Raw genomic sequence first — 144,179 nt, 5'->3', positions numbered from 1 at the left:
ACAAGACAAGGGTGCCCACTCTCACCACTACTGTTCAACATAGTGTTGGAAGTTTTGGCCACAGCAATCAGAGCAGAAAAAGAAGTAAAAGGAATCCAGATAGGAAAAGAAGAAGTGAAACTCTCACTGTTTGCAGATGACATGATCCTCTACATAGAAAACCCTAAAGACTCTACCAGAAAATTACTAGAACTAATCAATGAATATAGTAAAGTTGCAGGATATAAAATTAACACACAGAAATCCCTTGCATTCCTATATACTAACAATGAAAAAACAGAAAGAGAAATTAAGGAAACAATACCATTCACCATTGCAACAAAAAGAATAAAATACTTAGGAGTATATCTACCTAAAGAAACAAAAGACCTATACATAGAAAACTATAAAACACTGATGAAAGAAATCAAAGAGGACACAAACAGATGGAGAAACATACCGTGTTCATGGATTGGAAGAATCAATATTGTCAAAATGGCTATTCTACCCAAAGCAATCTATAGATTCAATGCAATCCCTATCAAGCTACCAACGGTATTTTTCACAGAACTAGACCAAAGAATTTCACAATTTGTATGGAAATACAAAAAACCTCGAATAGCCAAAGTAATCTTGAGAAAGAAGAATGGAACTGGAGGAATCAACCTGCCTGACTTCAGACTCTACTACAAAGCCACAGTCATCAAGACAGTCTGGTACTGGCACAAAGACAGAAATATAGACCAATGGAACAGAATAGAAAGCCCAGAGATAAATCCGCGAACCTATGGACACCTTATCTTTGACAAAGGAGGCAAGGATATACAATGGAAAAAAGACAACCTCTTTAACAAGTGGTGCTGGGAAAACTGGTCAACCACTTGTAAAAGAATGAAACTAGAACACTTTCTAACACCATACACAAAAATAAACTCAAAATGGATCAAAGATCTAAATGTCAGACCAGAAACTATAAAACTCCTAGAGGAGAACATAGGCAAAACACTCTCCGACATAAATCACAGCAAGATCCTCTATGACCCACCTCCCAGAATATTGGAAATAAAAGCAAAACTAAACAAATGGGACCTAATGAAACTTAAAAGCTTTTGCACAACAAAGGAAATGATAAGCAAGGTGAAAAGACAGCCCTCAGATTGGGAGAAAATAATAGCAAATGAAGAAACAGACAAAGGATTAATCTCAAAAATATACAAGCAACTCCTGCAGCTCAATTCCAGAAAAATAAATGACCCAATCAAAAAATGGGCCAAAGAACTAAACAGACATTTCTCCAAAGAAGACATGCAGATGGCTAACAAACACATGAAAAGATGCTCAACATCACTCATTATTAGAGAAATGCAAATCAAAACCACAATGAGGTACCATTACACGCCAGTCAGGATGGCTGCTATTCAAAAGTCTACAAGCAATAAATGCTGGAGAGGGTGTGGAGAAAAGGGAACCCTCTTACACTGTTGGTGGGAATGCAAACTAGTACAGCCACTATGGAAAACAGTGTGGAGATTCCTTAAAAAACTGGAAATAGAACTGCCATATGACCCAGCAATACCACTTCTGGGCATACACACTGAGGAAACCAGATCTGAAAGAGACACGTGCACCCCAATGTTCATCGCAGCACTGTTTATAATAGCCAGGACATGGAAGCAACCTAGATGCCCATCAGCAGATGAATGGATAAGGAAGCTGTGGTACATATACACCATGGAATATTACTCAGCCGTCAAAAAGAATTCATTTGAACCAGTCCTAATGAGATGGATGAAACTGGAGCCCCTTATACAGAGTGAAGTAAGCCAGAAAGATAAAGAACATTACAGCATACTAACACATATATATGGAATTTAGAAAGGTGATAACGATAACCCTATATGCAAAACAGAAAAAGAGACACAGAAATACAGAACAGACTTTTGAACTCTGTGGGAGAAGGTGAGGGTGGGATGTTTCAAAAGAACAGCATGTATACTATCTATGGTGAAACAGATCACCAGCCCAGGTGGGATGCATGAGACAAGTGCTCGGGCCTGGTACACTGGGAAGACCCAGAGGAATCGGGTGGAGAGGGAGGTGGGAGGGGGGATCGGGATGGGGAATAAGTGTAAATCTATGGCTGATTCATATCAGTGTATGACAAAATCCACTGAAATGTTGTGAAGTAATTAGCCTCCAACTAATAAAAAAATTAAAAAAAAAAAAAAAAGAAAGACAAAAAAAAAAAAAAAGAAGAAGAAGAAGTGGCAAGACTTGAGGGAGGTGGGAGAGCGAGCGTGTGCAAGAGAGGAGACAGCAGTCAGTGGTGATGAGTTCATGAAGATAATTCCACACGGAGGATCCAGAGTCGGACACGACTTAGTGCCTGAACAACAAAGTACAGATGGAGTGGCTGTTATTGATTTACAGTCCGTGGGGTTGCCGAAGAGTCGGACACGACTTGGTGGCTAAATAACCACTACAACAAATACATATATAATTATTACTTTATAGTCTTGTGCTAAGAGTCAGGGCTGCACAAACAAAGAGTCTGACCACATGCTTTAAGATTGGGCATCTGTCTTTCCTAACACCTTAAGGTTTCCTGGCCTTGGGCTGTGGTCCTCCCTATCCGTAGATGAGCATCCCTTAACAGGCATTAAGGGCTTGAGCCAGAAACCGGTTTTGTTGTTGCTCAGTCGATAAGTTGTGTCTGATTCTTTGTGACTGCATGAATGAACTAAAGCACACCAGTCTCCTCTGTCCTTCACTATCTCCTGGAGTTTGCTCCAATTCATGTTCATTGAGTTGGTGATGCTATCTAACCATCTCATCCTCTGTTGCCCCCTTCTCCTTTTGCCCGCAGTCTTTCCCAGCATCAGGGTCTTTTCCAATGGGTCGGCTCTTCATATCAGGTGACCAAGGTACTGGAGCTTCAGTATCATTCCTTCCGATGAATATTTAGGGTTGATTTCCTTTAGGATTGACTGGTTGGATCTCCTTGCAGTCCAGGGGACTCTCAAGAGACTTCTCCAGCACCACAGTTTGAAAGCATCAATGCTCTGGTACTCAGCCAAAACAGGTAGACAAGCAATAGTAGTTACAACCTGGAAACAATTTTGAGTTTTGCATGGTCTTGATTATATTTATTTAGTAAAATACGTGACTTTGTTTCAGTGTAGAGCTTGAAGGTTACATTTTTTAAATCCCAGGCTCCTCTTCTTTGAAAAGTGGAATCAAATGAAAAACAATTTCGGGTTAAATTATGCTAAATGCAGTGCTCAAGTCTGAATTCACCAAAATCTTGTCTTGAATGGCCAGATTACTTTGTACGAGGGTTTGTGTCTGTGGCCAGAAGGTTCTAGCACACAAGTCATATGGCAGCGGGGTTTCTATGTTTTCTTACTCTGAGATAGCACGAGAAGTTCCTGATGTTCTCTAGGCCATGTGAAGTTTCTTTGCTGACATACTTTGGACAAGGTTCTTTGAGAGCACCGTCACAGCCCTTCCCAGGCCTCCAGCTCCAGCTTGATTTTGAGAGATAGAACTCCTTGAACCAGTCTCTGAGAACCAGGCCACTGCATAGGATGTTTTGAGGTTACAAATGACATTCTGAGTGCTTAGAATTCTTCAAGTGGAAAACTCAGATCAGTCTCAAAGAGCCAGCCATGTGATGATAGTCAACTTCTCCATGCAGTTTCTTTCTGCTAGACTAACATTGAATCGGTGCTGGAAAAAAAAAAAAAGCTTATGTCTTCGCTGCCTTTTCAGTTTCTGTCTGGGGCACTGGTGCTGTGTTAGTCAAAGGCTCGTGGGAAACATAACGTCTGGTGCGGGTACTCAGAGCGGAAGAGCTGCAATTGATTAGAACACGGAGGCTTCCTTGTAGATGCTATAAATTGCATTATTGAGTTACTGTAAAGTTACAAAAATAAAATACAGTAGCCCCTCTTTATCCTCAAGAAATACATTCCAGGACTCCCAGTGGATGCCTGAAACCTCGGATAGTACTCAACCCTATCTATAGATGTCCTGTTTTTTCCTGTTCTTACATAGCTATGATAAAGTTAGATTAGGGGTGCTTTCCTGGTGGCTCTGTGGTAAAGAATAACCCTGCTAGTGCAGGAGACGTGGGTTCGGTCCTTGATCTGCGGAGATTCCTCATCCCGGGGATAACAGCCTGCACTCTCGAGCCTGGGAACCACAGCGGCTGAAACCCGCTCGCCCTGGAGCTCGTCGTGTTCCACGACAGGGGAGCCGCCGCAGTGGGAAAGCTGGGCATGCAGCTGGAGAGCGGCCCCTGCTCACCGCAACTAGAGAAAAGCCTGAGCAGCAGCGAACACCCAGTACAGCCAAAAATCAACTGAAAAATGCTAAATTAGGGACAGTAAGGGGTTAACAATAACTACTAGTAAAGCAGAACAATTATGACACTACACTAGCGGTAACAAAAGTCCTAAGGGTCCCTGGAACACAAGCATCGCAATGCCATGACAGCTGATCTGACAACCCGGATGGCCGCTTAGTGACTGATGGGTGGGTAGAGAATACGGCATGGGGATTCACTGAACAAAGAGGTGATTTACCACGACTGGGCACGAGGTTTCTTCACGCCTGTCTGAGCAGCATGCAATTTACACACGAAACTAACACGATGGTGTAAATCAACACTACTTCGATATAAAATAAAAAGTTAAAAGAAATCTGAAGGGGAAAAAAAGGCTTGTTCTTTATTTCTGGAATTTTCCACTTAACATTTTGGACCATGGTTGACTGTGAGTAACTGAGACCTCAGAAAGCAGAGCTGCAGACAGGGTCTTCCACGGTGGTCTGGTGGTGAAGACTCTGAGCTTCCAGTGCAGGGGATGCTGGTTCGATCCCTGATTGGGAAACGAAGATCCCACATGCCACGTAGCACACCCAAAAACTGGGAAAAAAAAAAAAAAAACTTTGGATAAGATGAAATTGCACTGTACCTAAGAGGGTTTCCTCAAACATTGAAAGGTAATGTCCATCCCGTGGAGATGGAACATTTGAGGAGGAAGGGGAGCAAGGCAACAAATGTTTAGCTGAAATAAGAAATAGATAAAACTCTCTGGATAAGCTGGTGCTGTTTTTCCCCATAGAACTCATTTGGGTTCATCTTATATTTAATGATTTTAGTGTTACATTATAGATAAACGGCCATTTGAAAGCATTTATCAGATCCGATTTTCATTCAAGATGGCAGAATGAAACAATTGGAACACGTATTTTTATGGCCCTGTATTAACATAACACTTTTGAAATGTTCCACCAACTCTTTTGAAAGAGAGAATAGAAAAAGGGAAAAAGCCAAAGCAGTGTGCTCTGAGAGATAAAATTAAAACAGAGAACTCCCTTCACCTGGCCGATTATTTCAGGGCAAGAGATGAGGCTCCTCATTAAGTACACACATCAAAGAAAGTACTTTGTGTGAGGAAATTACACAGAAAGAATGAAGGGAACGCAGCAGCGAAGGCTGTGGAAAATGTTTCTCCATTTTTCTAATTATTCACTTCACTTCCTAGAAAAGAGTGGCTGCCCACAGGTGGGTTGGTCTAGTTTAACATTTACTTCAAAGCACAATGCTTATAGCTGGTGGTGGTTTAGTTGCCAAGAGTATCCAACCCTTGTGATCCCATGGCCTGTAGCCCGCCGGGCTCTTCTGTCCACGGGATTTCCCAGGCAAGAACACGAGTGAGTTCCCATTTCCTCCTCCAGTACAATACTCTCGCCTAAGCTTTATTAACAAAGTCAAAATTATCGAGGAAAAGTGAACGACCATTAGAACAATGTGGGCTTTCTGAAGACATTGTCTAATGTTTCTCATCACTTTTTCTGAGAGGTAAGTTAACTTGGATGGATAATGCCAACAAAGAGAACAGAAAAATCATATAGGGCCAGAGAGTCAATTCAAGCAACTCCACTTTTAATTCTTTTTTTTTTTTTCTATTTTGGAAAGTTGACTTTGAGGTTTATATAGGAAATAAATGACATGCTCTACCCTTGACCTCAGATGGTGGAAAATCACCTCACTCCCACCTCACTGAATCCTTGCACTTATTTTCATGTTTCTTTTTAAAACAGTTTCTACAGATCAAAGGAGCCATGATTCTTGCCCACAGCCACCTCCTTGAAGATCCTTGGCCTAATAGAGAGGTGTGTATTTATTCACTCTTTGAGCACTTGGGGGTGGGAAGGGGAAATTTCCATCTGACCTTTCAGAGCATTCCTTTTCTGAGAGTGACTTTTTTAGTGTGAACTCTCTGATGTGGTTGCATTTGACTGAAGTTATTCTTATTTTTAGCCTATTTAGCAGTGAACCCAAATTTAATATCAGTGCATGTCTGTGTATGTTGGGTGGTTTGACAGGTTGAGCTGTTACTGAGGTTTAATCATGGTCACCATATCAGGAGCCAGATCTCAGTTCTCTGAAAGGTAAAAATGGAAATAGTATCGGACTCTTAATATCTGGCAGTAATATTTGCAAAGAGATGGTGACTTCAATCCTGATAATTGCTCTTACAATTACAGTGATTATTATTACTAATACTACTTCTAAACTATGTGTAGGTTCAGGATTTAAGAAACTTGTGAACTCGTTGCAGTCCCAAACAATACATTTAACCTTTCTGGAAATGTCTGTATGCAACAAATACAAGTCATTTAAAACTTTATTTTAAAATATTTTACTGGCCATTGAACTTACAGGCCGAACAATTTAAGCATCATTAGCAAAAAAACTTCAGAATGAGGCAGCAGAAGCGTATGATCTAGCTCCTTGCTTTTGTTTTCTGGAGATCACCATACTCCCTACCCCAGGGCAGGATGCTGAATTCCTATCCGTCTACAACATTATTCAGCAATGACAGCGCTGTGATTGAGACTCGGGTCAGTTGACATATGAATAACACTCCTGAGTGTTAGAGAGGATGGTCTCTCATCTCTGTTTTGCTCTTGTTCATAAAATCCAGTGAACTGCCTTCAGGTTGAAAGACTGGGCTTGTGGAGGAAACAGCAGCTTGTGGAGGAACTGCTAACAACGTTGATAGAGGTTTTTGGAGGCAGATGTTCAGACAGTGCAGGGGCTGGGAAGTCAGGGTGACAGATACAGTGGGATTCATTTATTACCTTTGGAACTGGTGGAGGCTTTGTTCAGAAATGGGCAAACTCACTGTTTCTCAAGCCTTAAGGTTTTTGTATATCCTGACCTTTAGCCCTCACATTAACCCTATGAGACGGATACTATTACTACCTCCACTACCTCCCACGCTCCACCTTGGGCTTCCCAGGTGGCTCAGTGGTAAAGAATTTGCCTGTCAAGCAGGATATGCAGGAGATGTGGGTTCGATCCCTGGGTCAGGAAGATGCTCTGGAGGAGGAAATGGCAACCCACTCCAGTATTCTTACCTGGAAAAATCCCATGGACAGAGGAGCCTGGCGGGCTACAGGACATAGGGTTGCAAAGAGTCAGGCACAGCTTAGCAACTAAGCAGGAGCATGCAAGCTGAGGCTTAGGTCATTAATTAAAATGCCCAAGGCGGCCAGCTGGCAATTATCAGGATGCGGGAGGCCACCAGGCGGTACCTGTCTACATCCATTTTGGCCTTTTCCCATCTATTGTTTCTTCATGGGTTTGTATAATGTGTAATGACTATTGCTGGTCGTGAGACCTTGCTACACCAGCTCCCATGCAGCAGCAGGTCTGGACATAAACTGGATTCAGGCAGAACTCTCTGGCCATCCTCAGAGGATCACAAGCATCTCTCACCTGGCCCATCCTGTCATTTCCCCATCTGCATATCTCATGTCCCAAGTGCCTGGATCTTCTGTATGACTCCAACCTTCCTTCCCTCAGGCCACAGTTGAGTCACTGCTTTTCATTAGGTGGTGTGATGAATCCATCTGCCCAGCGGAGCCTCCAGGCAGCACCCTCTCACCGTGCACATCTGTTCCTGCAAATCTGCAGCAACACCGACCTCTCTGAGATCGCAAACACTGAGACACACTTGTTTTTTTTTTTTTTTTTTAATGTCAGCACACATTTATCCCATCCTCCCTTTATGTAGGTTAACAGGGTGATGCTGTATTCCTGAGCATCTGGGGACAGTTTTGAAGGGCAGTCCTATTGACAGGCCTCCTGGCGTGCATGAAAGATGACGACAGGTCTGAGTTTCATGGAACAGATCAAGTGTCTCTTTTACATGGCATTGTCCTTCGAGTTTCTGCTGCTCATGAAGGCAACTAACACAGGAAACCGTGAAGACTGGTTGCCAGCGGGAAGGAGGCCCGGGCTTCTGACTCTGCTGGCCCCATGTTTCATTCACAAAGTTGAAAGCACCACTCTCTAAATTCAAAGGGAAGCGGCCGCCAGGGAGAATTCAAATGGCAAATCTGAGGCCCCGCTCAGAGCTGGCAGAAGACAGAAGGATCGAACTTCTCTCCTGGTGCCAACTTAGGACAACCATGGCTCTTGTATGGTTCTTAGGAACCGGCATATGAAGTTATTTCATCTGTAGTGTCAAAACAATGAGAATAAAAATAATCACTGCAGACCCTGGTTCTGCCATTTATGAGATGCTGGCATCATTTCTGAGAAGTGTAGGAGCATATAATACCCATTGTCCTCCTAGTAATTGCTTTGGTCCCAAGGGTCTTAATGGGGAAGGGGCTTAATGAGCTTTAGCTTCCCAGAAAATAGGAAATGGAACAAAATGTCCATTGTTCTGAATGAAACCAGAATGATACCCAAGACAGAAAGCCCTAGAGTTATATAGGAAAGGGTACTCATGACTGATAAGAGGCAGATTCTATTACTAGGAGATTTATTTCAACATGGGAGTAACATCTAGCATTATCCAAATACATAACAAACACGCAGCTTCACTCAGCATCTATTTTTGAGCCAGCACGATTCTGGGCACAAAGGCTGTAGCTGTGAATGTGAAGAAATACCTGCTCTGGTAGGCGGACAGTTTATTGGGGGCATAAGATGACACGGACTTCCCAGGTGGCTGAGCAGTAAAGAATATGCCAGCCAGTGCAGGATATGTGGGTTTGATCCCCGGGCAGGGAAACCCCCTGGGAAATGGCAATCCACTGCAGTATTCTTGCCTGGGAAATCACATGGACAGAGGAGCCTGGCAGGGCTACGGTCCATGGGGTCACGGAACAGTCGAATACAACTTAGCAGCTAAACAACAACAAAGATAACACAAATAAGAAACACATGGGGTGGCAGGTGATTTGCAAAGAGTTAAATACTGGACTCACCAAGAGCTGGACATTCTGGAATGTGAAGTCAGGTGGGCCTAAGGAAGCATCACTACAAACAAAGCTAGTGCAGGTGATGGAATTCCAGTTGAGCTATTTCAAATCCTAAAAGATGATGCTGTGAAAGTGCTGCACTCAATAGGTCAGCAAATTTGGAAAACTCAGCAGTGGCCACAGGACTGGAAAAGGTCAGTTTTCATCCCAATCCCAAAGAAAGGTAATACCAAAGACTGTTCAAACTACCGCACAATTACACTCGTCTCACACGCTAGCAAAGTAATGCTCAAAATTCTCCAAGCCAGGCTTCAGCGATATGTGAACCATGAACTTCCAGATGTTCAAGCTGCCTTTAGAAAAGGCAGAGGAACCAGAGATCAAATTGCCAACATCCGCTGGATCATCAAAAAAGCAAGAGAGTTCAGGAGAAACATCTATTTCTGCTTTATTGACTACACCAAAGCCTTTGACTGTGTGGATCACAATAAATTGTGGAAAATTCTTCAAGAGATGGGAATACCAGACCACCTGACCTGCCTCTTGAGAAACCTGTATGCAGGTCAGGAAGCAACAGTTAGAACTGGGCATGGAACAACAGGCTGGTTTCAAATAGGAAAAGCAGTATGTCAGGGCTGTATATTGTCACCCTGCTTATTTAACTTATATGCAGAGTACATCATGAGAAATGCTGGGCTGGAGGAAGCACAAGCTGGAATCAAGATTGCTGGGAGAAATATCAATAACCTCAGATATGCAGATGATACCACCCTTATGGCAGAAAGTGAAGAGCAACTAAAGAGCCTCTTGGTGAAAGTGAAAGAGGAGACTGAAAAAGTTGGCTTAAAGCTCAACATTCAGAAAACTAAGATCATGGCATCTGGTCCCATCACTTCATGGCAAATAGATGGGGAAACAGTGGAAACAGTGTCAGACTTTATTTTTGGCGGCTCCAAAATCACTGTGGATGGTGATTACAGCTATGAAATTAAAAGATGCTTGCTCCTTGGAAGGAAAGTTATGACCAACCTAGATAGCCTATTAAAAAGCAGAGCCATTACTTTGCCAACAAAGGTCCGTCTAGTCAAGGCTATGGTTTTTCCAGGAGTCATGTATGGATGTGAGAGTTGGACTATAAAGAAAGCTGAGTGCAGAAGAATTGCTGCTTTTGAACTGTGGTGTTGGAGAAGACTCTTGAGAGTCCCTTGGGCTGCAAGGAGATCCAACCAGTCCATCCTAAAGGAGATCAGTCCTGAGTGTTCATTGGAAGGACTGATGCTGAAGCTGAAACTCCAATACTTTGGCCACCTGATGTGAAGAGCTGACTCATTTGAAAAGACCCTGATGCTGGGAAAGATTGATGGCAGGAGGAGAAGGGGATGACAGGAGATGAGACGGTTGGATGGCATCACCGACTCTGTGGACATGGGTTTGGGTGGACTCTGGCAGTTGGTGATGGACGGGGAGGCCTGGTGTGCTGCCGTCCATGGGGTCGCAAAGAGTCGGACATGACTGAGTGGCTGAACTGAACTGAACTGAAATACTGGATGCAATGAGAGAGAGAGAGAGAGAGACTGGGGGTTGTTCAGGGAAGGTGTCTTGAGCAGGTGACCCTGAAGTCAATATCTGGCACTGAGGAAGAACCAAGTGAAATAAACACAAAGTTGAAGGAAAGAACATTCCAGGTAGAGAAGAAACTTCCAGGCTCTGAGAATGAGCTTGGTATATTTCAAAAACACACAGACCTGACCTGGGTGAGCAAGGTTAAATGAGAAAGAATGGTACAACACAAGAGCATCAGGGTTTCTCCCCAGTGATGACATGTGTGAGGCTCCTTAGAGAATGTATGAGGACGTGGAAGACTAGGGGGCACTGCACAAACCCTAGTGCCCGGAGGTTCGGAAAAATGAAGCGAGTTTGATGAAAGAGCAGCAAGTTTGGACAAGAGGCAGTCAGAAAACCGGCAGCAGAACCAGGAGAGTGTGTTAACAGTTTTCTAGGGAGAGCAGAGAAGCGGGGCAGGGGTTGTGTGAAAACGTGTCCAGAGGGAGCTGTTTTTTTATTTTTTAATATGGGAGGCACAGCATCGCACTCTGGTAGAGGAAGTGAAATGAAAGGAGCCGAAGAGAAGGAAACATTGGAGGAACAGAGTCCCTGAGAAGCAGGAGGAGAGGCGGGCGCCGGAGGGCGGATGGTCCCTGGAGAGAGGAAGGCTTGATCCCTGATGACCGGAAGGAAGCCCGGAGGCCACAGCGTGGTCCTTACGGTGGTGATGTGATGAGGCAGGCCCTTTGGGTTGTTGCAGCTTTCTTGAGGAAGTGCAAGGAGCCAAGGTCCCCAGCTAAAACTGGGGTGGGTATCACGTGAAGAGAGACAGTGTAGAACCGTCATTTCGGTCGAGAAACCTCACCGACGTGGAGGGTGTCGTGGGCTTACTGGGCAAGGCTGAAGGCCACTTGGAGATTTTGTGATCATGAATTATAGTGAGACTCATCAGAAAAGTTGTATAAAAATGAAAGTTATAAAATAATGATGTTAATACCTTTTAATAATTCAAAATGGGACATCATTTGGGGGAAAAAAAAAACTGAATCACTCGGCTGTGTACCTAAAACTAACACAATGTTGTAAATCAATTGCACTTCATTAAATAATAATAGTGTCTGTATCACTCCATCATTCTCACATCCACTAAGCTTGTTCAGCCAGAACACAATCCTGGGGAGTGATAAGGTAGCAGGAACACTTGCCCTTTAAAGATGTGCAAACTGTAGCTTAAAGAGATTAATATCCAGCTTGGGCCACACAAGAACAGCATCTGACTCCAAAACTCATGTTCTTCTATCTCGCCAGCGTCTATGGAAGTGACTCAAAACAGGCTTAAAAACACAGAAACACAGCAGTTTTACAAGCACAAGACCCACGACCATACCTGTTTTTCAAAGATTTTATAGATGATGCTGTAGCAGAATATGGCTGACAGAGTTGATGACAATCACTCACGATAGGATAACTGTTCAAAGATGCTCACAGTGTGACCGCAAGAAAAATACAGTTGATAAGTGTGGATGGTAAACGGCACTAACGCAGCATGGTGGTTAAGGGGGTGGACTTGGGGAAAAGAATTCCCTAGATTCAAAACTTGGCTTGATGAGTTTCAGGCTTTGTCAGAGGATAAGTAATTTAACTTCCCAAAAGTCAGTTTACCCACCTGTGAAAGGGTCATGACAACAGTACCCTCCCTCACTGGGCTGCAGTGAGATCAAATAAAATACTTCGTGTAAAGAGTATGGTACAGTGTCTCGCATACAACTAGGGCTCGTTAAAGTTATACTATTATTATCAGCAGTATTAAAAATAATAAAAAATGCAATATGAGGATGGGCTCAAATGGTATCAACAGATACTAAAATGTGAAGCTCAGCAATTATTTCTCAAAAGTAGGTTGATGAAGGAATTTACACAGTACTCTATGCATGAATCGAAGACTATTTAGCAATAACTGCCACCAGAGATACTAGAAAGAAGCCTGATACAAGACAATATATTTGGCTCTTAAAACAGTTTGCTGCTGGGTAAAAAAAAAAAAAAAAACACACTCAAAGCAGAAAACAACCTTCAAGACCTTGCATGCCTGCTAAGTCGCTTAGTCGAGTCCCACTCTTTGTGACCCTATGGACTGTAGCCTGTCAGGCTCCTCTGTCCGTGGGATTCTCGGGCAACAATTCTGGAGTGAGTGGCCATGCCCTCCTCCAGGGGTTCTTCCCAACCCATGGATTGAACCCACATCTCTCCTGTGTTGGCAGGCAGGTTCTTTACCACTAGCACCATCTGGGAAGCACCCCCTAGAAGGGCCCTAGTCTGTCTATATGTGAATATGTCGGGCTTAGCTGATGAGCCCCACACTGTTTTGTGGAGTTTCTATCACGGTCATCCCAGTTACTAAAATAAGGTCATAAGGCAGCAGTTCCAGTGTTTCTGATCCCTGCGCAGGTTGAATGCTGGTTTATCCAGACCAAGAGCTCTGCAAAATTAAAGAGGAAGCCTGTGTAACGGTCAGTAGAGGACTGAATATAAATCCTGTTTTTATGAAACCTGATAACTTTTTGTAATTTGAGGAGTAAGTCTGTTGAGTTAAAACAGCAACGCTGGGCCATGCTACCTGTAAAGCTATTTCACCTTTTCAGTCTGACTCTTGGAGTCTTTAGTACCAAGGATTTGCTGAGCTTAGATCCCTGCTAAGGAAGGCTATAGCATAGGTCTCCTTAAGTCCTGTGCCCCCTTAAACCACCTGTGCAAAATTTTGTGATATCCTGAACTCATCCCAGGAATGTGAAGCTAGACTCTCCAGGGCTAGAGCCCAGGAATGAGCATGTTCCACTGTGATTACACACTCCAAAGGTTGAGAAATGAAAACCTCCAAGGTTTTATAAGCTACTATAGAAATATATGTGTGTATCCTACATTCCTCCACATATACTCATTTGGATTCAAATATTTAGGATTATTTAATGTCTACAGAGCGCATGCTCTGAGAATTTGAGAGTCAAAGTGACTGTGGATTTTTCTGCTTAGGTCAGCAAGGTATTTCAGAAGCTTATCACAAAATTCTTTATCAGATAAGAGTGTTTTCAGCAGTAAGCAACAGAAAACCCATCTGAGTCACTTAAACAAATAGAAGGGTATTTTTCTTACAAGACTAGGAAGTAGGTAGCCCAGGGCTGATGCAGCAATCAGTGATGTCAACAAGAAGTTAGGACCTGTTTCTTGTTCTGTCCTGACATCCCTACCATGCGGCTTATTGCACTATGAGTACAGTATGGCTGCCTCTGCTCCAGGCATCAGGTCCACATTCAAGGCAGGAGGAAAGAAAGAAAGTAGCACTAGCCATGCCTCTATCAGGGAAGAAGATCATTGCTCACATCTCTTTAGCCAGAACTATGTCTTACGGCAATCTTTTGCTGCCAGGGAGGTTGGAAAAGTGACAATTTAGCCTTTCTTGCCTCCAGAGTGAAAAGACAAGAACGAGAGAGGGTTAAGAATGCCAGTCAGCACTGGCTGTCATATTTTGTATATCCATATGCCGAGTCCATTAACTTCCCTGACATCAGAGAAAGTGTCTTAATACACCTGTCTGAAACCTTGTTTTTTTTAATGTCATCAAGTTTATTAAAAATGGCAATAGCAGCTGCAATGATCATTTATTGGCTACTTACATGTGCCAGGCATTGTGCTAGCAGATTCTTCTGCCTCACCTCTAATCCAGTTGTTAATACAATAATCTGCCCTACAAGATGAAAACCACTATTTCACAGATAAGTAAACAGCCTCTCTGAGACTCAGAGAAGGTAAATGGTTTGCCCAGGGATACATTCTAGGAACTGAAGGAGCTGGGGTTTAAACTTCAGTCTCTATGGCTCCAAAGCTTATGCTCTTTCCCCGGGCAGGCAGGGCCTCTATACTTGGCTCAGAATTAGTCTTTAGTGATTCACATACACACACATACCCACACAAAGAAATATAGATTTTTCATAATCACTACACATTTTTTTTCTTAGAGAAGTCTCCATCTAGTACTCACATGCTGCCCCTTACAACTCCTTGAAGTCATTCAAGGGAACAAAGTCATCCTGATGTTGAAGACATCTCCCAAGTGCTGTGGTCACTGGTCAGGGCAGCCAGCTCTGCCTGGGACGCCTACTCCCCCTCCCCGTGGCCCCACGCACGCGTGCCCTCTGCTCCCGCGTTCTTGCCGCAGGAAGCCCCTCTTGGCAGCTTTGTCATGCCAGTCTTTCCAGGAATTCAGCAAAGTCTCTAGGAAATGCTGGGACAAGCAATTTGAAGAGGAAGCGCTATGGCTGTGTTACTTTCTGGCATAGAAACAGATTTTACACTGCCAAGGTCAAGCCGTGATTCCTGGGGCAGACTCGACCCAGTGATGGTGCTTGGTGATGATGAGCAGGGTACTCCGCAAGACCCTTCTGCAACCCTTGGGTCCCAGCCTCCAGGAGGCTGGCCCGGGGAGTGGGCCCACCTTAGATAGAAGGCCCTTTCTTATTTAAGCCTGATTTACAGGAAATGTGACAAGATGCAGCAGAGAAACTGACCTCCAGACAGCTCCTTAGATTGAACTTTGGGTATAAAGAGGAATCTTTGGATTTGTGAAGCTTTCCCTTGGCTCTGGATAACCCCCAGAAACACTTCCTTACCGGGTTAATAAAGTTAAGATTCTTAGGTTTTAGAAACCAGCTTCTGATCACAGTAAAATCCTCCAAAAGACGTTTTTGGGGTCCCCGTTGTGTGGTCTCTTGAACAGTCAGAGGTGGGGTTAGAGAGAAAGTCCCTGAGGGATCTATTTCAGACCATGGAAGCCCAGGTACATATAACAACAACTTGCATTTGCTGGCTAGTCAGTGCTTAAAATTCTTTTGAGACTCAGAAGCAAATCAGAAAACATCTTGATTTTGACTCTTGCAGATACTTAGCTTTCCCTGTGGTGGTGAGTTCACTGCTTACTCTGAGGAGGCAGGTGACCAAAGCTGACCCAGTCTCAAAGCCTCTTCTGTCTCCCAAGGAGCTGCTGGGAGCCTCTGACTCTTGGATTGGTGCAAGGCAGACTCTGGACCTGCTTTTTCGGTGCTGGGCATGGATGGCTTCCGCAGTCAGCCCCATATAAAGCCCCCGGGGCTGACAGCCCACATAAACACTTATCCTTCTGTTGGTCGTGGCAAACCAACAGTTTTTTGATTCTGCCTTCTCTCTACCTTACCTTTGGCATCTTCATCCACATATGAGGATCTCAGTCTCTGCTGCCTGCAAACACTGGTGCCATGGGGGTGTGATGGGGCACAATCTATGTTCAATGGTCAGCCAGGAGCTCTGCTGTGACCTCACAGCCTGAGATGACCTACATTTTGGGTTTAAACTTGACTAGCGTCTTACATTCCTTGGTTTTTGTAATGGGGCCTGAGGCCTCTAAATTCGTAAATTTATAAATACTACTTGTCTCCTTTTCAAAGGCTGACAATTCACACGAGCCTGTAAACATCTGAGGAGGGTCCTCTGAGCTAATCCTCCAGGCTCAAAATTCTCTAAGGCATTTCTTGCAAAGCAACAGATGCCTTGGGGTTTATCAAATTTTCCATTTTGGCTCGCTCAGAAGGAAATAACCTGAGTGTCACGGTTTCTGCCATTCTATCTTCCAGTATGCCCACGCCTTATTCCTTCCCGCTCCCTTAATTCTTTGCGACTTTTTGCTCTTTTGGGAAAATAATCCTGAGGGTACAGATGAGAATCAGTTCTGCTTGTGCTAAAAATGGGCAACCCTTCCCAAGGAGGCAGAGACAAGCCCTACAGTTGGAGATGTGGTACATTATTTTCTGAGTCAGTTCACATTCAGCAAGGTTCTTGGTGATTTCATCATCTCTGTCCGCTTGTCGTGGGCTATTCGGACAGCACAACGCCTTCGCGTAAATGTGGCAGGATCGGGGGTCTAGTTTACCACAAACCTCCAACAGGTGAGGTCACATGAACAACTCAACTGGATTGGGACTTTTTTTTTTTTTTCAACCTCTAAAGTCAACACTGGCGCTCCAGTGGCACAAACAGAATGTCCCCAACTCTCTCCAGGGGCAGATCCATTTGGCGATGTCTTTTCAGCTCAAGATAATTCCCCTCCTCTGGGAATGCCTTTCCCCTTCCCGTCTCATCCACAGGAGGGGCTTCCAGAAACAGGTCTGCTTTTTGCGACCCTGCCTTTCTGTCCTAGTGACTGGACAGGTGGACACCTGGTCTAGGCTGGATCCATCAGATTTCTCTTTTGTGGATTTAGCCGTGAGCTTCTGAGCCACTTTGTATGGTGATTAGAAATCTTTCTTCAAATCTTGCTTTCCTCCTGGGGCGCCCTCTGACCCATGTTTAAAACTGTTCCCAGGGTGCCTTATGCCATGTGCCAGTCCCCCACCTCCTAACTCTGCTCTATTTTTTTTCTCCATCTTCTCATCTAAGGTGCTACAGTCTCTGCTCATTGATTATGTTTGCATCCCTCTCTTGCACTAGAATGTAAACTCCACGAAGGCAGGACTCCACTTTGTTCCCTGAGGCACCCTGAGCACTTAGGCCAGTGCCTGGTATATCCTATACCCAGCTGACTTGATGCATGAAAACTGGGTGGCCATATTTTGTTCTATGGTCTGGAGAAGAAGAGCCAGGAGGTGCACAGAGGAGAAAGAAGAGACCTACAAAGAGGGGAGCAAGAGCCTTCTTTCTGGGTCCCTGTTCCTCCTTGAGTCCAGCCTTCCCTTTTGCCCATGGGTTTCATGAGTCCTTGGGATAAATGGCCTCCCTTCCCCCTTAAGCTGCAGTTGGTTCCCATGACTTGTGAGAAAAGATTTTCACTAATTATGTGAGCAGACAAAACCCCAGGCTTCCTAGATCTTGCATTCTAGTGGAGAGAGATAGACAAGGAAAAGTGAGTGGAATATGTGGTGTGTCCGGAAGTGATCAGGGCCTAGGAGAATCAATTCAGGAAGGAGGGATGTCTAGAAGGAAGTCATCTAAAATCCTGACTAGGGACCCCAACTTCAAATGCTCAGGGAAAGCCCCACTGAAAATGTGATGTTTGAGCGCAAACCCAAAGCATGTGGGAATGCAGTCCAGGACGGAACGTGGGGAGGAGCGCTCCAGGTGGCGGGACCAGCAAGGGCAATGACTCAGAGGCAAGTGTGAGAAAGACCGAGGGGGCAGGTGTGGCAGGAGCCCAGAAAGCTGGGGAGGAAAGTAGGACAGAGAGGGGCAGACGGGCGGGGATGGAAGGTCCCCGTGGACGTTGTAAGGACTTTGGTCTTTAACCACAGTAGGGTAGAATGCAGCTTTGGAGCACTTTAACATTTTAAAAGGAGCCCACCGGCTGTTGTGGGGCTTCCCAGGTGGCGCTAGTGGTAAAGAACCCCCCTGCCAGTGCAGGAGACCCAAGAGACCCAGGTTCAATCCCTGGCTCTGGAAGATCCCCTGGAGCAGGGAATGGCAACCCATTCCAGTATTCCTACCTGGAGAATTCCACGGACAGAGGAGCCTGGCGGGCTACGGTCCTTAGGGTCTAGAAGAGTTGGACATGACAGAAGCGACTCAGCATGCACCAGCTGTAGGCAATCATTGTGGGGACTGTGGTGGGCAAGAGGAAGCTGGCATCCTAGTGGGGAGCTCTTGCCATAATCCGGGGGAGGAAGGGGAGGCCGAAGGGGCGGCAGAGGAGGAGGTGGTGAGGAGTGGCCCAGTGCTGCATCTAGAAGGCAGAGCTGCACCTCCGACAGGTGAAGACCCCGGAATGGAAGGAGTCTCCCCTGGGCTCCATGAGAGTGGTGAGGCTCTTGGTTCCGCGTACCCCGCCCAGTCCCCTGATTCACGCACTCCGGCCACGGCCTCTACTGGGTGAGGCTAAGCAGCCCCCACTAATCCTGGGGAGGCCGCACCCCTTTCCCACCTCGAGGCTTCTCGAGGGCCGTTTACTGAAAGGAAAGCTTTCTCGCACTTGTGGCTGTGGTGTGGGGCAAACAGACCAGGAGCGGTCCATACGGATCTAGTCCTGGGTTTGGCTGTGGCTCAGGCCTCCGTTTTCTCACTTGTGAAACAGGTTTGATTTGCATGATGGCTGGCTATCATTTTGCAGGTCTGAGGATGCAGTGATTCTGTCATTGAACCCAGGTCAAAACCAAAGGCTTCACCTTAAGTCAAAAAATAAAGAATACACCCCTCGGGGGGTTCCTGGAATAATGTAAGGGGCTTGGCCCTGCCTCAGGCCCACAGCAACAAGTGGTGAAAGGGATCCGGGATGTATTACCAACTGGAAAGAAAACAGGTCACAAAACTGAGTTCTTAAATTTCATTTCCATAAGAAACAAAGATGAAGGAAACACACTAGAGCGTCAGCAATGATTCTCTCTAGGAGGCAAAGTTGTAGACTATTTTTCCCTGGAACTAGTCTATGTTTTCTGATTCTTTCAAGACCTTTTGATATAATTTAATATATGCATATGTACATAAATGTATATGCTTTCAGAAGTGTGGTCGTCATACTTCTTTCCCTGTCTTGATTGGTCCCCTCCTCTGCACCTTTCCTGTCCCCGTGGTCACTGTCTGGTCACATGTCCTCACAGTCCAGAAAGCCATTTATTTCCTCAGTGAACACCAGGATTACCTCAGTGGTCACAGAGCAGTCAATCATGCATCCATTCCTTTGGGAAAAAAACAAGACTCCAAGGCACAGCCTTGACGCTCCCACCCACCAGGGGCATCATCTTGAAACTCTCACCTGTGTTTGATGGGCCAGAGAAAGGGGTGGGTGAGAAAAAAAGGGTTGAGAGAAAAGAGATCAGGAGACTTATTTCCTGAAAGTGTCCTTAGGACTAGTAGGACTGTTTGTAGGGTAATCAGTCAGCTTTGACAGCAGAATTGCTCTAGACTCTCCCACTATATTTGAACTCAGGGCAACTTTCCACTGGGGGGACAAGTTGTCAGCGTGTGGTTCTTGTAACAGGAGTGAGTGGGGAGGTTGCGTGCACGGGACTGGACCAGTGACATGGCAGGTCCTGAGCTAAACTGCCCTCTAACTTGATTCAGAAATTGCCGTAAAGGGCACCCCACTTGGCCATTCAGCCTAGAAATCAAGGCTGTGGCTGGCAGAGGAGCCAGCCCAGCCAGGAACCGGATGTGTGATGGGCCCCCGAGACAGGGCAGGATGTTGACGGGTCACTTCCTGCCGAGAAGAATCACCTGGTGAGGCTCAGAGCACTGAGCTCTGGGTGACCGTGGGCTTACCTGAAACACATGGCTTTATAGATGCATATACTTATGTGTGCGTGTCTGTGTATATTTTTTCCTTCTTTGCTTTCACACCTCTGACTTGGATGGCGGTGTGAAGGAAGGCTGTGTGAATCAGAATGTATGAACAATACATGTGAGAGATGCCTAGTTCCCGGAGAAAGAAAGGGCCCCAGAGAGGGTCAGGGCAGCTGGGGCAGACATACAGAAAGTCATGGACTTCCGCAGTCCAGGCCCGGAGGAAGTAGAAACACAGATTACAGCCACGGTGGAGCCTGGAGGCTACTCATTCCACCCCACTCTCTCAGCAGGTGAGGAAACCAATGCCCAGAAACATTAAAGAGGAAAAATCTTGTTCTTTAGCAATTCAGGGACAGCAGATCAGACCCAAGGTCATTCACCTGCCTAAGTCTCCAAGTGACAGATTTCAAGGCATTAGGGGCTCAGCTGGACACGACTGAGCGACTAAGCACAGCACAGAGGTGGGAGCAATTGATTCCTGTTTTGTCATAAAAACCAGATAGTTGTTGATTCCTCCAAGGCAAACTCCAATCGGGAGGACTCTCTTTACTCTTTTAAACTGAAAAGGTGGGTGTGTGTTCAGTCATGTCTGACTCTTTGCAACCCCAAGGACTATAGCCTGCCAGGTTCCTCCATCCATGGGGTTTTCCAGGCAAGCATACTGGAGTGGGTTGCCATTTCCTCCTCCAGGAGATTTTCCTGCACCAGGGGTCAAACCTGCGTCTCTTGCATCCCCTGCACTGACAGGTGGATCCTTTCCCACTGAGACACCAGGGAAGCTGCTGCTTTTGCTTTGTGTGGGAATGGTTGGCAGTGTTTGCCCATAGGCTATTTGTGATAAATCGCCTGTGAATTTTATCCTTAAGGCCTTGGGGACGGACTCAGAACCTTAACATGAGTGCTTCATTTTTGGTGACTTTGCATTATTTTGGGAAACGCTGAGGGAGTGGATTGGCCTTAAGTACAAGCTCTCAAAACAGCTTGGAGGACTGGTTGTGGGGACATCCAGGCCACAGAGCTGGGACCTGCAGGAATACGTATACAGCTGTGAGTATCTATCTTTAAAGGTTATAAAATGCACCAGAGGATTTCTTCCTGTTTTACAAGCCCACTGGGTCAATAGCTTCTGTGTTAACAGTTGAAATACATATAAATATGGAACCCGTATATGTATATGGAAATCGTCTTAATTTGGGCTAATATCAAGGAAAATCAGCTTAATTAGGAACAGAACTAATCGAAAGGAAGAGTTGAAATAGAAAGAATTTACAAAACAAAACAAAACCCCACTACTCTGTTCTCTGTAGCTCCCCTTTTGTCTTGGTTTGGCTTGTTCACACTGTAGCGTGTGCAAAGTAGAAATACAGCACTGTACATAAGAAATTTAATGTCATGTTACAAACTGATGTTATTACCTCAATAAAAAATAAAAAAACTTTGTAAGCATGGTATCTGCAAAGTGTAACAAAGCAAAGGGCAACAAAACAAAAAAGAATACCATATACATGTCCATACATTTTTTACAAAGGCAGATGCCTAAATCTTGCAAGTCATATACTCAACTCCCAGCGCACCTAATATTCAGCAGGGCTTCACCATGATATTGGTATCAGCTGTTTGAAGTATAGGTGTTCTGAAATGCTGAAAAGCCAGTGTTCTCAAAGAGTGATAAAATACCTCTTCACTCTTGTTAACTAAAGAAGAAACTACCACTGCTACTGAGGGATTTTTATCCCTATAGACAGGCCTATGAAATAGAATATCACAAACTCCAGACCCTTCTCATGGTGTTGGAGAGGGTATGCACATGACCCCCTGCATCTGAGACACCCTTGCTTCTCACGTGACATAGGAAACGTATCTCTTTTTTTTTTTAAGAGAAAAATAATTTACAGATCCTCTTGGAACATAAATAATGGATGGAATAATAAAGGAATCCACACTTTTGAGCTAACCTTGGGTCTTACTTTTTACCTGGATGTAGAAACACATTGAAGACAGTATGCTCACATAAGGAGCCAGACTGAAAAATGGAAAATCGGGAAAGCTTCTAATGCAAAAATAATGCCTCGATTGTTGCATCAGCAAAGCAGAGTCACTGGATTGCTCCCACCCAGGACGATCCTCCCTCCTTCACTTCTGATTTCCCCTGTGACCCATGACATCCACGGACCAGGAGGAGAGCAGGCAGACCAGCGCTGCTCAGCCTCTCATCTCAGCTGAGTGTTCCTGGGAGGCATCATCTCCCCAGCACTGTTTGCCTCATTGGCTTTGTCTGAAACCGGTGTGTTTTGTTTGAATATTGTTTTAAAAAGAGTTGGCTCTAGAAGAGATACTGGTCTTTTTAGAAAACTGCTTCTGGCACGAACCAGATATTCTGTGACTTTAAGCTCTTCGAGAAAGCTGTGTGTATCGGAAAGCCGGCAGCAACAGCGATGGTTGCTAAGGGAACAATTGAATTGCTGACACGGACACGCATGGTGGGGCTGAAAACTCTTTTTTTCTTCTCCTGCCGCTCGGAAAAGAAAGCACATGAGTCAGAGGGAACGGTGGACGGTCCTCTCTGCTTGTTAAGGAAGCTAAAGGGCTAAAATCGCCTGTTAGCTTAAAGGGAAGAGAGTCTAGTGGTGGTGAAGGCTGAGAAAAGCTGAGAGCGGCTGGAAAGTTGGGGATAAGTCGGTGAAGGCAGAGGCTGAAACTATGACTCAGAGCGAGCTGAAAAGAAAAAAGCCACCAACTAATGAGACTCACGTTAGGCTGGAGCTGATGACCGTGTGCAACGGAAGGAGCTTAATCATATGCAGATAGATTTCTTTGAACACCAGCGCCTCAATACTTTGAAACGTTTGAAATGTTTTTTGATTGATTCATTCACTCCTGTAACCTTCAATTGCCATTTCTGAGAGCCTGTTGTTTGTTTAAACACCTTTTTTGAGGTATAAATTATATACCTTAAAACTCCACCACTGTAACTTTGCAGCTTAATGATTTTTTAGTAACTTTACAGAGTTCTGTAGTCATGCCTCCCATCCAGTTTTAGAATATTTCTATCTTGACATAAAGTTCCCTTTTGTCTCTTCAAAGTCAATCCTACTCCCAGCACCAGGCAACTACTGATCTGGTTTATATCTCTATAGATTTGTCTTTTCTAGAAATTTTATCTAAGTGGAATTATGTGATCTGTGGTCTTTTGTGTCTGGCTTATTTCATGTGATGTTTTTGAGACTCATCCATGTTGTGCCATATATAAGCAGCTCATTCTCTTTTTAAAATACTGAACAATGTTCCACTGTATAACTGTATTACATTTTGTTTATCTGTTCATCAGTAGGTGGACATTTGTGTTGTTTCTAATTTAGGGCAATTATGAATAAACCTACCATGATCATTCATGTACAAGTCTTTGTGTAGACATATGTTTTCATTTCTCTTGGGCACATACCTAAGAGAAGAATTATTAGATCATATGGTAAATGTATGTTTAACCTCTTAAGAAACTGCCAAACTCTTTCCCAGGTGGCGTTATCATTTTATGCTCTGATCAGCAGTACGTCAGGCTTCCAGTTTCTCCATATTCTCTGTCTCCATTTGGTACTGTCTTTTTGGTTGTAGCCATTCTAATGGGTGTGCTACAGTATCTCATTGGGATTTTCAGTTGCATTTCCCCAATGATTAATGGGCCTTCCTGGGTGACTCAGAGGTAAGGCATTTGCCCTGCAAAATAGGAGACCTGAGTTCAATCCCTGGGTTGGAAAGGTCCCCTGGAGAAGGAAATGGAAACTCACTCCAGCATTCTTGCCTGGGAAATCCCATGGACAGAGGAGCATGGCAGGCTACAGTCCATGAGATCACACAGAGTCAGATATGACTTAGCAACTAAACCACCACCACCAATGACTAATGACCCTGAGTGTCTTTTCTTGTCCTAAATGTTTGCCCATTAGGAAAAAACATTGAAATGATAGAATTTTGAGTGGAAAATATGAAAACAAAACAAAACAAAACCTGATGAATTAAGGCACATGTTGGAATATGCTCCATCCCAGTTTATAGGACAGTGCTTCTCACTGCAAACTACTTGCATCAGAAGAACACAGAGGATTGGTTAAAAATGCACATGCCCCCTAGCCTGCAGAATCGATACTTGGGTAGGGGTTCCAGAGCCCATATTTTTTAAATTCCCCATTCCCAACACTGGGTCATTCTTATGCACACTGGAGTTTAAGAGCCCCCACCCTGAACCCAAGGCACCTTTGCTCACCTGGTGACCATCACGGACTGCAGGCCCAGGAGTCAGCACTGCCTGAGGTCCGCAAGGAACAAGGAGCCCTGGACGAGACCTTGGCCCCAAGCGTCACGAACTCTGCGTAAACCTGTAAGAAAGCCATCTTTCTGAACCTGGATTTCTTCTGCTGGAAATGGAAAAATTAGAATTCATTACACACAACATAATCCTTGGGTGCCATTACTAAGCAAGGAACTGCAAGAACCTGGTTCCCACCTGGTTCTGCCTTTACAAGGCAGTTTGAAAGACCACAAGAACGCATGTGGGTTAAGTGCATAGAGTTCAAATATGACAGCAGTCACCACCAAGTTCACGAAAACCTTAGCCGTTTTTGACAAGGATAACTCTATTTTAATGTCAGTTCCCAAAAGAAGGCTTTAACTTAGTCATCAGGTCAACTGAAGACTTCTCAGTGGTTGGCTTGCATCCTTCCTGTCAGGATTGTGAGTCTGGTGGTCTAGGATGGATGCAGGTGTCTTGATCAATGATACTCGCCTATTAAGGCTGGCTGACCAAAAGGGCTTAAATACTGCCCATGAACTCAGGGTTCACTACATCACTAGGTCATGCTCTAATGCATAAGTTTATAAACACCATTGCTTTTACCCCCAAAATAAGAACAAAAATCCAAAAGTCCATGGCCAGGCTTTGGGAGGATATTTCCCTTGAGAAGGAAGGTGTAAGACTCAAAGGGACAGATTCTTTGTACACTGTGAGAATGTCATAAAGCAGAAAATGTTAATAAAACCAGTTGTAAAGAGGTCAATGTGGTGGTGGGGCTGATGGTCTGGAATCTTAACAAGAAGCTGCTTTTTCTTTCCATAAAGGAAAGGCGAGAAAGGGACTCTTCCCACTTGAACTTCAAACTAGTTTTAAATACATTAGGGAAAAATATCTACACATACACCAAACCTCCCACTCAGACACTCTCTCACTGGCTGCTGATTCTCTGTGAATGGTCTGTGGGAGGCACCCTGGGCAGTCAATACTCTCTGTGGTTTTGGGGACATTCAGAATATGCAAGTGTGATGGCAGGATGGGTCTTTGTGGGATCCTTTCCCTCCAAACAAGATTTAGAAGCCTGGTGAAGTGGAATTGCTTTGTAAGAAACCAGAAATACAAACATTTATGGAATTACTAGGCACAAATTACTTGGCACTGCAGATTGGAACAATTAGCTAACCTTTGTGAGGAAGGAATGTTGAACGTGAAACAACTTGAGAATGGAATAAAAATGGACCTATTATTCTTTGACTCAATTAAGGGCACGTAATACATTCAATACGCATTTGCCAAACCATATATTCATCTGTGCTGTTTGAGGCTGAAGGTGGGGCTGCTTCCAAGCGAGACTCATTCACATCAGCCCTGCCACTCACCCACCTTGGAATGGCAGGAAATAATGGCTCCTGTAAACGGATGAGAACTAGCCCAGTTACACAATATATTGAACAAAAATGATGCCAATAACACTGTTACTTTTCATAATGGGCACAGATTTTTATAGGAATTAATGATAGAGAAAGAGACCATCTGAAATAATGCCATTGAGTAATGTGACTCTTTTCCCTTCCAGATAAGTCCAAATTATGGACACACCCTTTCCTGTATTCGCCCAGATGGTAAACTAGACGTGTCGGTTGGAAGTGAGCTTTAAAATTGGCACATTAGGATTTCTGTTCTACTAAAATAAAACTATCAAGTGCCCTGTCAATAATTTTATATTTCCAAGGGACCAGGAAATCCTTTTCTAGTTTGTCTATCCGTATTATTTTAAAAAATATAACGTGGGGGTTTCCCTGGTGGTTTAGTGGCTAAAACTCCAGGCTCCCAAGGCAGGGGGGCAGGGTTTGATCCCCAGTCAAGGGACTAGATCCCACATGCCGCAGCTAAGATCCAGCACAGCCAAATATGTAAATAAAAGGAAATACTTCAAAACATGTAACCTGGATAGTTATTACTGTTGACCACCCGCTGGGGAAACGGGGGCTTCCCAGGTGGTGCTAGTGGTAAAGACCCCGCCTGCCGATGCAGGAGACATAAGAGATGTGGGTTTGATCCCAGGGTCGGGAAGATCCCCTGGGAGAAGGAAATGGCAACCCATTCCAGTATTCTTGCTGGAGAATCCCATGGACAGAGGAGCCTGGTGGGCTACAGTCCAGGGGGTCACAAAGAGTCGGTCACGACTGAGGCCACACAACATACTCTACTACTCTGGGGAACTAGTAAGCAGTGACGCAAAGCTGCCGTCAGAGCCTGAAGGGCCTGTGAAGAGACCCAGGCACACACCTCCCCAGCAGGTTGGGCAAAGTCTCCTCTTCTGACTCCTTGTCCAGGCTTGGCCTGAAATCACTCCTTCTCAACGATGTGCCAAAAACGACCCCTGAGAGCTGCGGCGGGCTGCAGGGCTGTGCTAGCCTCTCATCAGTCCTTCAACAGGAACGTCTTCCTGGTACTACTTTCTTCTATCTCTCTATCTAGAGATGCTCTGTCTCTATCTCTGCCTCCCCACCCCCTCCCCATCCCTTGGAGAGTCATCTTTGCCGTAATGCACATACTTGCTTTTAATCCACAAATAAGCTTTTCTGATTCTTAGAGTACGCTAGTTGGCTGTGTCTTGGCATTTATGTTTATAAAGTTGTTTCTGTTTCAGGTTTGAATGTCTTCCATGTTAGGACTCTTTTTTGGGGGTAGGGGCAACTTTTAAATTTTGAAATAATTTCAAAATTTCTGAAAAGCTGTAAGAACAATACAAAGAATTCCTATCTACCCTTTACCCAAATTCTCAATGATTAACATTTTCCCACATTTGCTTAATCACTTTCTCTCTGTGCAGATACATATTTATTAGGTTTTTTTTTTTTGTCTGAACCATTTGAGCGCAAGTTGTAGCATGATGCCCCTTCCCTCCTACATCATTCCGTGTGCATCTTACTATGAAAAGTATCGCATTTGATGCTGAAAAAGGAAAAAGCAGATAAGCAAAAAGAAGGAAATTAAAATCCATCTGGATTCTTGCTACCCAGAAATAAACATTTCACCATATATTCTTCCAGTTCTTTTCTATGCATATATTCAAATTTTTTACCCAAATGTGATGTTAAATATACCACGTTAAGCCCGGCTGTCGGAGGCTACGTGGCGCAGAGGGCGAGTTCTGGTTCTGGAGTCAGCCTAGGTTCAAATCCTGCGTGTACTACTCACTTCATCTGTATTCATTTCCTGTGGCTGCCGCAACAATTCACCACAAGTGGGGCGGCTTGAAACAACAGACACCATAGTTCAGGAGGCGAGAAGTCTGAAATCAAAGTGTCAGCAGGGCTGGTTGTTCCTGGAGCTCTCCGAGAGAGTCTGCCTCCTGTGTCTCTCCAAGCTCCGGGCGGCTGCCAGCAACCCTTGGCGCTCCTCGACTTGGAGACACATCGCTTCAGTCTCTGCCTCCATCCTCACGTAGACGTCTGTCTGTGTCTCTGTGGGGCTCAAATCACTCTCTCTCTTCGCAAGCTAAGGCTACCAGTCATAGATGGGCCTAGGTAGATTTTGTTTTTAGCAATTACCTCTGCACAGACCCTGTTTCTAAATAAGGTCATGTTCTTAGGTTCGAGGTGGCCATGGGTTTGGTGGGGTGGTAAGTGGTTATTACTTGTCTCACTATATTAGTATTGTGCTCATGGATAAGGAATTTTACCTCTCTGAGCGTAAGTTCTTGGGGTTTTTTTAAGGACTAAGTGTGATAACACCCGTAAAGCCAATATGTAACATCCAGGACACAGTAACCATTCAACAAATGCTAGTTACTGATGATGACAAAAAAATATGATTATACCATAATGTGTTCAATCAATAACTTATTAGCCATTTAGATTTTTTTTTCCATTTTTTGTTATCACAGGTGAACTCCTAATAAACATCCTTGTGACTTTAGTTTTGAAAATGTTATACATATTTGTGATTATTTCCTTCACATAAATGAGGCGTGGTTCCCCAAATTCTAAGGCTTTTGAAGTCCCAGTTCCATTCTTGGACTTCACGGGGTTACAATTGATTTCCATCGTCTGTTCCGGGAAATCACAGTCTGAATTCTTTGGCACAGCAGGCTGGAGAGCTGTCTGAGTTTTCCCCAAAGTACCATTCCTGGAAATAGACACTGAAGATCTGACAGTGTGTTTTCTCATGCCTGTTTTCTCACGATTCTTCTCCAGATAGGAACGCACTGGGGCCCAGGAGGAGATGCCCTGTGGGGTTGTTGTCCCGGGGGGGCCACCGGTGGGAGGGGAAGGAGCAGGGCTGATCTGGAGCTCAGCCCCTGGATTCTGCAAAGCAGTTTTGAACACTCAGGTAGACGGTGAACCACAACAGCCGTGACAGGAAAACAGCCCACCACAAATAAAAGCCGAGAGCTCCAGCTGACACTTGGGTGCTCACGTCTTAATAAGAAATTGCTCAGCAGTTCAAACATCCTGGCTCAAAGCCCTCACCGCACGGTGAGGAACCAAGGGGCCATCTTTCCGGGGCCACCCTCAGGCCCCAGGTGACCCCAGCCCCCACCGTCTGCCTCCCGCTGGGCACAGCGGTGAGGCCAGAGGGTCAGGAAAAGGAAAAAGCCGTGTGCACGGCCCCTGCTGCAGCCAGAGTACTTTGGGTTCCAATTTGGATTACGCTCTTTACAACGGCAGAACGCAGAGGGGTCTCACACAGATGCACCCAAGAACCTGGTGAGAAGTAAGATGACGGAAGGCCGTCCACTAAGGCCCTGGCTTTTGACAGTTTCCCCCTGGAGCGAACACACAAACATTTAGTCAGCTTCTTTTGACCACAATTAGAAAATATTACCAGGGCAGGTGACCACAAATGGTATTTAAAAACAGCTTGACGGTTTTGGGGGAGGAGCTAAGTCAGAGAAATGCTCCCCCATCACACATACAAGCCCAGCCTCACCCTCCCTCCCCTGCGAAACTATGTTTCTTTTGATTGACATTTAAAAAAAAAAAAATGTTTGAAATCGTTCTCAAAAGTCATGAATTTGAAGGTGAGTGGGGTCCATCTAAAAAAAAAAAAATCTATATTTAGCTTCACAAGGGGCTTGTGAAAACTTGTTTTTATTTTGATTGTTGTGGGTTTGCACCCCTGGAGTTTCGTTTTGACTTTTCGGGTTAAATGAGTTTCAAAATGAAACTCATCCAATTGTCACATTTTCCCCCTTGTTTTAATGTAAAAACTGGAGGCTGTCTTATTCCAGAGGTTCTGACTATTGGCATTTCTCTGGAGTTCCTCTCCTCTCCCTGTAGCAAGCTGTCAACCCCAGCCCTCCGCATGTTTAAAGCTTCTTTTAGCGCTGAGACTGGGGGAACGCCCTTGGCTGAGGTGTCAAAAGAGCTGAGTTCATATTCTTGCTCGTGGGCGGTGAAGCAACTTGGTCAGATCTGTGCCTGGTTCCTCCTTGGAGAAATGAGAGGCAAAGATCTCCTTTCTGTTTCTTTGGGTGCTCTGATAAAAAATCCAAGGTGAACCTGACTGTCAGTTAAGGAACAATATTCATGCTAAAATAAAAGTTGTTATCTAGGGAAGGATTTATCATCAAAATGTTTCCTTCTTTAAAAAAAAAAATATATATATATATAAGCATTTGGAGATTCAGAATCTGATGTTGGAAGCTGCAAAGTGAATTTCTGCTATCCCAGAAAGGTACAGCCTCAAAAAGGCTCTCTGACTGGCAAAGAGAAGAATGAATTATTAAGCCCAACTGTGCGGAGAACATCCTTCTGTACTATCTCTATTATGATGATGTATTGGGGCTATTTTTTACTGTCTGTTATCTTTCATGTTGTTGTTGTAGTTGTTCTGTTGGGCCCAACTCTTTTGTGACCCCATGGGCTGTAGCCCACCAGGCTCCTCTGTCCGTGGGATAGCCATTTTCTTCTCCAAGGGATCTTCCTGGCCCAGGGATCGAACCCACATCTCCTGCATTGGCAGGCAGATTCTTTACCACTGAACCACCAGGGAAGCCTGTTACACTTTGTACAAAATAGCTAATAAGTTACAACTACATTCAGCTTATATTCATGTCCTACTGCTGCTGTAACACATTACCATAAACTGAGTGACTTTCAACACAATACAAACTCCTTATGTTCCAGATCTGAAGACCAGACGCCTGAAAGCAGTTTCCCAGAGCTAAAACCAAGGTGCTGTTACCAAGTCCAAGCTCACCCTGCTCACCGATTCACTGATGGGTCAGTGAATCCGAGAGGTGAGGGGTGAGGCAAAGAAGAGACTTTAACTGGGGAGCCTGCTGACCAAGAAGATGGTAGGTTAGCACCTCAAAATAACCATCTTATCGGGGTCTGGATGCTGGGTTCTTTTATAGATCAGAGATGGGGGAAGGTGAGGAAGCAAAGTAAAAAGACCATTAATCTAGAAAACATCTCCTAAAATGACAAGCCTCGGGCAGGGATGTGTCAGTGTCTCCCTTCCTGCTATCTACAGGTGGACAGGGTCCTGAACAAAGGCACGTCTAACAGTCAGACAGAGGAGCAGGATTCTCTGAGGCGGGCCATTCTGTGTGATTATAATAACAAAAACAATGAAAAGCAAGTCAAGAAACAGTTCCAACATGGAGTCAGAATTGGCGTCTTCTCTGCAACGGTGTCTGCAGGGCTGTGGTCTTTCTTGAGGATCCAGGGGAGACTCTGCTTCCTGCCTTTTCCAGCTTCTCAAGGCTGCCTGTATTCCTTGGCTTGTGGGCCTGCATCACTGTGACCTCTCATAAGAACCTCGGTGAGTCCACTGGGCCCACCTGGATAATCCAAGATGCTCTCTCCATCTCAGGATCCTTGGCTTCGTCATGTCTGAAAATCCCTTTTTCCATGTTATGTCCATAACATACTCAAGGTTCCAGGGATTAGCATGCTGGCACTTTGATGAGCCATTACTTAACCTACCACAAGATATAAAAGCAGGGACCCAACTTCCCAGCCCACTGTTGATCCAGTACTTAGAACACGCGCACATCATAGCAGATAACTGGTTACTATGTATAAAGTGAATGCAAGAAATTGTGCCTGCTTTTGGCAGCTCCACTCATCTGACACTTATTGAGCACCTACTCCGAGCCAGAACTGAGGGGCGCGGCGCTGTCCCGGAACACACAGGCAGCTGAGAAGATTCAAAGGCGCACAAGTGAGCCCTGGGTGCCCAGAGCCTGGGGAAGCAGGGCGCCCATGTGCACCCTTGCACTGTCTTCCTGGAATTACTGGCTGCTGCTATCTTAGCTAAGAATTCTTTGAACACATCCTCTTGGCAAGTGTGATTAATTACATTCAGATTTCTTTCTTTCTTTCTAATTTTACCCCCTTGGGTACTCTTCTGATGTGTTAAGGAGTTTCTACTGAGAATTATTAAAAGAATCAATGATTAAGGCTCTGCAGAACCTCCACCCCCCTCCCCACAGAGTGCCCCACTCAAGAGAAAGCACAGGTGGTCTCAAGAAGGTCGCAGCACAGCTCAGATGCAGAGACGAGGTTAAGACGATTTCCCAAGCCAGCCTGGGATCCTAAGCACTGCAGCTCATTGGTTTTATGTGTAAACGTATTTCAAATTTCAAACGGGACCAATACACGTGTATGTGTCTGGGTGCTCAGTCACAAAGTCCTGTCTGACTCCTTCTGACCCCACCCAGGCTCCCCTGTCCTTGGGGTTTTCCAAGCAAGAATATAGGAGTGGGTTGCCATTTCCTCCTCCAGGGGATCTTGCCAGCCCGGGGACTGAACCCACGTTCTCTGCCTTGGCAGGTTGGATTCTTTACCAGTGAGCCACTGGGGAAGCCCAATATACATGTAACCTTTCAGAACACAGTCTGTTACAAGTTACAGACTATTGGCTTCTGCACGAGTGTCCGGAGCCTGAATTCCCTACTCAGTTCAGGGCCCCCCAGGAGAGTTACAGAACACCAAGTCGTTTGAGACTCTTCTGCACAAGGTCTTCTGGGGTTGGGAAGGGGTTTCGGGCCTTTTAAGGAAGCACTGCCGTCTCCTCTCTACCCTAGACAGGGTTTCTTTGCATTCCCCCCTGCCCCCTTTTACATTCTCTCTAGCAGTCTGAAATGAAGAGGAGCGGCCAGCCTGGAGGAGGGGATTGGCAGGATGCAGCTGCAGATGGAGAAGCCCAGAGGCTGCCGCAACGGTGAAGGACAGAGGTGGGATGTACCAGCTGCTAGCGGAGCCCTCTTCAGAGGTCACAGCTGCCTGCTGTTTGCAAACCCACATTCTCTGCCAAGCTCTCAGTGCACAGACACTTGCAGAAATCCACACTCACCGTTTGGGAAAGGCTGAGGGGTCCTCCCGGAGTTGGAAGGGATGCCGCTGTTATTCAAAAGGTATGAGTTACACCCTGAACACATTTGGTTCAAGTTTCGTCTTGAAAGCTTCTCCTCTACGCCGTCTCACGTCCCATTAGCTGATTGCGCTCCTGAGCATGAACGATTCTGTGCGGCTGCCCTTTGGGTGGTGGATGTTGGAAAAAATACAGCGTGCTAATCCCACACACCTGCTTTCAATTCTGCCCACATGGATTTGGAGTAGGAGGTCTGTTCACTCTGATTCTTTCTACACAGTTTTCAAAACCTGCATTTTTCCATGCTAACACATCTCTGCTTGTTGGCACCTGAGTTTACACACACACACACACACACACACACACCCCTTGTGTTCCCACACACCATTTTCTCAGAGTCAGCATGTGTGACAGAGGGTGACCACTAGATGGCAGTATATGAAATACTCCTTACTTGCTCAGGGGCGGAAAAGTTTGAGGACCACCCAGAGATGGGGTTTCTAGATTTTAATCTAACTTTTTTTATAAAGAAGAAGAAAAGAGGAGCACTCTGTAGGCATGTCAAGTTTTTATTTTTCCAGGGAACATTATTAAGATATAAATCAACTTCCATGTCTTCCTAAGAGAAACATTTTAACCATAAACAGGAAGGGCAGAATCTCAAAATTAGGGATTATCTTCCCTGTAATAAATGTTGGTTTTTTAAAAAAAAAAAAACTTGCCACATTGTCCTTGGATGCTCCTTTTCATGCAAACCAGTGGAAGAGTCATCATGATCAAGACTTGAGGAAATAAACCTAGAGGAAAACGTGCCATTTCTGAGTGAATTCAAGATCTTTGCGCTGTCTTATCTCCAGACGGGCACGCTAGGAAGCTCATATTCCTGCACCGGTGCTGGCTGCATCGCTACTGAGCCATCGGCCTCCTAGTCTAGACCACCTCCGTCTTTGCCTGTACCAGGCCAATCTCACCTTAGGGGTGGGCCTGTCCAGCTGAACATCAGCTAAGCCGGGCCTGTGGGGACTTCCTGCCCATCCCAGCCGGTGGGCGTCTTGGCATCTTGCTTTACCTCCAAGGAATCTGCACTAGAACATGAGGGTTCATCTGTGAGTCCCCTTGTGTGACGGATGTGGAGTGAGACCCTGTACGTAGTTCAAGAACGTGATAAGCACTTACATCTCTTTATTGTTGATTGTTTAATCACTAAGTTGTGTCTGACTGTTTTGCAACTCCATGGACTGTAGCCCATCAGGCTCCTTTGTCCATGGGATTCTCCAGGCAAGAATACTAGAGTGGGTTGTCATTTCCTTCTCCAGGGGATCTTCCTGACCCAGGGATCAAACCCATATCTCCTGCATTGCAGGTAGATTCTTTACCTCTGAGCTACCAGGGAAACCTATGAACTACTCAGAGATGGACACAAATGTTAGGTTTTTTCAGAGACCCTCACTCGAATTCCATGGCTTGGGTAAATAATTCCTCAGTCTCTTCATTGGAAGGTCGGGATCATGTTAGCATTTGCCTCTGTTAGCCATGGTCAGAGCAAAGGAGATAACCTATAAGTTACACTCCGTGTAAGTGTATACACAGCACTTTCTGGGAGTTCAAAATGCAGTAACTAATTTTTTTGTTTTTAGATTTGTTTTGATGTGGACCACTTTTAAAGTCTTTACTGAATTTGTCACAAGGCTGCTTTTGTTTTATGTTTTGGTTTCTTGGACACCAGGCATGTGGGATCTTAGCTCCCCAACCAGGAATTGAACCCAAACCCCTTTCCTTGGAAGGCAAAGTCTTAACCATTGGAGCACCAGGGAAGTCCCTGCACTAACTAATATTAATAGCATAATTAATTTTTGCACGGGATGCTCCTTTCTCGAAGCAGGCAGGCTGGCTCACCCCCCCAAAGATGCCTTTCTTTGCAATGAGAATGTTAACTGTATTTTGGGAGAAATAAGCTCAGCACCTCTGAGTCTCCAATTTCTTCTTATTAATGGCACTTACTTTGTAACTAGTCGCAATTGAAAGGGACCAAGATGCTACATAGCCTGAGAATTGGTTTCGGGACATAGAGCAGGAGACCTGGAATTTTCCTTCTAGGATGCTCGGCAGCCCTGCTTACTAAGAAGCATGACAATTACCTGGCATTCAAAGGGCGGACAGCCCCGTTAAGCATCTCCCTCATTCAGTAATTCTAGTTAATTCAGTAGAAGGTCCCACAGCAGCTATCTCTACGCAAATGGAGCAGCCTCTGGCGAGGCTGGAGAGCACAGAGAAAACTCCAGATGATCAGACACACTGAGAGTGATACCACGACCCCGGAGTCGTGGAATGACTCACCCTAGACCGGCGTAGGAAACTCCGCTTGTCCCCGCCCTGGGTCTTCCGTGGTCAGAGGCGCTGCAAGGCCGTGCTCACACTGACACCTAGTGGCCATCAAGAGCAGGACAGTCTGGGAAGGATTCGGGACCTCACAGTCGGACAGACCACCTGTGCCGTGGTAACCGAGGTCCAACGTCCTCCTTACAGAAATTTTATAATATGAACGTTTTATGCACAGACTTGCAACCTAATTACATAATTCAGTTTGATTTGATTTGATCACTCCCCCAGAGCAATGAAATACTTTGAGATTCACGGTAGGGACAAAAACCCCAACCTAGGAGTCTAAAGGCTCCCCTGAGTCACTAGTTCACTGTTCCACTTTGGGGAAATGCCTACAATCTCTCCTTTTCTCTTAGAAAAATGGAAGCTAACAATATGCAGGGTTTAGGTGACTCAGTTTTGAGTGTGATGCCCCTTTATAGACTGTATGGTTTTCTTCCCTTTCTATTAACAGCATCTTGTTCCCTCTTCCCTGGAATTCCGCTTCTAGCCCTCAAAGCCCATGCTTGTTCTTCATTCATTTAGTTGTATCTGACTCTTTGTGACCCCACGGACTGCAGAACACCAGACTTCCCTGTCCTTCACGGAGTTAGCTCAAACTCATGTCAGTTGAATCGATCATGCCACCCCACCATCTTCAAGTGTTTTGTGCTCATAGGGAATACTTACAAATATATTTTAAAAATCTAAGCTTGTTTGTAAACTTCCCATAATAGCTTGTTGTCTCTAACCAGTAGTCCAGGGCAGTGAATTCTCACTCATTCCCTGGATGGTTCCTGCCTGAAGGTTACAGGCTAGATTTCACACATGTCTCATGTTCTGTGTTTCTGCAGCCCTGGTTCCATCCCTGTTTGCTGAATGGATTTTAGTAAAGAGGTTTAGTCTGTGCAAACAGCTTTAATATGAGTAGAAGGTCATTCTCCAGCAGCGCCAAGACATGTTTCCGGGTAACGCGTTTCTCATAGCTGGGCAGAAGATCTTTACTGACAGGCAGCAGGAGGAGGGAGCAAGTGTGCCATGAGCCTCTGCAGCAAAGGGCTCTGCAGACTCGTCCCTGGTTACTTGTTAGTACCTTAGCAGATGCTCACATCACACCAGCTCTAGGTAGTAGGAACTATCTACGTATGGACGTTTAACTGGATTCCTTGGCCCAAACTCCACTGGCAATAGAGAAAGTCTCTTCTTACACAGTCCTCCACCTTAAAAGCAAAGATTCATTCTGCATTTAATCTCTGGGAGCTTGTGGTTTTCCATGTGTCTGGATATAAGGGTCATTACTAGATCCCATCTACTCCCCCATCTTTCTCACCAATCTACTACCATACAAGCTAGAGGTTGCCAGCTTTAGATTTTATTTTATATATAGTTTCTGCATTACACAGAGGATTCTTTACCAGCTGAGGCATCAGGGTAGCCTTCCCAAGTGGTGCTAGAAGTAAAGAAACTGCCTGCCAATACAGATGACACAGGAGATGTGGGTTTGATCCCTGGGTTGGGAAGATCCTCTGGAGAAGGAAATGGCAACCCGCTCCAGGATTCTTGCCTGGAAAATCGCATGGACAGAGGAGGCTGGCGGTCGACGGTCCATGGGACTGCAATGAGTCGGACAGGCCTGAGTGACAGAACACAGGAGCACACACTGGTCACTCGTGGCTAGTGGCTACCGTATTTAAAGCTCAGAAGTAGAAGTTTCCATTCTCACAGGATTTCTATCAGGCAGTGCTGATAGACAAAAGCACGGATTTTAAAAACAAAGAAGAAATTACACCCTTCACTCAAGGGCTGAATGAAACCCAGTTTTCCATACTCGAAAGCTACTAGTCCTCCTTGGAAGAAGCCAGGTCAGGCAGTGTGCGGAGCCAGGAAGGATGAGTCACAGGTGATGGGGCTCTTTCATGACTCAGGGCGTGGGTCATGCACGTCTGTATCTCCGTGCCAGGACCAGAGACTGCATGCGCCACGGGAAGTAAGAGGAGCCGGGGGTGGCCTGAGTAGCTGGGTAGGAAGCAGAAGGACAATTAGGGAAGGCCGAATAACTCGAATCAAGATCTCCAATCAGAAGAGGGTGTCCCTGGGCCAGCTTTGCTCTCAGTGTTGTCCTGGCCCTCCAGACTGAGGCGCTGCTTCCTAGGATGTACAGCACCATTCTGAAATTGTTAACCTTTGCCTTAGTTCATATCCTAGGAACCTAGGGAATGAATTTCAACCTGCTGAGTAAACACAGGCAAGCTCTAGGTTAAAAGTTTACTTCAGTTTTGTTTTCAGTAGCTACAGAGCTGAGCCATAGAAGGAGTGTAGGATGGGAACTCAGAAGCCCTGGGTTAACCTCCATCATTCCTTGATCCTGGAATGAGCACTTAACCTCAGTAATCTCATCTGCAAAATGGGACAACAGCAAACAACCGTGTCAGGATGGTTGAGGCAATCAAATGAGGTAATCAATATTCAAGACAATTCTGCGCAAAAAACAGAATTGTGCAGATGGGGATTCATGGACCTAACATTCCAGGTTCCTATGCAATATTGCTCTTTACGGCATCGGGCCTTGCTTCTCTCACCAGTCCCATTCACAGCTGGGTGTTGTTTTTGCTTTGGCTCCATCCCTTCATTCTTTCTGGAGTTATTTCTCCACTGATCTCCAGTAGCATATTGGGCACCTACCGACCTGGGGAGTTCCTATTTCAGTGTCCTATCTTTTTGCCTTTTCCTATTGTTCATGGGGTTCTCAAGGCAAGAATACTGAAGTGGTTTGCCGTTCCCTTCTCCAGTGGACTACATTCTGTCAGACCTCTCCACGACGACCCAACCGTCTTGGGTGGCCCCACACGGCAGGGATTAGTTTCACTGAGTTAGACAAGACTGTGGTCCTGTGATCAGATTGGCTAGTTTTCCGTGATCATGGTTTCAGTCTGTCTGCCCTCCAATGCCCTCTCTCAGCACCTACCATCTTACTTGGGTTTCTCTTACCGTGGACATGGGGTCTCTCTTCACGGCTGCTCCAGAAAAGCGCAGCCGCTGCTCTTTACCCTGGACAAGGGGTATCTATGGTTTTTCCAGTGGTCATGTATGGATGTGAGAGTTGGACTATAAAGAAGGCTGAGCGCCGAAGAATTGATGCTTTTGAACTGTGGTGTTGGAGAAGACTCTTGAGAGTCCCTTGGACTGCAAGGAGATCCAACCAGTCCATCCTAAAGGAGATCAGTCCTGGGTGTTCATTGGAAGGACTGATGCTGAAGCTGAAACTCCAATACTTACGGCCACCTTATGTGAAGAATTGACTCATTGGAAAAGACCCTGATGCTGGGAGGGATTGGGGGCGACAAGGAGGAGAAGAGGACGACAGAGGATGAGATGGCTGGATGGCATCACTGACTCAATGGGCATGAGTTTGAGTAAACTCCGGGAGTTTGTGATGGACAGGGAGGCCTGGCGTGCTGAGATTCATGGGGTCGCAAAGAGTTGGACACGACTGAGTGACTGAACTGAACAGGTGGGGATTAGTTATTACCTTTCTTATTGTTCCCTCATTTGGCACCTCTTTCACAGCGATTATGGTACTGAATTCTGGTGGCCACATTACCTTAGTTTTACAGGATGTATGGATTTCACTCCAAGATGTATTGTGTTTAAACAATCCATTGTTGTTTGGTCCCTCAGTCGTGTCCGACTCTTTGCGGCTCCATGGACTGCAGCATGCCAGGCTTCCGTGCCTTTCACCATCTCCTGGAGTTTGCTTAAACTCATGTCTATTGAGCTGATGATGCCCCCCGACCATCTTGTCCTCTGTCGTCCCCTTCTCCTTTCTTCAATCTTTTCCTGCATAAACAATCGATGGATCTAACTAATGTCCTTATTGGAAGATGATGCAGTCACAGCTACGTGGTTTTGTGATCCAGCAAAGAAGAGTTGAGTGGTTCAATTAGCTCCTTGAGGAGATACACGGTGCTTGAGAGATGCCAAATAAGCAGCAGGCGGCCTCCGTGAGGAGAGGAGGAGCCGGCCGACTGCTCGTGAAGACACGGCTTCCTGCGGAGCCAGATGCGGAGCGCGTTTTCCTCGTCCTCCCTCCCAACAGCAGTGCTCAGGGGGGATAAACTTTACTTAACCTAATTAATTTTAATCACAGCTTTCAAATCTCATACTGTGAAAAGAATTACAAATTGGAATACATTAATAGAAGCCATAGTTTATGCTGTAAGCTAATCATGAAATGTTCATTTACATTTTCTGCATGAGTTTGCAATTACCATTAAAATAAAATTCCGTATGTCCTTTTAAATTACCAAAATGTGAAGAGCAGATTGAGTCAGGCCCATTTTTGTGCTAAATTACGAGAAGAATGTCTAAATTTCCAAGAATTAGACAGCTTCCTCCATGTGAGTTGCAGTGAGCAATGATTTCCAGTCATCTGCTCCAAGCTATTTCCATTTTTAAATAATAATCTTTTAAACGAACTGTGGAAATGTCTCACCTGCTTTAACGAGTAGTCCTTTGAGTTTTGTACACAGGAAAAATCATATATATATATGTATATATGTATGTATGCGTCTGTGTGTGTATATATTGGTGTACACACACACACATATGTCTGTATACATACATTGTTGCTTAGTCACTAATTTGTGTCCGACTCTTTCGCGACCCCAGGGACTGTAGCCTGCCGGTGTCCTCCGTCCACGGAATTTTTGCAGCTGATTGCCATTACCTCCTCCTGGGGATCTTCCCAATCCAGGGATCAGACCTGCATCTCCTGCACTGCAGGCAGATTCTTCACTGCTGAGCCGACAGGAAATCCCAGTATGTATGCATACAAGTCTATATACATGTCAGGTGTATTTAGATCTATACATGGACTTTTGCTTTTAGGTTCCATGTAGACTTTTATTTTATGGATCTATGTATGTAAGTAAATGCCATCTGGTTCTTCAAAGGATGGGGGCAGTTTAGAGACAACAGAGAGGATATAAGAATAATAATAACATTAATAAAGAGAATAGAAAAGAATGGCTAGACTCGGGCAGGGTAACATCAGGGCTTCTCTGCATGGAGGACGGCAGTCTTTGCCTCCTTCCACTTGCTGCACCTCGCTTGGTCCCGAGGCAGGCAGCATAGGCGCCCTTGTCTGCCTTGCCGAGGTGCGGAGATGGAGTGTCAGTGGGGAGCAGAGTGGTTCTTTCAGCTCCAGTCTGAGGCTGTTTTTATAGGAAGGCTCCTGGCATTTAGAAATACAATTTTTGAACCATGATAGCCCAACCAGGAGGAACCAGTGGCTGTAAGCAGTGACCATGGGCAAGCAGCATTCTGATAGCTGAATATTTGTGACTGTAAAATGTTGGATGGAGGTGAATGCCCCTCCATCACGCTGTATGAAGCTTCAGCTCGTTCATTTAGCGACATGGCTGGACTCCTGTAGACTTTGGTTTCCTGAAAATGAAATATCTAATTACGCCCGAGAATGTTCCTAGTATATCACTTGCTGGTTCCAGAGCAATGCGCAGAAACAACACCCCACAAAACAATGATAATAATAGTAACAGCAGCTCCCAATTCCTGACTGCATGCTCTGCTCACTTTGTCAGATGGTGGTTCTTCCCATTTCGCGCTGTTTTCTTTTTTCTCAGGTACCTATTCCAGTTCTGCCAAGATTTCTGTTCAAGATGGCTTTAAGATGTCCACTAACCAGTTTGTCCACCTCTGCACCTACCGAGATTGCGAGGGCCATGTTGGACCCCTGGCTGGCCCACATGGAGGCGGATCTCCTTTAGGACCAAGAAGGCTGGGCCACTTTGTCCAAGAGCAGCCCAGTTCCTGATACCAGCTCTTCTTCAGATGCTGGCTTCTATTGACTGGCTTCCTCCTGTCCTGACATTCATGGCTGACATCACTGGTTTTGGATTCAGATAATCGAAAGACCATACCCCAGGGCACAGAGCCTGGCCTCATCCACCATTAAAAGGACAGCGGACAGGGTGTGGTCCCCCACAGACTTGGGCTTTCAGATCCTGCACAGTGGGGTGTGAACTGGGGCTCCCCTGGGTATCCACTGGGAGGTCGAGTGATCCCCTGAACTGCTCTGCGCTTTCCCAGCCTCACCTGTTAGCAGGGCTTTACTGTCGGCTTTGCAAGGGGCTTCGGGTGAAGATGATTGTGATATCTGCGTAAAGCAAAGACAGTCACCGAGCAAACGGTCTGTGTGCAGTGTCTGAGGCGCTGCCTGGGCCCTTGCCTAAGCTCCTGCTTCTTCTCGGGCCCCGAGTGTCTTACTTAGCTCCTGTTAGGAGCTCTCTGGGCCCATTTCTGAGCAAGTGCCAGTTCCAGCCCTCCATCTCTGCCCCCTCCCTCCCAACTTCCACTTTTTGATTCTAGGTCTGTGGAGCCAGCAGCCCTTTCAGACCAGAGGGCCCGGGCTCCCGCCAGATGGGCCCTGTGCCTGGTTGCAGTGAGGGACTGAACGCCGTCCTCTGGGGACCTCCGCCCTGAGCTGAGGTCAGTGGCTCCCCAGTGACCAGTCTAGGCTGGCATCAAGACTGGGCAACACGCGCATTTGACCTCGATCCTCAGAGTGTGCTCCGCGGACCCGCATCACTGACATCACCGGAGAGCTGGTTGGAAATGCAGAATCCTGGGCCACTGAGTCAGAATCTGCATCTTGACAAGATCTCCAGGGATGCAAATGGACATCCAGGCTTGAGAAGCCCTGGATTGGATCCCCACGTCACCTCTACAGGGGAACTTGGGTTCTTCTTTCCAGGGTCAGTCAAAATTAAAGTCAAATTTACCCATGCTGGAGTATTTTCATTCTTCTTTCCAGCTTCTCTGAAGCAAATTTTTGACTCTCCTTCCCCGACACCCACAGATAATGTAGTGTTAGTCACTCAGTCATGTCTGACTCCTTTGGGACCCACAGCTGTAGCCTGCCAGGCTCCCCGATCCATGGAATTCTCCAGGCAAGAATACTTGATTGGGTCGCCATTCCCTTCTCCAGGGAATTTTCTTAACCTAGGGATTAAACCCAGGTCACCTGCCTTGCAGGCAGATTCTTCACTGTCTGAGTCACCAGGGAAACGCCACAGATAATAGAAGATCCTGGCAACTTGCTGCAGTTACCTTGCCCTTGCGCACGCCATCAGTGGGGTCTCGATGACATTTACTCTAGGTCTTTCCTATTATGGCGACACAATCACACATACACGCAGAGACGCATGCACACATACAGAGATGCATACATCTACATATACATGGACATATATCACATTATCATGTACATACGTGCACACACACCAGAGGCCATGTGATTTTCCACCCCTGGACCTGGGCTTCTGCTATCTCTTCTGCCTCAGTTACCCTTCATGCCCTCTTTTGATTTCATTTTAGTCATCCTTCAAGTTTCACTGAAAGTGTCAACTCAGCCAGGCCCACCATTTGGCACCTACAAGGCCCTGCAGAAGATGACTACGTGATGCTGTTTCTACCGTTTCTACCGTTTCTGCCGTCACCACCCCTGTTTGTGGCTTGATCAGGTCCTGGAAACACTGAACGCAGTAAGGGCAAGGGCCAAATTGTATTTATTTATTTTTGCGTCTCCAGCACTCAGCACAATGTCAGGCACGTGGTGGACGCCCCCGAAATGCCTACCGGATAAATGAAGTGGAAAAAAAGCTTCGCTTGTTCTGGGGGCTTGGTGCTGTCTCCTTTGAAGTCTAATCAGAATGAAATAAAATTACTGCAGACTCCAAGCGTGCAGGGAAAATTCTGTAAAACCTTGCAACCCAAGTGGAAAAAACAGATCAAAGGGAAATTAGATGGCAATTTGTTCTTAAAAAAAATTTCTGTGGCGGCGTTTTAATTAAAGAATATTCTTTCTCATTGAAATTAGGAAACTCCCAGGGAAATACTTGGGATGGTAGAAAGTCCCTTCTTGAGTTCTTCACAGCTATTACAGGACCCGCTCAGCTGCCTTGGTGAGGGAAAGCTTCGAGGGTGCAGCCCCAAGGCCCTCGGCACTTACCCAGTTCTCTGCACTTCCCACAGTTAAGCTTTTCGCCCCTACTCGATTGATGGTTGAGGAGACTCTGAGTATAAGTGACATGGCCAAGGCCACACAGCTTGACCATCATGAGCAGAGTCGAGTTTTGCATCCTTCTCCCATGTCAAGCAGTTTCTTCCCCCAACCTCAGAGTGTAATCCCTTTTGACAAATATCCTACCTCAAACTCAAAGACTCTTCATAAGGTGACTGGATCAGGGTTTCCATTTGTCTCGGTGGCTCAGCAGTAAAGAATCCGCCTGCCAATGCAGGGAACACAGGTTCAATCCCTGGGTCAGGAAGGTCCCCTGGAGGAGGAAATAGCAACCTACTCCAGTATTCTTGCCTGGAAAATCACATGGACAGAGGAGCCTGGCGGGCTTCAGTCCACGGGGTCGCAAGAGTTGGACACAGCTCGGCGACTAAGCAACACAGATCAGACGAATGACTGAAACTAAGTTGAGACTTGTCAGCTTTCTACTTTGCTGCTTAGGAATGCTAAGAAAATCTATGATCTGAATAATGTTATAAAATACATTTTGACATTTTTAGTTTTATTACTTTTATTTATTTTTTGGCTTGTGGGATCATAGTTCCCCAATCAGGGACTGAACCTGAGTCATGGCGTGGAGTCCTAACCACGGGACCACCAAGGAACTCCCGATACTGACATTTTAATGACCTCTGAATAAAGCCTAGCTTTTAAAAAATTGAATCCATTCAGCTTCATGAAACGCCCACCCCATGGTCATTTTTCTCATTTCACAGCAGACCAATGAAGACCAGTAAGTTTGGAGTTGTTTGGGAGACACGGGCTCTGCCAAACTTTATTTGCTAGATGCACACATTTTCTTGAAACCCCAATGCCAAGTCAGGGTAACGGAAAACTGAGAGAAAGGTCAGCAGCTGGCGTTCCACACCCGGGTCAGTCATCTGCTCCTTAGATGAGTGTGACAGACGGCGCACCTCACGCAGGACACCACTTTTCTGGAGCCAGCGTGCTGTGTCTCTGCCTTATGCTCCTGGGAATGAAGATGGAAAACCTGAAAGCCCTGAAGTGATTTTCCCTGGTAGTTGTCGGTAGGATTAGATAAGTAAGAACCTACCTGTGGACTTTATCCCATGGTGTACCCTCCTCTTATATAGAAAAGAAAGATAAAATAAAGAAAAATAAAGATGATAACTTAATGCTAAGAAGTGAATCTGGGGGGTTATGTGCTAAGCGGAAATTTTTAAAAACAAACATAAACTCTACGTGCATTATGAGAAAATTATGGAATAAAAAGTCTAAAAATGATTGCTGTGATTGGTTGAAGAAGTGGAATTGCAGATAGATTTTTTTATGTTTTCTAAATTTTGTTATTGTACTTGTATCACTTTTAGAATTTAAAGTAATTTTGTAATTATAAAGAAATGAGAAAAACTAAAGAATTACGTCGTTACTGACTTAAAGGGATGTCAATGAAATGTCCTAAAAGCAAGTAGCAAAGTAATCAATGTGCTATAGCAGGTTGTATTTTCCAAAGAGGGTTATATTGGCATCGCCCCTCTGAAAACCAGTTGCACACAGCCAAGGACGCAATGTGGCTTTTGGCGTGCCGTCGTAAATGTGCCACATGCTCTGCTCTCCTCTCTTGCAACGCTGCCCATGGAACTCAGCTGCCATGCTGTGAGGAAGCTCGAAGGCGCAGCCCATGTGGCGAGCCCACATATAGACATTCTGGTCAACAGCCCAAGTGGGGATCCAACATCAACTGCCAGACAGTTAAGTGAAGAAGCTTCCATCCAGATGATTCCTGCTCCAGGCTTCGAGTCTTCCAGACGAGGCCTCAGACACCATGGAGATGAGTCAACTGCGCCTTCTCTGCCTAGGTAAAGTCCTGACTCATAGATTTCCTACTTCTAAGCATAGCTTTTTTTTTAAAAGAATTTTTTTGGGGGCCATACTGCACATGGCAAGGGGGATCTCAGTTCCCCGACCAGGGATCAAATCCGCATGCACTGGACTGCCAGGGAAGTCCCATCTAAGCATAATTACACTATTACTTTATACCAGTAAGGTTTGGGGTTTGTTTCATAAGGGGTAAGTGTGTAGTATAATTCTTTTAGTAAAAGCAAGCAGTCAAGAGCAAAAACAAAATCTCTATACATTTATACATACAAAATATCCATATATACAAAATACTCCTGTACATAAATACATATTGAACTAAAATTTTTATTGTGCTCAAATATGCATAATATTTGCATAAACATGCCAGAAAAAAAACCACTTGAACAGGTACCTTTTCATGGCTTTACGTGTGTTCACCTTGTTGTATAATCATCGCCACCATACATCTCTGGACCTTTCTTCTCTTCCCAAACTGAAATTTTGTACCCAGTTAACACTAACAGCTTCCTACACCTACCTCCTCTCAACTACCCCGCTTTAATACCTTCTCTTTTCATGAGGGACTCTAGGTGCCTCAAAGAAGTGGGCTTATACATTATTATGGCTGGCTTCGATCACTTAGCATAATGTCTTAATTGTGTCACAATTTCCTTCCTTCTTAACCCTGAATAATATTCCATTGTATGTATATACCACACTGGTTTATCCATTCATCCATCGATGGGCATTTCTGTTGCTTCCATCTTTTAGCTGCTGTAAAGACTGTTGCTATGAACACGGGCATGCAAACATCTTTTCAGGTCTGTTTCCAGCTGTGTTGGGGATATGCTCAGAGGTGGAATTGTTGGATTACGTGGTAATTCTGTTTGAGGAAGTATCATACTATCATTTTCATGGTGGCTGCACCGTCAGCGTTTAAAGTTCCCGATTTCTTCACCTCTTCAGTAATACTGATTTCTTTTCTTTGAATAATAGCTATCCTTGACCTCAGTTTCCCTAATGATTATTGAAGGTGAGCATCGTTTCATGTGCTTATTGGTCATTTGTATACATTTTTTTGGAGAAATAGCTATTTAAGTCCTTGGCCCAATTTTTAAATTAGCTTTTTTTTGTTTGTATGTATTGCTTGCATATATATGTATATGTTTATATACAAACATATGAAGAGGCTAAAGGCAGAGAAAAGCAATCGATGGCATGTTACCTCGGGTATTTGTTGCTGACAGAAGACCAGGAAAAGTGAGTCCTCTTTGCCTTTTATGTCAGGTACTGAGGGTTTCACTTGTCATAGCATGTGTCACTATTTGAATAAAGGAGAAAAATGAAAGAAACTACCAATAAAACGTCATTTTGCCCAAATGTCTCAAAATCTCTGACTTGAGGTTTTTTTTCAATAGTACAGCCAAGTAAACAAACTAGTCCTGAGCTGACCCTCCAAGCTTATTTCATTGGGATGATTTTAATGAGAAGAAAACTTCCCTTCATTGTTCCAGTCGCAAATGCTTGGCCCGCCTTTTTCCTCCCCTCCCACCTCCTCCCTTCTGGAACATGCTTAGATCAGGAGAGGAGGCTGTCTCTCTTTAAAGAGACTATTTGTTTCCATGGTAACTTGCCGTCTTCATTTTCAGAGCTGTAAACTGGGAAATTCTATTAAAGGCTTATCCAGGCAGTTGCTTTTGAAATGGTGTCTGATATTAGCTGTTTGCTTCATTCACCTTTGCTGCCCAGTAATTTTTGAATTTGGTGATTCTATCAAATGGAGGAAGCAGAATGAAACAATACGAAGCTGGTTATAATCGGAGTGACCGGCCCGCTGTGCCCCTCGTCAGGGCCCGCCATGGGCTGTCCTGTGGGGCTGCCTGGGTGTCTGGGGCCGGGGTGACCCAGGCAGACCTCTGCACTGGGGTCCGGCATCGGAGCCCAGCACATGAGAAGAGGTGCTGGAAGAGGCCCCGTGAGGTCAGCTGGAGAAACGGAAACCAGCTCTGTTACCAAAAATGACTTTGATTGTTAATTTCAAGCCTTGTATCTGAGATTCTGATGTGGGCACATGGAGTTGATTATACCCCTTCCGTGAAAGCAGCTGCAGTTCAAATAGGTGCAATAAAGCAAGTAACCAAATTACCTGAGGCTGACGATTTAAATTTTTCCAGTAGCATCTATGCTTATAAAGCTTCATTTATTGACTCTGGGAATAGAAGGTGTTTGGGTTTTGTTGACCAGTGATTGATATACATGAAATCTATATGGTTTTTAATCTCTTTAGCTACTCAAATAAATGACATTTAAAACAGTTTACAAGTATAGAAAATATTTCTAAAGCTCTTTTCCTTCTCAGGAAATCCAGCTATTTTCCTCCTTTTGAAAGCAATTTCATTTGATTATAGGAAAAATAACATTCTATTGGTTTTCCTTTGTTAAAAAAGTGAATTGCTGATTAAAAGTTTAGCTCCAGCTTTTGAACACATTTGTTAGATAAAATATTAATATTTAAAAATAATATTTAGATTGGGATGATGAAAACTCTTTGGAGATGGGTAATGATGAGGTTGTATAATAATGTGAAAGGACTGAAAGCTACTGAACTATACACTTAGAAATGGTTACAAATGGTAAATTTTGTAATGTATGTTTTACCACAATGAAAATAATATTGAAAATTTCTAATTTTCAAAATTGGAAAATTTTCCAGTTGGAAATATCTCTGCAATTGCTAAAGAAGTGCACATTAATTAAGCAAAACAATCATACCTCAGGATCCTAGCTTTTTTCCTCCCAACTTACTTAAAAAAAACACCAAAACTTGTATACATTTAAGGTATACCACTTGATGTCTTTTCCTATAGGAAAATAGGAAAAGGAAATGGGAAAATAGGAAAAGGCATCAAGTGGTATACCTTAAATGTATACAAATATTAGTTTAGTTTTTTTTTTTAAGTAAGTTGGGCAGAGGGGGAAAAGCTAGGATTCTGAGGTTTGATTGTTTTGCTTAATGTGCACTTCTTTAGCAATTGCAGAGATATTTCCAATTGCATAATTTTCCAATTTTGAAAATTGGAAATTTTCAATATTATGTTCATTGTGGTAAAACATACATTACAAAGCTTACCATTTTTTTTTAAATTTTTTAATTTTTTTAATTTTTATTTTTTTCATTTTTAACCATTTCTAAGTGTATAGTTCAGTAGCTTTCAGTCTGTTCACATTATTATGCAACCTCACCACTACCCATCTCCAAAGAGTTTTCATCATCCCAATCTCTGACAAATAGATGGAGAAACAGTGGAAACAGTGAGAGACTTTATTTTTTTGGGCTCCAAAATCACTGCAGATGGTGACTTCAGCCATGAAATAAAATGACGTTTACTCCTTGGAAGAAAAGTTATGACCAACCTAGACAGCATATTAAAAAGCAGAGACATTACTTTCCCAACAAATGTCCATCTAGTCAAGGCTATGGTTTTTCCTTAGCCAAGGCAATCATGTATGGATGTGAAAACTGGACTATAAAGAAAGCTGAGTGCCGAAAAATTGATGCTTTTGAACTGTGGTGTTGGAGAAGACTCTTGAGAGTCCCTTGGACTGCAAGGAGATCCAACCAGTCCATCCTAAAGGAAATCAGTCCTGGGTGTTCATTGGAAGGACTGATGTTGAGGTTGAAACTCCAATACTTACGGCCACCTTATGTGAAGAATTGACTCATTGGAAAAGACCCTGATGCTGGGAGGGATTGGGGGCAGGAGGAGAAGGGGACGACAGAGAAGGCAAGAGAAGGGAATGACAGAGGATGAGATGGCTGGATGGCATCACTGACTCAATGGACATGAGTTTGAGTAAACTTCGGGAGTTGGTGATGGACAGGAAGGCCTGGCGTGCTGCAGTCCATGGGGTCGCAAAGAGTGGGACACGACTGAGTAATTGAACTGAACTGAACTTGATGTCTTACTGTAAGTATACTGTGAAATGATGATTATAATAAAGCCAACATATTCGCCACCTCACATAGCTACCATTTTTTCTTTTTTTGTGGTGAGAACTCAAGATCTATCCTCTTAGTGAATTTCAAGTACACAATACAATATTATTTATAGTCACCATTCTATACATTCCATCTCCATATCTTACTCACCTTAACCTGAAAGTTTGTATCCTTTGACCAATATCTCCTGATTCCCCTCCCAGCTTACCCCAAGGCCCTGGCAACCACCATCCTACCCTTGCTTCTGTGAGTTTGACTATTTTGTATTCCACATATAAGAGAGTATTTGTGGCATTTGCCTGTGTCTGGCTTATTTATGGGCTTCTCTGGTGGCTCAGATGTAAAGAATCCACCCGTAATGCAGGAGACACAGGTTTGATTCCTGGGTTGGAAGATCCCCTGGAGAAGGGAATGGCTACCCACTCCAGTGTTCTTGCCTGGAGAATTCATGGACAGTTGCTTAGTATAATGTCCTTTGGGTTCACCTATGTTGTTGCAAGTGGCAGAATTTCCTTTTTTACCAGGGCTGAATAATATTCCATTACACACACACACACACACACACACACACACACACACACGCTTATCCATTTGTCAATTGGCGCACACTTGCTTGCTTCTGTGTTTTGGATACTGTGAATAATGCTGCCGTGAACTTGTGAGTCTAAGTATCTTCTTGGCATTCAGGCTTCTCACTTTCTATGAAGATTTCATCTTTAGGTTCCTGAGAAAATCCCAAATTTCACTTTATCATCTTCAGTTTTGAGGCATTTTGAATACTTTCCCTTTCTCATGAAAGATAATAAAACTACTATGTTTGGTAGCCCTTATCTCTAGAGCTATTTTTCAATTTCTTTGTTGCCAATTCTTGCCCTGGAAGAATCTGCTATCTCACCAGGCTCATCAAAGAACATGAACCACCCAGAATGATAAGGGATCTCTGCGGTCAACACATCTGTCCTGCCACAGCAGGCTTGCCTATCCCTCCATCTCAGGCAAGTGGACATTCAGTGTTGGCCTGATCACCCCCCGTGATGAGGGCGTCCGACCCCCGGCTGCCCACTCTGCATTTGCCAGTCTCACGTACTACACGATCGGGCAGCAGTGTTCTCTCTGTGCCGGGCACTGCGTTTACCAAAGGCAACGGCACGGACGTGGCCCTGCTCTCGCTTACGGTAGAATGCTCTTCTGTCTTTGAGGCTGAAACCTGTCCCCTCAGCTTGGGCCCATTTGTTCCAGCTATGTCTGCAGGGTCACAAGGAGTGTTCTGGCATCATTTACTGGGTGACTGCCATGGGCAGCCTGGTGCTAAGATCCCTGGAAGCTTTGTTTCTTTTACCCATCAAAGGAATCCTTTGAGGCAGGAACCACTTTACCACTGAAGGATCTAAGACTTAAAAGGTTAAGTATCTTGCCTAAGATCATACAGCTATTATCTGTTTCTCCATTCAGAGCCACTCATTCATATTCATTCATTCATCAAACACTGGTTAAGAATCTACTGTGCAACTGGCAATATGAAAAAAACCTGCTGGCTGTCCTTACAGAACTCAGCCCGGTGGGGGCAGATAAACAGACAGGTCCAACGCAGCTGCTGGGCTGTGTGAGAGCTGCGTGGGCTCCCAGGGTGATGTCAGCATGCAGCGAAGTCTCTCGCCTGATCCAGGGCCTGAGATGAACACAGCTCCTATTGGTCTCTGCCACATCCCTGGCCCCTCTGATCCATCCACCGCCTGCATTCACAGTGGTCTGTTTAAACGGTGAATCGGTTTTGTCACACTCACTCATTTCTTTGTTAAGTCAACAAGTATGTTTGAGGGCCTACTTCATTAGTATTTGGGGACACAGTGTGTAGTGATGTGATCAGGACGTTTACAGAGCTTGCATGATAGGGAAGAAACAGATACAAGGAGATGCATAGGATGATTTTTAAAAAAACATGCGACTGCCATGGAAAATACTTTGATGGTTCCTCAAAAAGCTAAGCAGGTTAATTCCCAGATGAGCCAGCAATTCCATTCCTAGGCATACACCCCCAAAAGCTGAAAATAGGCAGTCCAACACTTATACATGAAAGTCCATAGCAGCATTATCTGCAACAGTCAAGAGGCAGAAACTCCAGTGCCCACCAATCCATGAACAGTAGTGTTAGCCGCTCAGTCATGTCTGACTCTTTGTGACCCCACAGATTGTAGCCCGCCAGGCTCCCTGTCCATGGGATTCTCCAGGCAAGAAGACTCAAGTGGTTTGCCATTCCCTTCTCCGGGGGGTCTTCCCGACACAGGGATTGAACTTGGGTCTCCTGCATTACAGGTAGATTCTTTACCCTCTGAGCTACAGGTAAGTCCCTAATAGATGAATGGAGAAACCAAATACAGTATATCTATGACATCACATTATTATATCGAGTCGTGTAAAAGAACGAAGTGTTGATAGAAGCTGCAACCTGGGTGAAACTCAAAAACACGCAAAGTGAGATACAAAAGGTTACGTACTGTGACTCCTTTTATATGAAACATACAGATATGTAAATCCATAGAGACAGAAAACAATCGTGGTTGCCAGGGGCTGGGCGCAGGGAAGAATAGGAAGCAACTGCCTCATGGGCGCAGGGCTCTCTTCTGGGGTGAAGAGGGAAATGTTGGAATTAGAGATGGGGATTGCACAACAGTGTGAATGCCGCTGAATTATAAAGCTAAGATGGTTAATTTTCCTTATGTGAATCTCACTTCAAAAAAAAAAGCACAGCCAAGGAGCCTGTTTTAGACTGAGATCAAGGATTTGCCAAGGAAGTCCGGGACATTCATTGCTTCTGTCCGGAGACTTGGTGGGGTAAATCATCCAGGTCCTTTCCATCCTCATCTCCATCATCCTGATGGGCCCTCTATCACCATTTTCACATGATGCTTCCACATGTTAGGTCCTCACACAGGGTCCTAGGCAGGAAGGACAGAAGGAACAAAGGCTTCTTCCTTCCAAGCCTCCGTCTGGAAAAGAGAAAGCCTTTTCAGAAGCTGCTCGGCAGTCTCCCTGCCATTGGCCCGTGGTCTTCTGTGGGTCACTCAGCCACTCCCAGCGGTGAGTGGGGCTTGAAATGGGAGTCTCGTGTCTCCAGCTTTTCTGCAAGGAGACAGGCAAGGGAGAAGCACTGTGGAGACAGTGGTCGCTGCACATCTTTTTTACATGTATTTCTTTTTTATATAAACCTTTTCTCCCTTTGCTTTCCCCTTAATTTGAGCAACATCCTAGAAGCCCTTTCCCTCTTCCTTCTCAGGTGTAACTTAAATTGCTTTGGCTCTTTTAGGAGAAAAAACGGTATTGACGTTCTCATAGGTCTACAGCTCACTCCTTTGAGATTGGCTAATCTTGACTCTTTTAAGGTCAGGCGTTTTGCACATGAGCAGCATCACAACCCGGGGCCCATTCATGGATGGACAAGTGGCAGCCTGAGAAAATACTAACCTACATGCCACTCCCCTTGTCTTGGAAAACTGTCAAGTCCTCAGAGGCCAAGGAGAGTCAATTTCAGGCAGCTGAGTTCTTTACTTAGGCCTTCTCCCTCCTCCCCCCAATCCATGTTCTTGGACAGAAAAAAGTCCAAGGATACAATAAAAACAGAAGTATGTAACTATATGGCAGGAAGAATTTTCTTATATGCTAAGAAGGAGGAGCCTGGAATGCTAAAAAGATAAGCTCTCCCTCCTACTCTAAAATAGGGCTTCCTGGCGGCTCAGACAGTAAAGAATCCACCTGCAACGCAGGAGACCTGGGTTTGATCCCTGCGTCAGGACGGCCCCCTGGAGAAGGGAATGGCAACCCACTCCAGTATTCTGACCTGGAGAATACTTGGACAGAGGAGCCTGGTGGGCTACAGTCCGTGGGGTAGCAAAGAGCCAGACACGACTGAGCAACTAACACAACACAGTCTAAAATGGTCCAGAAAACAGCTGAGACAGAGGGACATTTCAGTCCTCTGACCTGGAGGTCCTCAGCCTTCAGGGGATGCAGAAATATAGACCGGTGTGCACCTGGGGTAAAAACACAGGGGCCATCGGGCACTTTCAGCCACACGCGCTGTGTGTTAGTCGTTCAGTTGTGTCTGACTCTTTGTGACCCCACGGGCTATAGCCAGCCAGTCTCCTCTATCCATGGAATTCTCAAGTCAAGAATACTGGAGTGGGTTGCCATTCTCTTCTCCAGGGGATCTTTCAGACCCAGGGATCAAACCCAGTCTCCTACATTGCAGGGAGATTTTTTATTTTTTTATTTTTTACCATCTGAGCCACCAGGGAAGCCCATCCTTCAACCACATAATGAATCAAAAAGTTTACTTTGTTTGTGCCCTTTCTGAAGAAGCTATTGGATAACATACTTTAGCAAAATGAGGGCGTAAACCATGAAACAGACAGACATGAAGTCCAGGAAACAGAGATCCAGCCCAGGAAAGCAGCGATGGAGGGGTCACAGGACGACAGCTGAGCAGTGGCTTGGAGAGCACCAAGCCAGTCAGGAGCTGGTGCTGAACTCAGAGGGAGAAAGTCCACGGACCTGTCCACTGTGCTTGAGAATATGAAAGATAATCGATGGCTGTGGGTGGTACACCTGTTCCAAGTATTTAAAGGGGATACATCTATAAGGCAAATGAAAAATAGTACTAGGAGAAACATGGTTTTCAGAGAAAGGCAATATAGTTATAGTCATACTTTACTTGGCTCAACAGTGAATTCTAGTTACATAGTCACAATAATGTAATATTGGCTGATTTAAAATTGAGAGCGACTATTTTTGGAAGAAGTAGGGGAGATTGAAAGATGTGCCTGTGCTAGCTAAATCCCGGCTACCGTGAGATGAAGCCAGAATTTTGGAATGCAAATTTGATAAATCAAGAAATAGTAGTATATTACTCACAAATGTGGGGCAGGGAGAGGGTGGAGAGCAGGGGTGGGGCTGCCGCTGCTCACTTTGTAGAAGGTAAATTTGATGTAAAGCTATGCGGACTTTTAAGGACTACCTCGAAAAATTAACAATTCGTCTTGTAAAATGCATTTTAAAAGTCAGGCAAATGGTAGATTTACTTGCTGCGGTGTGTTCTGCTTCTTCGCTCTGAGGATTCCTGCCCTCTGACCTGTGGCCCTGACACTATGGATGTGCTCTCCTCAATGACGCTTAATGGGTAGAAGCAGAGGTGGTGTCAGCGTTTAAAGGACTGGCTTTGCCCGCTTGTTAGGCAGAGCCAAGTTCTGAGGAATTTTAATTAAGCTCAAATTGGGAAAGAAGGGGAGGGGTTGGGAGAAGAGACGAAAATCCATTCCTTGTTATAGCATCCTTGTCATATGTTACTACTTACAAAGCAGTGAGCCGCCCTACTCGCTACCACGGGGGAAATTACCCTATGTAAATACGATCCTCGGATTACAAAAGGTCCTCGAATGCTCCTAGTGATTACTGTTCAACTTCATCTTTAGGGATTAGTGTTTACGCCAAGTTAATAACTGAAAGGATATTCCGTAAATGACTCGTTTAGTCATAGTGTACGTTTTATGGTTTTACACAAATAATCACCACAATTTATGGTGATTAGAGTATTAAGTTCAATTTCCACTTATGTTTGGAGGCAGTTTTTTTTCCCTCAGCCTCCCTCGGGTTTAATACAGAGAGACCTACAATTGGTTGCATGTCGTTATGTGGCAACTCTGCCTTGCCGTTTGATCTGAGACTCCTCCCATTGTGCTGGGCTTGCAAACACATCAAGAGAGCAGAGCGGCAGTAACCTGCCCTCCATCCAGGTTCTCCCTACAGTCCCAGAGATCTTCCACGTGGAACCCGACTTTTAGTTCCGTTCCCAGGATGTGTTATTGCTGCTTAGTCGTTCAGTCGGTCATAGCTTAGTTGTGTCCGACTCTTTGTGACCCCATGGACTGTATCCCACCAGGCTCCTCTGTCCACGGAACTTCCCAGGCAAGAATACTGGAGTGGGTTGCCATTTCCTTCTCCAAGGGATCTTCCCGACCCAGGGATCAAACCAGCATCTCCTGCGTTGCAGGTGGGTTCTTTTCCACTGAGCCACCAGGGAAGCCCTCCCAGGATATTTGCTGATTCCTTATCAAGGTGACATTTTTTTAAAGGACTGTGGAGAATTTATGGAAACACCGGTGCAACTGTAAATGAAAGAATTTAGAATACGTTCTGAAAGAAGGAATCCACGAACACACATTCAATTCTATTTTCCCCGTAACATTTGAGATCATTCTCTTATCAGCACCTGAGTATATGATGTGATGGACGCTATGAATTTAGCCCTAGCAGAGAATGGGAAAGGTAATACTAGACACGGAGATGACAGGCATTTAGAATCGGATCCAGGCCATTCCCGTGTTAATTAATGAAGAAACTTCGGGCTCAGTCTCCTCTCTCCCAAGAGAGTCTCCCAACAGCCGGGTGGCATCTGGCCAGGACCAGAGCCAGTCTGCCTCCCAGGTCTCTGTCATCCCCTCCCATTTTCAGGCTCCAAGGCAAAGCTCATTTGATGACTACAGTGCCTTTCCCTGAATCCAGGGGCAATCGGATGAATGCTGATGTAAGAGAAAGCAGAAACGCACTTATATATCGCTCCATTTATAGCTGGCATGCCTATCTTGGAATTATGAATAACATAAACTGGAGATTGTTATGTCAATAGTCTGACCTTGTCCCCGTTACTTCCTCCTTTCCTTTACACTAAAAAAAAAAAGAAAAAGAAAAAAAATCACTTAAAAAATAGATGGTTTGGGCCTTCCCTGGAGATCCAGAGGTTTAGACTCTCTGCTTCCAACGCAGGGAACACCAGTTCGACCCTGGTTGGGTAACTAAGATCCCACACGTCATGCAGCACAGCCAAAACATTAGAAACAACAAAACAAAAAAGCAAACAGATGGCTATTCACCAAGGAAAAGTAAAAAGCAGCATATCCACGTGTGTTTGAAGTCAGTCTGTAGAGGGCAGTCCTACGGGATGAAATGTTATGTTTTAGAGGATAATAAAATGTCTCTTCCCTAACAGCCAGCAGAATAAGAGAATGTGGGACAAGAGTGGTTAAGGAAAGCTTTTAAGTAACAAGGAGCAGTCTGGCTATTTTTAAGTGTAAAACAAGACCGTTTCTTCCTTAAAGAGCCGAAGCACTGTGTGCGGGGGAGCGGGCACATTTGCCTGTTCGTGTTGGTGACCGCGCCGCTTGCTCTCATGTGGGACAGTTTGCTGAGATACAGCCTGCTCACACTGTAGACCAACCGTCTCCACATCTGTCCCAGGATGGTATTTAAGGGAAAGGCAGGTTTTCTGGATCCTAAAATGAAGTTCCGGGGACAGCTACAGGAATGTTTAAACATTTCATGTAGCAAAACTGGTTCAGGTACTATTAATAGTCTGTCTAGCAAGAATGGAAAATAAATGCCGATTTCTTGTACTTCTTGATTTACAGACCTGCCCAAAGACTGCAGCATTCCCCCCTTAGCCACAGTTTTGCTTTCTGGTTACCCAAAGTCAACCACGGCACCAAGTAATTAAATAGGAAATTTTAGAAACAATTCATTACTCCAGTACTCTTGCCTGGAAAATCCCATGGATGGAGGAGCCTGGTGGGCTGCAGCCCATGGGGTCGCAAAGAGTCGGACTTGACTGAGCGACTTCACTTTCACTTTTCACTTTCCTGCACTGGAGAAGGAAATGGCAACCCACTCCAGTGTTCCTGCCTGGAGAATCCCAGGGACGGGGGAGCCTGGTGGGCTGCCGTCTATGGGGTCGCACAGTCGGACGCGACTGAAGTGACTTAGCAGCAGTAGCAGCAGCAACAATTCATTCGTTTTACACTTCGAGCTGTTCTGCGCACTGTGATGAAATGCCGTTTTGTCCTGCCAGGGACTTGAGCATCCGTCCTTCTGGTGTTCCCACGGTGACACTGGTCCCTTGACAGTCACCGCCTTCGCCGGACTGACAGCCGCGGTGTCGGAGTGCCTGTGTTCAAGGAGCCTTTATTTTACTTGATAACGGCCCCCAAATGCAAGAGTAGTGAGGCTGGTGATTTGGGTACGCCAAAGAGAAACTGTAAACTGCTTCCTTCAAGTGAAAGGGTGAAAGCTCTTGACTTAGTAAGGAAAAAAGTATCAAATGCTGAGATGGCTAAGATCTATGGAAGAAATAAATCTTCTACCTGTGAAACCATAAAGGAGGAAAAAAATCTGAACTAGCATGGTAAAGTGCAGAGTTAAGATGGAAGAGCAATAAATTTGTAAAATAAGGTATTTTGAGAGAAACCACATTCAATGAACTTTTATTATTATTAGAGTATGTTGTAATAACTGTACTATTTTATTATTAGTGCCAATATTCTGTGTATAATAGACAAAGCAAACTTTGCGGAAGGGTCCAGTACTATCTGCAGCCTCAGGCATCTACTGGGGAACTTGGAACATCCCTGGCACATGGCCTCTTGGATTTTTATATAGTCACGAAAGTTAGTTTTGTGTAGTTTTAACTGTGATAGCTGGCATGGCCGATATTGGAAAATGCAGACTCATCTGAAGCCTTGGAAATGGGGAGACTATGCTGAAGGATCATTAAAACTAAGGGATCTCTCAGGCTCATCATATTTTAAAGTATTTTTGTAGGAAACACTGAAAGTCAGAAGGGGTCTAGTGTGTGTGTGATGAAGAAATATCACCATTTTCTCTTCAACCATTAAGTTACGTCCATTTTCAGGTTTCTTTAGTCTCTAATTTGGTCACTGTATCAATCAATGATTAATATAGCCATTCCTATAACTAAAGAAGAGGCAGGTATCCACAGAGAGAAAATAAGCAGTAAATGTAATTTCATTCTGTGAACTGCTTTTGACTTCCAGAAGATAAACAGTCAGCATTTGCTCAGTAATTTCTGGTGCTTCCAAGGCAATTATCCTGCTGCCTTATGGCATCTATAAGATATTGCTGACCATTAAATTACAGGATGAAGAATGCTTTTCACTGTGTGGAAGTGTAAAAGCACCACGAAACTCAGATAACATTAACTGCTTCTCAGAAAAGTTTCACTGAGAAAACTGACCTGAGGGGACTTCCCTGGTGGTCCGGCGGCCAAGACTCTACGCTCCCAATGCAGGGCGCCTGGGTTCTGTCCCTGGTGTGGGAACTAGATCCCACAGGCCGCAGCTAAAGGTCTCATGTGCTGCAACCGACATTTGGCACAGTCAAATAAATAATTAACAACAACAACAACAAAACCTGGCATGAAGGGCAGCTCACGTAAATAGAAGCGTGAGTTTCAGTGGGACCCCATGGCAGGGGCGTAAAATGAGGATTAGCCATCGATGGACAAAGAGCACAGGTCCTGCTGGCAAGCAGTTTACACTCTGCCAACTCAGTAGACAGGACCCTGATAGCACCTGTGCGAGAGATCACACCCAACCATTTTTAAAGAAGATTGTTTTGTTATTTAAAATGTTGTTCTTCATATTATTCTGCAGCGTAACCAACCTAATCTTTCCTTTTTTGATCAAGAAAAAAGCAGCTACAACGTAAAAAAAACCCACAAAAAACTGAAAAGAAATTACATTTATCAACCATATTTCCTGAAAATCACCAAGGACTGAATATTTACTAATGTTACTCACCATGACCATTCACATTTCTAACACCTGAAGGAATACAGATACAAATAAGCTTAAAACAAACAAATGCAAGGGATTTTGTGAGTGAAGTATTAAAGTTCTATAAAAACATAAAGTGATCCTAAATGTTTCAGAAGATGGTAACACTGTACAATCGAATAGGCCATACTGGACATATCTACAACCTCTTAAAACCTACATTTTCCCTCAAAAACTGACAAGCATCACTAAAATCGATTAAAATAAAAAATTCCTCTCAAAGGAGTTAAAACAACTCAAGAGGAGGAAAAAAGCATAAAAAGAGTACATATTGAATCATTTCATGTATGTAAAATTCTAGAAAATGTTAACTATTTTATACTGCTAGAGAGGAGAACACTGGGGCTTGGAGAGAAGGGAGGGATAGATTGTAAGAGATGAGAGAAGCTTTCAGGGGATGGAAATGTTTGGGATCTTGGTCGCTGGGATGGTTTTACAAGTGTATTTAGTTGCTAAGTCAGGTTGGACTCTTTTACGACCCCAGGGACTGTAGCCTGCCAGGTTCCTCCGTCCATGCGATTTCCCAGGCAAGAATATTGCAGTGGGCTGCCATTTCCTTCTCCAGGGGATCTTCTCGACCCAGGGATCGAACCTGCGTCTCCTGCATTGCAGGTGGATTCTTTACCATTGAGCCACCCGAGATAGTCCCTTACAAGTGTGCACACGTGTCAAAACTCAATAAACTGCATGCTTTAAATGGATACAGTTTATTGTATTAAAAATTACACTCCAATTATTAATAGGAACCCCTGTCCCCGCCACAACTGAAGTGACTTCGCACACACCAAAAAGGGCAAAAAACAAAACAAGAACAAACCAAAAATGGAAAAAACCTGGGTAAAGTCTCGTTTTTCTGAAGAACAGAGGAGTCTAAAGACCAGGTCTTACAAGCCCATGACCTGTTTTTCCATTTTCAGCACGCTCTTCAGGTGTGGGGGTTGAGGGTGGGGCAGAAGGCTGAAGACGCCCTACCCATCAAATAGGTGAATGAAAAAGCTGAAGCACCTCGGTACTCAGGGAGCACTCTAAACTACAGCACGGCGAAGTGGTTTAGGGCACAGACTCGGGCTTAGAGAGATACACGTGGGTCTCGGTGTTGGCACTGCTGCTCTCGGGAGAGTGGTCACCGAGTCCCTGGGAATGCAAGCTCCAAGTTACCTCACTGTCCCTTCCTTTGTCTGCCATTCAATTTCCTTCACGGGGGCTGGCAGTGGCCAGAGCCTCCAGGCTTGCGATTCTGCTGAAAACAGATGACGATGGAAAAGCAGACGCAGGCACCAGTCTTAACCTTCAGGCGCCGACTGTTCCATCTGTGAAATGGGACTGTCACCCGACTACCACGGGACTGAAACGGACACGTCACTTGGCAGCAGCCACAGCAGCGTGGCTTATCACAGGTGCCCAATAAATATTTGCTGAGGAATGGTGAATAAGCACATGTATTTACTAAAGTGAAGGCAGAGTCTGTATGTATGCACAGATGTGTAGGTTAGAAGGCTAACAGGCTGGTAAAGAAATGAAATAATGTAATTTAGATAGACTACAAGAAATCAGGTTGCTAATGAGCATAAGTGTAGTCGTGTACACTGTATTATACCTCATGCAAATCACGGTTCATCGAAACTGTGAAGAGAATCCATTTAACCAAAAATCTGAATTTGAGGAAAGCTTCTCAAAAGTCATTTAAAAATTTTACGATGGCATTAAGTATGAGGAGCCTGACTTTCCAGTTTTCACTCTGTTTTGTGTAAGCCAAACGGGCTGCGGGCGCTGACACCTCATAGCTCTTCTGCTGATATAAATCATGCACCAGTTTTATGACCAAGTTTAGAGTAACAATCTGAATTTTATTACAAACAAAAATAAATCTAAAAAGCTTCCTTCAATTACATAGTATGCACAAGGATTTCTGCATTACATCATTTTACATAAAATGTTCAGAATGACGGAAGTAGAACTTCCTACCATTTGAAGAGAGGAGCTGACTGCTGAAAACCACACACACTCACAGGAAGAAGCAAGAGCTTCACAGGGAAGGCCTGTGGTCTGGCTACAGGCAGGAGATGAAACCAGGAACACAAAGAAACTTGGAGAAAAGGAAAAGACATTCAATGCTCTAAAACACTTCAGCGAAAATAGTCAAACATTTGTAAACAACTTTTAAACAGATCTCTTCAATATACTATGTGGCTATAAGGTAAATATACTTAATTGATTTTTATTTGCCTCAAAAAGTCTATTTTAACTGCTGAGGAGCATTTCCCTGTAAGTTAGATAAAAGCTTTGTTTTCTTTCCCTGGAGGCAAAAATAAAATGTAATTAGCGCTTATTCAAGGACTGCTTGTGAATTTTTCAGACTAGGACCTTTTGGATACTTCCATGTCTGTTAGCTATTTCCATCCCTCCAAAATACATGAGTTACAAAAAATGGTAAAACCAGAATTAATAACAAATTTGGCTTCTTGTTAACATCTCTGAAGGGTTGACGGGTAAGAACACTGATGAAAATGGCTACAGATTTAATTAACCCTGCTATCCTTTTTTCCCTTCATCAAGAATAAGGACTTAACGGCATGAGCTTGGCAATGCAAGAACGTAGAAACGAAGTCAGGCTGAATTGTACTCAGCGTGCAGGACGACTGCAGTACCGGAAACCCCAGGAAGAGACCGTAAACAGACACGGGAGGGTTTAACAGCCTTTTCTGCATTTGGCACCGTGACTTAAACTACTATTTTCTTCCATTTACCTATTTGGGATATTTTTATGAAGTGACTGCATATAATAATAATAATAATAATAATAATAAAAAACTTTCCCTTTAAGCATGTAATGTATAACAAAAACACATTAATGACCAGAAATAAAGTCTGCCATCTGCTAAGTCCTAACGGAAAAGTTCCGTCTTAGCATCCACGCTTGGCTTCTCATGCTCTGAGATGATTAGAAAAGTCTCTAAACACTGGCGAGGTCCCTTTTGGTGGCGTGACAGATGTACAAACAAGCGCGATGCTGTGAAAGAGTGAAGCTTTTCCTTATTCTCCACGTCAAGCTTATCGACTACTAACATTGAGCCTAACATCACCTTTGGCTAGGTAATTAAATTATTCAGGAATGAAAATCTTCTGTTTATTTAAATGAAGTGATAGTCAATATTTATTGATATTTACCAGAAACTTTTAAATAGATCCTGAAGAAGCTAAAAACGACACAGTTAAGTACAAACTGTCCTTTACCTTTATTGCTTGTATACACAAGGAATACATTATAAAACTCAGTGGGAAGAGGAAAAAATAATGGAAGAAAAAGTTACCTGCTTTAGTATTTTTAAGAATAATTTTGATAACTTCTTAGATCAACTTGCTTATCTGAAACAGAGCAAAACTACAATACAATCACAATATAATTCTAATAATCACAGCAATTATGCTTTCATTTTTAATTTTCTCTTCATAAAACATTAATGCTATAAAAATGAGGTTGATGACATCCCTATTTAAAAGACACATTGTACTGGTATCAAAATGTAGTTTATTTTAATACCAACTGAAAAAATAGAGCTTATATAGTCTATTATTTCAATGAAGTTTTATTATTACTTTTATTTTCAAAGTTGGTAGCAAAGTTACTGTTAACAATATAAATTTTTTCTTTATAAGTGAAATTCCTTTAAAAGTGTTGAAAGGCATTCTAGGATGGGCTTGCAAGGAAAATCAATCATTCCAATATTGATAAGTAGGATACTTGATGAGGTTTATTCCTTTAACTTCTTCACTAACTTGTCCTGATTTGTCAGGTTTTTTACTCATTTGGTATCGTAAAAGTAGTTTAGGCCTGAGCCTTTGAGCTGAAGCAATTATTTCCATTTTTCATTATTTCTCTTCAGTTTTTCAAATATACAGTAAAACAATACAATAATCACTGCAGGAAGGAATGCTCAGTTAAGCTGGATCATGTTCGTTTACCTTTTAATTTCATTTAAGGGGTATTAATATTAGAGTCATAATTATAAGCTTTACAGTTTCAGCACATGTACACGCAGTCACAGGATTTAACATCTTTATACCTTTTAGAAAAACGGTTCCCCTTTGTTCAATGTATCATAGCCAAATTTAAGTCTAAAGAAATACACTTCTGTTAAACACAGCGGCTGTCACTTACCTTAAGGTTTATGGATAAAGTTCAGTACTGATCCAAGGATGCTGGCATCAAAGCCCTCCCTCTCAACTATCCCTAACGTTTCTGCATTTCTATAATGTACCACCAATTATTCTAGATTTATAATACCCTGTCTTTAACTTGGTATATACCATCTTTTGGATAAAAAGATTATTGGTTGTTTGAGATGAGATACAAGAACAAAATCATTCTTGAGGTTCCACCTCGAAAAAAAGACGATGTTCGCTCATAGCAGCTAGTCTGACACCCCTGTTTTCCTTAGGCCAGCTTTCACACACGAGCATGCATATACAGCCACGGTCACTGCATCTGTTCTCAAGTTGAGAACTGCTGCTGATTCAAGTACAGATGCCCCCATGTGATGTAAGGAGACAGTTGAATTGCATGTCCACCATGAGAAAAGGAAAATAAACGATGAAACAAATGCAGCAAATATAGGCAGCTGGCATTCAGAACACGCCAAAAAGCTAACACTCATGAATTGTCATTATAAGGGTTTTTCTTTCCTAAAAAAAAAAAAGAAAGTCTTTCTTTGCATATTTTGAAATTTGAGGTCCCAGAGAATCATGAAGTGCCTTGCCGTTTCTGCTGCTGACTCCTGATGACCTCTAGTTGCTTCTTGCACTGCTGGTAGTAAGTTGAAAGGCTTTTGTTTTCATCCAAAAGCTTTTTATGTTCCTGTACCAGACGAGACGTATTTTGCTGGTCCTTTTCATCCTGGTCCAGTTCTGCAACTAGTTCCTGCCTAAAAACAAATACCACACATTACATAGGATGGAAATATCCCTACCTTAACAGCTGGTGATGAAAGCTCTAATTAATCAGAACTCTGACTCCGGGTCTGTCATTATACATGCCGCTGCTACTGACGGAGAAGGCAATGGCCCCCACTCCAGCACGCTTGCCTGGAGAATCCCATGGAATGAATACAAAGTACCACCCTTGCAATTACTTTTGAGAAAAACCAGTCTTTTACAGCTTGATAAACTTCTTTAAGTGCCTTTTATTTAGACGATATTATATATTAGTTCCTAAAGGGGCCCTACTAGAAACAACTGAATAACTAATGAAAGGCTCTCAAACAAAAATTTACTAGTAACATTTCTTAAAGTACTTAAAACAGATTAAAACTGTCATATTTTTTACAGTGTCCCTCAATTCATCCTGTGTTTTTCTCCAGCATAGAATTCTTCTTTCAAATGATTAAAGTATGGAAACAGTACAGCTTAAACATGTGACATAAGAAATATTTTTTCCTTAACATAAAGTGTGACAAAATTCCATAGTTCTACAGTTCATAAAGTCTAATATTTAACCTATTTAGCTTTACCTTTAAAATGTTAAACTGAATTCATCAAAATCATTGTATTAGAAAACTGTGAAAAAAACTTTTTTTCTCCCTTCTTGAAAGTACCATCATAAATCAGTGTCAAAGGAGTAAAATTTCATGAAGGTCATGTTCAAGAAAATGGAAATATTGTTTCTTAAGAATCTTAAGTAGAGAAGAACAGTAACGGGACTGTATTTCTTTAAAAGGGGAGAAAAGAAGTCTATTTCCCAGAGCAACGTGTGAGTATAGAACTCCTCAGAAAAACACTCAGAGGTGAAATAAAGCCCTCTAATGAGTCATTCTACTCTCAGAAACATACACCTGGAGAGACTGTATCTACAAAAATGTTTCTAAGATAAAGCACAACTAAACACTAGTAAATCAGATCATTTTACCTCTGTCTAAGGAAACAGTAAATCCACTTACCAATGAATCTAAACAGCTTTTAACTTTAAAATTCTGAGGACATAAAATACATGGTTAAGAGCATCTATTTATTTCCCTTATGTCTTGTTAATGTAATAAAATTCAGTCAAGAGTTCAGTTGTACATGGAAAATTAGCCAGGGGTGCTTAAAAAACATAAACATAGAAGATTCCTTAAAAAACTAGGAATAAAACCACCATATGACCCAGCAATCCCACTCCTAGGCATATACCCTGAGGAAACCAAAACTGAAAAAGACACATGTATCCCATTCACTGCAGCACTATTTACAATAGCTAGAACATGGAAGCAACCTAGATGTCCATTGACAGATGAATGGATAAAGAAGTTGTGGTACATATACACAATGGAATATTACTCAGTCATAAAAAGGAACACGTTTGAGTCAGTTCTGATGAGGTGGATGAACCTAGAACCTATCATACAGAGTGAAGTGAGTCAGAAAGAGAAAGATAAATATGGTATTCTAATGCATATATATATGGAATCTAGAAAAATGGTACTGAAGAATTTATTTACAGGGCAGCAATGGAGAAACACACAGTGAACAGACTTATGGACATGGGGAGAAGGGAGGAGAGGGGAGATGTATGCAGAGAGTAATGCAGAAACTCACATGACCACGTGTAAAGTAGAGAGCCAACAAGAGTCTGCTGTGTGGCTCAGGACACTCAAACAGGGGCTATGTTCCAACCTAGAAGGGTGGGACGGGCAGGGAGACGGAGGGAGGGGCAAGAGGGAGGGGATGTGTGTGTACTTAAGGCTGACTCATGGTGAGGTTTGACAGTAAACAGCCAAATTCTGTAAAGTGATTATCCATCAATAAAAAAAATAAAAAATAAAAACATAAACATAGAGAAAAGCTCCACATGAGAAATATACTTCATGACTAATTCTAAGAATGATGGTTTTCATGTCTTTAAACAATATTGCACCTTAGCACATTTTAAACTCCAAATACTCATGATTTACATTTACTCATAAATGAGAACTTACTTTCTCTGTAATAACAACGCGATTTCCGTCTGGACTTTCATGTATTCCTGTGCCATCTTACAATGCTGTTCAAACACTGCCATAGATTCTTTGGAGTTTGGGCATGGTGCTAGAGGCTGGAAATAAATCACAAATGTTAAAAACATAATTAAATCAAATATCAGTATCTAGCTTAGCGTTAAGACAGAGACTGTAATACGGCTTTTATAGCACTAAAGCAATGACGTTTTAAAAACAAGCGTTAAATAAACCAGGCCTAGAAAACCTCAGTGTTCTTTTGTCAGTGTTAACTCAGATCTTAAATTTACACTTGCTGTTTTCAAACTTTTTGAACTATGACTACAGTACTCCTGACCTCTGGTTTTACATTTCAGTTGCCAAACTTTATTATACTGAAAGATGCTTACAGTTCTCATACTCAGGCAGAGAAGTGTATTACTTATATTTCAGTCACCGTGAACATGCCAACGTATCACAAAATCTCTTAAGGAGAGATGAGCTTATACGAGTTTTAAATTTTAATACACTAACAATGAAGAGCCAAGACCTATTCTTGGCAGCTGAACAAAGATATGAGTACTTTAAAGTGATTGTTGGATTAGAAACATAGGATTTGGGCAATCTCACTGACTTAATTGAGAATCAATTATTTCAATCTGATTTTTAAAAGTTTAAGGAGGCCAACTGAAAGCATAAATAAATGCATACACAATGACAAATGAGAATACAACCACTAGCTTTAAAGACAAGCTTCTCTAAAAAGGAGAAAGGAGACTGCTGAGAAGGTGCTCCTTTACCTGTAGTTGGTGATCCAGTGTAAGGTAAGCCATTGGGATGGAATTATCTGATCCATTGGTATCTGGAATTACAGCATGGGTTTTATTTATTTTCTGTCATAAATAAGTAAAAACAAAAAGCAAGAAAGCAGATGATTGTTTTTCCTAGAGAAAAAAGTTATTGCTACTGGTAATTTTTGATTTCTAAAGGTAAACAGAGGACATCCAATTACAGATAACTGGAGTACAACCATACTCTCATGCCTACAATTTAAGCTGGCTATGAACTGAACACAATATATTAAAGCATGTAAGCCCTTGTTTAATTAAAATCAAAAACAGTCATATGGGACCTTTATATTTTAAATTCAGTCTTATGGACTCTACCTAATCAAGCCTCACAGTCCTTCTCTCCTTGATCATGTTAAGCTTACTATAAGGCTGTGTCAACTCTAGCAATTATCCGTGTTCCTTCCCAGGGAAAGGGGGAGAGCAAAAGGCACATTCTTTTCCAGAGGGTCATCCTCAATCAGCAAAGATCCTACCTCCAGCCGCCCGTCCCGCTCCTCGCAGTGGGTCACTGCAGAGAACGAGGGGGTTACTGACGGGAGCGCACTACACACGCGGACAGCAGGAGGTGTGACTCACCGTCACGTCAGAAAGCGGTTACAGGGCTAACTCCAGAAACCAACCAGCCGACTTACCAAAATATCTCAACACACAAGTTTTGTTTGTATTTCAAAAAGAGGTAAAATTGCTAGAGAAGCATGGGACACTGTCTTCCCAATATGAACGTGTATGCACATTTCCAGGAGCAGGAAGGATAACTGGGAGGCAATATAGACTTTCCTATTTCAGAAGCAGCTGCTTCCCCAGTACTAACAGAGAATAAATGAGTTAAGCAAGGGAGCTCTTCACACTTTCTCTGCTAAAGAGACTCTAGGAAAGAGTGGTGTAAACGAAGGCAAGGTCAGGATGACAGCAGGCACTTCCTCAAATACAATAAAAAACTAAGAGAGTCAGATGGTTCAATGACCTCCTAAGTTACTGCTGACTGGTATTCCAAATAATTCCAAAAGCTAAGCTAATTCAGAGCAGATGAGATAATGTATTTAAGATAATACTCAGTGCTAGCTAGTCTCTGGGGAGCACTTAACACATGGCGCTGGTTCTTCTTTTTTAACCATTGCCTTTGACACCAGGTGAAGAACTGGGAAAGAAGGGCAATTTAAGATATTCAAGTTTATATTTCAGATTTAAAAAGTCATGTTCAACTGTTGCTGTTGTTGAGTTGCTAAGTTGTGTGCTGGAGTGCAATAAAGAAGGAATAACAGAATATTGCCTTAGAGCCTTTACCCTAAAATCATATACTAATGCAAAGGCTTTCTTTGAAATAGCTAAACAAGAAATACATTTATTTCTCTGATGAAACCTCTCCCCACCCCCTACTATAGTTTCAAATAATGCCTCCACTGAATACTGCTTTTCACAAAATTAAACTTATTAAAAGTGATTTCCTCTGAACTTACTGGAAAAATTGTGTCTCAAAATTTCTTCAATTTAGTATTTCCACTCATCACTCTTTCTTAAATCTTTGATACTTCATATATCATATTTAATCAGTCCCCTATCCCCAATATGTATTTCAGAATTAAACGTATCAATGTTTCACAGTTTTCTGGGGGTTAAAAAAAAAAAAGTCAAGGATTGTGCTACTTTCAAACAATTTTAAAGCCCTCTGATGGTGAGAACTAAGGTCCTTTACTGCATTTCATCTGTTCTCTGAAACCAAGAAGTGAGATTTCACCTTCTCACTTAAATTGAAATTTAGCTTTCAGTTTCTGGTTACAAGGCTTCCCTTGTGGCTCAGCTGGTAAAGAATCTGCCTGCAATGCGGGAGACCTGGGTTCAATCCTGGGGTTGGGAAGATCTGCTGGAGAAGGGAAAGGCTACCCACTCCAGTATTCTGGCCTAGAGAATACCACGGACTACACAGTCCATGGGGTCCTAAAGAGTTGGACATGACTGAGCGACTTTCACTTTCTGGTTTTAAGACAGCAAGGTTATTCCATGAAAGTCTGTCTTATAATGTTTTAATTGCTGATCAAATCTAACCTCTTTTCCTGAATATCAGAACTCACAATACGCTGGTTAAGTTAGGTAAAACCTCCCTTCTTGTCTCTTAAACATAAAACTTATAACTATCTCATATTCTCTAACTATATGCTCCCTTCAACCGGAATGCTGTCCTCTCCTTTCTCTTTATGACTAAATAATAAACCTCATTTTTTTTAAAAAAAGTCACAGACTATGCCAGGTCTTATCTGTAACTATTAAAACACTCAGCTTACACTGTAAACGTAGCCGTTTGCTATACAGCATGATGAGTTTACTTTTAATGTGTCAGTACCATGACTCCAATCAGAATACAAACATGGGGCATGATTCATGCTTCAATCTTTGCAAAGTACTAGGAACAGGACCATCTCTTGAGTGAGTGTCCCCGCTGCCCCTGTGGCACCCTCTACTGGATCCAGGTATCTCTCTTCCTAGCTGCTCTTGGGCATGTCTTTCTTTACCCGCAATGTATCACAAGCAGAAACCCACTATTACAAGAGCACTATGCATTACAATTATTAATTATTTTGTTCTTTTTCTCTGAAAAACACAAAAAACTGCTGCTCTTTTAAATTAAAAAACCCAATTAATTAGGTTGTTTTAACTTAACGTATGCACTTCTACGTTTTTTTCTTGGTCAGTGGGCCTTGAAAGAAAAAGGTTTTACCTGTCTCTTCCATATAATTTATTCTGTTAGCTTCAGTATCAATATTTTTCTTAGAAACACTGCAAAGCTGAACTTTTTTATAAACTTAAATCAGATTCTCAATGTCTAAAATTATATTCAAAATTATTTAAAAATGATAACCACACATTTATAGTATATTTTACAGCAGAGATGAAACTTAGTTGATATTGCAACCTGGACTTATCTATGATGTCTAGCTATTGGTATTTTGTGGTATTTTAGGTTCCAGAAAAGGAACAAACAGAGATGGGAGTTGGAAGTAGAACACATGAAATGGAATCACAGCAGTTAAACGAGAGGGATGTAGGAGAACTCTGATTTTACACTCGTGAGCTTGCTATCTGCCCCACTTTGACTGGGATGTCTAGGTTAGTCCTGGCTGAGATGAGGAGACCCAGCAAATGCTGGAATGCCAGGGCAAGTCCACCCTCACTGAAGGATGTGTGAATCAAAAAGAGCTGATACCACCTGAACGCTAACAGTCAAATCTCTCAGGATCATTTCCCTGTCCCTTTTCGGAGGAGAAGCAGATCATGATAAACATGTGCTGAGTAGTGGTGAATGTTCTGGACGATCAGAGGCTGGGCTGCGATGGGGGTGAAATTTAGGAGTTTTTGCCACCACTAAATTTAAACTTTCTAAAACTAGGGAGTACATCCAAGGCTAAATATAGTTCTATCTTACATGACACAGAGAAAAGCCACCAAGTTAATTTTTTTAAATTACATTATGAACTTGACTATACTATGTCAGATATCTATAAATACTTATAAGCAGAATTTCAGTTTGTAAAGACAGAAAGCTGACTTTTTAATTTCAACTTAATTGCCATTATTAACACCATTGTTGATCTGATATAAAATCCCAAATGGTTTAGTTTCTCGAGGTCTAAGAGATCATCTTCCTTCTCTGACACAATAACATATAAATAATTTTCAGAGAAGAATATTGCTGCATATTTATCAAAGTATCCTCTTAATGCTAAAGTTAATTTTATTGTGACACATAATTTCCTGGTTACGCATAATGAAACTATTTCATTACTACCTTCAGACAGGCAGATTTTAATACGTATATTCTGATTTTGATCAGTTAAGTTATTCATGTTGGGAAGTTTTAATAACTCTTACAGGCCTTTAAAAATCTATTTAACAGACTATTTATGTAACTGAAATGAGGTCTCCCTCTCAGTTAAAAATGATTCAAAAGGTCAAAGGTCAGAAGATTTTTTTTTCTTACCAAGGTACACAAAATCTTGCATTTTTAAAACAAAACACTGAGATGAAGATGATTACTTTACCACCCTGTTTTTAGTTATTCAAAAGATGAGAGTTTACTACTATCATTACTACCAGAAGGATAGATTGTAATAGAAAAATCATACCGAAATACCAAGAATGGAGTATCTTCCTACTTAAAAAATCCCCAAACAAACCATCTTCAAAATATAGGTTTAGTATGGGGGGGTGGGGGGGAACCACATGAGGAAAAGTAGTTTCCGTCTTAGTATTCAAAAAGATATTTTAAAACTTATTGCTAAATATTCGATTTCATTAATAGGAAAATCTAAACTACAGTATAACACCAGTCTTTATAAACATTAGAGTAATCACATGATTAAATCAACATAAAATTCAACTTTATAATGAGGAAATAAACTGGTCACCTGTGGAATCATCAGGGGTCCATGGATGACTGCGAGCTGGCTTTTCTGAGGTTGGTCCTGAGGTAGTGATCATTCTGACGCTAGGACTGGATGACCTACTGCTCACCTGCAGGAAGAAATGACAGGAGGAACAAAGTGTGATTTTGATATAAAAACAAAAATAACAAGAGAAAATTTCCATTCTAAGGCAAAGGAAAGACTTCCATTTTTATCAGAAGAGGTTCTAAAACACTTGCAAGAAATCAAATAGATCCTCTGGGAATATTATATTAATATATGTATGCTAAAATTTTATATACATGCACACATAATACCTCTTAGAAACCAATAAGCTTGCAAGAAAGTAAGGGCAACGCTCTGAGACCAGAAATAAAGTCTTAAGCTTTACTGCTTAAGCTGCTAGCCCTGGGCACTTCCACTGAAACCCAATGGCCTGGAGCTTCTGTTCTGACTGCCTGCTATACTCAGAGGAACAGGCATAAAGTCTGGGGGCTTTGTACAAAGGTAGTAGGACTGGAGAACCTCTTGCTTAAAGCTAAAACCCAAGCAGGCTTCATTCTCAGTAAACTAGGAAACAAAACAGAACAACAAAACCTACCCTACAAAAGCGGTAACAAATAAATCTATCTCTTAAGTAGCAGCTCTGGGTACAGGGTAGAAAATGTATCTGCCATCAATCAATAAAAAATTTCCAAACTTGATGGAAGATATAACAAATTCCAACCATAACAAAGCCCAAGCAGAAAAAAATGAGGAGAAAACCTACATTACAAAGTTAAACACAGGCCATATTACAGTCAAATTCTAAAAAACAAAGACAAATAGAAGACAGTAAAATGTAGTCAGAGTGAAAAGATCATCCACGAAGGAGTACCAGTTAGATCCTCAACAGCAACACAGAAGACAGAAGTAGAATATGTTCAAACTGCTGAGAGAAAACAATTGTCAGCCTAGATTTGTTCAGTCATCAAAAATGGGAAGAATGAGGTCAAAATAACATTCTCAGATGAACAAAAACTGAGGTTACCACCCACAGACTCTTACCAAAAGAATTTACCATCATGGTGAGATATTCTGATACTCCTATGATATATAAAAGGGTCCAAAAACCAAACCATGCATATCACAGTAAAACCTGACCTTCATAAAAAGCAAGTTTAGTCTAAACATATTTATGAACCCTATGCTTAAAAAGGGATTGCCAGGTGGCACAGTGGTAAGGAATCTGCCTATCAATGCAGGAGACGTAAGAGATGCAGGTTTGATCCCTGGGTCGGGAAGATCCCCTGGAGGAGGGTATGGCAACCCACTCCAGTATTCTTGCCTGGAGAATCCCACAGACAGAGGAGCCTGGCAGGCTATAGCCCATAGGGCTGCAAAGAGTTGGACACAACTAAAGCGATTTAGCACGCGCACACACACACACGAAAGGGATTATGCATTCTTTTCAAGCACCCATGGAACACTTTTGCAAAATGATAAAAATGCTCACCAAGTGGCAGGTAACTAGGCTGTTGTAACCGTAAGATGGGATACACGAGTAGACTTGTAGCACCTAGCAATTCCTTTCCTAGTTCAAAATTACAGTTCTTTTACGAAACATACACAGTGACCAAGTCTGGTCACAAAGGTGTTTTTCTCTTTGGGTGTATTTACAGTCTCTTCAGACATGAACTCCAACTTGGGCCTGAAATGCTTTATATTACTCTTGAAGTCTGTGATTCCTCAAAAACACTAAAATCTACTGATCATGTGTACTTTTCTACTGGTCACTCCAGGATTAAGGAGATTGCCAAATACATCATATAATGAATAAAAACCACATACATGGCAAAGAACCATATAATAAAGACTCATTAAATAATAACACAAGCTTTTGGTATTCAGATGTAGGACTGGTGTTTAGGCTTACTTACCACTGATATATAAGAATGAAAATATACACGATAGAGAATGGTGATGAAATAATCAACTCTTATTTTTAGAATGCTGTTAACCTCTGTAAACAAATAGATATGACATTATTCCTCAGTCCTTTAACCTTCTTTGTCTGAAAGCCAAGACTTGATTTAATAAGAGTACAGTGATATGACCACAGTTATAATTTCTATTACAAATACAGAGCAATTTTTCTTCAGAGTGCTAGAAGAGGGTTTCAGTCAGCCTAATTTTATGTCAGTATTTTAAATATAAATATTTGTGACATATGAGAACCAGTATCAGTTGTGAGAAATTAAACAAGATAAAATACAAGATTAGGTTTACAAAGTATAAGAATAAATTCTGTACACTAAAAAAAAGGGTCACTGAATATGTGGTATTAAAACAAATAATACCACTTGAAACTAGTATGAATCATTATACTCCTTAAACTTAAATCTTTTCCAAGAGAATTCTTTGCTACTTTATTTCTTTCATCTCATCTCATGTGTACACTCATTTGTTCTACTTCAGATTTCCCAGGAGTTACAAAACTAAGAAATAAGGCTAATATTTTTAGGTCATCTCAAAACTGGTCTTTCTTCAAGGCTATAAGAAAAGCTATGACTTAAATTTAAATCCATAAATTAACTAAATCAGTCTTTATTATTTCAAGGAATGAGTATCTCAACAAATAACACAATATGCTAACGTTTGTATTAAAAAAAAAAACTAAAGAAATATTTAAAAGCAAACCATAACTATTTTTTGAATACCTGAAAAAATCCAAGGCATAAATCAGGACAGGTAATACTTGGATAATTTAAAAAAAGTATCAAACTGCTGGCAATTGAGTATCAAGGAAGTCTTATTTTTATAGTAGTTGTTTAAAAAAAAAAATCACTGATGGCCATAAATGCTCTGAAACTACTAAAACTCATTTAGGTTGCTCCTTCCTTCAAGACATTTACAATTTCCTTCAAGACATTTATAATTACTTTATTCTCAAAGAAACGGAAAAGTTCAGTAAGAGATATAGAGAAACCTGACTTACCACAAGGACTGGCTATGAAAGTAGTTATGAGGGTTCAGAAATGCCACACAGCAATTTAAGGCAGCAAAAGAATACTAAGCCAAATTTAAACTGCAGGGCGAATGACCATCAGTAGACATGAACCCAAATTGGACTCGGACCAAAACTTTATAAAAAGGAATTGGGAGTTATTTACAAACAAAAATAAAGCTTCGCTTTTTATGTCTCACCTGAAAGACTGGGAAAGTACTTTCATAAGTCAAGAATCTACGGCCAGGGTTACTATTAGACTGACATCTGAAAGCTATTTAAAACCCTCAGGAATCATCTTAGTTGCTAAAATTATAGGAGCACAAAACACAGAGATTAAATGTTGATTTATATGATATTTTTGTGAAGTAACATCTGAAGCGCATAAATATTCAAAAGAAATGGGTATCAGTAGGTAATGTGGATTTACAAGGGTACTTACCCCATCATGATAATCACAAATTAATTAAATCTATACATGAAAGGATGTACTAAAAATATTCTTTTTAATCCAAAATTATGGGCTCACTCTAATTCTGGCTTCACCACAGTTTATTACAAGACAAATTTTAGAATTTTATTTTTCTTATATGGTCTTTAAATTCTCCAATAGGAAGGTATACTATGAATCAGGAATTATTTAGGAAATATAATTATGTAGGCTTCTGATTTAGAGCTTGAACAGAAAATTATTATTACAGACAGAAGAAATAGTATGAAAAATTGTATTCCTTAACTAAATAATGACAATGTATGATAATACATCTCTTGACATGTGATAGAAGGCCTTTAAAGCAGATGCTTTCTATAGTCTCTGTAGAGAAGCTTCCCTTATGATACAGAAAGAACAGAATGCCAATGGATTTTACATCTTTTCTAGTGGTAGTTTTGCTTTATTTTTCTGTAGTAATATCGTGAGAATAAGTGGTAAGAGACCTGGGAGGCAGCAGCATCCAAGCATGAACCAAGCATCTACTGGGTGTCTGGTACTTTCAGGGCTACAGGAACCTGGGGGCCGGACATCATGGCCCCCACTGGGAGATAACGTTGAAGCTCAGGGAAACGAAGGACTTACTCAAAGCCACCTATCAGGTCAGTAAAGGTAGATTCTTGAGTCCACATAAAAATTAGAATGTCTGGTTCTCTAAATAATCACAATCGTAATCTGTCACTGACTGCAGCACCCTCCAAGAGAAATCTTGAAAACAGATCTACAAATTTATTATCAAGGAGGATTAGCCTTGCTCAGAACTGTAGTACAGTAAAAACTGTCAATAAACAGTATTTAAATAGTTAGTGATGATGCAGACCAAACGAAGCCACAACACTTGAAACTGAAGGGGTCTAGGATTACTTCACCATGCACTGCATTCAGTTTTATATGCAAGACAGAACGAGAGAGTGTAGAGTTTGTGTGCTTTTGGAATCAGATCTGGATTCAAAACTTGATTATAGCAAATACTAGCCAGTGCCAAGGGAAGTAAGACTTAGGTAAGTTTCTCTAAGCCTCAGTCTATCTACCTTCAAAATGGGGAAAATAAAAAGTACCAAACTTTCAGGTTAAAATGTCAGTAACATACATTAAAGGCCTGACAGTAAAGGCACAAAATGGGCGCACAATAAATAAAAGGCAGCTGTCATCACTGAAGTTCTCCCGTTGATCTGGGCGAAGTCTTGAGCTCCTGGGAGACTGGGCTTCCTCGGTCTGCCAGTGTACCCTGGCCAGCGCCTACCACGGACGCACCTACCTCTGCTGCAGTGAGCTGGCTTCAGGATCTGTTGCGGTAAAGCAATGCACTCTCCCCAGGGCACGGTGGGGGTGTTTCCCCAAGGTTTTAGCAAGAGCTCACGAGAGGATTTAGGCTTTCGGCGAGTGACCTGAAGGAGGCCACAAGGAAGGAGGGGTTCACTCCGGCTTGGCTAAATGTCAGAAAGCAGTGGCCAGTCCACGGGGAGGGCAGGGCAGAGCAAGGGTCCAGCTGTTCCCTAGCAGAGCAGCGGCAGGCACTCACATCCGCCGCAAGAGGGCAGCGTTTGGTTTTCTGCGCGGGCACAGCGACCTTGCTTTCCATCTGTGCTTAGACCACATTGTAAAACGGCCCTGTTTGTCTCATTTTTCATGGTCTGAGTCATTTTGTCTATTGGTGTTCTGAGACAGACACTGTTTATTTCCAGCTTCTAACAACACCAAGGCTTTAGTATGAGATCAGTTCCTCAACATCAGGGGTGGCTTTTTTCTCAAATGGAGGCCAGATCCATTACATATGCTTAATCAGCTTCCTAAATTAATAAAAACCTCAGTTAATTTAAAAGTGAGATGGATGCTGTGTGGATGCAATCTTTCACATGAACATGACACAAGCACTTTTAATTAAGAAGCTTGCGATGTTCACCATTCCCCCTTCTCCATAGAAATGGCAGTACAAAAATCATCAATTTTAGTTGACAGATGAAAACTTTATGTGATTTTATTAAGGTCAATATTGAATCAAGAGTCAAAAGTAGAAACGCCTATTCCATCACTTTCCTCTGTGAGATATAATATTGAACTTCATCAGGAAACTCTCTTTTCCTCTGACGACTGTACTGGCTGGGCAAATACTTTTATGTTCTTTATCACCTTCCATGGCCAAAACAAACCAAAAAAATCCCTATGCATCTGTTTAATCACTGCTTAGCCAGACTTTAAAAAGAACTATACCTTCAATTTTGAAAATCCAGATTTGTATACTTTTCCTCTTCAAATAATGTTATTTTCATGAGTGATTAGAAAGATTTAATGGTTATTTATCATAAATAACATTTTCAGGGGAAAACGTTTTCACAGTATATTAGGATTACTATTTGTCATTCTCGTCCCTAACTGGATATTAGGCATTTTAAGGTTGTCATATGTAAGTAATTCTGAATGAGTGGAACAATTTTAACACTGGCTAGGCAACGGTTGTACAGAACCTGTTTCACAACAAATTTTACCACTGTATCAAACTCCCCCTTATTCTAAACCTCTGGAGTAGTCAGTGACAATTCACGCAAGTGTGCCTTAGTCCCAGGGCCGCACTGTCTCATGTGCATGTCAGTATACACGCACATGGTAATGATCAGTCTCAGGTCACACAGAATTTGTGAGCAAATAAGTAAGGTTTGGTGCAGTGAGGTCAGCCCTAAGATTCAGCGATGCCTTCATCCTAGAACACAGAGGAGAAGTACTCAGGTGCTCCTGAGCTGCCTTAGAGCAAGCCTCTCATTCCTAATCAAAGGGAGAATACTTGGCTAGAGTTTTTCATAACTGGAATGTCAATGGCAATAGTAAACAGCATTAAAAAAGCTGAGTTCATCAAACTTTTAAGGAATCAAAGCAAATACCAGATGTCAAGCTATCTATTACTAAATGCCCTGATTAATGCTTGAAGTATTTGAGGGGGAGAGAGTGGGAAATTTCATTCAAAAGTTCTGAGATTGCACAAAAGCAGATATATTGAAAAAGATGCTATTAAATTAATAAAATTAAGATTTAGGACCACTTAATATCATAATATATATTATTTTAAATGAGTCTATACATATATATTTTATGCATATATGTGTATATGCTTATATATGTGTATATGCTTATATATGTGTGCATATGCATATAGGTGTGCATATATGAATTTGAAGGTGTGTGTGGGCATTATGAGAAATATTTCCAGATATAAATGAAGATCAAAGACTATTATTATTTAAATATCTCAAGTAGTTTTTGTTAGTTAAGTTAGTTGATGGCTAGAAAAGACTTTCAAATTTTTATTAACAACTACAAAGAATCTCTAAAATTTCAAGCATGTTATAAAAAAGAAGTAATAATAAAACATCTTTTAAGATGAAAAGTACTAACACATTTTACCAGAAATTAAATCACACTGGTTATAACATATAATCCGGTAATTTTTTATGTGGTATTTTTACCACTTTAGATGCATGCTACAGTACTAAAATTTATTTTGGCACAACTGAAAGCTAATCAACAACAAAACCTTATAAATAGTTCTCACTTCATTTTATGAATATGATATAAACTACATATGTTAAAGTATTGATGTAAATAATAAACAAGGCAATGACTGCTACTTTTATATACTTGGTTGGTTAAAACTCTGCACCCGTTCAGTAACGGCTTAAACTGCAGCACTGTCTGGGACATCTTCAAAGAGGTAAGGCGAGTTTAGAAGAACATCCAGAAATACAAAGATGAATAAAACCCTTAACAACTGAGATAGACGGCCTGCTAGAGTTCATCCATCTGCTTAAATACTGTGTTCAGGATGTTTCACAAAAATGCAAACCTAGCGGATGCGACAAATTAAAAGATTAGTTACAGTCCACAAGGTGTGTGGGTGGCTGTGACCCCAGAGAAGTGACATCTTTACTGGGGGGATACTTAATCTCTTCAGTAAAGAGGAGGTTAAGACTAACGATACATTTTGGAGGACAATGTTAATGACAAATTGTTCCAAGTACAAAATCGAATACTTCCTTATTAAAGCACATATGAAAACCAGTTAACACACACACAGCACTATTGAATTAACCAGTCTCTTCTTAGATTCAAGTTAATAATGGCATCTATACGTTTTCCCCCTTACATATTTAAGTTGATGATAATGAATTTCTCCACTATTATTTTAGGTCAACTTATAAAACTTATTTTGCAGAGGATACATATTCCAGTTAGTTTTTGATTTGTGCCCATCACTAATCTTCAAAGACAGAGAATCTGGAGATTAAGTCTTACCTGACCAGGATCTGTCCCAGTAACAGTCAGGTCTTGGATGGATCTACGTCTTGGCTGCCCGTTGCCTTTTAAAAAAAATCAAAAAATTAAAATACTGAAATCTGTTCAGAGACAAGAAGGGTTTAACAGCTACAGTAGGAAGTTGGAATTTGTTGCTCCTTGGATCTACACAGAATGTGAGAAAAACAAGTGTTTATTGTTAAAAAAAGAGAAAGAAAGATGTAAGGAAAGAAAGAGAAACAGCTACAGTATTTTAACTCAAAAGCTGCTGGCTTACAATGAAGTGTGTCCTAATACAATAACCACTCCTACCACACAAGAGCTGCTGAATTCTCTTCCACCATCTTCTGTCATGTGTTTAAATAGATGAACGCTTGGGGGCTGGGGCTGATGACGGCATCTATTTCAAGGGCCTTACGTTAGTTTCTTCAGCAAGACAGCTAGCAAGTTGCGAGCCATGACTGGCTTTAACCAACAGCAGTACCTTGTTCGTTTCAGAGCTTAAAAGGATGCTTAGGCTTGAATTTATTGCACTGAGTCACACTTACCTAATCCCATTAGTCTTTGTCAGAATCTAGTAATTTATTATTTGTGAACAACAACTCTTAATTGCTAGTGGAGACGGATGACTCTCATTCTCAAATATACAGCTTGTTGAAATGGGCTAGTGTGTTAACCCTGCTTCAGGAACTTCCATGCCAAACGTAACTGAATTAAAAATCAGTTTATGAAAGAACTAGACAAATCTAAGTCTTCAGCAACATGGGGAGGGAGTGGGCGGTGAAGTGAACAATAGCTTCACTCAGCACTTCTATTTGGGAATAGGGCTGTTTACACAGTTATTTCTAAGATGAGCAATCAGCTGTCTAAAAGGAAACACCAAAATACTATTGAGTAACAGCTGACACAATAGTCAAAATTCTTTTGACTCTGAAGACTATATTATGTAATAGTGGGCAGCGCTCAGACCACGTCTCTAATAGTTGTGGCCTGATCAGCCGACAGAATTCATTCTTAAAATTTTTTATCTCCATAACTTTCATTATCTTATTTTAAACCAATCAGCAATAAATCCCAGCATCTTAATCAAGGTGACCTTACTATTTTGTACATACACTAAAAGGACTTTAAAACAGAAGAATAATGTTTAATGCAATAGTACGTGCAGTGAATATAAAAACTCAAATTTATAGTTATCCTAGAAAGTATAACTCTTTTGTATTTAAAGCTATGTTTTAGAATTCTTTGCATAATCTTAAAGTTACTTCACATTTCATTTTATTCCAAGCTCCAACTTTCAATTACAAATTGACGTAACAACAAACTGCACATTTATGGAATCAGGCACACTAAGCTATTTCTCTGAAAACTTTTAATTATCCCCATTTTCCTGAGGACAAAAAGGATCCCCACTACCATGACTAATGAGCAATTTCAGGCACATTTCATTCAACACAATCATTCTAAAATTAGCTGGGATGAGACAGGCTTGTAAAAGTGTCTGGAATTCTCTTTTCAGATTAGCAACATTTGTGAATCTGGGGAGCCACCCAGCACATGTGTCTGAAAATCATTACATCACCATTGCAATAACAACAAAGACAAGCTCTAAGTGGGGGGTGGGGGGGGGATGGTGGGGAGGGGCGGGGAGGGGAGAAGGGGAGGAAAGAGGAATAAAAAGTTATAAGTAGGGGAAAGGAGAGCTGACAGTTAACAGATGCCATAAGATGAGAAATCTTTAAGCTACAGCATGAGTCAAAAGCAAGCAATACTAGGCAATGCATTTTCATTAGCATAACCATGGCAGAAACCATCTGGCATACAGTTCAGAGGAAGCAAAAAAGGATTGCAATCAACAAATACTTGTTGCTCCAATATTAAGTTTCAAGCCATAATTTAGAAATATGAATGTAAAAAACATCAAGCTCTTATCATCACAAATGAAAATTACTGAGTGTGTGCTCAGTAAATTTAGACTGACTCTGAATTTTTTGGTAACTAAACACTAATTTAGAAACTCATTTACTTTACATTTTTTATGGTTCTTTAATGTGTGCATACCTGTATTAAACACAGCAGTATAAAGGAAAAAAGAAGTAGAAATAAGGGAGAATATGATATCAACAGATGCTTAATCAAAGAATATGGAATTTATAAATGATATCTTGAGTTTTTTAATCTGTAATGAATTTTGGAACGTTCAGGACTTCTGATAGGGAACAAAGAATATTTTTAAAAATAACTTTTCTAAGAGCAACAAAAGGAATATACTATATCCCTAAGCCCACCTTCTTCCTCACCTCTAAAAGGGTGGTTGGAACAGCAGCTTATAGGGTAATTGCTTTTACAACACTGAAACAAAATCCATCTCTCCAAAAAGCTGCTCTTTTTAAGTACAACTGATTTCCTGAGCTGGTATTTGAAAGTCATCAGAGTCCTTCCAGAGACCGCTGGCTCAGGTCCCAGAGAGTCATTCCTGTGGCTTTTCTTATCAGTTTCCTTACCTAAACTACTTACATTTTTCTAGGTTCCAACTTTCTGAAGACACTATTCATGTAAAAATCAATACATTTTCTTGGAGACATCTCTTAATCAAAATGTTGGAAATTTTGATATTTGTTAAGCTTTGAATATTAAAAATTATGGGACACTTATCCTTTTTAGATTTTAAAAAGTGATCTTGGTAGACTACAATAAGGTGGAAAGAGACTACTGAAATATTTCCTGTAAGGTTAGATGCACTTTGCTATTCAATTAGTCACAAATACAGAATTTTATTGAAGGAGCAGTGTCTGCACTTGGCAGGAGCAGATGCAGCGCATCTCAGAAGAGCTCTCCTTGGGCCTCCACGTCCCTACACAAAGGCAGGTGTTAATCACACTATCTGCGCCAGGTACGAACTTGAGTTCCAGAAAAGCTCGCTTCTTTCTACCTCACGGTCTCCTCACAGCGGTGCTGCACTGTTGATCGTTTGCACTTTTCACATTCTACCTAACTACTTATCACACTTTTGGTAAATAACCAATATACAACAGAGCTCAGTGTACCTGACTGAACTTTAAAGTGAATGAATAGTCTAAATTTTTCTCAGTTAAGAGATCTAAATGCAGCTGAAACCATTAAGGACTCCTAAAGTTTCTTTTCAGCTTCAAGAATATTACAAACAACAAATGTCAATTAAATTCAGAGACTTGGAGAAAAATATTTTATGTGTATTAAGACTGACTCAACAAAACACTTGCATATTCATCCTTCTCTAGCAAATCCTTAAGATAGTATGGAATGCTTTTTGCTCAAAGTGTTCTATCAGTTTAAAATGTTATGCCATCTTATCCCGGGCTGAATAACAAAAGGTACACTAGAGTCTCACTGTTCAAGGTCCTCAAACAGAAGTACATGAAGGCAATGCCTATCTGTAGAATAGAGGAGAAACATTTTAAGTGTTTAAATGAAGCCAAGTATTATAATTTAGTCTGAACTTAAAAAAGAAATTCAGAACCAGTGAGTATGATATTATAGTAGTAGTAACAAAAACTGTTTAAATATATTCTATAAAACCTTACAATTTAGCTCATTTTAAAAAGTTATCTTTTATAATATAATTACAACAGTTATTCAATATCAGTATTTGGAAAAATTAACTTTTGCAAATCATATGCTGGAAATTCATTTCATAATAGCAATCAATCTGGTATAAACTATACCTGAGGATTTTTTAACAGAAAGGGAGAACGTACAGAAAACTTATGTTTCAATTAAACCTTTTGCAGGTGGTATGTGTACATGTATTTGACAGTACTTTCATCCGGTGGATTTCAAAATATATTCTAATCACAGATGACTTCCTTAAGTACTACAACTCTTCACACAAGGACTCCAGAGCAGGACTGCTGATCTCCCTTGATGACAGACACCAGAGCCATGAACAAAATACTTTTTAACTGTTCAGTCTCTTGTTGTTTAGTTGCTAAGTTAAGTTGGATGCTTCTGCAGCTCCATGGACTGCAGCCCGCCAGGCCCCTCTCTGTCCATGGATTTCCCAGGCAAGATACTGGAGTGAGTTACCACTTCCTTCTCCAGGGGACCCTTCCCAATCCAGGAATTGAATCCACATCTCCTACTTTGGCAGGTGGGCTCCTTACCACTAAGCTATCAGGGAAGCTGACTCAGTCTCTTACTCTACGAAACTGGAAAAGGTTGTTGATCTTGTTGTGTAACTTTTTGACATTTTACTTGTTTAACTTTGACATGTGGAATTTTAAAAGAAATGTAAAATTTAGGCATTCTTCTAACATCAGATCAAATGTTACTATCAAATGTATTCTAGTTTCCCAATTCATAACCCCTATCCCATTTGAGTATTTGAGATGAAGATGGAGGGAAAATAGACCCTTGGAAGCTTGGATAATGACAAAAGCAAAATGTGGGAAAGTCAAGAAAATTCAAGTAAAAGGACCAAATAAACAAAAATCCATGTTTTTATCAAAATCTTAAAGGAAAAAACTTTAGAAAAATTTAAAGCAATCCAATAATCTGCCACCCACTCTCTTTTCTTCAAATAAAAGTAACATAAAACGGATTAGAAAACTATAGATCAGATAGTTTCAATTATGGGCAAGAGATGTCTGCGTTTACATTAACTTTGCTTAGGTTGCACAGTTATTTGGCAGGACATTCTCTACCAATGAAGAGGTAGCAGAATGTCATACTGTACTGGCAATTGCTCTTATTATGTGTCCTGCTTGCTAAAAAGAAGCCAGATCGATTTACAGCCACTGTGGGCAGGGGAAAGTAGAAAGAAGACTTAACAAACTTAACAAAGTTTGCCAATACCTCTTTGAGAGCCAGGCCCAAGGTAGCAAGGGTACAAAAAATTGTGCAGTCTGATCCACAGAAGTCCTGAGGTATTAAAGGTCCATTTTCGCATGACCCGAGAGACGGTCAGATTGATGAATGCTGGCATTAGCCACAGGTTGCTTGTTCTTCCTCATTGTTGGTGGCAGGATATTTAACAGTGTTGAAGAGCAAGCAAAAAACAAGATTTAAATTTGTTCACCCATGACCAGGTTAGGCATTTTAGTCATTATAAAGATTGTATTAAAAATTTTTTTAGAGTAACAGTGCCTATTTAAAAACTTTTAAAACTTGGTAAAATTTTTTAAAAATGCAAGAAGCAACACTTCAAAAATGATACATTTGTACACTGCTAATAAATACATATAAAAACTTACTTGATGCTTAAAGGAGCACTCCTAATAAAAAGAGGCAGTTTATTCCAAGAGGTACATTAAACTCAGTATACGGCAATTGGCCAAAGGAAGGTATTATTGAAAATACTTATCCATAACAGATGAAAAATACAGCTTATATTTTAAAAATGCTTACAACTGGGATTCAATGCTAATTAATGCTGGTTTGGATATATCAAGAAGTATCTGATAATATAACCACAGAATTTGTAGGGAATCAACTTCAAGTAAAAAAGTTCTAAAAGGTATTAAGAAATTTAGGGAATTAAATTTCATCCTTCTTTACAATTAAAATGGCCATGTAAGATAGTTGAGATATTCCCAAAGCACAGGTTATATCTTTTATGCTTAATTTAAAAATATAACCTAAGAATAAATTAATGTTTGACTTTTATGTCCTATTATTTCAATTCCGGTGGTTGCATCCTTTATTAAAAAAATGGAAACTACTAGGTTAATGTCTGAACATCTGGGGAAAAACCCAACAAGAATATTTAAGAAATGTATTACTGAATACTGTTTCCACTTGACAAGCATTGGTACTCTGGCAATTATCAGCAGAATTAAGCTTTCCCGACCCCAGAAGGATCCAATGTCATTCAAAAGTATCTCCTGGATGAAGAGCTCAGTTAAATTTAATACGAACCCTAAGCAGGAGCAGCACAGAATTATTCTAACTTCTGTGACTCAAACAAAACAAAAAAATATGGGTGCCATCTGGTGTCAGAAGATCTAGGATGGGATCCTGGCTGTGTAACTCTGGGAAAACCATTCACCATCACCGAATCTTTTCATCTGTAAAATGGCTATTAAGCTGATGTGCCTTAAACTACCTTACAGGTCACACAGCACACCTAACTCGGGTTTTTCGGTCCTGGCCCTGCCGACCCTTCAGGATGGTAATTCTCGGCTGCGGGAGGCTGCCGGAGACTCTCCAGGCTGTTAGCAGCCACGCGGCTCCTGCCTGCCCCGTCGGTAGCCCCCATTAGCTCTGACCGTCAGAACGTTCCCAGACAGCGCCAAGCGTCCGCTGGCGGGCAGTGGGTGGTGCACGCGTTCACGCTGGTTCAGAGCCGGAGACCGCCTCCTCTCCTCCCCCACTCCCTGCCACACGCACCACCGGCTACTGCGCTGTGTGTGGCTGTATCTGCTCTTAATGTTTGGTTACCCATAAGACCCAGATTAAGATTAGTGTGCCACTCAGCTGAATTTTCCTGATACTCTCCAACATTTAAGATCATCACAGCTCGGCAGTATGAATGTTTAAACGTTGCTGCTTCTTCAGTTAGAGTACTATTCCCTTAAACTTGGTATCTTTCAGGGCAGAGGTAAAATGATCCTAAGTACTTTACTAATTTTGAAAGCAGCCCATGACTCAATAAAAGTATGCGAGGAATAAATTAACTGTATTCTCTGAAGGGCAACAATGAAAATGTAAAATAAACCACTTGAACAACCAGAATAACAAAGAACTACTCTAGAAATAAAATGGTTTTGTATAGATGGAATGGGCCCTAAGAACTGTTTAAAATATTTTATACACATCTGTAATTTACAGATTGTACATGTATCCTAGTTCTGACCCGCTGGGAGCTCAATAATGGGTCATTCCCATAACTGGCACATTTTATTAAATACTCTATGTGAGGTCTTGAGCCAGACAAGGCTGATGCCATCAACAATAAATAACAAAGACACAGTCTCTACCCTCAGGTTCCAGCTTACTGGAGGAGCCAAGAACTACTAGGCATGGGGATTTAGATTCATCTATGAGATAATCACCGTAAGAAATAACAGCGATTTAACCAGACAAGACATGTGGGAGTTAGGTATAAAAACATGTAATTTGCAAGAAGATCCTCCTCATAATACAGAGGAATCAGAAGTGACCAGAATTATTTGGCAACATACCATGCAAAACAGCAAATCTCATTGAGTTTTTATTTTGTTTCTGTTTTCTAGGTTAAGGTAAAACGTTATTCAGCTACTCTTTTCTCAACTTCCTATTTCACTTGCTACCAACAGAAAGAGGCTGGGACACAATGCCAAGAGGGACCCCCAAGTTCTAACGAAGAAAGGAAAGGAGCCAAGGACAAGCATTTTTAAAGGGTTGTTTTCTCTTTCTGCTAGGTGCAAGAAAGGTCTGGGTTCAGCTATTCTGCTCATTTAAAAGGTGAGAGGAAGTTGGCAGAATTCTGGGCTGGTATGCCTCCTTCCATGAAAAGGCTTATTACTTTATCTTCTAGTTCTTCTTCAGTTTTGGAGATGTGAGGTTTCTGGCCAAGCTGGCTTCAGTGCAGATAAATGTATACAGTTTTTAATCTGTCTCCCTAAGGACTGCATGCAAGGTATATATTTTCACATTCTATCAAATTGGAGCAAGAAGCATTTTATAAGTACCAGGGATCATTATTCCGGTTTTACAGCTATTAGACCATCCCAGGTGGTCCATGATACCTGCTATGACGGTCTCAGGGACATCCAGAATGTTGCCAAATGAAGCGGTTTTACGGTGGCCCCGTTTAGGCTTGGAAAAGGCTGCAAAAATACACACATACAGTATACATGCAAACAACCACAAACAGTAACACAGAAAACGGTGAACAAAAACAGAATACTTTTCAAATAGTTATGTTAATAACACTTCATGCAGGATGGCATGCAGAACTATCAAACCCTTTGTCCATGCTTACACAAGGCGTGATGAAGGAGCAAACAACTATCAATACAAGATGTTTCACATACTGGCTTTAATTAGCAGGAAAAAAGAAAAAGGGACAGAGACAAACAAGGCTGCAGGGTGATGAGAAAGCTAGATTTCCAACACGTTCGTGGAAATAGTCTACATGCAACCACTGAGGTGCAGTGAGGGTCTATGATCAAAGTGGGAAGAAAAGAGGAATTAAAAAGAAATAAGCTGCCATATTTGTTTTAGTTAAACACACACAGGAATATGTGTTCAATGAGGTGTTTCTTGAAGTGTGCTACAAAGTACAATTCAGGGATTATATGATAATTATTGAATCAAAGTGTGAAATGTATACACTCTTATAATGATAAATATTTAAACATACTTCTGATAAACTGAGTATTTACTGTAGTTTCCAAAGTTTAGGGTCTATTCCTGCTAAACCGGAATAGTTCTGAAAGGCTGGAAAATATGAACCTGTCAAAGTAAGACAATTCACCAACAAATGTTCAGCCCATCTGTTTTATTCACATTTAGGCAGAGAAAGGTTAGGGTTATTTAAGTATATGTGGTTACCTTTAATCTGGTGAAACATCACTTCTGTAAAGATTAACTATAAACCAGTACCTGACTAAAAAATTGACACTAGCAGATATAAAATTATTACTATTACATTACAGAACACTTCCTGTTTTAGGTAGCAATCACTATTTGGCAGCTCTGACTTGAATGATATTCCTGAAATGAAAAGGACTCCCAAAGTGTTAGGCTGCATTTCTGTGGACACTGTTCATCAGACATGGTCCTGTGACACTCCCACTGCTCACAGAAACACTTGTGACTCAAGTGACCTCCACGCAACTTGCTTGTTTCTGAAGATTCCATCTGCGTGGCAGAGACCAGCTAATCTCTACTTTTCCCTTTTTTCTTAGCAACAGAACCTCAACTGTACTCAGGGCAGCAATGTTCCCAGATGAAAGACTGCAGATCCCCTTTTCCCTTGGATCCACAGGGAGCCGTCTGACCCTATTACTATGGCCAATGACATAAACGTGAGAGTTGTTAGGAGGGACTTCTGTGAAAGCCTTTTGAAAAAGTAGCCCTTGCCCTAACTCCTGCTTCCTGATGCTGGGATTGTGGATGTGATGACTGGAACTCTAACAGCCATTATGGAGCACAAGGTCACCTTCAGGATGAAAGCCACACAGTAGGGATTGTAACACAGAGAGACAGAAGAAACCCAGCCACCAAAGATCGAGGAGCCTACCTCCAGATTTGTTTGTGTGTGAAAAAGAAGTTTGTGTTAAAGACACTGTTATTTTGGAAATTCTATAAGATCTAACTGATTCTAATGCTAACTGATAAATAAGTGACCAAGATTAGTTGAAAACAAGAAGAGTTAGGATGGTCCTCTGGACAACTTCTTTCTTAAAAGAACTTCACACAAAATGAAAATATTCTTTTTAGAAAGAAACCAAAACGATCTTAAAACAAAACATAATCCCACAAAACCTGGTTAGCTGAGTTAAAAAAAAAAAATGCTAATACACTAGGGAATACACTTATATATACATATGTAGTCTAAAAGACTAGAGGTAAATACACAAAAATGTTGTGTTTATTTTTTAGCGGGACAATTATGGAAGAGTGGGTTTTTAAAATTTATATTTCTACATTTTCCACGATAGAAATGTATTTATAATCAGTCCCTCTCCACCCCTAGGGAAATCAGAAAGAAAACAATTTAACCCATCATTACTAAATGAACCTGGTTAGACAAGAAGGTTACAAGTCCACTAAGGTAACAAAACATGTTATTAATTTTGTGCTGACCAGTCTTTCCACAATTAATCATTTTAAGTACTGACAAAATGGAAGAGAAATGCGAGCTTTATCCAGATCAAATTACTACGATCTTTTATTTTACAATTAAAAGAATTAATCACAAAGTCAGCTACTTGTGCCACTGAAGGGAGCACCAGCAGAGAGTAAGGCCAAATCATATTTTGACCTGGAGCACATCTTCCTGCTAAATTCAAAACAAAACATTTGCTATTACTTGAGTTCAGCACAAAACTCTAGTAGAATCACTGAGAATCCTGCCAAAACATCCTGGTTTTGGCTAAATTTCAATTTCTCATTTAGACTTTTAGCTCATATTGAGCTGAATTTTATTTGATAAAAATCTGTAATAAGAAATGAAACTTTATAATGCAAATAATTTTACAAATCATGCTTGCTTTATCCGGAATTTGAGATGCTTTCTGCTAGAAGCATAGGAAGTATATTATAAATCAACTTCCTGCTTTAAAAAAATTTAGGAAACACACAAGAAAAGCCCCTGACATTCCCATGACTGAAACAACTGAAACTACCATTTTCGTTCCTCTTCAGACTTTTACTTCCTTTTTACCTGTGGTTGCAGCAATCCTGGCTTCTATTTCAGACATATCGGCACTCATCCTCTTGCCTTCAGAGGTTGGGGGCAAGCTCTCCACGCTGCTCCCACGAGAAGCTCCCAAGCTCAAACGCCCAGATTCACTCTGTTAAAAACATAGGTCAATTTGAATTACTAAAACTCTTTATATGTAAAAATCCTGGGCAGCTAGAAGAAGGGAGATACCAACTTGGATTTTTAGGGGTTCTGCTCTGAAAGAAATGGAAAATTTTCAGGGAGAGGGAGCTGTAGGAGTGATGAAGAATAATCTGCAGACATTGGCCTTTAGGAAAAGGTGATCACTAGAGCTGGGAGTTAAATGTCCCAATTATTAGTTATCCGAAATGCCTCAAGGAAGATGAATAAAATCACTCCTTAAAATATTTCAAAACCAGGAACAACAAAAATATAATAAATCTGGAAACATGAAATGATGGATCTAGAAGAACCCCTTTAACCAGGTAGTATAGCCAAGAAATCTCCATTTTACACTTGTAACCCTCAACTGTTCAAGTTAGGGATCATCATAAGGAAGATATGCACAAATGCCAAAGGCAGCAATCATCAGATGGGAGAACGATTAATTGTAAAGAATTTCAGGGGAATCTCATTACACATCTCTACTCTTGAGCCTATCTGTCTGCTTTAGGAACAAGATTCAGGACTTGTATAGTGAAGAAGGCAAACAATACTTGCTAGTATAATGCTTAGGACTTCATGACTACCGGTAAGGTTACCAAAAGGTTTCACTTTTAATAACAAAACAAACCTGTTGTTTTGCCTGGTTTTTCAGCAATTTTGACTCTAAGCGTTTAATTGTATCGTTTGTGGCGGGAACCTGTTCCATGTTAGTGTCGCTTTTATTACTGGTGTTTGTAGACGCGATGTCCATGAAGGAGCCTAGGAAAGCAAAAATATTTATGACAATAGGCTGCGAATAACACACACGCTTCATTCAATAAAATGCAACTTAAATTCTTTTCTGAACTAGCAAGATATGAAAAGAGATAAGACTTTTTAAGCTAATGAAGATACCCAAACAAACCCATTTTAAATGATATTTCAGGATAGCACAAAAAGGGAACCAAAGTGCCTAAAGAGTTTTCTAATAGTCAAGAAAGACTTTAAGATTCTCAGCCTGAGAGAAAGAAATGGCTATTAATCAAGATGGAAAGAGTGTGGAACGACTGAGTCTGAAGGGAGCTCTTAGGAAAATGGTAATTTAGAGCTCACGGCAGGTATCAGTCAAGTAGTTGGATGTGTGAGTATGGAGTTCAAGTTCGGGATGGAGCAAAAATATTGGCAAACACATGATATACATGTATACTGGATGAGATTACTAAGGAAATGAGTTTAGACAAAGAGGTCAAATGACCACGCCCTGGGCACTCTGACGTTTATAGGTTGGGAAGATGGTGACCTTGACAAGAGCAGTTCTAGAGTAGTGGTATAATAAAAGCTTGAACAGAGTGAGCACAAGAGAATGGCAAGAGAGAAGCTAGAGAAACGCAAATACAGGCTTCAGCAGTCCCCGCCCTATCCACAGGGGATACATTCCAAGACCTCCAGTGGTACTGAGCCCTCACATCCTGTGTTTTCTCTTATACACATATACCTAGGATACACTTTAATTTATAAATTAGGCGCAGTAAGAGATTAACAAGAGTAACAAAAATAAAATGGAACAATTATAACAATATACGGTAATAAAAGTTACATGAATGTGGTCTCTCTCTCAAAATACCTTACTGTACAAATTTAATACCTTTTTCTAACTAAGCAGTTATCCTGCACTGTGGCTGTTAACTTTTGCAGTTTGAAGCATGACAGCATAACAGGCACAAATTTCTCTTTCCGTCTTCATGATTTCATGGACAGAAGTTCTTAATGCAGATCTTAGCAACCTCAGCCAGCATAGGATTTTTTTTTTTCTAATTAAAGTTGAGAATTTTCACCTTTTCCGTTAGAGGAAGCACTTTCCAGCTTCTCTTTGGCATATCAGAATTGCCAGCATCATCACACGTGTGCTTTGGGGCCACTATTAAATAAAACTAGGGTCCCACGAACACAAGCACTATGACACCTCGACAGGTGAGGTGACAGCCAAGAGGGCTACTAAGTGACAAACGGACAGGATGCACTGGATGAAAGGACGATGCAGAGGACGCACGACTTCATCGTGCGGCTCAAGACAGCTGCAACCTAAAACTTATGAATTATTTCATTCTGGAACTTTTCATTCAGTATTTCTGGACAAACTGTGGACAAGGGGGGGACTACTATATATATACTCAGGGAATGATCCCAGTACAGAGGCTAAAACTGATGATGCAAGAGACAGGAAGAACTGCTAGGAGAGCAGACGGGATCTGATGCACAAGGGGACAGGCGTGCCTCTGGCTGTGAGCACAGACAGTTCAGCGTGGGAACAGAAGCGGGTGCAGAGCAGACGGGCAGACACGGGCAGGTGGGCGCGTGGAGGGGGAATCTGATCACAGGGAAACGGTCAAGAAGGTCAGCTGAGGGTAAGGAGTGGCAAGCAAATGTTTTTAGAGAAATTCACTTTAGAATTCAGACCATCTCAGAAAGACTTTCAGTAAAACTGGAACCAGTTTACATATAATTTTTTTGGAGGTAGGGGAAATAGACCAGTAAAAATAAAATTTTAAGAATGCATTAAGTATATGTGTACATACACACCTTTTAACTTTAAGCAAACGGACAGGAAGGCCTGGCGTGCTGCAGTTCATGGGGTCGCAAAGAGTCATACATGACTGAGAGACTGAACTGAACTGAATAATGAAATGTTCATAATACCATATATTTTGAGAAGTAAAATTTTTCTAAATTAGAGTATTATTTCTACTGTTTCTTTTGATGACCACAAACTATGGAACTGAGGAACTCTGAACTAAAACACAGCTTCTTAAATGAATGTCTTTATGGATTCTTCTACAAGTAGGGTGCTCATGATACAGAAAATATGCTGTTTTATATATACATATTTATAATAATTTTTGATACTATTTGATCTAGCTGTATCTGTGTAAGAATTCTTTTTCAAGTAAAGAATGGCATTCACAAAAATATAATATCCAGTCTTTTTAGATATAACTGTGTAAGAATTTCAAAACTTGGAAGTGGGTTTTCAATTAACTCTTTAACCTGGGTACCTGCATGAAGAATGATACACCTGGAAATTCAAATTGCAATCATATTAAATGAATAAATTAAAATGCAAAAAGGGACATCATTCATTGCTTCTTGATTATCGTTTCATGGGAACAGAGAAGCAAAAATCTTAGGCTATCACCGTTCCAATCTATCCACTCACCTGTGCTGGCAGCGGAGTTGCTCTGTCCTTCATCTGAATACTGACAAGGGTATTGTAACGGCTCGTCTGCTCCTGGGAAGTACTATATATAAAAAGGTAAATAACAATGTAAACTTTCTTTAGTACAAATTAAATCATGTGAAAATTAACTTAGTAAGTATGTTTGAATTACTTCCTTGCTGAGATCTGAATGCAGCAAAGATGCTGCTTTATTTTCACTAAGGCATATGTGGAAATTTGTAGACAGAGACAACAATGTGCTAACTCTTCTGAATTTCAACTGTTATCAATGCTGTGTATCCACCTACACAGAGCCCAGATAATCCTGAAGAAAACAGCCAATATTCCTCCAGAGGGACATATGAAATACAGCGGTATCATTCCTCATAACTACATGAAACATTATTCATGTTCTCATAGCAGCGATGCAAATCTCTAAAGTGTTGAAATGACTTAGTCTGACAACTGAGATGGTATGCCATAGAATAATGTTAGAATCAGTATTTTAAATATCAAGGACAGATTACAAAAGTTGCTCTATGAATCAGAGATAAAATATTGGATATATCTGCTGGATAAAAATTAGAATTTAGGGATAAAAAAGAGAAACGTTTTCTTCTCAAATTAGACAAAGCACCTATAAGCACAATCAAAATCTGAGTAACTTATATAACCCAAAGTTTAAGGTATCTGATTATGGAGACCAAGCTGTTTTCTTTACTTTTTAATTTTAATTTTCACTGAGTTGTTTTCTTATGAATGTATCTTTAGGTCCCAGGATTCTACGCATAGCTGTTCTCCAAATATTAAATTAAGCTGTAAGAAGATGAGTTCAAGTTGCTGTGCTTAACTTATTTTCAATAGAATGAACAAATTAATTATGTGTCCATTTAGGAAATCACTTAATCTATATTTAAAGAGACTGAAAGATTCTTCTACTTAGCAAATTGTTCTGAAATTCAGGCACTCTTGCAAGTGCATAAACATTTCCAAGTCAAGGTACTACTTGATAGATTTCTTAGTGCATCAAAAACCAGAGGCCTAGAATGATTCAAATAATTCTAACAAAAGTGTTTGATTTATAGACTGGGAAATTCTAATAATCATTTAAAATAATTCTTCTAAATTCTAAAATTCTACAGATCCTAGAAAAAAGTCTAACTTTTTAATGGCAAGCGAAAAGCTGAAAATATACAATGAAAAACCAAAAGGTAAAAATCACTTAAATAAAAGTGTCTGGGAATGTAGCTTCTCTAGTGTGCTACATAAATGACCACTTGATAAAGATTTGAACTAAAGGAAGTTTATAACTCAGCAACAATTAGAGTCATAAAATACCCAAATTCTGTAAGGCTTTAGAGATCATCTAATTCAACTTCTCTCACATTACAGATAAGGCAACAGGCCCAGTAACAGATACATCCACTGAGTTAAGGAGAAGGAAAAAAGCACGTTCAGAGACCTAGTCTAGCCATCTTTCCATTATCAAGAACTAGATTTTTTTTTCTAAAATAATGCTTTCTCCTCTGATTATATGAGTAATGAATACCCATTCTAAAGTGGAAAATACAAAAAAGTATGAAACAAACAAACAAAAATGATATCCCCTTACTTTAAAATCCCATTAAAACTCAGTATATATAAAAGCCCCTTAATCCCAAAGCCCCTCAAAAGAAGGATTATACCCGCATCAAGTGAGTCATTATTTTCACAATTTCCTCCATTGAAGGGCGCTGAGAAGGATCTTTAGACCAACAGCGAGTCATCAGGCTCTCAATGGGCTTAGGTAAATTTTTGATCAGTGGTGGTCGAGTACCTACAATTAAAAATCAGAGGAGGGGAGAAAAGAATGTATTTACTCAAAGAATAGTGTAGGTTTCTAACATGGTATTTATTTTCTAAACCAAGATTTTTTTAGGAGGAATAAAAGCACATTTATGTTTTCCTGTAGGTTAACATTACATTTTCATAAAGGGGAATCTACACCTTTTGAGAAGCCAAATTAAAATTTTCACATGCATTATGATTGAGAGTTAATAATATTTATTATAAACACTCTTTTAACAAATAGTCAACAGCTTAATGTGTGAATGGTGACTCGAGGTAATATCTGACCTGTATTTTCAGATTTATCATAAAAATTTCAAATCTGTTTGAAAAACCATCTTCCACATATCAAAAGTCATCAACTATGGTATTACACTCGCTGACTTCTAAACGGTTCTTCTGTGGGAGGCAGGCCTCACGGTAGCTGTGAGTCAGTCATTTCACAAGCCGAAAACTGCCAACTTTTGTGTAATTAACAAGACTAATACCACTAGCAAGGCCCCTAACTTAAAAGAAGGGCCCGATTATAATGAAATCTTTGTAAATTTATCAGTTAATCAGTTAGTTCTTTTATTTCTTACTTCACTGACATTCAGTTTTACTGTCACGTGACAGAAAATGAAAACAAACTGCCCAGGTCAGCGCTCCAGCATCCTCCATAACAACAAAAAAGGTACTACAAGGGACCGGAAACTCACGATCACGCCACCGCCTCCTTGACATGTCTACGAATGACCAAAACAGTGGGGCAGACACTTGTTCTGTCACATGTGGAACAGTGTGTCAAAAATGCCATTAATCAGAATAATTATAATCAAGAGATACAAATTAACAACAGAGAGGGAGAGCAAAAGTTAAAAGATTCGGCAATTCCCTTTCAAGAACTTTATTTTCCCAAAGCAACTGCAAAGTAACTTGATTAATGAAGGAGATGTGTTCTAGTATCAGGAGTGGTTAGAAACGCTGTAATTAGAGGTATGAAGGGAACAGAAGGGATGCAAGGACCTTGTGTCCATAAATGAATATAACTTAAAAACATGGACATTTGAGTCAGAAACACCCAGATCTAACCTTAGCAGCACCACTTACTAAACCTGTGACCCTAGGCAAATTACTAGCTGCTCTAGGTCTCAGCTTCCTAATGTGGAAAGCTGTAAAATGGGGCAATAATAGCACTCACATCATAAGGATGAATGAGAAGCTAAAAAGCTAGACTATGTGATGCACTTCGCGTTTTGCCTTTATGAAGTTAGTTTAGAAGCTTAAGTAACAACTCGTACTTAAAATGCTTTGCTTTCTCTCCTCAGTGAGACACTGCTTCTTCAACAAAAAAAAGCAATAGCTCCCTAATTATCTTAACCATGTGAGAAAGTTTTTTTTTCCCCACAGCGCCCAGTCCAACGTGTCCCTGTCTGCTGGGGAGAGGCGACGGGGCAGCTGGCTCTGGCCGTCCACTGATGGCCTCTTCCGCGTGGGCACAGTGAGCGGACCTTCTCACCTCTGTCCAGAGCCAGGACTGCCCCCGTTCTGCTCGACGTTGGTGTCAGGGCAGGGAGGGCTGGAGGCTGGTTACAAGACATCGTACACTTTAATACTGGGGATAAATGGTCTTCTTTGGGGGAGAAACAATTTCCAAATAAGAAATATACAAAACATACTGAAGAAAACCGTCACAAACCGTTATGAACAGCCCACATGATACGGAACGCTGGGCCACCAATTTCATCAAAGGGTTTCCGACGTGTTATCACTTCCCAAAGGATAATACCCCAGCTGAAGACATCACATTTTTCACTGTAATTGCTACCTAGAAAAAAAGGTAGTAAAATTTCAAGACTTTTCCCCACATGACTTACAGAAGGAACGGCTTTCATAAATTTTAAGAATAAGCATCATGTACAAAAACAAGAGACTGCCACAGGTATGGCTGAGAAACTTTCTGAAGACCCCAAGTCTCTGCAAAAACTACATTTTAGAATGAGGTAAGTATGAATAACGCACTCAGAAATGTACTCTACCATGCATAAAACAGACAACTGGCAGGAAGCTGCTGTGTACACAGGGACCCCAGCCTGGCGCTCTGCGATGACCTGGACTTGGGGTCGGGGTGGGCAGGGAGGCTCAGAAGGAAGGGGGGCACACACACACACACACACACAGACACACACACACAGACACACACACACGTCTAGTTATGACTGATCTGCACGGATGTACAGCAGAGACCACCATGCTGTGAAACAATTATCATCCAATAAAGAGGAAAAAAAACACAAACCCACTTTAGAAAGTTAGTCATTTTCTACCTTCTTGTCAAGAAATGTAGACCTTATCTTTTTTTAAACATATTTTCTCTGGGGCAGAGAATTAAAACAACTTGTACATTCCTTTCTGTAATTTCTTATTCCTTTCTGTAATTGCTTAATCATAAAATTTTCTTCTCACTTTCTCTGGATGGAAAACACTATCAAAGCAGAAGAAATTTCTAATCTAGTGTGAAGATTTTTTTTTTCCAAAATATCTGGTGAGATAAATTATTAACTTGCAAACTTAAAAGTAAGTTGTAAGCAGGAAAACTACAAATACCAAATTTACAGTAAGCAGATTTATGCAGCAGAATGTACATAACTGTAAGTCAGCTGTCAATCAGCTGATAAACAAACAAACAAAACCCTAAAACCCATCAACAGCCCACTGTGAGAATGACCAGTTATGACGACAGCATCTACGGACGCGCCTCGCGTGTGCCCCACGCAGTGGGCACTATGACCAGGACGGTGACACCACAGTCTGACTTGAACCACAGGTGCTGACACCTTTCAGAAATGAAGAAATCTACACAGCCTAATAGTCTGCGTTTTCTTGCTCTAAACAATTAACACTAACTTTTACTTCCGGGTTCTTCTGTAAAAACAAATCTTTCTGTTCTCCACACTACAGTAATAACTGTGCTATTTTAACTCAAAGAAAGTCACATTAAATACATAATTTCAAAACAATGCCAATTATGTGTATTCTACATATGAACTTAAAACAAGTGGCATGATTTAACCTTTTATAATTTAACATGAGCTTGTCCACAAACATTTTAACTGAACTTTCTGGCAAAATAGCTCCACTCAAGGGACCAGCTGCAGAGCAAATTTCTTTCTCTTGGTGGCTAAAAACAAAGAACGAAAAACTTTAAATTCATCAAAAATAAAACTGAAAATTGGGATCCAATTATTCAATGTGTCTGAATTTCATGGGCTTTCATACCTTCTAATGTATGAATCACACGTCTTCAGTTCAACTTTTCTCAATTATTTAAAAGATAATTGATGTTTTTATACAGAAACCTCATATGCAACTTATGGACCACTCTCTTAGAGCTTAAGTTACCTGCATTCTTTCTAAGGCATGTTCCGGAGCTCTGAATGCTGACGTTTCACCAACAGAAAGCGCACTGGGTCCCCGTCCCTCCCTGCATTCTCCTACAGAGTCTGCAGTGAGCGGGGCTGGAGAAGGTCAGCTTTCATCCCAATCCCAGGAAAGGCAATGCCAAAGAACGCTCAAACTACCGCACAACTGCACTCATCTCACACACTAGTAAAATAATGCTAAAAATTCTCCAAGCCAGGCTTCAACAGTACATGAACTGTGAACTTCCAGATGTTCAAGCTGGATTTAGAAAATGCAGAGAAACCAGAGATCAAATTGCCAACATCTGCTGGATCATCGAAAAAGTAAGAGAGTTCCAGAAAAACATCTACTTCTGCTTTATTGACTATGCCAAACTTTTGACTGTGTGGACCATGATAAACTCTGGAAAATTCTTAAAGAGATGAGACTAACAGACCACCTGACCTGCCTCCTGAGAAATCTGTATGCAGGTCAGGAAGCAACAGTTAGAACTGGGCATGAACAACAGACCGGTTCCAAATAGGCAAAGGAGTACGTCAAGGCTGAATACTGTCACCCTGCTTATTTAATTTACATGCAGAGGACATCATGAGAAATGCTGGGCTGGAAGAAGCACAAGCTGGAATCAAGATTGCTGGGAGAAAATCAAAAACCTCAGATATGCAAATGACACCACCTGCATGGCAGAAAGCAAAGAAGAACTAAAGAGCCTCTTGATGAAAGTGAAAGAGGAGAGTGAAAAAGTTGGCTTAAAGCTCAACATTTAGAAAACTAAGATCATGGCATCTGGTCCCATCACTTCATGGCAAATAAATGGGGAAACAGTGGAAACAGTGTCAGACTTTATTTTTCTGGGCTCCAAAATCACTGCAGATGGTGACTGCAGCCATGAAATTAAAAGACGTTTGCTCCTTGGAAGAAAAGTTATGACCAACCTAGACAGCTTATTAAAAAGCAGAGACATGACTTTGCCAACAAAGGTCTGTCTAGTCAAAGCTATAGTTTTTCCAGTAGTCATGTATGGATGTGAGAGTTGGACTATACAGAAAGCTGAGCGCTGAAGAATTGATGCTTTTGAACTGTAGCGTTGGAAAAGACTCTTGAGAGCGTCCTCTTGACTCTTGAGAGAGCCCCGTGGACTGCGAGGAGCTCCAACCAGCCCACCCTGAAGGAGACCAGTCCTGAATATTCACTGCAAGGACTGACGCTGAAGCTGAAACTTCAGCACTTTGGCCACCTGATGCGAAGAACTGACTCATCTGCAAAGACCCTGATGCTGGGAAAGACTGAAGGCAGGAGGAGAAGGGGACGACAGAGGATGAGATGGTTGGATGCCATCATCGACTCAATGGACATGAGTTGAGTAAGCTCTAGGAGTTGGCAACGGACAGGTAGGCCTGGTGTGCTGCAGTCCATGGGGTCGCAAAGAGTCGGACACGACTGAGCAACTGAACTGAACTGAACTGAACTGTGAATTTGTAAACAGTGAATCATTTCCTCCCAGAGGAAATACAGGATTGGGTTCCTGTGAGCCTCTTCAAAACATTTTTGTCAACTGATCAATATATTAACCTTGTTTCATGTGTTTCTGTTTAAAACATCTTTTTTAATATAAATCATTGATTCATTAATGTTAAACTCATGGCCAAAAGCACTGTAACTCATGCCTGAATGCAGACCAGCTAGCATGCACATTTTCTCTGTAAGACACATCACAGCCTTCTGATACTTAGGAACACTAGCAAGCACTTCAATATTACTCGTAGAGGCTGTTTTAAACTGTGAAATCATCAGCACAAAGTACAAAAAAAGGGAAAAAATGAGGCCCTCAATAGGTCACAGAAGTGATACAGATGAGAACTGACGGAGTGCAGAGCATCGCCCTTTTGACCTCAGCCGGGAGCGTGTGTGCTGGGCGACGCAACATCTTTTCTTGCTCTGTGCATACCTGTGAATAACTTATGAAAAGAATTATGAGTACTGATTTTAGGGTACACGCAGGCAATTTTCCAGTTGTGGAATCTGAGCATGAGGGTCAACTGTACATATGCCTGAACTTCACAGACAACTGAAATCTTGCTATGAGATTCAAGATCTAAAGCTGTATTTATGCAGTACTTCCTTAGACTTTAGGAAGTATCTTGTGTAAACGCCTTGCAGAAATAAAATCAGGTAAATAGGGGAAAGCCATAAACACACTGGATTTACATGGGGTAATAAGGCAGATCATGTCACATCATGCTTTTGCTATTTTACCTTCAAAAACTTCAGGTGCCATCCAAGCAGCACTCCCCTTATTGTTGGTCATGTGCGTCTGAATGTCACAGGCTGTACCAAAATCACAGATTTTTAAAACTGTCCCCCCTGCAACCAGCAGCAAGCTGTTTAAAAAACAAACAAGACAAAAAATAAACCAAGAAATGAATTAAAGGTTATAAGACCAGTATTTGATTCTATAATAAAAAAGACATTTGAGGAAATAGAAAAGGCTAATAAGCAAAATGTCACCATTCAACTTCTGTAAAATGTGAACCAGTCACCTGTAATAGCTTAATAATGCAGAGGAATATCAGCAAAAGTTGACTTTAAGCCAGTTCTTAGGGTGACTGCTAGACTCAAATTTTAATGTCTCCAACTCTATCTCCATAATCTTTCTTGACTATGCTTCTCTCTAGGCCAAAATAATGGGGTTTTAAAAAACATCTAGTAAGTGAACATTATGGTGTTCTGAAATGGGAGTGGATGGACAGCAATACCTTCATAAACTGTTGGCTCCTAGACTTTATCTGCCTACCCCAGTGTTTTTTAAGGTGCAAGTAGAAACCTAGTCATAAAATCTAAATCATAAAAATTCTACATCACATATCTGCGGACCTAGACTGCAAAACAACCCAGAAGATTATGACAGCATCAAAACAAACAAACAAAAAAAATAGAAAATATCAAAGTGTATCACAATTACTAAGACTAAATATTGTTTCAGGAAAGTTCAGTTTCAGGTCTACACACATTATTACGTACACACGACAGACTGTGAAGTAGTTCTTACTGTGGATCATGGTGCCAAAAGTTTCCAAACCTTTTTTGCTCCTATTAACCTTACTGTGAACAGAAGTGAATCTTTAGTCAGCCTAATGTAGCAAGGCTGCTTAGCTGTTCACTGACCCTATTTCCTTTCCTTTTTGGGTACATTTCTCAGCCTTCTGAGCAATTAGGTATGGTTATCATGACTATTCTAGCCAGCAGAATGTGACGTACTTCACCTTCAAGCCTGATCCATAAAAATCTCCTACGTGTATACATGTATACTCCTTTTCCTTTCCCTATGTGTCACTGAATGCAGAGGATTCTGACCTAAAAGACAGACGGAGTCTGGAACATGAATCAGGAATGTTCACTTTGAACTTCAGGAGCAAAACCCACGAACCACCGAACCCACTCAGGGCTCAGTTCTCTCTCTCTTTTGGCTCAATGACTCCCTTGTCTTCTCCCAAGATCACCTACGCACGTAAAGGATGCTCGCTGTAAGATGTGGCACCTCTGGGTTTGCTGCTGGGTATTTTTGCAGTTTACCCAGTTTGCCATACTGCTGGAGGACCAAGACTCTTCTCATGTGAGTTTAAGAGTCAAAGCCACATTACTATACGACCCCTGAGAGCACTGTCAAGAGCAGCATATGGGGCTTTAAGCATGTCTAGGTTACACTACACATAATGTTGCTTTATTCCCTTACCTGGGTATCTTTTTCATATCATTATATACAGATATTTACATGAAGTTATAAATTCTTTGCATATAATTCTGTTCCAAAATTCTAATTGGACAGATTTAGAACATTAGTTTTTTTTAGTCCATCATGACTAAAGTAAGCCAGATAAACTACTATTCATGTCTCCATAATGCCACAAATACCTCTGTGATAATTTAAGTGGAAAGAATGCTAAGTGCAAATTACCTTTATATACACTTCAACAAACAAAAAATTTTTCCTTGTTTCAACATTGCTAAGTTCTTACTACTCTTTACCCAAGAGAAGAATTCTGTAACTGACTTCTTGGTTTCATTCTGGGATATTCAAAATATCACAGCAATTTTTCGAATCACTTTTACACTATTCCTATTTACAGTGAATACCCCTTTACTCGTAAGATTCTGAATGAACCAGCAAGGAGGTGACTACGGTGGGGGCACGAGCACAGGTGGAGACTGTATGAAACGCCCGACTCTGTCGTCAGGAGCCTTCTCTCTGCGCCTTCTAAACACTCCTCCTGGCTGCAGGCTCCTCAGGTTTTCCAGGGACACTAAGACAGGGCACATGTGTCTGTATACGCAGTTATATATGAAAGCACAGCCATTCCAAAGGGTTTCCTTTCCCCCAGTACCTTCTAAAAAATAAATTCTAATGACAAAGCCCAATTTCTATACTGGGTGCCCCAATTTCCCATACTACACCATGAGTCCAACTGTAAGAATGCCTGAGAGGAAGGAATGACCTAGACCGTATCTCTTGGAAATATGTTAATGGTATTTATTAGCAAAACCAGAGTCCCTAGCTGCAGATGACTTTGGTAAGACGTATCTGGTCTGTCTAAATAGGTTGGTTAAATAACCCTAAAATTTATGGACTTACAGGGTGTGGTTGAAGAATAGAAGTAGGTGTTTAAGCTGTATAACTATGGAATCCAAAAGATGTTAAAAACTAAAAAACTGCCTTTTGTGAGATTACTTTAAAGTATATTGTTAAATAAATCATTTGTCATTTCAAAGCCAAACATGCCCCAGTGCAGATGGGTCTTGCATCTAATGGGTTCTGGATCCTCCAGGAAAAGGATGCTTCATGCCTCATACTTGTATCATGAAGGCATAACACCTTCATGCCTCATCCTTTTAATCAGCCAGTTTGTTCCTGGATAAGAGCTATGACTTTCACAAATTTGCTCTGATAATTCAACTCTGTGTTAATCTGGGGAGTGGGGAAAGGAGAACACAATCTCCCAAAACAGGGACCAAAAAAACTGCTTTCTTCTTTACTACCCAAGATAGGTAGCTACAACAACAATCTCGGGAGTCAAGTTAATAAGAAGTATCATGAACCTGGGACTTAAACATTATTTGACCAAGGACCCAGGGAAAGAGAAATCAGTGTAAGCCTGGAGATGGAAATAAGGTACACCAGAGATAATGGAGATCCCAAGAGTTGAAACCTATGTAGAGTGCGTCAGATTAGAAAGGAGAGTGAGAAGTTCTACCTGGAAGGGATACTTTGATGCTTTAAATCACTGTCAAGAGAATGGAATACTTGTGACTGATTTCCGAGGGGAAACCTCTTATCTGAGAACCCATGTGATGGCCAGCAGTAGAGGAGAAGGGGCACAGGGGGATTTTTTGTCACAAGTGGATAGAAAAGAGAAAAATTAGAGAGAAATGGGGACAAAAATATATATGTTTTCTTTAACTTGAGTACCCCTGGGGGGGAAAAAATCTCTGAAGTTACAGCCTTTAAACATATTTACTTAGGGAATTTTGAAGTTCTTTCAGAGTCCCAGAATCCACAATATAAAGAAATCCAGAATATTTTCAGTTTCTACTCGGACGTGCCAGCAATGCCCTTTGCCTTTCTCTGAAAATGCAAATAATAACCACCCTGTGTAGTCTGGTGGAATGTTGACTATGTGTGGACATTGTGCTCGTTAGGGATACAACAGGGAATGAGACAGGCTTGTCTCTGCTCTCACGAAACTGTTCAGGGAAACCAAAATATACTGTGGGCACAAAACAGGACGCAGACTAACAGAAGCATATCTAGAAGTATGATAATCTAAGGTAGAAGTTATTAAAAATAAAAATGCCACTGAAGACAACGTTCTAAAATACAAGTTTAGATGGCTAAATGATGGAGGTGTGTTAAAAATAAACATTCTTCAGCAAGCTAAAAGGGAAGAGAAAAGAAACACTGATGTGCAATGACCAGCTTCAATTCGGGAGTGGGTAGGGAGCGCGGAGAGAGAGCCCACATTATTCGAACTTACTTCGGGGGCTTCAGGTCCCTGTGGATCAGAGCTTTGGGCTGCATGCTGTGAAGATAGGCCACTCCTTGGGAGCACTGCAAAGACCAGCTCATCGCGTGGGCAGCGGTGTAGTATGGCAGGGGTTCAGCGCCGTGTAGCACTGCAAAGAGAGGCAGAAACTAAAAAGAACTTTATTGCACATAACAAAAGACACAAGGTGGACACAGGCCCCGTCAGAACACTCGACCAGGTGTTCTCCTGCACATGCTCCCGTCGGGCCTGCTCTTCCTTCTCTTCTAAATAAAAGGATAAAAATAGCTAATGATTTCAAATGGATAACTACCACGTAAGTACCTAACACTTAATAGGACGTCTATTATACATATATTCAAATACAATTAATATATATTACCACTTTTTAAAATCTCAACAGATGCAGTGCACACAATAATATAAATTATAAGCAACTGATAGCATACTGTACTTTTAAAGAGATACAAAGAAACAGTATAGAAGAAAACAAAATAATGTGCATGAAATGTTTACAATTATGCTTTCTATAATAGCTAAAAACTAGAAGTAATTTAAAATAAAACACAGAAGCATTAGATAGCCATTAACAATGACAAACACATGAGCAGTAGACATAGCTAAATAAAATGCTACATGTTATAAAAATGCTGTGACAAGAGACTATATATATGGTTGGTGTTTCTTAGAGTGAAACAGCTCTGTTCTACAGAGGTAACTAAATGGATTAGCTCTGTTCTGTAAAGGGAACTAAATAATACAGTCTCCTTTCATTGTTACTAAAATGTTCCATAAAGTGAACATTTTCACAAATTTACTTTGGGGGGGGGGAGGCAAAATAAAGCAGAATAAGGATGTGTAGTTAAAAAGTTCTAAAATGAGGAGACTGAAAGCTAAGACAAGGCAAAAAGAAAAGGTTCTAAGTATGAAGATACTTTAAAATCTATTTAAAAAGCAAGTAAATGCTTTTAATGTTATGAAGAACACCATCAATTTAAAAGATTACTATACTTAGATGTCTAAATTTCACATACTAATGTTGTAGCCTCTTGTCTTTAGCAGATTTTTAAGCTTTGGCAGATTTCTTAACTATCTCCTTTTGGGACTCTGAGGATAAATTGTGAAGAACATTAAGTAACTTACAGTTTGTATTAAAAGCTTTTCAATTATTTTACTCTAATAGATAAAGACAGGTCTAATGACACTCACCATTATACAAGGAGCCCCCTTCAGCATATTCCATTACAAGACACACCTGAAGGAAACATGTCAGAATAATTAACCACAGAGCTACAGCATCCTAGGGAACTTGAGAGACAACTTAGATCAAGCTTTGATTTTATAAATGCATTTAAAAACCATTCTTTTGGTCCCCAGTATCTGAACAGCACTAGAGGAAAAAAAAAGGTATCTATGATCTAAGACCTTGTCTTCTAGGGGCCCACTGTCTAAGAGTGAAGATGTATATAAAAACATAATCCCAGATGTTTGGGGATTTTTTTCCAGTGCAAATGAACAGAGGCTATCACAGGTTATTGTGAATCTCCAAAGAAGATGAGGTTACTGGATAAGACCACCCAAGACAACTCTTCCCTTACACTGTGTTGCTAATAGATTAGAAGCACACACAGTATGATGATTATTATTTTCTTTAGAAATAATATGACAGATCAAAACAGCTTCATCAACTACACCGCTGCGTGTATCTGCCATGTTTTTTCTTCACAGACAGAGTAAAATGAAAAAATGACAGACTTACTGGGTTCAAGCAGGCTCCATAGAGCTTTACGATGTTAGGATGGTTCACACGGGATAACTGTCGAAGCTGTAACAAAAAAAGGTTTCTTCTGAAAAGTGCTAACTTTTGAGGATGTGATCTTACAGCATCATTCAAATCTTAAGGTTGTACAAAACATTAGCTTAATCATTCAACAATCACAGTTTCCTAGGTAGCAGGCACTGTGATCATAAGCACCTGCCCACAATGGTACAGAAGCCCCACCCTGGAGTCCTCAGTTTAGTCGTGGGAGAGATACATACATAAATAATTAAAGCAACATGCAAAGGGCTACAACAGGAGTTATGAACAAGGCTTGACTACAAATCAGGAGCAATTAAGTCTGCCAAGAAATGTTAGGATGCCACCCCTGAGAGGGCACCGGGCTCAGGTATCCAAACCAGGGGAAGCCACATCATCACCACCTTCATCTTCAGAGCTGCGGCTGAAGGAGCGCTCTGTGCTGGGCACTGGGGGCCCCTGACAGATACTGCGTAACCCTCACAACTTTGCAAGGCAGGTATGAGCACTTTCATTTTAAAGATAAGGTGCCCTGAAGATAAGGCTCAGAGTAGGTTAAATGAGTTGCTAAATACCCTAGAGCTAGGAAGTAGTAGAACCAGAGTTTGAATTTTGGTCTGTCTGACTTAAAATCTGCACTCTTGCCTTCTCTTCCGTCCACCTCCTATCTCCTGAGTTAATTTCCTCTTCTCAGTTCCCATTACAACTGCCTTTGCCTTAGCAGTTCCAATCTGAACCAATGAAGTAATTACTACAGCCTCCTTCTAACTGGTCTCGGTACTTCCAGTTTTATCCAACTGAATCCAATCCAATGATTCATAGTGAGATCCGTGAGTAGTTTGGCTGTACTTATTTCTCTTGCTCTATATCTCAAATTAATATTAACATATCCCCCTAAACTGCTCCCTGCTCTTTCTTCTCCTCCTTTTCTGCTTCTTCCTCTTTCTTCTTCCTCTCCTTCTCTATTATCTACATAATACTGCTGGCTCATATGAAGCCCAAAGGTAACCCTTTTTGCCACATGCTACTAGAAAGCTGTACTTTTCTATAGCCAACATTTCTAGATTTTTAGTCCTAAGAGACTTAATATCACCATTTATTATATTTCACCTTGTTAAGATTCTGAAGTACTGAGCTTTACATAGCAGACTGTTCAAGCATTTACTCTTGCTCCCCCATCAAATACTACCAAAAGAGGAAAGGTACTTTTTTTCAAGACAAACTCAGAAAGATGAAGAAAACGTGATATGAGAAAACAGCACACATTTTTGGAAGTTGGAAACCAAATGAGTAGCAATAACTTACACTGCAGATCTAAAAGGAAATGAGAAAAGGTGAGAAGCATCCAGATCTAATTCATAAAACCTCCAAAAGTCTGGGGAGCGGTGACGGTACCAGGCGTCTATTCACATGAGCTCTTACTGACAGAGGGCGTGAGAGAGAGCGCCTAAAATTGGGCCGCAGATTCCCTCCTTCCCTGCCTCAAACAGCTAGTGAATGCCTCTTCATTGTCCCAAAGATCAGAGGTTGACTCTTTAGAGAAGGTGTAATAATATCTTCTCTAAATATATAGTTAATGCAGAGATAAACACAGAGATAGAAATATAAAAATACCTTCTTTAGAGAAGGTGTGAGTCTCTGGATTGGGGGACATCAAACAAAACTAAGGATGAGCTCAAAGCAGCTGCCTCTGAGAAGCAGAAAACTTGATGGGAGAAGATACAAGGGATTTTTAATAAAAATACATGGAGAACCATTCAACAGTTTAAATTACGTGTATCTATAACTTTGATGAAAAATTTTTTCTCCAAGCTATTATCATCTTTTTGACTGGATTCCTAGACTTTAATACATATGATTTTATCTAGTTTTAGGAAACTGCCAATACAACTGTATCTGATCAATAACCTCATTTAGACCATAAACAAAAACTGTGAATAAGGCAAGGTAAAGCCAGACTGTTGGACTACAGATCATTTTTCCTCATGATGACATCAAACCATTCACCAGCATCTCTCAGTTCATTCAATTAATTACAAAAATCTCCTTTATCCTATTATAACGGATTTCTCATTTCCTCATGTTATGCATTTAAAAATATCAGGAAGCATATTTTGTCATTATAATTAAATAAAATCACAGATATAAATTCAGAAAAGTTTATAAAGTAAAGATCACTTCTGTTGGCCAATGAAGTTTAAAAAGTCACAAAATCACTGATTTATTCGAATACTGTAATCTAATATACAAAAGAGCATAAAAGAATGAACCTGATAATACAAAAATCTCATGATTATTGAATTCTCCATCATCAAATCTATAAGAGAAGAGCTATAAATTTTATGCTAAATGAGACAAGCCAATTTGACATAATTTTTCCTTAAAATAATCTCATTCAAATTTCTTAAAGTGTTCAGTCAAAAATGAATGCATAAAATTTCCCTTCTTAACTTTAGATAATGGGAGAGATTACCATTTCTTTTCTATTTTAAAATTTAAATTCTATGCCTTGAAATAGATCTGAATTACAGGGAAGAGACTGTATTTTAATTCAGGGATGAATTCATTTATGCAGCTACATCTCTCTTCTAATTTTTCATCAGAACTAACAGTATGAATGAAAAAATGTTTCTATGGCATTCCCTGTAGTTCAACTCAATTGCTGATGCTTAGGAACCCAGAGAAATGACAACTGAGAGACACTTTGTTTTTCACAAACATCAAATTCACAGAGTATCTCAGGTAAGAACTACACAACAGAAATGACATTTCAACTTACCTCTACGATAAAAGCTTTCCTCTCAGATTCACTTTCTATCTGTTTAATGGCGACATCTTTTGCTCTCCACTTGGCTTTGCACACTACTCCAAAAGCTCCTCTTCCAACAACCTGAGTTAAAAGCAAACAAGCAAAAAAAAAAACCCCCATGAGAATCAGAAACAAATAGATCCAGCCCACCATTAATGCTGAAGCAAACCTGAAAGGTTACAGAAGATTTTAGAAACCATCACGATCTGGATTTGCCACAGAGCCAGTATGAATTTTCGTTAAAACAAGGACACAATAAAAGGCACTATCTCTATCTTTGAAAGTTTATGGTCTAGACACCTCTTACTCTCAAAACCAAAACGAAAAAAAAAAAAAAGACTCTTAGAGACAGAAAACAAATTAAGACAGGGAAGATGAATAAGAGGATACAGAGAAGACAGTTTGGAAAAACAAAAAATAGAAAGCAGAAACATAATCAATGTTTTAAGCTTTTATATTTATGAAATTAAAAATAGCTTTTCAATAGTTCAGTGGGGTAGGCAGTAGAGGGGAAAGGATAAAAACAGATGCTAAAAGACTGGCCATTGCGAAGGACAGATAAAACACGGCACACTGTACACTGGAATGTCATTCTTCAGGAAAAAGGAACCAACTGCTGATCCTGCTACAACGTGGATGAACCTTAAAACACCAGGCTCAATGACAGACACAAGAGACCACACAAGACTCCAGTTTTATGAAATGTCTGTAAAAGGCAAATCTTTAGGGATGAAAAGTAGATCAGTTGTTGTCTGGGGCTGAGAGTGGAAACTGGGAGTAACTGTAAAATGGGTAGGAGGAATCCTACCAAGGTGATCAAAATGTTTGAAAACAGATTTCTGGTGATGTTTGCACAACCTAGTAAATTGTACAAATTACTGTACACTTTAAATGGTTAAATTTTAAGATATGTAAACTATATCTCATTAAAGTTACTTTTTTAAGTCACAAAATAAAAACTGACCACGTGTTGTATTATTGTTGAAGCTGACAAGTAGCTCTCGAGTTCATTCCTCTCTCATGCTACTCTACTGATGCTTGAAATTCGTCATTATATTAAAACAACTAAAGAATAGCTTTTGATACTTGTTGGAACAAAACCAGTCTATTTTGTCACTGAAAATGGCCTTAGTTTTGTGCCATTTGCTCCAATCTTTCAAATTCCAAAGGATCTAAGTAAGTACTTCCTTAAGCGGAAAATCTACAGTTCTCACCAATGATGTACTTTCTATGTAGTAAGCACTGAGCTGAGAAGGAAATGGCAACCCACCCAGTATTCTTGCCTGGAGAAAACCATGGACAGAGAAGCCAGGTGGGTCATGAGGTCACAAACAGTAAGCTAAAACTGAATCGACTTCGCATGCATGCACGCAAATCTTTATCATGTATCAGAAAGGAGAAGTTACATCTTCTCTTGGAGGAAGTCTTCACTTTAGGCAAACTTACATGAACAGGTACTCTTTCCAGAGTAAGAAACAGGTGCTAATAAATAGCAGGATCGTTAGTTGTAAGCTGAGATGGATGGCCGCTCCAGCTGTAACTCAAATTCCACTTTAAACACTACACAGAGCAGCATGGACATTTCTCATGTTGCTTCATGTCTGCTGCGAGGTCACTTCAGTCGTGTCCGGCTCTGTGCGACCCCACAGACGGCAGCCCACCAGGCTCCCCCATCCCTGGGATTCTCCAGGCAGGAACACTGGAGTGGGCTGCCATTTCCTTCTCCAACTAGGTTACGTGCTTTAGTGCATTAACATATTTAATCCTCCTCCATTTTAAAGGTGAGTAAACTGGGTCACACAGTTGCCAAGCTGCCCAAGATCACAGGGTCAGAGAAGCCAGGATTTGAAACACAGAGGATATAATAAACAATTCACTTTATATTCAGCCTCTGATGTCATTGTTGTTTAGGCCCTAAGTCGTGTCTGACTCGTCTGTGACCCTGTGGACTGGTACCCACCAGGCTCCTCTGTTCATGGGATTTTCCTGGCAAGCCTGGAGTGGGTTGCCATGCCCTCCTCCAGGGGATCTTCTCGACCCAGGGATCAAACCTGCGTTCCTGCTTGGCAGGTGGATTCTTTACCACCGAGCACCTGGGAAGCCTGTATGTCATCAGCCTAAAGGAAACTGAGTTGTCTTGATTCTGGTGACTTTTCTTTTTCCATTCCTGGCCCTTGGTGCTTAGGGGCCTCCTGACGATAAGGCTCTAGCCCTCCTCTGTACCTCTCATAAGGCAAAGGAGGCAATGTCACTTATTTGAACTTTGCATCCAGTTACTTTAACATGAACAGCGATTGGCTAAACCTTGTACCATTGGAATAATGGAAAGAGCACACCTAGGATCTGAAACCCAACAGACTTGAGTTTAAATATAGATTCTGTCTGCCTGCTAGCTACCAATACTGGGCAAGGTAATGTCTTTGAGATTCTGTTTTCTCAACAGTAAAGGGGAGATGTTTACTTTTTCTTCAGCATATTATCTATATGGTTCACAAGTCAAAATCAGACATTTTCTTACATACCACAAAAGAATAATAAGTGCTTGGAGCTGGGTATGAATCAGTTTGAGGAGTTATACTCCTTATTTCTTTCAAATTAATCACAATGAACAGCACACAGGCCCTAAAATGAATTTCAACATTATGACAATATCAGGTGAAGAAAGAAAGGATGGAGAGACCAGTCTATCTGTCAACAGTACTATGAGTAACGACTGGGAAGTAATTTAATATATTTTCCAACTATGTGTTCATAAATGGCTTCCCTGGTGGCTCAGGTCCGACTCGCAGAGAGTCGGCCACGACTGAGCAACCGAACACTGGAGGCTCAGCCAGTAAAGCGTCTGCACCTGCTGCAGGAGACGTGGGTTCAGTCCCTGGGCCAGCGGAACTCCCGAAGGAGCGGCTTCAGAAGGGAACGGCTTCTTGCCTGGAGAACTCCAGGGACAGAGGAGCCTGGCAGGCAACAGTCCATGGGGTCACAAAAGAGTCCAACAGGACTTAGTGGACAGTAATTCACTTCTCATGTAGTTACAGATACACCAGCGCAACTGGCGCTCAGCAGGTCTCCTGTTTCACTTCGCTATTCTGAAGAATGCCCACACGGGGATGTCAAACACTACACTCGTGTATCACGCGTCTGTTGCAAACACTGTGTGAGGTGTGATGATGACTGAGACGCACGAGTGCCTCCTAGTGCTGAGAGGACGGCCGACCTGACCTGCACCCTGAACCCACGAGGACAAACGCGGCCACTGAGGGCGTGACACGGAGAAGGCAACGGCACCCGCTCCAGGACTCTTGCCCGGAGACTCCCGTGGGCGGAGGAGCCTGGTGGGCTGCAGTCCATGGGGTCGCGAAGAGCTGGACACGACTGAGCGACTTCACTTTCACTTTTTACTTTCATGCATTGGAGAAGGAAATGGCAACCCACTCCAGTATTCTTTTTTTTTTTTTTTCCACTCCAGTGTTCTTGCTTGGAGAATCCCAGGGATGGGGGAGCCTGGTGGGCTGCCGTCTATGGGGTTGCACAGAGTCAGACATGACTAAAGCGACTTAACAGCAGCAACGACATGATAAAATTTCTCCCTCTCGTTTACAAAAGCAATTTTTTGGAAACACTCTGAAATATAAAACAGTCATTTCATGTAAGATAAGAATCCACGAACTAATTAAGAAGCCTCTGCATGCATCAGGGCCACATGATATTTCATTTTCATGTGTATGGTGAAACAACAGATCTGAAATGATTAAAGTCCAAGATGCCTGAGGTTGTACAGGTAAACTGAAATACCTGATAGAAAAAAATAACTGTTGTGAATTCAAAGGTCAGAAGCATAGAATCAGTGCTTAATGAATTACATTTCTGTGTATGTAATGATTCTGATTACTAAACTGCAGTGTATGGAGGGGGATTTACCCACACTTCCAAGCAATCCTCATGCCAGCTGGACAGCCTACCACTGAGCTCAATTCTGACACCACCCACCTGGAGAGAGCATCGGATCCCACAGGTTAAGGGCTCAGTCCTTCGAGACTGTGCTGCACCCGCCCTCTCCCCCGCAAAGTCTTCACACCCTCTCTGTGCCCCCCGCCCCCAATCTCAATGTGTTCAGCCGGGAGCTCTCTGAAACCCGTCCTTCCGGGTTTACGTGGAGCTTCATTAAATGGACGTGAATGATTCAGCTGCTGGCCACTGCTGATTGATTCAACCTCCAGCCCTTCTCCCCTCCCCAGAGGTCAGAGGGCCGGGGCTGAAAGCTCTAACCCTCTAAACATATTGTCGGTTCTCCTGGCTAGCAGCCCCGTTCTTAGGCGTGGTCCAAAACTAACCTCAGGACATCTTTATCTCTCATCACTTACAAAATTCAGATGGTCTTGGGAGCTGTGAGCCAGAAACTGCAGACAAAGACCAAATATATTTAAGAAATATTTTGGTCATCTGATTGACTAAGTACATGTGTGTTTAGTCGCTCAGTCATGTCCAACTCTTTGCCACTCCATGGCCTGCAGCCTGCCAGGCTCCTCTGTCCACGGGGATTCTCTAGGCAGGAATACTGGAGTGGGTTCCCATACCCTCCTCCAGGGGATCTTCCCAACCCAGGGACTGAACCCAGGGCTGCCGCATTGCAGATGGGTTCTTTACCGTCTGAGCCACCAGGAAAGGCCAAGAATACTGCAGTGGGTAGCCTATCCCTTCTCCAGGGGAATTTCCCAACCCAGGAATCAAACCAGGGTTTCCTGCATTGCAGGTGGATTCTTTTCATATTTCTTGTAAATCACCATATCACAGAATCAAAATGTGACTTCCCATCTTTTCAAATGGCATAAATATTAGGGGTAAAAGAAAAAATATATGAAGAATTGTTCCCTGCCTTCAAGGGTTGAAAGTGAGGTAGAGAAGAAATTCAAGACAAAACAATACACACACACACACACTTCCCAGCTGAAGAGGGCCAGCGAAGAGACTCTACGTTGGCGGCTTTCAGGACAGACTTAGGGATTCGAGGGTAGAGAAGACTTATTTCCATGCCCCCTCCCCCTCAACTTCTCACTGAGATCTCCAGGAGAAAGCAGCCTCACAGGACAGGCTCTGCCAACATGGGAAGCTGCAGATGAGTTAAGTGTGGTAAAGGAGACAGTCAGAGGGAGGCCCCACATTCTTTCAGCCTTGACAGAACGTGGCAATGATACAGAAAAACTCCTGCCAAGAGAAAAACAGGATAACTGAAGTCTTCTGACTGCAGGAAGGAGGCTGCTGGATGGCAGACAGCTCAAAATACAGGGAGCTAAATGCAGAGCTCAGCTGAATCTCAGAGGATCAATGAAAGCCAAGGAGGAGCACCCAGTTAGCAGGTGGGGAGAAATGGGTACAGTCTCCTGCTTTCAAGGGGTGAAGTGAGGCTAATGCCGAGAGAACGATGAACTGCGTTTATTCCTTAAGCCAGTATCTCTAGAATGTCTACTATATCCAGCTACCATCTGGGATACAAGAGATATAGCCGTAAACAAGACAAAGGCCTAGATCCACATGAAATGTACTTTCAATTTAAGCGGGGGGGGGGCAGGGAGAGGAAAGAAAAGACAACCAGCGGACAAAAAAGATGGGGCTTCCATGTGGCTCAGTGGCAAAGAATCTGCCTGCCAATGAAGGGGCTGCAGGAGATGCAGGTTTGATCCCTGGGTCAGGAAGGTCCCCTAGAGGAGGCAATGGCAACCCACTCTGGTATTCTTGCCTGCAGAATCCCATGGACAGAGGAGCCTGGCGGGCTACAGCCTACTCTTTGGGTTGCAAAGAGTCAGACATGACTGAGCATGCAAGCATGTGAGACAAAAAGATGAATGAGATAAATAACAGCTTATAAAAAACTGCCATGGAGAAAAAGAAAAAGTTAAATAATGGGACAAACTTATGTGGAAATTTATGGCTGGAGAGTATAAAAGGCATCTGAGGAGGTTACTAATTTCATATTTGAATGACACAAGGAATGAACCAAAGAAGAAACTACTAGTATAAGGACCCTAAAGGGGGGAAAAAAACCTATAATCCCTATTCAACAACATTTGAACCCCATCTGTAGTTTAGGCATTATCCTACATATTCCAGATACAGAAGTAAACAAGTTAAACCAAAATCCTTGTTCTAACTACTTATATTCTCTGTGTGCAGGGAGACAAAGAGGAAGCAAGATGTGTGTATACACAGGTGTACGTGTATATATATATATAAAAGACATAATGTTTTAAGAAAATGATAAATGCACTAAGAAGAAAAGAAACATAACTGTGTGTGTGTACACATGCCTGCACTCATCCCACTCCAGTTTTAAACTAGGCCTTAATGAGAAAGGTGACATTTTAATGATGACCTAGAGAAATACTGGGAGGGTTTGGTGTGAGCAGGACACAGTGGGAAAAGGGAAGAGTGATGCAGGATAAAGCCAGAGAGACAAAGTCTGGGTCCTGGAGGGTTCTTGGCTCAATGAAAAGGAGTCTGAATCTCAAACTAACTGTGATGGGGAAGCAATTAGAGGAATTTAAGGAGGAATGTGATATGATTTTACATTAAAAAAAAAAATCATTCTGGCTCTATGTGAAGAATGAATTGTAAGGAAGTTAGCTTATATATAGAGAGAGATCAGGCAGAAGGCTGTAAAAGCAGCCCAAGCAAGAGAGAAGTGCTTTGAGAACAAGGCTGGCGGTCGAACAGAAAAATGAGCAGAACTGGGATACGTTTTAGCTTGTTTCTGTGCTCATGTGCCCAGTCACGTCCGACTCCGTGACTCCACGGGCTGGAGTCCACCAGGATCCTCTGTCCAAGAGATTTCCCAGGCAAGAACACTGGAGTGGGTTGCCATTTGCTACTCCAGGGGATCTTTCCTACCCAGGGATCTAACCTGAGTCTCCTGCCACTCCTGAATTGCAGGCAGACTCTTTACCTGCTGAGTCATCAGGGAAGCCGGGGAATATGCTTTAGTTGTTGTTCTGTAGCTAAGTCGTGTCCAGCTCTTTGCAACCCCATGGACTGCAGCACGCCAGGCTTTCCCATCCTTCACTATCTCCTGGAACCTGTTCAAACTTATGTCCACGGAGTCGGTGATGCCATCCAACCATCTCATAAACCATATGTTTTAGAGGTAAAGTCAAAAGAGCTTGCTGAGGATTTGTATGCAGGCAGGACAGGAGGACAGGAAGAGTCAATCATAACGTCTAGATTCAGAAACAGTTTAAGAAAGGATAAGAAAGGATGAAGCAAGCAGATTTTCTTTCTTTTTTTTTAATAGCACAGAGTTCTGATTTACTCATGTAAAGCCTAAGATGCCTATTTAGACATCCGAGTAGAGATACCAAGAAAGAAAGTGGAAACGTGGGTCAAGAGGTCAGGCAGAGCATTAAGAACCTGGGAGAGTCATTAGCATTTAGTTAGTACTTCAAACCAACCCCCTGGATGTGGTGAGCAAAAAATAACAAGTGACCACCGGGGTCCCAGAACCGAGCTTTGAAGCACGTCAACGTTTACAACACATGGGAAGAAGAAACCGGCAAAAAGCAAGCAAATATAAAAACAGCAAGAGCTTAGTCAGTGGCTCTCTAAGTGTAATCTCTGGGTCAGAGGCACTTGCATCACCTGGAAATTTGTGAAAATGGAATTCTCAGGTTCCCACCCAGAATGACTGAGTCTGAGGGTCAGGTCCAGCAATCAGTGTTTTAACACACCCTTCAGATGATTCTGATATTTGAGAATGACTGTATCAGGTTATATTAGAACCATCATTAACAGTGAGACAAAACACCTCATTGGAAACCATCACACCGACCAGAGACCCTTCTCTTACTGCTGATACTGTCTATGGAAGTCTTCCAGACCACTGACATGATATCTTCAGCAGGAAGAAAGGAAAAGAAGAATTCTTGAGAACACCACATTGTTGTTCTTGACACATGGTAGATCAGAAGAGGCACAGATGGCAAATTGAGACACAATGGCAACTGAGGTAAATAATAAAAAAAAAAACCTAATATTCAAACTACAAAACAATGAAAGAAAGTCACTTTTTACTTACTACCAAATTTCTAACTCAACTTCACAATCAAATATGCTTTTTGGATTGTACTCATATCTGAGTAAGCTTCTCTGACATATTATTATTAACAATTACTGTGAATGGACAGCTCTCCCCCAAGATCAGTTTTCACCAAGAGTGTAAAAAATGGAACATGTCCAAATTACAATATCTCCCCCAATGCACACATCCATCCAAAATGGTGAACCCAGAAATAAATATTTTAGATATTTTTCACAATCCCTCATCTATAAAAATAGAAAAACAAAGGAATGCAATGAGAAGTTTGGTTTTAAAAGGGAAGACAAATTAGAAATATTTCCTTCTGAACATATGACTGTTTTCTAAATTAAAATGTTTTCAGATTAATTCTCTTATTATATGTACTTCTCCCCCTGTGGTTTAGCTCTCATGGTTTGGGATCCACAATTTTAGTCTCATGTAGTAAAGCAGATTTAAATTTAATTTCTGAATATGAAAAAAGTACAGCAGAAGAATATGAGATGACAGAAAAAAATATTTCCACGCAGTTAATATTAAAAGGCAAAAACACCAAAATCAAAATTTGGTGTATGTGTTCAAAGAAAGCAACTCCTTTAAAAACTAATTTCTTTAAGACATACAAACACTCCATTCCCTTGTCAAGTCAGGTTTTTAAAAGCAAAAAACCATCTAAACGAAAACTAAATGGAAAAGGGTGTGCACCCTTGGCCTCTTAGTTTACTATGAGATAACCCTTAATTGTGTCCATTCCCGGTATTCCCAGCCCAGTGGACTGTGGCTGACAGCTTGCTTTAGCCCTGACCTGTGGTCTGTGTGAACGGACCCCGGCCATGCAGCCATCGCTCTGGCTAGAAATCTGGGACATGGCAGAACAAGCACAGATCTGAACAGCTTTAGTTGGAACCTGGAGCCTCCGACTATTTCAGAACTCCAGTATCTATGAATTAACCGTGGCAGAGTAGAACAGCCACCCGCTGACAAGACAGACTTTATAACACCAAAGTAAAGCTTTGATTATTCAGACTTTTAGAAATCAGCCATAAGACAGCTATCTGACCCTTTAAACAGGCCTTTCTTTCAAATAATATGCTCATGTCATCTTTTAAGTTACACAGGCACACAATAAACATTATCACTGTGGCTACCTCTTCACTGTGATAACAATTACAGGTTTCTCCTGAAACCAACAATCAAGTTTCACATGGAAGTGCTTATTAATAATTCTGAATATTCTTAATATTAATAATAATAACAAATCTATACACAGTTTATTCAGGCCACTATAAGTTAAGTTTTCTCTATTCTCAGTTGCCCACACATTTTACATAAAAAAATCACAAAATGTACAATACTGTCAAAGCTCTTTCTGTATTTCAATTTAAAACAGAACCTCTGCATGTCTCTAAGAACATATAAATGCTGCAATTATTATATATGCATTGCACATATGATATTCTTGATGTCAACACTGTGGATCTCCCCTTTAAAGAGCTACCATGCCAAACAGGGTCTTTTTAGCATTTTAGTAAAGGCGCACTAATACATGGCTTGTATTGTTATAGCACCTGACCCTCTGCAGAATCTTTTACCCCTGGTTAAACCAAACTATTTGCTAGGTATAATTAATTGCAATGAAATCAACATTTGCATAGAGAATCAGATTTTATTTTTCGTGTAAATGCTGTGTTAGCCAAATCACTAATTTATCTTAACCTCTGGTTTAATCACATAAAAGGACCAGCTCACATAAAGAGAACCAGATGGACACTAGAATTCTCATGATTATGCTGCAGTAACTTCATTTACTCATTCAGCAACTACTTACAGAAAACCTTTAGATGCTAGGCATTGGAGTTAAAAGTGTGAATAAGGTTAAACTGCGCTGAGGGATACCTACTTTCAGTGACAGCTAAGTGCCATGGAGGATATTAGAACTGACAAAGATCTAGGTTGCTCAGGGAAAGCTTTTTTCAAGGAAGTAACACTGAGAAGGAAATGGCAACCCACTCCAGTATTCTTGCCTGGAGAATCCCAGGGACAGAGGAGCCTGGCGGGCTACAGTCTCTGGGGTCGCAAGAGCCGGACACGACTTAGCGACTACACCACCACCACCACTTGAATGGGACTTGAGTGGTGAGAACAGGTCAATGAAATTCTAGGGAAAAGAGCATTTGAGGCAGAGGAACAACTACAAAGAATTCATTTTAGTATCTTTCCCAATCTATGATGCTTACTTTATTCAAAATCTAGTTGCAAAATTTTTCCTGCTAAATGGAGCCTTCTGTTGTAAACTCTACTTTCCAATTATGGCTTAAGCGTGCAATTTACATTACATTCATAGTTTTAATTTGTGGTTCTGAAAATCTAGTCTCAGGGTAAGTCAAAGTTTTTAAGGAGAGAACCCTAGGATCCTTCACTCATCTTTTATAATCTTAGCACAGAAAAGAATGTTCATTAAGTGCTCCAGACCAGCTATTATAAATGAAATCGGTATTTTGTTTCCCATTCTTACAATAAGGTTTGGCTACAAAGTAACTTCAGAAAGAACCGAAGGGACCTTAAAAATCCAAGAGGAGAGAGCAAATGACTCAGGAGTGTGCAATCTCAAACTCAGCTCCCTGCTCTACCATGCACTTAGATATGAGGCTTCTGGCAAATCAAACTCTATGACTGGTTGTCAATATCTGTAAAACGGGAGCATCATTTGCCCTATTTAATCAGGATTAGTCAGTCACAAACTACATTTCATCATGATCACTGTTCTTAAAGCTGACTGTGGAAACAGAGCATAAATGCCAGAAAAAGTGTGAAACAGTAAGTGTGATTTCATTTTAGAACGGGAAGAAACCTTAAATTATCTCGTTCAATCTCTCTTTTTACGTGAGAAATCAAGAAGCTCAGAAAAATGAGGTGATTTGCTCAAAGTTACTGAAATACATGATGGCAGAATCAGTATGGCATCTACATTTTCTAAATACCCAGCCCAGTACACTTTTATTTTAACCACACCACATTGCCTCTATCACTTCTTGCAACCTAGTCCCCAGTGTACTGATACATAACTCACAGTTCATTCTAACAGTCAGATCCAGAATGATAAAAGCTATAATGACTTAAAAAATTTAAAAAATACCTACATAGGTTTCAAATGCTGAGACCTGACATAATTTGATACCAAAACTGAATTTAGAAAGTTTCACACTGATTACTACTGAGTCATGGTATAAGAAATGTAAGGATTAAAATCAGCCGATGCCTTAAAAATATACATCTGTGAAATGAGTGCATATTTGGCCTATGGTCAGAGTATTTTTCTTTATACACAGTTCCTAACTGAATCAGTATAATGCTGATTCAATTACACTGTTATTTGAGAAACAGAATATGATTTTCTTCATTTGTAGGCAATATACTGGTACCATATATAATAATGAAAGCAATGTAAAATACTTTTTGTTCCTAGTCATCTTTCTCCGTTTCTCTTATTCATGATTTCAAGCTGAGAGCAGAATCTAAGTTGAGAAATAATGAGCGCCCATGGTGCTGCCTAGATTATACAGTAACACTGCTTTAATGTGAACACAAAGAATATGATGAAAATTATGTAATGGTTTTAACATTAGAAAAATCTAAGTTCAAATCTTTAACATGAAAATAAACTGAGTAATAAAAAGTGAAAAGAACAAAATGAAAAGACTGCCTAACATAAGAAAACTTCATCTAGGAACAAAAATATACTCCTCAGCAATGTCCTAAATCTACTAAAGAATAGTTGAAACATCATCTAAACTAAAGGAAGGGTCTTTGGAAACAGAACCCAAATAGGAGGTTAAATAGCTTTGGGGGAAGAGTAGTAAAAGGATAAATGACATCTTACGAATAACCAAGAATGTAAAATGCTTCAGAAAGCAGTGTGGAAAAACTAACCTTGTAAAAATCAGATGATGTAAGTTTCTGAAAACATTTGGTAGACCACGAAGTACAAGTTATTATTATATAACAATTTGTAGTCTACAAGCATAGCAATTCGCCACAGAGTAGACGTAAATGCTTATTTAAAAACTGCAATTCTTTTATACTGACTCACCAAATTTTTATTCTTAAAAAAGAAAGAATGTTAGCCATGAAAGCGAGATCAACTATCCAATTCTGAAAAAAGAATTTATCATAGTCTCGATAGAAAAAAACACACACAGACACACACAAAACCTCCCCCTCTGCCAAAATACGGGTCCTTCTTTTAGCCATATGACCTTAAAGCAGGTCACAGTTCCTCTCCGGAACTCAGTTTCCTGGTAATGTGTGTCAGGCACTGTGTTGGGTATTTTGCATGTACTGCCTAATAAAGTCTCATACAAATAAAATGAGGTCGAAATTATAATCATTTTACAGTTAAGGAAACTAAAGCTCAAAAAGGTTGGTCAGGAAACTTGCTCCAGATCACACAGCTAACAAATGGCGCAGCTGATACACTGAACCTTCATCTAACTCCAAAGGTTTTGCTCTTCCCACTTACATTATCTTGTAAAATGAGGCTGTTTTCAGCCATCTTTAAGATTATTTTAAGCAAGTAAAAATAAAGTAATCCATTATTCCAAAACATGCATAGGAAAAAATAAAACCATTTCTTGAAAGATAATTATCTCACTACTTTTAGCTTACCACTGTCTAAAAGTAATTAAAAATTTTTGAAGTAGAGATAATTCTTTGAGATCTGTAATATAGAACATGCAGGATTCTCGTGGGTGTATGTAATGCAGGGTGCTTAGTAAATTTCTTAAATGATAAACAAATGGTAAATAATAAATACCATTTACAACCAAAGTTTTAACACTTTCTAAAGTGTCTTTAAAATATATATAGCTTTAAGTTTTCTAATTTTTATGGTCTATACAACCAACCTCTGTGCATTGAAAAGAAGCAATGTGCTAAAGGCACATTACCTTGCTCCAAAATAATTTAAATATTGCAGAATAAAGGATGTATTCAGGTTTAGTAACAGCGACTTCTGGTCTGACCTCACATTCTAGTTGTCACTGAAATCACTCGTTATTTCTTCAGAATATGCTACCTGAAACATTTTTTCATCCTAAACCTGTCTACATTACTAATGGTGAAATTAACCTAAATTAGTCTAATTGAAGGCTATTAAATAACACATAACATGACTACTGCTCTATGGAACTGGCGAAACAGAGCTATTCGGTACTTGAGGAAAAACTATTAGACTTGTGGATGTATTAATTTACGAAGCATCCATTGAGCACCCACTGCGTGCCAGATGCTGAGCCAGAAGTCGAACATAAAACAATCATTGACCCTTAAGAACACCAAGTTCTGGAGAACTAAAACTCCAAAACGGCCATGGTCTTTGATAAATTTTACTACTTACAGATTCTAGAACTGGTGGACCAGACGATCGCACCAGTTTATCCTTTTCCGTTTGAGATGACTCAAACTCCAAGCACGGGAGTATTAAATTCAAACTCAAGAGTGCTAAAGTGAGAAAAAAGAGAGCTACCCCGGAGCAGCTGGACGCGGAGAGCCACTTTACACCCGGTCTCGGTGGGGTGTGGGGACTCCAGGGTGGGTCCCGAGAAATAGAGGAAACGGGGAGGCGCCTTTAGAGTCAGGACCAGGCAGAGACCGGGACAGGCCAGGGCCCGAGCCTCCGAGCCGGGCCTCGCTCACCTCTTCCACCTCGATCTCCTTGTAGTCTATCTCTTCAAAGTTGAGGACTTGGGAGGGGGCTTCGATCATCTCACCCGCGGAAGACGAGGAGGAGGAAGAAGCAGCGGACGCTGTAGACATGATCCCTCGCGGAGCCCGGGGGGCCCGGGAAGGCTGCCGCCCGGACAGTCCGGGGGAGACCCGCGCCCACCCGCCTCCGGACCGACCTTCAACCTGGAGCCACGGCGATCCGTGGCGGGGACAGGGACAGCGGCCACAGCCGAGTCCCGGCTCCGGCTCCGCTGCGTTTTCCGCCGCCCGGCCCCGCCCACCAAACTTCCGGTTCCGGCCAGAGATCGGAAACAAGAGGAGGGCCTTGAGATCACGGGACGGGAGGGGAGAATTCGGTGAGAGAAAGGAGGACAGGTTGGGGGTGGGGTGGGGGAGGGGTGGAGTGGGGGAGGGTGAGAGGCTTGTTTGGACCTGTGGGACAAATTTCGCGAGACCTTTATTAAAGGGCTTCAGCAAAGTGATAATACCGCGAGAGCTGACGTGTGACGTAATTAAAACGCGCGAACGGAAGTGGCGCAGAGCACGGTGGAATCTCTGTACGGTTGGTCCTCTAGGAAACAGCGGGAAAGATAAAAGCTACAGTTTCAACCTTCCTTGGTGAAGTGTGTTTTGACCCCGCTCCCTTTTCTCTCAGAGACCTGCAAATGGACGGGTAGTATTGGATTGCGTTTTTGTGAGGAAGCTTACTATTCAGCTTCACTCCGAAGCTAAACTGCACTATTTCCTAAAAAGCCTAGGAAAATGTGTTTTGGTGTTTGGAAGGAAGCGATTGCTACTGTTACTTTGAGCCAGTCCCTGATGCTGTCAGAGATTCTAAAGAAAATAATACACAGCGAGCCAGCGTATGTAACCTGAATAACACTATATAGGCTCACGAACAGAAGTTAATTTTAGGTAAGGTAGATATTTATAATTTGGCATAATTTGTCGTTCATTTGAACTTATAGGATGTATTAATGGTACAGGTCGGAGTGCAGTGCTTTGTGCTGGATACTTTGCATTTATGTATCCATATTTTATCATTAACAGTAGCCTTGCAAATTAAGTATTTTTGTTGCCATTTTCAGGACAGGAGTAAACAGGCTCGGGAGTAAATCAATTATGATTCTCACAAGCACCTAGCTCAGTGTATTTCCAAGGTGAAAAATATTTCCTGTGTTGTACTATCAACACAATTTTTAATTTCAAACTATCTGTTAAACATCAGTCAGTTTGATCTAAAGCCTAATTGGGAAAATTGGAGTTAGAGATGAAGGTTTAAGAATGAAACGTTGTGAAGGTCAAGTTCTGTCTCAGTAGGAGACCAAAAAGGGAACACTCAGAAAGGAGAAAGTGAGGGGAGTGGTGATGGGAATATCAGTGGAGGAGAGTTTTTCAAGTAAGGAATAGCTAACCAAATAAATGCTGTGCAGAAGTAAATTTAACACATTGGGATTGCGAATAGGTCGTTGAATTTGGCAATTAAGAAGTTATGAACTCCTGGAAGACCGTATGTCACTTTTTTATTTGTAGTTTTAATAACAATGATAATTTGTTGAATGGTAAGAGAATGGAGGAAAGAATGATTTCTTTCACAGAGAAATCTCTGGGTGATCTTACCCAGGGTATTGACCACTTTTATGATGGTAACTCACAGTCTCCCCCAGTTTTCAAATTTTTCCTGAATTCTGGACCTATTGGACATCTCTGTTTAGATGTAACTTAGCGCATGAACTTTAAGATTCCAAAAACAAATTCAAAAGTTATCACCCACTACGTATATATTCTTTGTGTGCATTTTCTGTCTCCATGAAGGATCACATTATCTACTCAGTTGTCCAAGTGAGAAATCAGAGCTTTATTTCTATGTGTATTACAATAAAATGATGCTTAATTAGTGCACTAATAACTAGAAAGAATGGAGAAGGAAATGGCAACCCACTCCAGTGTTCTTGCCTGGGAAATGCCATGGGCAGAGAAGTCTGGAAGGCTACAACCCATGGGATTTCCCAGGCAAGAGTACTGGAGTGGGTTGCCATTTCCTTCTCCAGTCGGACATGACTGAGCAACGAAACAAAAAACAACCACCAAATGAAAGTATATTAAATTAATGGGATAACCATTTTTACCTGTCATTTCTTTACTCAAATTCCCAAGCTAGGATGGTCACCTTTTAACCTTGTCCTTTCACTCACAGGTCATATTTACTTTTTCGTTAACACCTTGATCTTAAAGCAGTGGATGGTACCAAGTGGGAATTCAAGAGGTAATTCTTTTATGTTTTGGCTGAATGAATAGTTTTGCCAGTCCTAACTTTCATGGAGTGCATGATCTGTTTTCTGTACCTTTTAGTTTAGAACTAGAATACGGCAGACAAGGGATTAGTCACCATAGTCATGATGGTGTTCTGCTTGTTTTTTTTTTTTTTTCCCAAAAATTTTGTTATAAAAAAATATCAAAATACAGAAAAGTTGAAAGAATTTTACAGTGAACTACTATATACTTCCTGGTAGGAGCTATCATTAAAATGTTACTATACTTGTTTTATCATTTATCTGTCTATGCATCCTCTCATGTGTACATCTTTCTTGTTTTCTTGGATGCATTTCAAAGTGAATCTCCCACATGATCTTGAACATCTACCTTAATACTTCAGCGTCTATATTTTATGCACTGATTTGGACTTCTGATGTTGATAGTAATCTAAAGTCAATCCTTTTCCTATTTGCTTGCAGTTTTCCTTTTTTTTTTTTTTTTTAAGTCCAGCTGTCAGCTGTGCTTATTACTCTGGATCTTATCATCCTCAAGGTCCAGTGTACCTCTCCCATTCTGTGATTTGATTTTATGAGCTGATACATTCCCATTTTTCATTTAAGCCGATTCAAATTGTATTTTTGTTATTTGCAATCAAAGAATCATAAATAATATAGTTTGAATCTGGAGAATTGAGGGAGTGTAATTTGTCTCAGTTCACCTGAATTTTGACTTTGTATTCCTTTTAACTTCTTTAACTTTCATGAGTTAAGGATGGAAGCTTAGAGCTCACAATTTCATGTGAACTTCAGTCACTCGTTTATAGTGTCTCCACAAATTTCCAGAGATCCAGATAATCACGATGGTGTGATCACTCACCTAGAGCCAGACATCCAGGAATGTGAAGTCAAAAGGGCGTTAGGAATCATCACTATGAACAAAGCTGGTGGAGGTGATGGAATTCCAGTTGAGCTATTTCAAATCTTAAAAGATGATGCTATGAAAGTGCTGCACTCAATATGCCAGCAAATTTGGAAAACTCAGCAGTGGCCACAGGACTGGAAAAGGTCAGTTTTCATTCCAATTCCTAAGAAAGGCAATGCCAAAAAATGCTCAAACTACCACACAATTGCACTCATCTCACACACTAGTAAAATAATGCTCAAAATTCTCCAAGCCAGGCTTCAGTAATACATGAACTGTGAACTTCCAGATGTTCAATCTGGTTTTAGAAAAGAGAGAGGAACCAGAGATCAAATTGCCAACATCTGCTGGATCATCAAAAAAGCAAGAGAGTTCCAGAAAAACATCTATTTCTGCTTTTTTGACTATGTCAAAGCCTTTGACTGTGGATCACAATAAACTGGAAAATTCTTGAAGAGATGAGAATACTAGACCACCTGACTTGCCTCTTGAGAAATCTGTATACAGGTCAGGAAGTAACAGTTAGAACTGGACATGGAACAACAGACTGGTTCCAAATCGGGAAAGAGGTATATCAAGGCTGTATATTGTCACCCTGCTTATTTAACTTATATGCAGAGTACATCATGAGAAATGCTGGTCTGGAGGAAGCACAAGCTGGAATCAAGATTGCCAGGAGAAATATCAATAACCTCAGATATGCAGATGACACCACCTGCATGGCAGAAGGTGAAGACGAACTAAAGAGCCTCTTGATGAAAGTGAAAGAGGAGAGTGAAAAAGTTGACTTGAAACTCAACATTCAGAAAACTAAGATCATGGCATCCGGTCCCATCACTTCATGGCAAATAGATGGGGAAACAGTGGAAATAGTGACAGACTTTATTTTTTGGGGCTCCAAAATCACTGCAGATGGTGATTGCAGCCATGAAATTAAAAGACGCTTACTCCTTGGGAGAAAAGTTATGACCAACCTAGACAGCATATTAAAAAGCAGAGACATTCCTTTGCCAACAAAGGTCTGTCTAGTCAAGGCTATGGTTTTTCCAGTAGTCATGTATGGATGTGAGAGTTGGACTATAAAGAAAGCTGAGTGCCGGAGAATTGATGCTTTTGAACTGTGGTGTTGGAGAAGACTCTTGAGAGTCCCTTGGACTGCAAGGAGATCCAACCAGTCCATCCTAAAGGAGATCAGTCCTGAGCATTCATTGGAAGGACTGATGTTGAAGCTGAAACTCCAATACTTTGGCCACCTGATGGGAAGAGCTGACTCATTTGAAAAGACCCTGATGGTGGGAAAGATGGAAGGCGAGAGGAGAAGGGGATGACAGAGGATGAGATGGTTGGATGGCATCACTGACTCAATGGACATGAGTTTAAGTAAACTCCGGGAGTTGTTGATGGACCGGGAGGTCTGGCGTGCTGCAGTCCGTGGGGTTGCGAAGAGTTGGACAGGACTGTGTGACTGAACTGAACTGAATATCAAGCAGTTGAACTGGACTTGAAGCCCCTCCCAGTGTGAGCACTCTGTACCTCCCATCCTTAGTGTCAATACGTAACAGAACAAGTTCTGTAGTTTACCTGTTAGTGTGACTTTGTTATGAGTGACAAAAAAATCAAGACATTGCTTAAACAATAAAGGGGATTTATTAGTTAAGTTGAAAGCTATAGTGAAAGCTATAGTTGAAAGACTTATAGTGTCATTTGATTCATAAAGTTAATGGTAACATCAATAATTGAATTTCCATTATTGTCATCTACTTTTTGTGATACTTGCCATTATTCTAGAGCAGAGTTTCTCAATCTTTTTTTTCCCATTATTAATCCCTTAAGGAACCTTTTAAAACTTTTAATAGCCTCCAGAGTTTTTACTACTACATATATACTGTATAATCTGTTTATGTACTGTATGCATATTTTTGCTTTATACGTAAAGAGAGTAAATTTTTTTTCCTCTCCAATTTCACCCACTGGGAGATGATATCACCTCCATTAAGAATGCATGCTCTAGCAGTTTGATTTTTCATGTGACATATCGTATTGTCTAGTACAATGACAGCATCTCTTTTGATAGCTGCTTCTGAAGAACAGTGAACTTTCAGCTTTGGCAACTATACCCTTGACTGAAGAATGGAGATGGGGTTTGAAGTTATGAATGTCTTTATCTTAGATCTAGGACTCACCGAGTTGTGAGCTTTGAGAAGGAGGAGCTGCTAACCAGAAGAAAGATCTAGAGACTTATAAGAGAGAAAAGCAGGGAATGGTTGCTGGGAATGCAGCCAACAAATATTCATTATTTATATGTCTATTCAGGTTGTGCTCTATACTTAGAAAATGTGTCTTTACTGTGTCCCAGACCAAAGTAGCCCACCAATCAAATATTCTTTATAGAAAGTTCAGAAGTAGTTTTCCACTGTATTCAAAACTGCAGTTTTGAATTGCAGTTTTCTCCCAGAAGAGAGCCAATCCCTTAGCAATTCTGTGAAAGTGCTGGAGAGTGGCTCCCCAGATTCATGCATTTCTTTGATATTTGGGTTTCCTTATTCCATGTACTCCCCACGTCTTCATTCTAGGTCTTTCACAGTCCATGGGCTTCTGGGAGGGTTTGTGTTCCAAGTGTCCACAACGTGGCTGGTCAGAGTGGGCCTGCAAAAGTGGAGTAAAGGTGCAGCTCCAAGACATTCTCTGACATCGTACAAAGCTAGCATTTCTGTTTGCAGCTGATGTTCTTTTTATTCCCATCAATTGTGTTAGTGGTGACGCAACTGCTTTGATGGTGCCCGTGTGTCCTGCAGATAAAATTTCCATCATTGTTTTTGAAATTCTTGATATGAAACAATGTAGCTGGTTTCAAAATCCATTCATGTTATCCCAAGGAGTTTGAACATTATATTTGCCATTTAAATAAGAGGAAGAATTGTTTAGAGAGTTTTAAATTACTGTTTCAGCTGTTGTAGATTTTTAAATGTTTGTGAAAATATTTAAACAGTTTCATTTTCTTGCATGAATGTATGTTGTCTTTGATAATGACTATCAAGAATTTGAAGAGTTCATTTTTAAAAAGTCTTGATTAGGATTGTTAGTAGGTATTTCAAGTACAATATAAAATCTTATATTAAAAAGTTACATTTATGAAGGAAAGCTTATAAAAATTCCTTTTAAGATTTTGAAAAAATGTGTTTGATGTTTACAAGGATTCTTTTGATGTTGTAATGCTTTATTTTTTTTAAAATAACCCAATGAGGGAAAAGCAGTTTTTTTTTTTCTTTTGTTAAATTAAGCCCAAATAGATTCTGTACAATCTTTTCCAGTTTATCCCAGAATATTTTACAATATTATCATCTTTAACCTGTACCATGACATGAGATGCTAGGAGGGTGTTGCAGTAGTAATAGAAGTGTTAGTGATTTGAACAGTATAGATCGTGGCCACAGGGGTTCTGGATAAATGGATTTGAGAGATACTGAGGAAACAGAATTGGTGGGATGTTGGGGAAGGAGACAAAGGAAAGGGCAAAAGGTATAAAGGATGACTCCCAGATTTCTCACTTGTGCAACTCAGTTGGGAAGGGTCCTATTTTCAGAAGCAGGGAAGACTGGAACAAGATTGGGGGAGAGGAGAATAAAGAGCAGTTCAAGACCCTGAGCTCGAGATGCCTGAGAGAGTTCCAAGTGTAATTGTCAAGTAGGCAACTAATCTTGGGGAAAAAGGCAGTGCTGGAGAAACAGATACTGGCCTATTGATAATTTCAGTCGTGGAAATGAACAAGATTACCTAGGGAAGATGTATAAAATGAGAAAGAAGAGGAATTAAAACAGAACCTTATGGGATAAAATCTTTAAGGTAGGGGTAGAGGCAGAGGAACTGCCAAAGAAATTTGTGGAAAACTAAAAACTATGATGTTGTGGAAATCAGTATAAAGGATATTTCAGTGTTGAATACTTTTCAAGAAGCTAAACATGAGAAGAACTCGGGGTGTCCGTTGGATTTGGGTCTTGCCTCTTGAAGGTCAGCCAAGGCAAATCTCTGTGTAGGGAGGTGTGGGAATGGGCTCCAATGGGTAGGTTGGATTGTCCACATGTGGGTGGTGTAAGGTTCCTTGCAGTGTAAAATTAGGTCTAGCATAGGAGGAGTGGGGATAGGTCAGGAGCTCATACAACTTGCATTCTGGTGCAAGATGGAATTTGTTCCCTTTACCCGTTATTTTGAGTTAGAAGTTATAAATATTTTGACATACGTATGTGAGCCTCTGTTTGTCTCTTGCTCTGGGCCCTACAAATGTTAGGAGAAGGCCTGCTTTTATATGAGTTAGATTTCTTTTCTCATGTACTAGTGGTCTACACTTTGTTTTTGTTGTTCAGTTGCTAGGTCGTGTCTGACTCTCTGCAACCCCATGGACTACAGCATACCAGGCTTCCCTGTACTTCATCATCTCCTGGAGTCTGCTCAACTCATCTTCATTGAGTTAGTGATGCCACCCAACCGTCTCATCCTCTGTCGTCCCTTTCTGCCATCAATCTTGCCCAGCATCAGGGTCTTTTCCAAGGAGTTGGCTCTTTGTGTAAGATGGCCAGGGTATTGGAACTTCAGCTTCAGCGTCAGTCCTTCCAGTGAATATTCAGCCAAATCCCCCAGAATTCTGACTGCATCCTTCAGTTTCTTTTTGTGTTTTATAGGACATTGTTTGAAGTATCATTTCTTAATATCCTTCTGTTGAACTTCACTGTTCAGATTCTTCTCCAACACCATAGTCCAAAAGCATCAGTTCTTCAATGCTCAGCCTTCTTTATGATCCAACTCTCACATCCAGTACTGGAAAAATCATAGCTTTGACTGTAGGGACCTTTGTAGGCAAAGTGACGTCTCTGCTTTTTAATATGCTGTCTAGGTTTGTCATGATTTTCTTCGAAGGGGAAGGCATCTTTTAATTTCATGGATGCAGGTCTACAGGTAGGTAGATTTGCAGTTTCCAGCTCCGATTTGCAGTTTCTCTAATTTCCCACTGATGTCTTTATCTTATCACTTAGATCTTGGCTCAGTTACCTCCGCTTCAGCTTCCTACCACTTCACTTTTTATCCATTACTCAGTTTGATTTCTCTCCCTTTACCTATTTGACATTATCTTATTTACTTTTATTGCCTTGTTTATTTTCTGTCCTCCCACTCTCTCCCCACCCCATGGGATGTCAGTTCCACTGGGACAGGGGTTGGTCCTAAGCATTGTCTTCACCACTGTTGTCTCAGGTTTAGACAGCACCTGAAATGTAGACACTTAATAATCCTCTCAACTTAAATGAGTATCCACATTTCTAAGTAAACGCTGTTTATTTCAGGTATAAGAAATAGATTAACCAAATATTTCCTATAATACCACTGAGGGAAGATTTAATAGCTAAATTGGCATACAAGTAGCATATCTAATTATTTATCACAGAGATTCCTTAAGTATTTGAGAATTTTGAAGGTGCTTTGTTCTGTTGGTCAGTTTGTACCTCTCTTCAGTGTTAAAATGACTAATGTTTAGATAATTCACCTTGTGTATTTTGCAAGGGTAAACTTTAGTTCTTCTTCTTCCCCAATACTCACTGCCATTTAATCCATTTGAATTGTGTGTTTATTGAAATTGAGTAATAAGGTGTTATTGTGGCACTGATGATTGCTTTCAGACCTAACTTGTATTTTAGCTAAAACAGATGCAAAATCAGACAGGATAGACATTTTTATTTTCTGAATGTCTGAGGCAAGCTTAAACATTCTCTTGTACCTCAGCATCGGTTTTTAAAAGCAGAAATTTAATCAGATAACGACATACTTCAGAAATAAAAATGATCTTCATAGTAATAGTGCATTTCACTACAAAAGGGCGTTCATTAAATGTTTTCTGTCACAGACCAATATGTCAGATCAGTGTTCCTAGATGGCCTTTTTCAGAAGAAATTCCAGAAACAATTTGGCTTCATTTATGGGAATGAATAAGGGTGTTTCATTTCACACAGCCTCAGGGAATCACAAATTAAAACTTTCCACTAAAATGGATGCCATCTACTATTCATTATTTCAGCAAACAAACCACTCTTCTCTGCTGAAGTTGCAATCAGGGTAAGGGATAGATAGTACTTGAAACCTGCTAGGCTGAGCAGGCCTACTCTGCATTCCTATTTGTAAGCTGCCCCTTTAACATTTTCCTCTAGTTCCCCAGCACCCCACAGAGCTCATCTCAGGGGCTCAAAGCTCCATTAAGTAAATAGAGGCTCCGTATTTGGAAGCCATCTCTGGGAATTCAGAGTGTTCTGAGGGGGAAATTGATACTATCAAGATTAAGGTATTAATGAAAAGTTCTGTTAAATTTCTGTTGGGATGCTAATTAATCTTCTGAAAATTGTTAATCAGTTATGTAACACACTTAAACTTTAACATATGGTATGGGAAAAGTAACGGTCTTTCAGCTATGCCCAGAGGCATTCAGAAAGTTAAGGGAAATAGTGTAGACAGAACATCCCCCCCTAAATGTGATTGTGTTAAATCAAGTAGTTTGATCTTCAATATTTACTTGTTCTATCACATTTGATAGGTTTGGGAAATCAGTATTTAGTGCTCAGATATTTGAAGAAATATTAGAAGTATTAGAAGACATTCAAGAAGTGGAATTTGAACAACTATTCCTTAATGGAATCTCTACCTGAAGTACAGAAATTTTTGCATGGATTATTAAACCCATGTTAGAAGTGTTAGCTTGGATTGTTAAATAAAGAAGTAATCTGGTAAGTCTTTAATATTTGAAGCTTGACTAGCCATGCTGTCAATATTGAGCTAAATGAATATGCTGTAGTCCTATCAATATTAAAATATTTTGTTTCTGTTAATAGGGATGTGAATCATATCGATGTTACATATTAAAATATCATTCCATCTCTAAATCTTAATGTATTCCAAGTGGTATGTGAAAGTATATAGTACAGTGCCTAGAAACTATGTGGTGTCCAAAGATGTTAATATGAGTGAAATGCTGTATAAAGGCATAAAGACACATGGCATGATGTGTCCATAAAAGTTAGCCGCAGCCTGCAGATTAGTCAATGAGTTTTACTTCTGGAGATCCTGATCCAGCAGGTCTCAGCTGTGACTGAGGCAGCCTGAGTTTCTATTTCACAGCCCAGTTGTGGAGTTGAGAACCATTAAGGTCACATACAGGCAGCAGCATATGTTTTAAGAAATAAATTTAATAATTCAGTTTTGAAGAACTGAACATTATTGATAACATTTTAACCTTGGGCCCGTTTTCCTGTTGTTTTAAAAAATAAAGTTGATGTTAGTGATTCTGTTCTTGTTTTGTAATACATTTCTTTTAACTAAAGTTCAAGACTTTTCCAGTAGGGTGCTTGGAACAGCAAGTCACCTTGGTGAGAAGAGATCTTGATCTTGGGTGTAATCTCTGGTTTTGTAAATTCAGTAACTCAGTTTTAGTGGTTCACTTTAAGAACAATTAGGTTTTTGATTCCTCCTTTCCAAAACCACTAGTGGCTATGTGAACTAAAAAGCCAATGCTGTATATTAGTCCTTTTGAGGATAGGGCTGGAGGAAGGGAGTAGAGTTAAGCAGGGACAATTATAATACAGTAGATTAACAAAAGGAGGCTTGAGGGGTGGTGTATTTAAAGAGGTTGCTACAGTTGTAATGAACTTACTAGTGTCTTATTTTATCAACCAGAGCACTGCTTGAAAAGACAGCAACTAGCTTGTAACCCTAAGAAAACATCTTTTTTAATGGATTCTAGAGGTTGACTTCTCTGGTGGCTCAGACGATAAAGCATCTGCCTACAATGCAGGAGACCAGGGTTCAGTCCCTGGGTCGGGAAGATCTCCTGGAGAAGGAAATGGCAACCCACTCTAGTATTCTTGCCTGGAGAATCCCATGGACAGAGGAACCTAGTAGGCTACAGTCCATGGGATTGTAAAGAGTCGGACACAACTGAGTGACTTCACTTCAGAGGTTCCTTGTAAAGTCACCAAAGCCTCTTTGCCTGAAAGTGTGGAGTTAGATTACTAGTTCTAGGCTTCTGTTGAGCTATCAGATGATTAAATTACTTTGGAGTATATTGAGTTTCCTTAAGACAGATGATTAATTATAATCTTATTTGTTTGGAGAATATGGACCTTCCCTGAAAAATAATATGGGGCCTTTGCTGCTCGTTTATTTGATAGATCATTATACCTTAGGATTACATCCCTATGATTTTCCTAATAGTATTCTCTTTTCTTATCTGATCATTTGCTAGTCAGTTAAGGCCGGCTTAAACCTGGGCTTCCCTGGTGGCTCAGAATCTGCCGGCAGTGTAGGAGATGTGGGTTCGATCCCTGGGTCGAGAGGATCCCCTGGAGGAGGGCATGACAACCCACTCCCGTATTCTTGCCTGGAGAATCCCATGGACAGAAGAGCTTGGTGGGCTACAGTCCATAGGGCTGCAAAGAGTTGGACACAACTGAAGTGACTTAGCACGTATGTACATGCTTAAACTTGGGGCTGGTGTGGTGAGATTCTGTGGATTCAGGGAGAGGAAATTGAAGTTGAAATTTAAGCAGAGTGAAATATTTTAAAGAATGAAAGGTCACTTAGTCCTTAGGAATGAATCTTCAAGGATGTTTAGGAATGTGGTCATATTATAATAAATGTATCAAATGTGTTATTGTTATACTATATGCCTTTAAATAGAAATTGATAATTTTGGGGAGGATGAAAAATAGCAAATATTGTCATTCAGTTTATGTTAAGGTTTTAAATCTCTAAATTTCCTGTAAGTTTTCTAGTAATTACTTACAGAATCCTTGATAAATGGCAATTGCTTAAGTATGTCATTATCCTAATCCAAACTGGATGCAACTCACTGCCTGAAGGGGAATTTTATTCTGAGATCAAATTAAGCAATTCTTGATCAATCTAAATGAGAGCAAGTTTTACACCTCCTCATGTATGCAGGCAATTCAAGAGTTTATTAATCAATATAAGCCATCTTCATTAGAAGAAAAACAATAGCATATTTGAATTGACATATGGTGGGTATTAAACTAACAAAAGTGGAGCCATCTTTGGTTTCCGTTTCATGTAATATTGCTTACCTTAACTTTCCTGCTCAGAATTGATTTCTACCTTTTTCTAAGGGACTCATTATCAACTTTAATAAATCTCAGATTGATTCCCTTTGGGAAACAAAGAGTACATTATTTTCTGTGTCTCTAGCTTAATTTATTAAAAAAAGGTATAATCAGAATTGATAATTCACCTCCAATTGAAGCGTATTGAACTGGCATATGTACAAATGATTTCTGAAAGCAACAAATTTTAGCTGTAGAACTAAGATGTAAAATCTGGATTAAACAATTCGCCTTTAAAAGTCATTAGAGCTTGAGAATGTAAGCTCAGGATTTATAAGGTTTAGGATATATAGAGAACAAGAAGTTAAATGACTTTATTTCTTTCAAGATGCTTTTTGACTTTAGATTTTTGATAGTATAATCATGTTCATATAGGGGAAATGGTTAGGGTTTAATCTGTTGTTTTTATTTTTGATACTTTATGACTAAAACAGAGTATGTGACTTGTATAGAATAAAAAATTTTACATGAAAGCTGTCCCCTCTTAGCTAGGGTGTCAAAAGTGAAATTTGAAAAATGAATACTCAAAGCTCAGTGTAGGTGAGCCACTATGACTGGAATTCTGGTACATCTGTTTCTAAATAGTTCAGTCCTAAATCATTGATTCACTCCCTCATCAACAACAGTGGTTTATTGAACACAGATAGTGGTAGCCACTGTACCCTAGTGCCTTTAGAGGCTATTTAACCTAATACTAAGAAATTACAATTATATTTCACTTTCATATCCTGTCTTTATTCTAGGACCTCTTCCCATTTATATACCTATTGCCCTTACTTGCCTGATGTAGCAGACTCTCTGAGTGCTCCACCCATATCCCCTCAGATTCTGTTACTCTCCCATGCATGCCAGCCTGACTTCCAGGGGCCAGCAGCTACATCTTTGTTGGACTAGCCTTGGGTTGCCAAAACCCACTTTGTGCACATGCTTGGGTAGGCTGAAAGTGAATAAGAACTAATGTCCCTCGGGTGATGGCCCTTAACCCAGTGGAACTGTGATGTAGAGGTATAAATTCCCAGGCTCTCCACCCCTTTGCTGGAATAATTCTAAAGTTTCCCTGTGATGTCCACTGGGTTAGTTGGCTTAATCACACACCCTCTGTAGGCTGCCTTTCCTTTTCTGTGTCATTTTCGTATTTCCTTGTCAGAGTCACTGTTCTAAAGCTATGTGCGTTCAGTGTTTGTCTCAGGATTTGCTTCCGGGGGAAGCCAAGCTAAGAACTTGTTCTGCAACCAATCTAGGTAGAATCTGGGTTGTGGCACTGCAAGTCTACAAGACACAAATAATGGATAGAATTTTTGTATCTTTTTCCGACCTGAAACTTACACACCCCAGCATATGACTGGTCGAGTCTTTCTGGGTTTGTTTGGTTATAGATTCACATTCACATAATGCTGTATTGGATTAACTGGTTTCATTTTGAGGTCACAAAATGGCCCACCAGACTGCTCACTTGAAAGAACGGAAATAACCAGATAGCGTGATTATGTGTGTCCTTCTTCAGCTGAGCACAGTTTGTTGAGCATCCACTATGTGCCAGATGAAGGTGAAAGTGAAAGTTACTCACTGTGTCTGACTCTTTGCAGGCCCATGGATTATACAGTACACGGAATTCTCCAGGCCAGAATACTGGAGTGAGTAGCCTTTCCCGTCTCCAAGGGATCTTCCCAACCCAGGGATCGAACCCAGGTCCCCCACATTGTAGGTGCATTCTTTACCAGCTGAGCCACAAGGGAAGCCTATTTAAAGATACAGCAGTGAATAAGATGAGTGATTACTTCGTCTTACCTCTCTGTCCTCACAAAAACTTAAAGTGAAGCTTATGTTGTTTTTCCAGGTATATTTATATGCTGTTATTGCAAACGTGTGTGGTTCTTGCACATTTTGATAGTCTTTAACAGAAGATTATTGGTTTTGCTCAGTGTGTTTAATTTTTCTCCTAGTGCTTAAACTGCAAGGCTCAGAGTTGTAATACGTTTCCTCTGTAGTTCGTTTCTGTGTTGGTCACAGCTTACTGATTCTGCATCTCGTCCATCTCCTTATTCTTTCCTTTTCCCTTTTCAGTTTCTCATTCCCTTTCAAGAACTCTCAGGAGTGACTTTTCATTATTGTAGAATTTTGTTTGTTCTAAGGAATATATTATTATTTCATTAATCTCATTGAGGTTTTCATTTTTCAGTATTCTCGTATTTGGTTTAGCCTTTTTTTTTTTTTTTCCTGCACTACATGGCTTATGAGATCTCAGTTCCTGGACCAGGGATTGAACCTGGGCCATGGCAGTGAAAGTCCAGAATCCCAACCACATGACCACCCGGGAACTCCAAGTTCAGCCACCTTTTGTACTTAAGATTTTTGAAGTTGTTGATTAAGTATAAAAATGCTCAAAATTAAAAAAAAAAAGCTCAAAATTGTATACATTTTTGATTAAGTAAATAAGTGGTCCAAAACACAAGTAATACTATAATGAATAGTGTATTATCAGTTTGAAATAATTGTCACATTTAGCTTTCCACATTGTGGCAGTTTTCAGCTTAACTTAAAAATAAATCAAGTTAAATCCTTGTCTGACGTGCATAAAATTCTTGTAAATGGTTATTGCCTTCCTGTCACATGTCTGGGTAAACATATATAAATTAAAAGCTCTGTTTGGTTTTTTTTTATGTGCATGCATTGATTGGATTGTTCATCTGAAACTTGCACTCAGCCAAAACTTGAGAAAACATTACAGAGAGTTTATGTGTAGAGTGTGTTATTTGAAGGTTTGTAATATAATCTGTGCATTCCTTAAAAAAAAAAAGAAGCATTTTCTAGCCATTCTCTGCCTTTAATTTTCTTTGTACATAGAAATAATTATTAACACTCTTTAGTTGTCTTTTATTTGTCCCCCAAACAGTCACTTCCCTAAACTTCTGGCATTAGCATCTTTGTTTTTCTTTGGAGAATGACCACTTTCTGTACTTGGGTTTAAGGTGAGGTTGATTGCTCATTCCCCCTTCCAGTGGTAAGAACACCATCTTGGTATGGCCATGAAGAGTTGTATATCCCTATAGCCATGGTGATTGGTTCAAGAAAGGGTGTGTAAACCAAGTCAGACCAGTAGGAGCCAATAGACTTTGGCTAAAACCATGGGAAAGAGGCATTCTCTTTCCATTTGTGTTGCTAGACTTTTAGTCAGTATACCTGAAGCTCCTAGTAGGTATCTTTGTGGGACAAGTTTGTTTAAGAACAAAGCCTGTGAACAGAAATTGGAGTGTGGGTGGAAAGAGACTCCTGAGAACAATGCCGGAGCATTTGGGTTCAGCGGTACCTGGGGGTCTACCCTGAACCGTTGCTTTTGTGAACCATTACATTCCAACTGTCCCACCACCGCTTTCCCGCCACTCCTTCACAGTTTGCTTTTTTTCCCCCCCTCACTTTCCATGGTAAGTTTCCTAATATTTGCTATATGGACCATATGAAACCATTCTTCTCCCTCCCTCAGCAAGTCTTTTGTGATCAAAACACCAAATAAACAGACTTCTGTTTTAAGAACATTTTGGCTCTTGGAGTCTGTGCTTGAGAGTTAAGCTTTTCTTTGATGTGAAGCAGTAAAGAGTGGCTATGATGTTGAAATGATAGTTGCTTAAAGAGAGCAGAGCCATTGAAACAAAATCTACAGTCAGAAGGAAGGCCTGTTGTTCTTAGAGACACCCTGTTGATTCAACACATGTTTCCCAAGTTCCTGCTATTTTAGGCATGGAATAGCGCAGTGAGCAACACAGATAAAAATCCCTGACCTCTTGGAGCTGACATTCTTGTATGATCCCGGAATATTGGTCCGCAGAACTGGAGCGATTTCTGGGGTAGGTGGCACTCAGGAAGACTTCCTTTGAATCTCTGGCTTGAACCCAGGGTGTCCCTTTGTACTTCAGTAAAATCTAAAGCCTTGGCACGTTTATCGGGACTGCTCGGATTTGGTCCATGCTCACTTGTCTGAAACCTTATCCAAGAGCTTACCCCTTCCTCATGCTGCTCTAGTTTACACGGGCCTTCTTCCCTTTCCTCTATGGTCGCTCTGTCTCACAGCCTTTCACATCTTCTCCTTTCTACCTTGACTGTCTGCTTTCTGGTGTTTCATGTGGTCACAACGTAAATGACATTTCCTCAGAGAGTGTTTTCTCCCCGCTTAGTCTAAAGTAGGTCTCCTGAATAGTCCATCAGAGAGCCCTACTTTGCGTAGTATGGGTAGTAGTCTCTAAAGAATATGTGTATAGGTATTTGATTTTTAGCCTTTATTTACATTTTGTCCCCCTAGTGTAAGCTTTGTGAGGTCAGAGGCTGTATTTGTTTTGTTCACCACCAAATTACTCAGCGCCTGGCATATTGCCTAGCACATTGTAGGGACTTAAATGAACTTGTTGCATAACTGGCCTGACCGAGGCTTTTGCGATGCAGCTCCTACTGTCTCACCCCTTCTCTGAGCCGCATGCCTCCCCAGCGAAGGCCCTTTGTCGCCCTTTCCTCTAGCTGGCTGTTCTCGGGGTCGCTGGTGCCGCAGTCATCATCTATTTATGTGATAGGCTGGGCCTCGGGAGCCAAACCGGGAGAGTGATCCCAGAAAGCTGATGAGATAACAGAGACCAAAACAGCAACCCCGCCCTTACTACTGGAGCTTCCCAGAGTTGAAATCGAAAGGGGTAGGGTAATCCCAGAAGCCCATGGGTCGTCACGGGGGCACTGAATCGTAAGCCTGGCTGGGCAGGAGAGGCTCGGGCAGCAACATGGAAGCCAGTGTTGAGGCTGGGAATACGGGCAAGCGTGTCAGCTTCTAAGCTCGTTGTTTGGAGTAAGATGTATGTACGGTTTGGGGCGGGGAGTGTTATATAATGGGCAGCTGTTTCCATTTTCATACTGACTGCCTAATGCATAGAATGTCTGGATCACCAGCAAAAGGTTGGAGAATCAATATAGCCTGAGGTGCTGGGGGAGGAGGGTGCTTGGGGAGTCAGAGGCAGGGAAAATATGAGCTGACAGACTGATCTTGCCTGTTCCTATCTCACTCAGGTTCTCTGTTGGTTTTTAAATGCAGTATAGATAGATAGTATCTTACTCTACTCTGGCCCCTTTTAGACTTTAAGCCTTCTTGGATGCAAGGAGGTAACTTTTCCCTCCAACATTTTATTATGAAAAGTTTCAAACATACAGCAAACTTGAAATAATTTTATTGTGAATACCTGTAATTTACCACCTAGGTTTTATCAACATTTTACTTTTATTGTTTTGTCACATCTCTGTCCATGCATTTAGTACTTTATCCACCCATTTGCATATCTTAATTTTTGATATATTCATTGATGAAAGTAAATTGCAGACTTTGGTACTTTGGTAAATACTTCAGCATTCATATCATTAATGAGCTCAGTATTTTTTACATGTCTTTCTCTTGAGGTGAATGTTACATGTGATAAATGCATATGTCTTTAGTGTACATTTGTTGAGTTGTGATAAATGAGTACATCTATATAATCTAAACCCTATCACGATATGAACCATTACCGCATCCCAGTAAGTCCCATCATGCCCTTTCCCAGTTGATGTCTGCCCAACCCATAGAGGCCAGGGCTGTTCTGTTTTGTTTTTTAAAATAATAGCTTCAAAATGTTGATTCGTACCAGTTAATATCATTAATGAGCCCTCAAATAATCTTTCTTCAGCTGTTTCCTGTTCTCGTGATTCAAATAGAAAAGAACTCTGCTTCCAAAATTTGAAATCAACCAAAACGAGGGAAAAAGGAAAGAGAACTCGACACAGCGTCAGCTTTGTAATGATTTTCTCCAGTTAGGCCTTAGTGTTATGTGATTTAACTCATCTTTCCTCGGGGTGAGGAGATGCAGAATGAAAATAGGGTCAAAAAAAAAGAAAAAAATAAATATAAATAAAAATAGGGTCAAAGGTCACACTTGCAGAAACAATGCAGTATTTCTCTGTTTATCACCTCCTCTCCATTCTCCCCAGTCAATTCCGAGGTCATTCTGGCCTCTTAAATTCTTACCAGTGCTTTCAAGCAGTCCCCACATGTGTCACATAAGTTTCCTAACATGATCCAAATCATCCCTTTTTCTGTTGACACTAACTTACCACATTTACTTGGGTCAAACTGATACTCCTAAAGTCTGTGCTAACCTAAAGGTGAATTATTTTCCAGAAGCATTCTTGGTCTCTTTCAGAAAGAGAACCTTGATGGCTAAATCTCACTTGTCCTCTAGATATACTCACACATGTCTGAATTTCCTGTGGATTCACGGGCTCAGCTTCATCTTGGTAGCTGTTGCTATGATCACAAATGACATCCTTCAGAACCAAACCACAGCTACGGGCCATACCTCCTTTCTAGCCTTTACTCCTCCAGTGCAATGGGAAGCACTTTATTTTGTATGTTGGCATTTAGCTTTCATACATTCCTTTTCACGAAGTGCAGACTTTCGTACCTTAAACATTGACACACCCAGATCTACCTTCTGTGCACTGAATTTGGACTCTTCTAAGCCACCTTATCTGCAATGGTTTTGAAATAGTATGGGGTTGGCACTGACTGTCAGCCAAAAATTTAATTTCACCTATTTTCTTGACCTTATCCAAGCAGCAGGATTTATTTAATATTTGAATATTCTATTTTATTCTTATTTGAAAAATGAATTCACAATAGAAAAATGAAAGAGCTGATAAGAAACAAAGGCCTATGTATCTTAATAATAAATTTGGGATAAAGATTAAAATTATTAAATGAGTTGAAAGCAGTGATTTGTCAATATCAGAGGCTCATTAGACTTCAGTTGCTTGTCTGTAGGTTGAGGTGTATTTTTTCAAAAAGAAAGAACATATTGGGATGCTTAGAAATACACCATCAAAGATTGGGTCAAAAAAGGTAAGTGTAATAGAGATTTTATAACATTTTTGTAGCTCTTTAAGAAGAAAATTCAAATGTTAAAGTAGTTTACTATAATGTAATATTCCTGCTACTATTTATCACAATTTATAAATGATAAACATACTGTGCGATTATTTATCCAATGGGGATTTCTCCCAGTACACTGTAATCTCTCTGAGTTTTTCTTCTTTTAACCATACTTCCAGAAGAACCTAGTAAAATGACTAACACTTAGATAAGTTCAGTAATTGTATTGAATGAATTAGTGAATTTGTGTGAATATGCCTTTAGAAAGCTACTCTGGTGCTGGATTGAAGGATATGTGCATTTTAAATATTGATAGATACAACCAAATTGCTCTCCAAAAAGCATAAATCCCATTCTTCAGGAATTGGGAAAATCTAAAAGGGATATAGATTTTTTTTCTTGTGAATTAATAGGTTAAAAAAAAAGCCCCATTTTATTGTGTTTAAAATGTTGGGGTAAAGAATTACGTTGTATTGAGAAATTACGTTTTAAAATTTTGAAATTGTGGCTTCTTCCAGGTTGGTAGTGTTGTTACTCTGGGGTCTAGATGTTGGCCAGGTGGAGAGTAGGAAATGCATTTGAGATAGAAGGAAGAGCAAGTGCGGATACACAATGTAAGAGCAAAAATCCGAACATTCGACAATAGAGATTAGATAACCTGTATACATCCATTCTTTGAAGAGTGAATGAGGGTGGTTCTGTGGCTACTGACACAGATATAGTATTGAGGGACAAAATGCAGGTGATATGATCTTGTGTTCTTGAAACCCTCAGTATGGGTGTGTGTTAGCCCACTCACGCTTGTACCTGTGCCCACAGGGAAAAATTGGATGTGTGTGCACACCAAAATGATAGCTGTGTTACTCCTGGGAAGTGAGTGGTTTAGGATTGAGTTACAGAGATTTTTAATTTAATATATTTCAATTTTAATTTTTTTTAAAGTCAATTCTGTATGTATTTTGTAATGAACTATTTTTCTAAAGAAAGAAAATATGGTATGTGTAATCACAGTGGGCTGCTCTTAAGGTGCATTTTTTAACAAATGTGCAAGAAGCATCAGAACATTTCTCACAGCAATTCTTTACTAGACTTAGACAAAATAGATTAGATTAGTGGTTTTCTAACATTTCTAGAGATGTGGAGCCTGTTGTTTAACCTCAATCCTAGGCAGAATTCCTGAATGTGAAAGCGATGAAAGCAGAGTCAGCTGGTAGAAGCTGAGAGTGAGGGGCTTCTCTCAGTGTTCCCCTCCCCTTACAATCTTTTGACAGCCCCTAGGGCTCTGCTGAACACAGTTTGAAATACACTGGTCTCTTCCCAGGATGCTTTTGATTTAGTCCTTCCTGAAGGTCAGAGGGATATACCAGCTCTGTGATTCTAAAGCATAGAGAATAAAGAATGCCTACAGGTAACCCTGGAATTCTCTCTTGCTTTACAGAAAACACGTTTAGAGCAGGGAACATTTGTGTCATGTAAGATATTTCCAGATGTACTGTAGAAGAGAAACAGTTTTTATTTTGCATTTCTCGGCTTTGGAGTCTTATAATCTTCTTAAATTCCAAGTTTTATGATCTATGCCCTTTTTATATTCTCAAAGTGACTAAAACAGCTTTGTTAAACCAACTGATACAGGTTCTAAAAATATCTGACTGTTCTGCCAATCTTAAATGTAATGAGACAAAAAACTTAAAAAAAATAAAACATTACTTTGTATTTATCTGAGAATGTGGCTTTTCCAGGTCCAAACAACTGAACAAAGAGCTAACTACATGTTAAAAACCCATGAATAGTATTTTATAGTGAAATGTAAACCAATTTTTAAAAGAATTATTCTTCTTTTAGAATGTATACATAATTTTATATTTATCATTGCATGCCTAACATTTGATTTCTGAAATTATTTATACTACTAGAAGCATAATTTCTTAATATTATACATATATTTAATGTAAATGTTATGTTATCTTGATATAAGCATGCTAGTGTTTAAAATAATAGTGAAAGTTTATTATCACATTTTATTCACATAGACCCAAGTTTTTGTTAATGGCTATTTTTATTTTAAAAATGTGTGTGTGACTATACAGTGGAAGGAAATAAAACAACCATAATGGAGAAGATGAAAAAAAAAAAATCTGTCTTCCCCACAAGGTGGTACTGTGGTTCTTTTACTCTTTCAAAAATCTAAGCATAGAATTGGTATTTCTCCACTTGTCTTTCTTCCCCCACCCAACATTTTACAGGTGATCTTCAATTAGAGTCTAATAAAAATGAGAAATAATTTCAAAAGAAACTTGATACTTTTAGGTTTGAGGTAACTGACAAGTAATTAAAAAATTCTCTATTTGTCCTTAGCTTTTTGATTCTTTTGTAAATACAAACTTTGGTTATAGTTTATGATGCTTATACTCTAAAGAGTTGAATTTTGTTACAAAGAAATAATAATTTTCAGATATCTTTAAAATGTTTCAATAAATGAATATAAAGGCAGCTCATTTTTAGGCAATTCAAGTTTTAGGCAGTCCGGTTTTCTCTAACCACTCCCAATAAACAAGAACTTGATCTAAATCGCGGTTTCACAGGTAAGAGTCACAGAACATGCTTAAAAAGCACGAGTGTATCTTGTGCTTTTTTTAAGCTGTACCTTTGAGCTTATTTGAAGATTAAAAAATATGTTTTTGTGTAAGTATGGGCCATCATATATGAATTTGCTTTTTCTCTTAGTAAGAAACCAAGACTAGTAATTCAAGACGGGGGCTCCGGTTTCAGCTTCTCAGTTCGCGGGCGCTTGGGGACGTTTGATGAGCTCTTGCATAGATTTCTGGGCCTGGCGGCGTCGAGGACATTCTGACAAGGCACGTTGGTGGTTTTAGGGGTCCCAGAGATCAGAAATTTAATGGTTGGAAGTAGGGCGAA

General features: G+C 41.1%; 1 protein-coding gene across 4 annotated transcripts; it reads right to left on the bottom strand.

Moving 5' to 3' along the window:
- Nucleotides 1–61,896: 61,896 nt before the first annotated feature.
- On the bottom strand, nucleotides 61,897–122,104 carry MAP3K7 (mitogen-activated protein kinase kinase kinase 7). 4 transcript variants are annotated; one of them, XM_043889879.1, is made up of 18 exons: nucleotides 121,974–122,104; nucleotides 108,188–108,298; nucleotides 105,370–105,435; nucleotides 104,820–104,865; nucleotides 103,602–103,740; nucleotides 99,829–99,953; nucleotides 95,849–95,977; nucleotides 94,029–94,159; nucleotides 92,344–92,425; nucleotides 89,779–89,909; nucleotides 88,986–89,115; nucleotides 86,341–86,421; nucleotides 83,468–83,620; nucleotides 78,635–78,699; nucleotides 70,878–70,983; nucleotides 66,427–66,488; nucleotides 65,630–65,745; nucleotides 61,897–63,601 (listed from the first exon to the last, which is right to left on the bottom strand). In XM_043889879.1, the coding sequence occupies exons 1-18, from the start codon at nucleotides 122,091–122,093 to the stop codon at nucleotides 63,421–63,423; spliced, it is 1,974 nt and encodes a 657-aa protein (XP_043745814.1). In that variant the 5' UTR covers nucleotides 122,094–122,104; the 3' UTR covers nucleotides 61,897–63,420. The 4 variants fall into 4 exon arrangements, with proteins under 4 accessions (XP_043745814.1, XP_043745815.1, XP_043745816.1 ...); XM_043889880.1 differs by lacking the exon at nucleotides 83,468–83,620; XM_043889881.1 differs by lacking the exons at nucleotides 83,468–83,620; nucleotides 86,341–86,421.
- Between the last annotated feature and the right edge of the window lie 22,075 nt (nucleotides 122,105–144,179).

This window comes from Cervus elaphus, chromosome 28 (genome assembly GCF_910594005.1).
Source record: "Cervus elaphus chromosome 28, mCerEla1.1, whole genome shotgun sequence".
NCBI classification, from domain to species: Eukaryota; Metazoa; Chordata; class Mammalia; order Artiodactyla; family Cervidae; genus Cervus; species Cervus elaphus.
Note: the sequence above shows the minus strand (reverse complement) of the source record. Positions and strands in the feature narration are given on the sequence as shown.

Excerpts from the sequence above, each read along its gene's own strand:
- MAP3K7 (XM_043889879.1), bottom strand. The coding sequence starts at position 122,093 with ATGTCTACAGCGTCCGCTGCTTCTTCCTCCTCCTCGTCTTCCGCGGGT. Across the intron at positions 104,866-105,369 it reads ATGGAGCCTGCTTGAACCCA|GTGTGTCTTGTAATGGAATA; the intron begins GTAAGTCTGTCA and ends TGTTTCCTTCAG. Across the intron at positions 92,426-94,028 it reads TAATGACTCACTTGATGCGG|TACTTCCCAGGAGCAGACGA; the intron begins GTATAATCCTTC and ends TTTTATATATAG.